The sequence below is a fragment of the Oncorhynchus nerka genome, linkage group LG9a (genome assembly GCF_034236695.1).
Source record: "Oncorhynchus nerka isolate Pitt River linkage group LG9a, Oner_Uvic_2.0, whole genome shotgun sequence".
NCBI lineage: Eukaryota > Metazoa > Chordata > Actinopteri > Salmoniformes > Salmonidae > Oncorhynchus > Oncorhynchus nerka.
Window position 1 is genome coordinate 27,265,779 of NC_088404.1, and position 127,227 is coordinate 27,393,005.

At 41.9% G+C, this 127,227-nt stretch overlaps 6 protein-coding genes, 2 long non-coding RNA genes and 1 pseudogene across 13 annotated transcripts; 5 read left to right on the forward strand and 4 right to left on the reverse strand.

Annotated features, from left to right (window-relative positions):
• Positions 1-480: 480 nt before the first annotated feature.
• Positions 481-6,559, forward strand: LOC115134132 (E3 ubiquitin-protein ligase Hakai-like; annotated as a pseudogene).
• Positions 6,560-6,725: 166 nt separating this feature from the next.
• On the forward strand, positions 6,726-13,508 carry actr6 (actin related protein 6). Its single transcript, XM_029667804.2, has 11 exons — positions 6,726-6,936; positions 8,144-8,261; positions 8,397-8,465; positions 8,612-8,735; positions 8,963-9,098; positions 9,417-9,473; positions 9,603-9,701; positions 10,058-10,136; positions 12,005-12,176; positions 12,291-12,429; positions 12,565-13,508. Exons 1-11 carry the CDS (start codon positions 6,869-6,871, stop codon positions 12,692-12,694), a joined length of 1,191 nt encoding a protein of 396 aa, XP_029523664.1. The 5' UTR covers positions 6,726-6,868; the 3' UTR covers positions 12,695-13,508.
• Positions 13,509-13,608: 100 nt separating this feature from the next.
• On the forward strand, positions 13,609-31,615 carry sycp3 (synaptonemal complex protein 3). Of its 2 annotated transcripts, XM_029667805.2 has the most exons (9): positions 13,609-14,811; positions 15,774-16,774; positions 18,666-18,738; positions 18,850-18,884; positions 19,038-19,155; positions 19,882-19,981; positions 20,073-20,171; positions 20,609-20,713; positions 28,173-31,615. In XM_029667805.2, the coding sequence occupies exons 2-9, from the start codon at positions 16,549-16,551 to the stop codon at positions 28,224-28,226; spliced, it is 810 nt and encodes a 269-aa protein (XP_029523665.1). In that variant the 5' UTR covers positions 13,609-14,811; positions 15,774-16,548; the 3' UTR covers positions 28,227-31,615. The 2 variants fall into 2 exon arrangements, with proteins under 2 accessions (XP_029523665.1, XP_029523666.1); XM_029667806.2 differs by lacking the exons at positions 13,609-14,811; positions 15,774-16,774 and adding an exon at positions 17,467-18,535.
• A 113-nt stretch (positions 31,616-31,728) lies between these two features.
• Positions 31,729-46,950, reverse strand: LOC115134717 (uncharacterized). 2 transcript variants are annotated; one of them, XR_003864362.2, is made up of 6 exons: positions 46,867-46,950; positions 41,737-41,822; positions 41,390-41,631; positions 40,309-40,582; positions 39,822-40,195; positions 31,729-38,346 (listed from the first exon to the last, which is right to left on the reverse strand). It is a non-coding gene; the product is annotated as an uncharacterized LOC115134717 (long non-coding RNA). The 2 variants fall into 2 exon arrangements; XR_003864361.2 differs by lacking the exon at positions 46,867-46,950 and adding an exon at positions 42,857-43,064.
• Positions 46,951-47,085: 135 nt separating this feature from the next.
• On the forward strand, positions 47,086-50,546 carry LOC115134718 (UNC93-like protein MFSD11). Its single transcript, XM_029668905.2, has one exon. The coding sequence runs from the start codon at positions 47,391-47,393 to the stop codon at positions 48,750-48,752; it is 1,362 nt and encodes a 453-aa protein (XP_029524765.1). The 5' UTR covers positions 47,086-47,390; the 3' UTR covers positions 48,753-50,546.
• Positions 50,547-70,064: 19,518 nt separating this feature from the next.
• nedd1 (NEDD1 gamma-tubulin ring complex targeting factor) lies at positions 70,065-86,749 on the reverse strand. 2 transcript variants are annotated; one of them, XM_029667808.2, is made up of 16 exons: positions 86,453-86,749; positions 85,542-85,685; positions 85,231-85,325; positions 84,997-85,113; positions 83,036-83,176; positions 74,512-74,741; positions 74,041-74,245; positions 73,274-73,448; positions 72,998-73,123; positions 72,822-72,875; positions 72,403-72,507; positions 72,045-72,271; positions 71,591-71,756; positions 71,229-71,376; positions 71,057-71,123; positions 70,065-70,909 (listed from the first exon to the last, which is right to left on the reverse strand). In XM_029667808.2, the coding sequence occupies exons 2-16, from the start codon at positions 85,675-85,677 to the stop codon at positions 70,805-70,807; spliced, it is 2,097 nt and encodes a 698-aa protein (XP_029523668.2). In that variant the 5' UTR covers positions 85,678-85,685; positions 86,453-86,749; the 3' UTR covers positions 70,065-70,804. The 2 variants fall into 2 exon arrangements, with proteins under 2 accessions (XP_029523668.2, XP_029523669.2); XM_029667809.2 differs by having other exon boundaries at positions 71,229-71,373; positions 86,453-86,748.
• Positions 86,750-90,673: 3,924 nt separating this feature from the next.
• On the reverse strand, positions 90,674-99,789 carry LOC115134136 (endophilin-A3-like). 2 transcript variants are annotated; one of them, XM_029667811.2, is made up of 11 exons: positions 99,601-99,789; positions 94,335-94,403; positions 94,103-94,175; positions 93,860-93,970; positions 93,206-93,339; positions 92,730-92,888; positions 92,284-92,387; positions 92,004-92,128; positions 91,774-91,806; positions 91,579-91,632; positions 90,674-91,374 (listed from the first exon to the last, which is right to left on the reverse strand). In XM_029667811.2, the coding sequence occupies exons 1-11, from the start codon at positions 99,643-99,645 to the stop codon at positions 91,166-91,168; spliced, it is 1,116 nt and encodes a 371-aa protein (XP_029523671.1). In that variant the 5' UTR covers positions 99,646-99,789; the 3' UTR covers positions 90,674-91,165. The 2 variants fall into 2 exon arrangements, with proteins under 2 accessions (XP_029523671.1, XP_029523670.1); XM_029667810.2 differs by having other exon boundaries at positions 93,860-94,003; positions 99,601-99,788.
• Positions 99,790-100,138: 349 nt separating this feature from the next.
• On the reverse strand, positions 100,139-110,358 carry glsl (glutaminase like). 2 transcript variants are annotated; one of them, XM_029668907.2, is made up of 21 exons: positions 110,043-110,358; positions 108,586-108,686; positions 107,165-107,232; positions 106,289-106,388; positions 105,893-106,034; positions 105,717-105,783; positions 105,494-105,606; positions 104,592-104,721; positions 104,373-104,437; positions 104,076-104,239; positions 103,804-103,862; positions 103,659-103,703; positions 103,471-103,529; positions 103,227-103,293; positions 103,035-103,085; positions 102,774-102,950; positions 101,662-101,793; positions 101,459-101,551; positions 100,919-100,980; positions 100,633-100,773; positions 100,139-100,368 (listed from the first exon to the last, which is right to left on the reverse strand). In XM_029668907.2, the coding sequence occupies exons 1-21, from the start codon at positions 110,087-110,089 to the stop codon at positions 100,272-100,274; spliced, it is 1,980 nt and encodes a 659-aa protein (XP_029524767.1). In that variant the 5' UTR covers positions 110,090-110,358; the 3' UTR covers positions 100,139-100,271. The 2 variants fall into 2 exon arrangements, with proteins under 2 accessions (XP_029524767.1, XP_029524768.1); XM_029668908.2 differs by having other exon boundaries at positions 104,373-104,434; positions 110,043-110,357.
• Positions 110,359-110,922: 564 nt separating this feature from the next.
• On the forward strand, positions 110,923-112,696 carry LOC115134720 (uncharacterized). The gene is made up of 2 exons (XR_003864363.2): positions 110,923-111,229; positions 111,394-112,696. It is a non-coding gene; the product is annotated as an uncharacterized LOC115134720 (long non-coding RNA).
• The last annotated feature ends 14,531 nt before the right edge of the window (positions 112,697-127,227 follow it).

Here is a 127,227-nt window from a genome sequence, read left to right on the forward strand (position 1 = left end):
GTTATTGCTCTCTATTCAGGAAGGCCCTCACAAATCTGTCCGTAAAATCCCTTCCCATGAAACAGAGAAGACACTCTATCCTGCTGAGTTTTGATCAGGGTTTGGAACCGGTTCAAGGAACAGAACCAGAACCGAGAACGAAAATGATCTATTCTGTTTTGAAAGATAACCGTTATTTTAAAAGCAGGGGAGCCGGTTAATAACATTATTTTACCTTCCGGGCATTTTTTTCCAGTCCCACAAAAAAAAATACAAATAAGTGCCCATGCAAAGCCCTCACTGTCACTCAGAAACATATTCCAGTGACTGCCTGCCACCTGAAGATTTTTGCCTGTGTGTGTGTGTGTGTGTGTGTGTGTGTAGGCTATCTGCCCTCCCCCTCTCGCTGACGCATGCATAGTCTACTGTAGCTGCTGATGTTACAGGCGGTTCAGAAATTAGGGAGAGAGATTTTTATTAGAGAACAATGGATTAACTTTTTCAACGCTAGTTAAGTATACTATAGTTATCATGTTTCACATTGGATTTATTAACTTCAAAAAAGTAAAACGTGTTTTTATTTTATTTCTGGTGCCTCTCTGCACACACATTAGCTACTTATTAGCTAGCTCTGATCTAGCTCTCGAAATCTGTAGGTGGCATTATGTGTAATGTAACGGAACTGAGAGTCATAATCAAGGGCTAGATCTGGTCCAACGTTAGTTAATCAAATCAAATCAAATCGAATACAATTTTATTAGTCACATGCACTGAATACAACATGTGTAGACCTTACAGTGAAATGCTTACTTACGAGCCCCTAACCAACAATGCAGTTAAAAAATTATAGTAATATGAATAAGAGTAAGAAATAAAAGCAATAAGTCATTAAAGAACAGCAGTAAAATAACAATAGCGAAACTATATACTGGGGTGTTTGATTAGATGTTCAGGAGTTTTATGGCTTGGGGATAGACGCTGTTTAGAAGCGTCTTGGACCTAGACTTGGCGATCCGGTACTGCTTGCTGTCTGGTAGCAAAGAGAACAGTCTATGACTAGAGTGGCTAGAGTCTTTGACCATTTTTAGGGCCTTCCTCTGACACCGCCTGGTATAGAGGTCCTTTATGGCAGGAAGCTTTACCCAAGTGATATACTGGGCCGTATGCACTACCCTCTGTAGTGCCTTGCAGTCGGAGGCCGAGCAGTTGCCATACCAGGCAGTGATGCAACCAGTGCTCTCGATAGTGCAGCTGTAGACCCTTTTGAGGATCTGAGGACCCATGCCAAATATTTTCAGTCTCCTGAGTTAGTTAGGCTAACTCTCTGATGTTCAAAAGACATTCAAAGTGCCTTCATGGAAGCCGCTCCTCCGTAGGTATAATTCTGTGGTCCTAATTCAGGTCATGCATGTCATAACAATAAGATGCCCAGCACTTCATGCCCACTGCTCTCCTCACCTTCAAAATTTCAGTCGTATGTCACACCCTACACTACACTTGTCTGTCCAATGCGTGTACATAGCTTGCACAGTCCACTGCTCTATCCATTGGTGAAGAAATTTAATGTTGAGCTAAATGTAAAAAATATATATATTTCTGAAGTTTAAAAGGGAACAGAATGGAACGTTATTTTTTGGGAGGTTTGAGCCGGTTCAGAATTTTACTTCGCTGGTGGGAACAGTGGCACAAAAATAATGATGGTTCTGTTCAGAACAAAACCAACCCCTGGTTTTGATGCAGTCTTTACCCGACAAAGTCAGGTTTGGATGTCAGTTATCCCGTGAGAGCTTTTGTCCCGAACCCATTAAGATGTTTTAGGTGCCAAGCTTATGATCATGTTGCAGCAGTGTGTAGGAAGGAGATTCCTAGATGTGAGAAGTGTGCAGGAGGGCATGAGACAAAGGAATGTGTAGTATCGGTTGAAAAAGTTGTATGTGTTAACTGTAGCGGTAAACAGAACGGAAAACGCCGCACACTGCTGCTCATGCTCCCAGGTGATATTTATTTATGACAACATTTCAACCCGTAGGTCTTCATCGGGTATCCATCATACACCATTGATACCTGATGAAGACCTAAGGGTCAAAACATTGCGTTTTCCTTTCTGTTTTCGATGAGTTTGCCTACAACTCCAGCACCTGCGGAAAGTACCTGGATTTGCATATGTTCTTCAGCTTTTGTAACTGTAGGGGTACACATGGTGCTGGAGATCCGAAGTGTCCAGTTTTAAAAAAGGCAGGTTGAGGTTGCCAGGATCAAAGTAGTACAGAAGGTGTCGTATGCTGCGGCACTGGAGAGAGTAGTAGAGGGAGATTGGTCCAGGGCGAGGGATCCTAAGAGGCTCCTTGTGAATAAGCCAAGGCCAATAGTTAGCGTTCATAGCCATGGTTATCAACTTTACCGCGGAAATGGAACGTATATCACATAACAGTAGATGATGTGGTGGCAGCTGCAGAAAAGTACTTGGGTGTATGAGATTTTACTGCAGAAGAGTTGGCCTGGTGTTGGATCAGATGGAATAGTGGTGAGGTTTTAATGGGTGTAGTTTAATTTAATTTTTTATTTATTTAACTAGGCAAGTCAGTTAAGAACAAATTCTTATTTACAATGACGGCCTACCGAGGAACAATGGGTTAAATGCCTTGTTCAGGGGCAGAACGACATACTTCGTCATACTTTGTCAGCTCCGGGATTCGATCAATGCTCTAACCTTTTTTATTTCACCTTTATTTATCCAGGTAGGCCAGTTGAGAACAAGTTCTCATTTACAACTGCGACCTGGCCAAGATAAAGCAAAGCAGTGCGACACAAACAACACAGAGTTACACATGGGATAAACAAATTTACAGTATATAGCACAATAGAAAATCTATATACAGTGTGCGCAAATGAAGTAAGGAGGTAAGGCAATAAATAGGCCAATAGTAGCGAAGTAATTACAATTTAGCAAATGAACACTGGAGTGATAGATGTGCAGATGATGATGTGTAAGTAGAAATACTGGTGTGCCAAAGAGCAAAAAAGTAAATAAAAACAATATTCAACTAACCTGCCGCCCCAGGTTAGGCAGTAGGGCAATTGTTCTTCCCTTTTCCCAGTCTTTTTTCCTTTCCCTTTTTGTCTCACATCGTGTAATGAATTCGCACTCCAGAACAGTAGGCAGAAACACACGACCAGATAAGAGAACTACAGTAGATGACTAGGAAGGCTGCGACTGGCCTCACACTCCAGTACAGTTGGTGGCGCTGTATACGCCTTTCAGTTGGTTGCGATCGGGCCAATACAAATGTAAAGAAGAAGAACAATCCTTTCCCATACTGCAATGCGTCAATAATTTGATAATGTACCAAAATGGTGAGGAGTTTCTATGTGTACATCCATTTATTCTATTTGTCTGGTGTACATATGATACATTTTGCGTTGCAGTGGCTTTTATTATTATGCAGTGTTTCCTGTAGGTAGCTAGAGCCGAAAACACAGACAGGAAACTGTATTGGCCTCAAGGCCTTTGAGGGCTAGCACTGCCTAGCTCGCATTATTGTCAGTTGGCTAGCGAGCTATAGTAGCTATATGCTTATGGCCAACGTTAGCTAGCTAGCTGTATACATATTATATTGTTGTAGTTGATATTGGTAGTTAGGTAAAGGTCTATACGTATCCCACAGAAATGCAACCCAATAGCCCATGTAACACCACTATGCAACAGTAACATGTTGAAGTTAGCATGCAAACAACTAGCAAACTAGAAAGGCAGGATATAAGCATGTTTTGTGACCACTGACACTAGCCCAAGCAGAGACCTTAGAAGATAATAATCTATGACCCAAGCATTAGTTTGAACAGTTACAGCCAACAAGTTGAAAAAGATAAATGTGCACATTGAACTAGCTATGGCTATTGACATTGTGACATGATTATTTTTAGACACTGATCTACAAGGCACTGATGGTTCAGGCATTCTTGGGGGCCCTGATGTACGCAGACGGATCCCCATTAAGCTGATATCCAAGCAGCCAGTCAGAAACAAGGCTGTTAACCACTCACAGAGACCCTTAAGCAGACTGCCCTCCAAAACCCAGTCTAATGATGAAGGTAAGCATGATGGTGGCTTGAAGGAGAGAGAAGCACATCCAGAATTGCCATTCATGTCAATTGTATTCCTTAATGTTCTAGAGGGCTTTGGGTTCAAGCAGGAAGATAGATTTGAGCGCAAGTCTGGAGATGCGTTAGGCAACCAGAGGAGGTTCCCTCAGCCCGTGTTCTGGGACTACAAAGTAAGTGTCCATCTCTATATTTCTTCTAAAACACAGTTACTCCTCTAATTTGTTGCAGGCTGCATATTGTGTGTATTCTTTCAAAGACAGCTAAATGTGAAAATATTAGTTTTGTCTCTTCAGCTGAATCTGGTTGGCGAAAAGGACGACACGCCAGTTCATTTCTGTGAGATATGTGGCCTTCCCATAAAGCTCTATGGACGCATGGTAAGTTTATGCCTCCTTCCCTCACTAGGAATATTTCTGCAAGTAACTATAATCCACACTCTTTATTCATTCATTTTTATGCCTTGACACCACAGTAGGTTGGTGGCACCTTAATTGGGGAGGACAGGCTTGTGGTAATGACTGGAGCGGAATCAGGGGAATGGTATCAAATACATTAAACACATGGTTTCCATGTGTCTGATGCCAATCCATCTACTCTGTTCCAGCCACGAATATGAGCCGTCCTCTCCTCACCAGCCTCCTGTGCTTGACACTTGGCGCTCATGTGTGCTAACATTGTTCCTCTTCCATAGATTCCCTGCAAGCATGTATTTTGCTATGATTGTGCCCTGCTCCATGAGAAGAAGATGGAAAAGATGTGTCCAGGGTAAATTGCCTCTCAAACCTTTGCGTTCGATTATACTGTACAAGTTAAATTAGTCATGAACTGTTGTGAGCTATCTCCCTCACATTGTGAGTGCACAGTCTAGTCTCTCTGCTAAGTCTCAAAGCATGTGTTGATGTAATGCGTGTGTTGTCGCTGGCTCCACTTCCCTTACTAAACCCCTGAGATTAGTCTCACCATATACAGCTGCACAGATCCGGTCCAGCGGATCGAGCAGTGCCTGCGGGGCCTCCTCTACATGTGCAGCATCGTTCCGGGCTGCAAGCGCACCTACTTGTCCCAGCGCGACCTGCAGGCCCATGTCAACCACCGACACATGAGGGCATCCAAGGCTGCAGGAGGGGGCATTCTACCACGTCTAGAGCCCTTGCATCCACAACTGGCCTCAGAGCCACCTGACCACTTCCGTCGACTACCACTGCCCCACCTGGCCAAAGGACACCCCCTCATACCCCCACAGCTGCAGGGACACGACCCCTATGGTCAGCCCCCTCACGCCTCGCCGTCAACCCCCTCCTCTGAACTGGGACCCTCTGGTCTCCATCGCCCCCCACTGGGTCAGGAGACGTTCCGCATTGCCACGTTGACTACTCGCAAGCACAGCAACCTCATCACTGTGCCCATTCAGGATGACTCTGGGGACTCGCCCCTTCCCCAGCCTGCCCAGGGCATGCCCCCTCCCCACCAGCATCAGGGAGACTACCCTGGCCAGCCCCACCACCTGATGGCCCTCCCACCCCAGCAGCAGCACTACGGCCCACCCCCTCAGCCGCCACCCACCCTCAGCCACTCTATGCAGCACCTGCCTCAGGGCTCCGGGACGTCTCATCTGGTCTACAACCAGGTCCCTCCCATGTCCTCAGGCCTGCCTCCTATCACCCCACCACCCGGACACATCATGGGCCAGATGCCTCCCTACATGAACCACCCACCTCCCCCAGGCCCTCTGCCCCAACACGGTGGTCCTCCTGTTAACACGCCCCCTCCCCACCACTACAATCCAAGCTCCATGCAGCAGGATCGGGCACTCTTAGCCCGCCCTTTAATCAGCCCGGGGGACTGAGCCCAGGGATGTGGCCAGCCCCCAGGGGCACTCACCCACCCCGCATGCAGGGGCCCCCACCCCATGGCCAGATGCCTGGTCCTCCCCAGCACACAGACCAGTCCCGCTACCACCCTTACTATCAGTAACCTCACCCACAAAACCTAGTTCAGAGTTCAGACATTACATTGTGTTGATTAGTTTAAATATGGAGCCTATATGAGTGAGTGGAACTAATGATAACCTGTATACTCACTTCAGGTTTTCTGAACATCTCAATAGATTTTAGAAATAGTTTCTATGTTTTTGAATTCTCATCAAATTAATTGTGAAAGACTGAACTTAATTTAATTTGTCTGAAATCAAGCCTTATTCAGACACATGGAAATGTTATTTTGTCATTTTCCAAATATGTAATGTCTGGTGAATTTTTCAATGGGATAGAATTTGATTAAATGTATGGTTACAAAAATGATTTAATGTCTTTGGTACATTGTGTGGAGGCATTGGCCATTCATATTTTGGGTGAGATGTTAAACAAAATGAATGTACTGATATGAAAATAATGATCAAAAATACCTGCCATTTCTGAAATGTAAGCAACTGAGTTTTTTTAACCAAATGTTATTACAATAAAGGTTGCATACCCCCGTTTGATCATGTTATTGTGGAGGACCTTGTAGGCGTATATTTTACACTGTCGGAAATTAGTGGATTGTGATTTTCAAGATGCGAATAAATGCCCGTGTTTGTTGGTACAGGCCCGGAACTATTGTTGTCAGACTCGCTTCCTCCCGGGCCAACTATTGGAAGGACACATTTCTTGAGCTATGATTGGCCAGAAAGAAGCACGCTAGAAGAGCGCACGATAAATTCGATATTTGCTCAGCTATGTAGCTAGCTACTGTAGTTTGATTGTTTATTGAACTACAGTTTAAGTGGCCCTGGTAAAGTCAGAAAATGACCACTTTAGTTCTTGATAACGGAGCTTATTCGGCCAAAATTGGATACAGCCACGAAAAAGTCAGGTAACATTAACGTTACAAGCTATGATGCTAGCTAACAAATATAACTGGATACACATACCGTTGTGCTTTTTATTGTTCTATGTTTTATAGAAAAAAATGCATTATTATTGTGACCAATTTCAAGGGAATAATCAGATCGGATGGTTAAAGCTTCAATCTGTGATTCGTTTTTCAGCTAAACGGGAGCCCCGTCACTTGTTTTGGTATGGACGGGTTGGTTGTTCAGTAGCAACTGAGGCAAAACATGCGGGATTCTTAGATTGTTGACAACGTGTAAACTAATATTTCGTCTCCAATGTTTATATTTAACATAAATACATTTCCACAATGAGCACTTGTCTCTCAAATACTTCGTTACTTATTGGTTAACTAGATTTGATCCATATTAGCATTGACATGAAATCAGTCAGAACAAGACAGGATGGTATAAACAGCTTGATTAAAGTTGTTGCAACCAGTCACTTACGATTCCCCACAGGGCAGTTTGTCATTGTTGGTAGCTATCTGGCCATCCAGAATCACAAAAACTCATGGATTTCTGCCCCATTGATGCGTGCACATCGTTTTCCTGAATTTGTCAGCTAACCCATCTATACAGATGGGGCTAGGGAAATGAGCTCCCTCTCAAATGCATAGACTGTTCTCTAGCTAGATGCAAGGACTGACACTTCATGACATGTACATGATATTTTGAAGCTTTATGTTCTTGTTTGTAAACAATGGAGTAATAAAACCTTTAATTTGGGTAATAGAGAAATAGTCGTACTAGCTAATGGGGCATTTATAACTTCAATAATCAATGGGAAATATCAATAATATTCATACCTTTTTAAATGAGTATTTCAGGATTTTACAACTTGATTTTAGATGGTTCCTAACCCTGAAAGTTGTTTTCGAGCCATGAGAAATTGTAGTGCACGGTTTGGTTTTCTTTAAACAGCCACTGCAAACTTCAGCTAACTTAAGCCACTGCAAGTTAAGATCAACGGAAGTGATGTGGGCATGTAAAAAACAAATCTAAATATAGTTAGGTTTGTAGTGGCTGTGTAAAGAAAACTGAACCATTGATTACAGTTTATCCTGGCCCATAGACTACTTGCAGGATGAGGAACCATCTAACATTAAGTTGTAAAATCCTAAACTACCTCTTTAACCGGCAGACCTCTTCGATTTCAAGCAGAGTGCTCTTGTTTCTCTTTTCCCATAGCGTTATCCCAAATTGTCAGTTTCGCTCCAAGACGTCAAGGCTGAAGACTTTTACCGCCAACCAACTGGATGAAATCAAGGATCCCTCAGGACTTTTCTACATTCTCCCTTTCCAAAAGGTGCGCACGTGATCTGGCCGTGTCGTCCAGGGGGTTGCACTGCATCTTGCCAGTAAATTATTCCTAGGCTTGGCGGACAAAAGGGGCACTGCATCCGATAGACTAAAATGCTTTTTATTGTCTGTTCTGTTGCAGGGTTACCTTGTTAATTGGGATGTCCAAAGAAAAGTGTGGGATCACCTCTTTGGAAAGGAAATGTTTAAGGTGCTGTTGATCCAATGTGTTGTGATTAATGATTTTCCACAATTAGCTGAATCACAAATGTTGTGTAAGTAACCCTATGGAATTGAAGATGGGTGGAGATTGATAACAGTGGGGAAGAAGTTGCAATGTGTATGTTATGGCTGCAGGTGGACTTTGCAGACACCAGTGTAGTGATCACAGAGCCCTACTTCAACTTCACCTCCATTCAGGAGTCCATGAATGAGATCCTGTTTGAGGAATACCAATTCCAAGCAGCTCTCAGAATTAATGGTGAGTTCAATGTACTCAGTAAAGGACTTCCCCAGTGGCCGAAGGCTTGTGTGTTTTCAATTAGTAACTATGCTAGATCTAAGATATCTATATTTTGATCTTACACTGTGACTGAATGATAAATTCAACCCCATGCAAGTTAAATTATGATGATACAGACCTGGCTGTGATAATGGTAGAAATTATTCCTACTTGGCTGTGTAATGCGGATGTCCTCTCTGTTTCAGCTGGATCCCTGAGCGCCCACCGCTACTTCCAGATGAACAACCAGGAGCTGTGCTGCATCGTGGTGGACAGTGGCTTCTCCTTCACCCACATAGTCCCCTACTGCAGGGGGAAGAAAATGAAGGATGGGATATGCAGGTTAACACTATTGCTATTCAACATTAACAGTGCAAAAATGTTAACAAAAAGTACTATAATTTTCAAAAACGTGCCACGACATGATTCAAAATGAGTTTGGAATATTTCAGATCACAATTGTATTATATACACCTTTTACCGAACCTGTAACCTCCACATGGACGTCTTAAAAATACATATTTTATGAAATATCAGAGCCTTTGGTGTTATTTATTTGTGCTGTGCCCTAAAGCTAATGCGACATGGTTTTGGGATTTAGCTATTAGCATGTAGCACTACTTTGAGTTGACCATAGTTTCATTTTATTTCCCTTTGTAGGATCAACGTAGGAGGCAAGCTACTGACCAACCATTTGAAGGAGATTATTTCATATAGGTAAGACTGTCATGTCAAACTGACATTGACTATTGTGTTCATAGTTTTATACAGCTCCTCCAATGTCACGTGTTTGTGCAGAATTGTAATTGATATAATTTTATTGCGCTGAATGTCCTTCCTCAACAGGCAGTTGCATGTCATGGATGAGACCCATGTGATCAATCAGGTGAAAGAGGATGTGTGCTATGTATCCCAGGATTTCTACAAGGACATGGATATAGCACAGTAAGGACATTTTCATTTTTATTAGAGCATCGTCTCGCCTGCTAAACTAGACACAAGTCTGTATGTGCATTTATTTAACTAGGCAAGTCAGTTAAGAACAAATTCTTATTTACAACGATGGCCTACCGGGGAACAGTGGGTTAACTGCCTTGTTCGGGGCAGAATTACAGATTTTTACCTTGTCAGCTCGGGGATTCGATCCAGCAACCTTTCGGTTACTGGCCCAACGCGCTAACCTGCCGCCCCAAACTTGTAGGCTACTATTTAATTGAAGCAGTTATGTCAGTAGATAAGTGAGACAAGTGAGACCATTGAGTGAGTGTTGATTTAAAGGTGGTGATCGACTCTGTTTGCAGGTTAAAAGGAGAGGACAACACAGTGATGAGAGATTATGTGCTACCAGATTTCAGCTCCATCAAGAAGGGCTTTTGCAAGGTATGGATTCTTCACACGCATTTATTTGAACCCACTTTCCGTTCATTGTTACACCTAAACTCAGCACAAAAAAAACATCCTCTCACTGTCAACTGCGTTTATTTTCAGCAAACTTAACATGTGTAAATATTTGTATGAACATAACAAGATTCAGCAACTGAGACATGAACTGAACAAGTTCCACAGACATGTGACTGACGGAAATGGAATAATGTGTCCCTGAACCAAGGGGGGTCAAAATCAAAAGTAACAGTCAGTGTGGCCACCAGCTGCATTAAGTACTGCAGTGCATCTCCTCCTCATGGACTGCACCAGATTTGCCAGTTCTTGCTGTGAGATGTTACCCCATTCTTCCACCAAGGCCCCTGCAAGTTCCCAGACATTTCTGGGGGGAATGGCCCTAGCCCTCACCCTCCAATCTAACAGGTCCCAGACGTGCTCAATGGGATTGAGATCTGGGCTCTTCGTTGGCCATGCCTCACCAGACATTACTGGCAACAACGTCGCCTATGGGCACAAACCCACCATCACTGGACCAGACAGGACTGGCAAAAAGTGCTCTTCACTGACGAGTCACGGTTTTGTCTCACCAGGGGTGAGGGTCGGATTCGCGTTTATCGTCGAAGGAATGAGCGTTACACCGAGGCCTGTATTCTGGAGCGGGATCGATTTGGAGGTGGGGGTTCCGTCATGGTCTGGGGCGGTGCGTCATCAGACTGAGCTGGTTGTCATTGCAGGCAATCTCAATGTTGTGTGTTACAGGGAGGACATCCATGGCATTCCTGTCTTGCAGGAAATCATGCACACAAAGAGCAGTATGGCTGGTGGCATTGTCATGCTGGAGGGTCATGTCAGGATGAGCCTGCAGGAAGGGTACCACATGAGGGAGGAGGATGTCTTCCCTGTAACGCACAGCGTTGAGATTGCCTGCAAACCGCCCACAGACCATGACGGAACCTCCACCCCCAAATCGATCCCGCTCCAGAGTACAGGCCTCGATGTAACATTCGTTCCTTCAACGATAAATGCGAATCCGACCATCACCCCTGGTGAGACAAAACCGTGACTCATCAGTGAAGAGCACTTTTTGCCAGTCCTGTCTGGTCCAGCAATGGTGGGTTTGTGCTCATAGGCGACGTTGTTGCCAGTGATGTCTGGTGAGGACCTGCCTTACAACAGGCCTACAAGCCCCTGGTCCAGCCTCTCTCAGCCTATTACAGACAGTCTGAGCACTGATGGAGAGATTGTGCGTTCCTGGTGTAACTCGGGTAGTTGTTGTGTTGCCATCCTGTACCTGTCCCGCAGGTGTGATGTTCGTATGTACTGATCCTGTGTAGGTGTTGTTAGTGGTCTGCCACTGCGAGGACGATCAGCTGTCCGTCCTGTCTCTCTGTAGCGCTGTCTTAGGCATCTCACAGTACGGACATTGCAATTTATTGCCATGGCCACATCTGCAGTCCTCATGCCTCCTTGCAGCATGCCTAAGGCACGTTCACGCAGATGAGCAGGGACCCTGGGCATCTTTCTTTTGTTGTTTTTTCAGTCAGTAGAAAGGCCTCTTTAGTGTCCTAAGTTTTCATAACTGTGACCTTAATTGCCTACATCTGTATGCTGTCCGTGTCTTAACAACCGTTCCATAGGTGCATGTTCATTAAATGTTTATGGTTCATTGAACAAGCATGGGAAACAGTGTTTAAACCCATTGCAATGAAGATCTGTGAAGTTATTTAGATTTTTACAAATTATCTTTGAAAGACAAGATCCTGAAAAGGGGACGTTTATTTTTTTGCAGAATTTACTTTATAATTTAAGGAGGTTGTGGATGGAGTAGTCTCCTGTTCTCTGACCATCCTCTGTGTCTTCCCCAGCCAAGAGAGGAGATGAACTTCACAGGGAAATACAAGACTGGAGAGCAGATCCTGCGCTTGGCCAATGAGAGGTTTGCCGTCCCAGAGATGCTCTTTCACCCCTCAGACATCGGCATCCATGAGATCGGCATCCCTGAAGCGCTAGTCAACTCCATCAACAACATGCCAGAGGGTAGGAGAAAGAACAGTCATCACACTTTCACTCACAGCCATACAAGAGATTGGTGAAGGGTGAAGAGGTGTCAATGAAATAAAATGTAATTTTCTCTCCTGTTTCCTTGTATAGAGATGCAGCCCCACTTCTACAAGAACATTGTCCTCACTGGGGGTAACACATTGTTCCCAGGGTTCAGAGATCGGGTGTACAAAGAGGTCCGCTCCCTCACCCCCACCGACTTCCAGGTTTCTGTGCTGCAGCCACCCAAGTGAGTCTATTTAGAAGAGTGAAGAAGAAATAAACACTAGTTTGCAACTACTTTTCAAGGCTTAACATTTTTATTTAGGGAGTAAAATCTTATCACTGATTTGTAAATGAACACGTTACCTTTCTCTGTCCGTAGTCCAATCTCCTACCCATGGGAAGGAGGCAAGCTCCTGGCAGAAAACCCAGACTTTGATGAGATGGTGGTCACTCGCGAAGACTATGAGGAGAATGGACATTTCATTTGTGAAGAAAAGTTTGATATCTAAAGGACTTTAGTTGTAATCATATGTCTCACAAAGGTCATTGGACAGAGGATGGCTGAAGCAACTACAGCAGATCCAACAATTACATTTTTTTTAAACTGAAAATGTCATTTGAATTCAGATTTCTAGTACTGTTATTGGGATGCAGACTTCACATTCTTACGTCTTCGGCTATCATTATAAATGTGTGAACATTGAATCACAGGTAGTGCCCATCAAAGGAGTGTAGAACTTACCAATTCAAATTTACCACTGGGTTTGCTGGCAAACCATAAAACAAAATTCTAACTCAATACAGTAACAAACCACCCCTAAAGCCCCTCACTCATCATTAAATTGCTCCAGTGAGTTTATTTGCTAAGTAAACACATTCCTCAAGAGTCCGTTAGATGTTGATCATTATTTCCCCCCTACTTACAGATTCAGCTTTACTATCAACTACAGTGGGGCAAAAAAGTATTTCGTCAGCCACCAATTGTGCAAGTTCTCCCACTTAAAAATATGAGAGGCCTGTAATTTTCATCATAGGTACACTTTAACTATGACAGACAAAATGAGAAAAAAAATCCAGAAAATCACATTGTAGGATTTTTTAATGAATTTATTTGCAAATTATGGTGGAAAATAAGTATGGCCTGAAGCATTATATATGCTGTTGTTATACTGTTATGCTGATTAGGTTTATATTGTTACCTGTGCATAGAAGGCACTGACATATCTGTACTTTGTACCAAATGAAACTGGGTGTAGCTGGTAGTATGATATCAGTTTCAACTCAACTCCAGAATAAATTGGTGGCTATGAGTGATCATGGAAATATGGCAAGTTTGTGCATGCCTTCCAGTCATGGTAAATCCTACATTTTCAAAGAGAGACAAAGCATGTTTTTGTATTTTTGACATAGACACCAGCAATACAGTATAATGTTTGTAGGAAGCAGGAAAAAACGTCATGATTTGCTCAAGTTTCATATTGCCATTGCTCATATCTGGAAAGGCAACCTGAGATTGCTCTCTTTCTCTGTGAGGCCAAGCACTACCAGAAGTCAAGATTGTGCTTCTTGGCAGCAGAATCTCTGGCAAGAGTTCCTCTAGAAATACCATCCTGGGTATAAAGAAATGTAGGCAAAAACAGTCAGTTGCACAAAGCAGTCAGTTGTACTACCAGCTACACTGTATGGTGGTCACAGTGATCGAAACACCACACTGGAGCAGTGTTCCGACAGTGACCACTCCAAAATGGTTTAAAGAAGAGATTCAACATAGCATTTGTCTGTGCCGTCCATACGTATTCCTCCTGGTAATCCCAACCGATGAGCCATTAAGAGAAGCTGATAAGAGAGCAGTGGAAGAACACATGGGTCTTTTCAGTGAGATGGTTTCGAGACATCCTGTTCACGTATGGTGATAGCCTACAATAAATAACAATTGAGCAGCAGATTGAAAGGGAGGGGGAAGCCCTCCAGTGGCTCCAGTGTGAGAACAAATATCATGTTCTTAGCAATATGCTCAAAGCGGAAAATACTCTGAAGTTGTAAAACGTCTGGAGAAGATAAAGGAGATGATGGAAAGAAACAGGTAAATAATAGCCACATTTCTCTAAATGGTTAGTTTCAATAAGGAACCCTATTGCCACATGTTCTTTGTCAATTAACTTGTCTCAAGTCTCAACAGCAGCAAGCATTTCAAAAACATTTTCTGTTTTGTGCCTACTTACCCAACCCTAAACTGTGTCATATGGCTTCCAGCACTTCATCTCTTGGCATCTGAACGCAGGACAGTACTGCTGGGAAAGACTAAAGCTTTGAAGAACTCCGCAGGAAAGTGCTGTTCACTGCAGAGAACCCACTAGAGGACATAAAGCAGAGAGCATTAAGCATGGAAAGAGAAGGGAAGGCTCTCAAGTTGCTCTTGAAACAGTGTGATCAAAGGCATCATGTGCTGAACTTAAATGGAATGATCTCCCTTAGACCACAGAGCTTCTGTGGAAGGTGGAGAGCATGGTGATAGGAAATGGGATTACAGTAGGTTTTACAAGACCTTGAAGAGGAGAGCAGCGATTGACAGAGGGAAACAGGATGTTGAAAGTGCAAGAGCAACGAAATATGATCAAAGAAAATGGTAAGACCAGTGCAGTGGTCCATTTGCAGTAGACCCACATGACTACTGTGGTCTTTGACCCCTTTCCTCTATTAGCTTAATTGACCTTTGTGACAGAGGTATCACACACATTCATAATTCAACCATTTGAAGAATTTATTTCTAAAACACTATATCCACCAATTTTTCACATTTGTGTTTTGTAATCAGAAATTATTGCTTATTTGTGTGTAAAATATTACTGTTCTCAGACTTGTAATTCATAGATATTAGATGTGTACGAAAATAAATGTATTTGCAAAATGCTATATATCCATTGTTTAGCTGAAATGGAATGTTCGTATCCTGTATATTTGACTGTGATATGTGGTTGTCTCTATCTTAAGATGAATTAATTTACTGTAAGTCGCTCTGGATACGAGCATATGCTATATGTTAAATGTAAATGTTTTACATACAGATTTCATATTACTGTATTGAATTGTCTATATATATATATATATATTGATGTCACATGTAATTATATTACATTTGACTGTGCAAAACCTAGCAGTAGTACTTGTGTCTCTGAGAGTGAGGCGGTTATATAGCACATAAAACATGATTATTTGTCTCTGAAATTAAACCAAGTACAAGACTTTAAACAAATACATGTCTGTCATTGAACAGCCCCTTGCCATGATTAGATAGTGAACAAAACACATTCTTTCATAATTTCTTTCATCAATAAAAGCAAATGTACCAACATTTCTGAAAATGTATATATAGCGTTTTGGAATTAAACTCTTCAGTTGTAGATGCCAAATTTCTCTCACATATCGCAAAGACCAACTTCTCTTTTAGGATGTCACTTAGGCCTACTTGATATAAGCCTAAACAGAGATATAACAAATACTAACACTATTTTTGTTCAGTCTCTTTCAATAAATAAATGGTACAGGGAACTTTTGTATCTCACCTTCCACCCTACACTCTTTTCACAGAACCTGCAATCCACCTCTCAGAACTCAGGATTGTTCTTCTGGGATGGAGAATGAGTGGGAAAAAGTTCAGCAGGCAACACCATCCTGGTAAGGGAGGAATTTCAGACTGAGCAAGTAACATCTGAGTGTTTAGAGGGGCAGGGTGCAGTGGCAGGGCAACAGCTCACTGTTGGACATACCAAGAAGATGGACAACCTCTGAGATCAACACTCCAAAGATGGAGAAACTGGAGAAAGCTCACAGTGTGTCTCTGTGTGCCTCAACCGCATGCATTCCTTCTGGTCGTTCCTGCTGGCGTCTGCTTCAAAGAAGTTGAAAGAAGAACCACGGAGGAACACATGGGTATGCTCAGTGAGACAGTCTGGAGACACACCATGGTGCTAGGAGACCATGCCATTGAGCAGCACAATGAAAGTGAAGGAGAGCCCCTACAATGGCTCATTAAGAAATGTGTTTTCAATAACATGAACAAAACCAGGTCACAGGGCTATTGGAGAAGAAGGAGGAATTGGTGGCAAAGAACAGAAGTTGCCACACCAGAAATTAGGATCTAGATGATGAAGAAAAAACGATATCTGTAACTGAATGGGAAGATCTAGTCGAGAAGATGGTCAAGATAACAACAGAGGAATCGCAGAGGAAGCATTGTCCCCCCCCCCCCCCCAGCAGTAACTTTGATTTAAAGAAAGAGAACCTTGGACCTTGCATGTTTTTATTATATATGCCTATTCAATAACTGCACTACTTTTACTGTGTGATAAGAAAGGCACACAATATGAGGGGCTTTACTCAACTCTGCTTTTATGTTTCAGTGAGTGGTGGCACCCCCTCTGAAGATGGAAGCTCAGTTTATAGTGCTGAAGCACACGCCAAGGCAAATATACTTATGACTAACAAAGTGAATAAATGGCTAGGTCAACTGAGTACAGATGTCAGTGTTATTGAGCCAACAAGGAAGACAAGGACAAACACAGGAAGCATAGACTTCCCTCTTCCCAGCAGTAAGTCTATTAAAATGACAAGCTTACTGATGAGTCTTGAATAATAACCACCACTCCTGCTTTAATTCTTCTTTTTGTACTAAGTTGATGGCTGATGATTACTTTTATTAGGAATTTATTTGTCTCATACATCATGTCAATATACAATTATTCACCTAGACATACTAGCAGCACATAATTTGCAAACATTACAAACATAGTACAAGAGCCACGTAACATTAGACTTAAAGTATTCACATAGACAGATAAACATACAGCACAGTACAACCACTACACAACAACAGCTAAATGTACCAGAAAGATATTGCAAAGCTATTTTTGTTTTACATAATATACAGATGCACTGCTATTATTATATATATTTTTTTAACCTTTATTTAACCAGGTAGGCAAGTTGAGAACACACAGGACACCGGATAAGACAGGAGAAATACTCCAGATATAACAGACTGACCCCCCCCCCCCCCCCCCCGACACATAAATTACTGCAGCATAAATACTGGAGGCTGAGACAGGAGGGGTCAGGAGACACTGTGGCCCCATCCGATGATACCCCCAGACAGGGCTAAACAGGCAGGATATAACCACACCCACTTTGCCAAAGCACAGCCCCACACCACTAGAGGTATATCTTCAACCACCAACTTACCATCCTGAGACAAGTCTGAGTATAGATCAACCACACGTTGGCGCTATAACGGGCCCATGTTTATATCTCAATCTTTTTGACTCAGAGTGATGAAATTGGCAAAAATGCTCTAGGAAATGTGTCTACCTACCCTGCAAAGTATAGGTTTTGTTTGGCCACATAATGGCGTTGTTAGACAGGACAAATCATTTACACAAGCTCATTGGCTCATACCGGCCATATCGTTTCAAGAGTCTTGGAAAATATTGTGTTTGAAGATGTGCTTAAATAGATGCTGTATGCCAAATTTGGTGCAGATTCTGTAGATAAATACGTTTTAAAGTAATCAATATCCTTAAACGGGCCACAATACATCAAAATAATATTATCTTGCATGATCAGTTTAATTTTGAGTTCTGATATTTGGCAAGCCTGGTAAACAGTACTGATGTAACTTGTTATAGGGAAATGTGTCACATTTTTCCTGGTGGCTGCACAATGGGCCCATATCTGAACCCTGGCATTGCTGCTTGCAGCTACTGTATATTTGATCCCTGTACTCTTCTAGCTAGCCTAGATACGACTACAAGATCTGGATTTGAGTGTCTTTGAAGTCTGGTTTAGGTCGTCCTGCCTCTTAAGATTTCATAGCAAGCTCGTGCTATCATGGCGCGAAATCCTGGAGAACCAATGATATTTTCCTTGGCGGGAACATACCAGCAGGAACGTCAAATACAGTTTTACTTTAGAGACTCTGTGGAAACGCTACAGCAGCAACAACGTAACCATAAGGTAGACTGACCGACGACTGTATAAATATATACAGTATTAGCAACTAATAAACATTTGACTTATTTCGAAATTACAGTAGGTTATAGCGGTAGCAGTGACTAGTATTCGTCCTCACTTAATTTAAACGTTGACGTAAATAAACAGTAGTTAGTTAGTCTAGTGTGTTCCTTAGATTTTTGGCTAGAATAACACACGTCCGGTACTGTTAATGGCCTCCACTGGGAGAAAACAGTCAAAGAAAACGAAGCATGCAGAAGACTCAACTGACTTAAAATCGTTTGATTTCGCTCTTGAGGACGAAAAGACAGGACTGAGTTGTTCAGAGGATGACATCCGAGAAGGTATCTAGCTAACTAACTAACGTTAGCTATGCAAAGGCAATTGGTTTTCTGACCCCATTTGGGAAGGCTAACAGTTAGCTATTTACCATATGTGGTATCTTATCACTTTCATCTCTGCCAATGTCCATAGATGAAACTCCTGTTGTTGACAAGATGGCCAAGAAAAGGTCATTTGAGGAGGATGATCTAAAAGTTGGAGTGGGGTAAGTTATAAAGTTAGCAAACATAAACTAAGCTTCCTACCAGCAACGGCCTCAATCGTCTAATTGAGCCTTCATCCTTGTAATTGTTTCTTGAATCTTGGCATTCCCTAGGAACGAGGTACAAACCATGTTGGAGAGATTTGGAGGCAAGTTTATCACAATGTGATTTATTTTAGCTAGACAATAGCTATATATTGAATACTCTAAAACAACTGTTGGTTAAGGTTGTCGTAACCAAAGGTAGGCTTATGCTATGTTCTTTAATACATGTTTGTCTCAAATTAGTATTTGTTTCATAGCTGATATAAGCAAAGCTATGCAAGCCAAGAGGAAACGTTTAGAGACCTTCACCAAGAGCTCACTGAAAGGCAGCAATCAGAAACTGGAGCAGCTGTGGAATACCCAGTATGCACAAAGGTAACAACACCTGCTGAGACCAGAGATTGTGTGAGGCATGTCAGCCCTCCTTCACCTCAGCAACACCTCCTGGCATTGAATATAGGCAGTGATTGGGAGTCCCATAGGGCGGCGCACAATTGGCCCAGCGTCATCCGGGTTTGGCCGGTGTAGGCCATCATTGTAAATAAGAATTTGTTCTTAACTGACTTGCCTAGTTAAATAAAAAAATATATAAAATGTACACACAGATGGCACCCAGTTTGTCATATACATTACGTGAAAAAATTCCTCAGAAAAATATTGTCTGCATTCTTTGTTTAGCTAGGTGTTTTCTTTATTCAGATGGAGCTGAAGAATACAAGGTACCAATCAGAAGTATACTTCTACCTGAAAGTTTTGCTTTGTTCTCGTTAAAATCGCCATGAACACTGCCAGTTGAATTTTTGTATCGTAGCTTGCTCTTTGTGTCAATGTTTTTGGATCATCTTTGAAACAATATGCATGCTCTCAAATCAAGCACCCAGACTCCAGAAACAACAACAAAACTAAGAATATAATTATGTTTGGGCGCATTGTCAATGACTACACATGGCAGGTAACATTTGATATCACTGTAGCCAAAATCCTATCCCAGACACCATTTTATTGCCATTAGTTTACACATTTATTAGCCTACATCTGATGTTTGCTTTGTTATTTGTCTTGGGTAACGGTGAAAACTTTGTCTACTGGGTGTTTTTGCAGGCAGAAGCTGACTCAGGAGTACTCACAGCAGGTGTCATCTGTGCTGCAGCAATGGGAGATTGATGCACAGAAATCCGAGGATCAGGAGGAAAAATTGAATGTCAGTGCTTTTCTGTATACTGACAATGCAACTTTTTCGGGACTCAGATACAGTATACAGCTGAAATGTAACATGATCTTTTCCTCTGTAGAACTTGTTTCGCCAGCAACAAAAACTGTTCCAGCAGGCTAGAGTGGTGCAAAGCCAGAAACTGAAAACCATCAAAGAGCTATACGAGCAGTTCATTAAGGCGAGTCCCAGATGACAGTTTCCTCATACAATGTTAGGCAGGTGCAAATGCTCCTAAAGACACTGATCCATAACTGGAATTCCATCATTACAAATGAGGAATTTGACACAACTTTTTCACAAGTGTTTTTGATTTGCACATCAGTATGGTACTTAATTTATAAATTGGCTGTTCTGTGGCATTCGCTAGATGACTTCTCCGTCAGGTTTGTTTTCTGTATTTACGGGTCATGCGACACATGCTACGGGAGTACCAATTTCAAAATTAAGCGTCAACTCGCTGCTGTTCTCCAACACACTATTGTACAAATCAAAACACCTGTCAAATTGAAGTGCAAAAAAAACGCTATTTGGAATGATTCAATTTCAACCCAGATCTTTCTATCAAGTTAATCAAAATAATTGAAACTCTTGGGTTTGTCATAATGTCTTTTTAAGAACATGGAGGAGATGGAGAAGAGTCATGAGACCTTCTTGCAGGGGGCACAGGTGGAGCTGAAGAAGGAGATGGCAGTGTTGCAGAAGAAAGTTATGATGGACACTGTGAGTTACGCAATGTCAATCGCTTCGACAGTTTAAAAAAAATTGTACACATGACAAAATGATGTTAAGTTCAGCTAATTGGCTTGGCTCAAAGCTAGCAAACGGTCAAAAATAACTTATTTTCACGTCAAGTAGCCTTCATGTCTGAGGGTTAATTAAAGTAAATTGAAACTGCTTATTAATTTATGATGGAAGTTATGTTGCGTCCAACTCCTACTCATTTCTGGCTACCACTGAGTTATGGCAAAAAGAATGTCGCCGAAGGAGATGGCTGCTGTTTTACGATCCCGTAACCAATTGTGCATGTTTTTTTCGCGTTATTTGTAACTTATTTTGTACAATAAGGATTTACTTCAGACAAGGTATCGAGAACGAAGGTCTGAGGACGAAGGTCTGGGTGCCTTGTAAGGATCCGTCGCCGAGAGGGTACCTTTTCCATCGGTCCTATTAGCCAACGTACAATCAATCGATAATAAAATAGACGAACTACGATCATGTATATCCTACCAATGGGACATTAAAAACTGTATTATCTTATATTTCACCGAATCATGGCTGAACAATGACATGAATAACATACAGCTGGCTGGTTTTAAGCTTTTTCGGCAGGATAGAACAGCGGCCTCTGGTAAGACATGGGGTGGCGGTCTATGTATATTTGCACAAAGTTTAGGTAGGGGAAGGGGGTATATTTGACCTCCATCATCTAGGAAGTGACAATGGTTAATCAAATTTCCCCATTTATGCCCATTGTTTTTGCTCAGTTTTGCAGGCCTGCTTATACAGCTGCAACTGTATATGCATTCGTAAATCATGACCTTTCTTGAGTTGGGCCCTGGGATGGTCCAACTGTTGAGAATCTGAGTCTATGGTTGTTGTGTGGGAAAGGGGTTGAGTGTGTATCCCACAACTGTTACGAGGGAGTAAAAGATGTTAGGGACAATATAGGATGATTCACAATAATTGTTTGCTAATATAATAATAGCTTGCCATAATGTAATTTTGGTAATGGCGAGACTGGTGAGAAGTAAAAATCCTTTACATAAATGGCCTACATTACTACAAATATTAATAGCTAATTATGGAAAATAAGAAACAGGATTTAATTTAATTTTAATGGCTATATATATAATACGAATACAGTTGAAGTCGGAGGTTTACATACACCATAGCCATGTACATTTAAACTCAGTTTTTCACAATTCCTGACATTTAATCCTTGTAAAAATTCCCTGTCTTAGGTCAGTTATGATCACCACTTTATTTTAAGAATGTGAAATGTCAGAATAATAGTAGAGAGAATTATTTATTTCAGCTTTTATTTCTTTCATCACATTCCCAGTGGGTCAGAACTTTACATGCACTCAATTAGTATTTGGTAGCATTGCCTTTAAATTGTTTAACTTGGGTCAGACGTTTCGGATAACCTTCTACAAGCTTCTCACAATAAGTTGGGTGAATTTTGACCCATTCCTCCTGACAGAGCTGGTGTAACTGAGTCAGGTTTGTAGGCCTCATTGCTTGCACACGCAGTTCTGCCCACAAATTTTCTATAGGATTGAGGTCAGGGCTTTGTGATGGCCACTCCAATACCTTGACTTTGTTGTCCTTAAGCCATTTTGCAACAACTTTGGAAGTATGCTTGGCGTCATTGTCCATTTGGAAGACCTATTTGCGACCAAGCTTTAACTTCCTGACTTGCTTCAATATATCCACACAATTGTCCTCCCTCATGATGCCACCTATTTTGTGAAGTGCACCAGTCCTTCATGCAGCAAAGCACCCCCACAACATGATGCTGCCACCCCTGTTCTTCACAGTTTGGATGGTGTTCTTCGCCTTGCAAGCCTCCCCTTTTTCCTCCAAACATAACGATGGTCATTATGGCCAAACGGTTCTATTTTTGTTTCATCAGACCAGAGGACATTTCTTCAAAAAGTACGATCTTTGTCCCCATGTGCAGTTGCAAACCGTAGTCTGGCTTTTTTTACAGCGGTTTTGGAGCAGTGGCTTCTTCCTTGCTGAGCGGCCTGTCAGGTTATGTCAATATAGGACTCGTTTTACTTTGGATATAGATACTTTTGTATCTGTTTCCTCCAGCATCTTCACAAGGTCCTTTGCTGTTGTTCTGGGATTGATTTGCACTTTTCGCATCAAGGTACGTTCATCTCTAGGAGACCAAACACGTCTCCTTCCTGAGCAGTATGACGGCTGTATGGTCCCATGGTGTTTATACTTGCGTACTATTGTTTGTATAGATGAACGTGGTACCTTCAGGCGTTTGGAAATTGCTCCCAAGGATGAACCAGGCTTGTGGAGGTCTACAATCTGAGGTCTTGGCTGATCTTCTTTGATTTTCCCATGATGTCAAGCAAAGAGGCACTGGGTTTGAAGGTAGGCCTTGAAATACATCCACAGGTACACCTCCAATTGACTCAAATGATGTCAATTAGCCTATCAGAAGCTTCTAAGCCATGACATCATTTTCTGGAATTTTCCAAGTTGTTTAAAGGCACAGACAACTTAGTGTATGTAACCTTCTGACCCACTGGAATTGTGATACAGTGAAGTATAAGTGAAATAATTTGTCTGTAAACAATTGTTGGAAAAATGACTTGTCATGAACAAAGTAGATGTCCTAACCGACTTGCCAAAACTATAGTTTGTTAACAAGAAATTTGTGGAATGGTTGAAAAACAAGTTTTAATGACTCCAACCTAAGTGTATGTAAACTTCTGACTTCAAATAAATATATATATATTTTTTAATGGCTATATATAAGACAAATCGAGGTGAGGGTGATGGAAATGTATTTGGCGGTTGATCTGCTTCTGTTCTGTGGGTGGCACTGTGTGCTCTTTTGGAAGGATGTGTCCCGGTCTCCGGGGCTATGGGGTCGGGGGTGGTCTGCCGGGCATTGGGATGACAACCCAACTTGGGATGGGGAGGGGTTTTAGCGGGTGGAATAGTGGGGACCAATTGGAGGTTTACTAAGTAGCAATGCAAATGTCATGGTACAGCTATATAGACATTCAATCATCATGTTACTTTTTAATTGTACGTTTACAAACATATTTTGATAAATAGAAATTAAACTTGTGTCTCTTTATGGTAAGTGGTGAAATAAGTATAGCCAGTTGTAATGGCTTAGCAGATACCGTAATTTCCGGACTATAAGCCGCTACTTTATTCCCACACTTTGAACCTTGCGGTTTATACAATGACGCGGCTAATTCATGGATTCTTCCCGCTTCCACAAGATTCATGCCGCCAGAAAACTGAGCACCGTCACATAATGTGACGTAAATCGAGCGTGCTCAAACTTCCCATCATTCTGATTACGGTAGTAATTTTGTCACCCTCATCATGGCAAAGACACGGAGAAATGCATATGATGCAGCTTTCAAGTTGAAGGCGATAAATCTGGCTGTTGGAAAAGGAAATAGAGCTGCTGCATGGGAGCTTGGCCTTAATAAGACGTTGGAAACAGCAGCGTGAGGAACTGACTCAGTGCAGAAAGACAACAAAAGCTTTCAGAGGGAAGAAAAGCAAATGGCCCAAAGTATTTGCAGCCACTCGACATCAGTGTAAATCGTGCATTTAAGGTGGCGCTCCTTGTTCAGTGGGAGGCTTGGATGACAAGGGGGGAGAAATCCTTCACTAAAACGGGCCGCAGGCGAAGAGCATCTTATGGTCAAGTCTGCCAGTGGGTCCTGACAGAGTGGAGCATTGTCAAAAAATCCACTATCATCAACGGGTTTCGAAAGGCTGGACTGCTGCGTGTTGAAGGGGCAGCATGAGCTCAGCGGGGTATTTGCCTCCGGATGAAAGTGACGAGAGCGACAATGAAAACGATCCAACATCGGATGAAGCAATTCTGAGGCTATTCAACTCCGACACCGAAAGAGATGACTTCAGTGGTTTCAGTGCACAGGAGGAGGAAGATAGTGACCAATGACTTTCTTGGTAGGCTAGTGTTTTAATTTTTGTTACAAGCCGTGTTTCGTTAAAGCCTATTTATTTTTGTTACAAGCCGTGTTTCGTTTAAAGGCTGTGTAAAGTTAATTTGTTTCAATGTACCGGTAGGCACCTGCGGCTTATAGACATATGCGGCTTATTTATGTACAAAATACATATTTTTTAATAATTCAGTGGGTGCGGTTTATATTCAGGTGTGCTTAATAGTCCAGCAATTACGGTAATAAGAAAAGATGATCAGTATTTACCTGGCTAAAAGAGAATGAGTGTAATATATTGTTTACAGGAAACTCATTCAGTCATTTTAGATGAAGTTTTGTGGAAAGAGGACTGGAGGGGGGAATATACACTGCTCAAAAAAATAAAGGGAACACTTAAACAACACAATGTAACTCCAAGTCTATCACACTTCTGTGAAATCAAACTGTTCACTTAGGAAGCAACACTGATTGACAATAAATTTCACATGCTATTGTGTAAATGGAATAGACAACAGGTGGAAATTATAGGCAATTAGCAAGACACCCCCAATAAAGGAGTGGTTCAGCAGGTGGGGACCACAGACCACTTCTCAGTTCCTATGCTTCCTGGCTGATGTTTTGGTCACTTTTGAATGCTGGCGGTGCTTTCACTCTAGTGGTAGCATGAGACGGAGTCTACAACCCACACAAGTGGCTCAGGTAGTGCAGCTCATCCAGGATGGAACATCAATGCGAGCTGTGGCAAGAAGGTTTGCTGTGTCTGTCAGCGTAGTGTCCAGAGCATGGAGGCGCTGCCAGGAGACAGGCCAGTACATCAGGAGACGTGGTGGAGGCCGTAGGAGGGCAACAACCCAGCAGCAGGACCGCTACCTCCGCCTTTGTGCAAGGAGGAGCAGGAGGAGCACTGCCAGAGCCCTGCAAAATGACCTCCAGCAGGCCACAAATGTGCATGTGTCTGCTCAAACAGTCAGAAACAGACTCCATGAGGGTGGTATGAGGGCCCGACGTCCACAGGTGGGGGTTGTGCAACACCGTGCAGGACGTTTTTCATTTGCCAGAGAACACCAAGATTGGCAAATTCGCCACTGGCGCCCTGTGCTCTTCACAGATGAAAGCAGGTTCACACTGAGCACATGTGACAGACGTGACAGTCTGGAGATGCCTTGGAGAACATTCTGCTGCCTGAAACATCCTCCAGCATGACCGGTTTGGCGGTGGGTCAGTCATGGTGTGGGGTGGCATTTCTTTGGGGGGCTGCACAGCCCTCCATGTGCTCGCCAGAGGTAGCCTGACTGCCATTAGGTACCGAGATGAGATCCTCAGACCCCTTGTGAGACCATATGCTGGTGCGGTTGGCCCTGGGTTCCTCCTAATGCAAGACAATGCTAGACCTCATGTGGCTGGAGTGTGTCAGCAGTTCCTGCAAGAGGAAGGCATTGATGCTATGGACTGGCCCGCCCGTTCCCCAGACCTGAATCCAATTGAGCACATCTGGGACCGCATGTCTCGCTCCATCCACCAACACCACGTTGCACCACAGACTGTCCAGGAGTTGGCGGGTGCTTTAGTCCAGGTCTGGGACGAGATCCCTCAGGAGACCATCCGCCACCTCATCAGGAGCATGCCCAGGCGTTGTAGGGAAGTCATACAGGCACGTGGAGGCCACACACACTACTGAGCCTCATTTTGACTTGTTTTAAGGACATTACATCAAAGTTGGATCAGCCTGTAGTGTGGTTTTCTACTTTAATTTTGAGTGTGACTCCAAATCCAGACCTCCATTGGTTGATAAATTTGATTTCCATTGATCATTTTTGTGTGATTTTTGTTGTCAGCACATTCAACTATGTAAAGAAAAAAGTATATAATAAGAATATTTCATTCATTCAGATCTAGGATGTGTTATTTTAGTGTTCCCTTTATTTTTTTGAGCAGTGTATTTCTCCCATGGGAAAAGAAATTCAAGAAGGGGTGATTATATTAATTAACAGTCATTTTGATCCAAATGTGCAAATTGTCCAAACAGATCATCAAGGTGGATGGATTATTTTAAATATGTTATTGGAAAATAAACAGATATGGCTTATTAACCTATACAGTCCAAATAATGATGATCCAAGCTTCTTTGAAAATATATATAAGAATTTATCAACTCTACAAGCCACACTAGACTCTATTATTATGGTGGGGGATAAGGTTTTACTGGTGTTTTGCGGTTACTATTTAATGAAGCTGCCAGTTGAGGACTTGAGGCGTCTGTTTCTCAAACTAGACACTCTAATGTACTTGTCCCTTTGCTCAGTTGTGCACCAGGGCCTCCCACTCCTCTTTCTATTCTGGTTAGGGCCAGTTTGCGCTTTTCTGTGAAGGGAGTAGTACAGTACACAACGTTGTACGAGATCTTCAGTTTCTTTGCAATTTCTCCCATGGAATAGGCTTCATTTCTCAGAACAAGAATAGACTGACGAGTTTCAGGAGAAAGTTATAACAGTAACATACCAACAAAACGTTTTTTTTTTTAAGACGAGCCTGCTGGCCTTACTGAGTTGATGGGAACATTAGACCGAGCTATTTAGGAGGGATATCCACACCTAGCAGGAAAAACAGATGTGATGTGCCGAGGGGGGGAGTAGTTCAAAGTATGGGTACAGGGGGTGGCTTTGGTCTAAAATGATTTTGTGAGCCTTGCGGAGAGCCCTGACCTTAAAGATCTCATCCAGGCCTGTCTGTTTGACTCCTAGTACCTTGCTTGCTGTGGTGATAATCCGTCTAAAGCATATTTCTATGGCTGACAGTGGGCATTGCCAAACCAACAAACAATACAAAAAGTTAAAATACTCTCAATTAAAGATTTGTAAAACAGTCAGTATAGTACAGTCTACATTAAAAGATCCCAGCTTTTTGAGAAAGTACAGTCTGTTGGCTCTTCTTGTAGATCAGGTCTGTACATTTACTCCATTGAAGCTTATTGTCCAAGAGGACACCCAGATATTTGTATTCCTCTACAATCTCTAAATTCTGACCTCTGATAGATGTTGCAGAGGTAGGTGGTGAACACTTCCTGAAGTCTATGCACATCTCTTTGGTCTTGTTGGTATTGAGGACCAAGTGTGATTCCTCACACCACTCTACAAAGTCATCTAGGAACGGGCCATGATGTTCCTCGTCATCATGCAACAGGCTGATCAAGGCAGTGTCATCAGCGAACTTAATAAGGTGTCTGTCAGAATGGGAACTAGTACAACTATTAGTGTACAAGATGTACAGGAGTGGGGACAAAACACATCCCTGAGGAGAGCCTGTGTTGGTATTGCGTATGTCTGACACGTGGGGACCTATTTTGACTCGCTGTGAGCGTTGGCTCAGGAAGTCCAACAGCCACAAAAAGTATTCGGCGCATGTGACAAATACCATTTTATTTAATTTTTTAATTTAAAAAAATCTGGACTGATTTCCCATCGGTTACTTGAGTGTTATAACCTATCTCTCTCTGTCCACAGCAACAGCAAGAGATGGCCACTGTCCGCAAGTCTCTTCAGTCTATGCTGTTCTAGAGGAAGTTTAAGCTGATGTTACCATGTCAATAGCCTCTACAGTCAAACCGCTAAGGGTTTTTACAATTTGAGAGTTCATGACAATTAGACACTGGAAATGAAAGACAGATTTTTGAAGGTTTTGAAGGTCTGAATTCTGTTTGTATATTTGCATGCTGTATTTATTCATTAACATGTTGCTTATTCGTATATTTATTTGCCAGGTGATCTGCTATTGTGTACTTACCTGTATGTTTATCTTCTGTTTGTTTCATAAGACAATTTGCTGTTAACAATACAATTTTGTTTTTATTAAAGCCATTATAAGTAGCAGTTATTTTTTATAATGGACTGAAGTATTTTCTGATTTGTCAAGGCAGACAACAATAACAAAACTTTGATCCACTCCTCTGTGTTTTTACATTTTTGCCTCTTGTTTTTTTCTCCAAACATTGATGTATTCTTTTTTTTTTTTTTTTACACAATGTTGGGGCTGTACAGTATGTTGGTTGTAATATAGTAGACTATCAATTCACCAGTACATCCCTGCAAATAGGTGGCAATAATGTACCAATAACTGAGCTGGGCATGTAAACAAACCCACAAGGAAGAAGACACTTCACTTATTGGATAGGTTTGCAGGGACTGTTATTAGGCAAAAATGGGTAAGATTTGTTGCTACCTTTTTTAGTGTGTCGTACTTTTGTTACGTTTCTCATGAAATCAATGTTTAGCCACTGATTAGTTTTCATCAGCCAATGTTTGCTCTGTGTTAGCATTTAAAGAGCTATGTAAGATGTTGTAAATGTACAATTTCCTATAAATACAGTTCAAATTATTTGGGTGTTTTTTGAGGTAAACCAGATGAACGTTTGCTATCCAGGGAATGTGTAAGACAGATGTTGCTGTATACTAGCTACTTCAATGACCTCTTCTGTCTCCTCGTATTGCATTGTTATTCAGGAAAATAACTTGCTGACCCGTGAAAGTGAACGCATACCAGACGATGCTATTATAGCTAGGCCTTTAGTAATATGCATTGACCAGACCTGACATTTGTATTTTGTCCTTTGAAGTTATGTCTGTATAGTTTGATCAATGTAATGAGTAAAGTATGACTACTATACTTTTATCTATCTCTCCTGCCTTGTTAAATCAAGATGGGTTCTTCTCCAATCTCTTTTCTGGCTTGTTTTGCACTAGGAAAATTAGGATACTGATCCTGTGGTTGGATGGAGCTGGGAAAAAAACTACAATTCTTTACAGACTTCTAGTTGGGGAGGTCGTCACCACTATAACCAGTGAGTGAAAATATTCAACTTATTCTCAGTGCTGAGTAACATACTCAAACTGATGCTCGTAACTTTGCATGCCAATACAATGGTATGTCTTGCAATATATATATTTGTCACTGAAATGGCTCAAGCTACTGGTCTGCCCCCCCCATACAAGGATCTGACATTCCAGGTGTGGGATCTTGGAGGGCAGACCAGTATTAGGTTGTAATATATTCCTGACTTCAATTTATTTATTGTAGCATATGTCTCACACAACTGAAGATGGCAACTGTCAGCGGTCAGTTTGTCAAGAGTCAACCAACAATTGTATTGGTTACACTGTTTCTTCTTGCATCTCTCTCTGTTTCAGGCCTTAGTGGCACTGCTACTACTCCAAAACCGATGCTGTTATCTACGTAGTTATCTGTTATCTGTTAGCTGTTATCTGTTAGCTGTTATCTACGTTTCCAAGTCTGAACTGGTGGCTATGCTTGAGATATCCCAATCTAATCATCCCCAGCTTACAATTGGCTCATTCATCCCCCCCTCCTCTTCCCTGTAACTATTCCCTAGGTTGTTGCTTTAAATGAGAATGTGTTCTCAGTCAACTTACCTGGTAAAATAACAAAATGAATTTGGCTTTAGGAGCTTGTATATGCTTACTGGTACCATGGCTCACACTTATCTTCTTATCCATTAGTCAAATTAATCAGGCTATAATACACAATGAATTGGTATATACAGTCTGAAATGAATGACTGCAAAATAGTGTAAATGTTACTTACAAGCTAGAATGTTGAATAAAATTATATTCGAACTTACTCTGCCGGATGTCTGTGCGGTTTGAGCTTAAGCCGCTTGAAATCTGCTTAATTGCAAAGAAACTCAGCAAAACAATAAACATCCTCTCACTGTCAACTGTGTTTATTTTCAGCAAACTTAACATGTAAATATTTGTATGAACATTACAAGATTCAACAAATGAGACATAAACTAAACAAGTTCCACAGACATGTGACCAACAGAAATGGAATAAGGTGTCCCTGAACAAAGGGGTGGTCAAAATCAAAAGTAACAGTATCTGATGGCCATTAAGTACTGCAGTGCATCTCCTCATGGACTGCACCGGATTTGCCAGTTCTTGCTGTGAGATGTTACCCCACTCTTCCACCAAGGCACCTGCAAGTTCCCGGACATTTCTGGGGGGAATGGCCCTAGCCCTCACCCTCGGATCCAACAGGTCCCAGATGTGCTCAATGGGATTGAGATCCGGGCTCTTCGCTGGCCATGGCAGAACACTGACATTCCTGTCTTGCAGGAAATCACGCACAGAAGGAGCAGTATGGCTGGTGGCATTGTCATGCTGGAGGGTCACGCCAGGTTGAGCCTGCAGGAAGGGTACCACATTAGGCGCATGTCTTCCCTGTAACGCACAGCGTTGAGATTGCCTGAAATGACAACAAGCTCAGTCCGATGATGCTGTGACAGCCTCGCCCCAGAACATGACGGACCCTCCACCTCCAAATCGATCCCACTCCAGAGTACAGGCCTCTGTGTATTGCTCATTCCTTCAACGATAAACGCAAATCCGACCATCACCCCTGGTGAGACAAAAACGCGACTCGTTAGTGAAGAGCACTTTTTGCCTGTCCCGTCTGGTCCAGCGATGGTGGGTTTGTGCCCATAGGCGACGTTGTTGCCGGTGATGTCTGGTTAGGACCTACCTTACAGCAGGCCTACAAGCCCTCAGTCCAGCCTCTCAGCTTATTGCGGACAGTCTGAGCACTGATGGAGGGATTGTGCGTTCCTGGTTTAACTCGGGCAGTTGTTGCCATCCTTTACCTGTCACTACCTCCTTTACCTGTCACATCCTTTACCTTACACTACCTGATGTAGTGATCTTGTGCAGGTTATATAAACTCTTTTTTTCAGAGTTTATATATTTTTTTTAGGTATAGAGTTTTGGATATGTGGTTGTCTGTCAGTTTTGTTTAGAGTCTAAAGGGACTCATTTTTGTTCCTAAGAAGTTGGGTTAATTGATATCAATATGTATTTATACCTTGAATGTTGTTAATGTAAAGAAAAAAATCAATAAATGACTATGTGTTTGCATGTGATAGTAGTTACATTAATGAGAATATAACCTGTTTTTTATTTGATATCGTCTCTTCAAAAACATTTGATTTATTTTAAATGCAAACAATCTCGGAAGTAACCATGGAACATCATACGTCACAAACTGAAGTAAAGCCGAATGTTTATTTTATTTTTCATTCATAACACAAAAATCAACTTACATTGCTACATCAAACATGTCTAACAAGACAAGTATTAACAAGAAAATAAGGTTAAAAAAAAACAATTCTAGTGCAATTGTCTCAATGATTCAGGAAGATTCAGGAAGATGTTATTCACTAGGGATAATGTCTTATGAATTAAATTAAGTGTAATTTTGGTATAGAATTCTGGAATTTTTGTTTGTATAAAGTATTTGGCAACAAGAAAGAAAAAAGTCAAACATTTCAATGGTTTTGTTATTGCAATAGTAACATTATATAATGTCAAAAACATTGGTAGTGTTCATAATGGTAAATAAGTATTCTGCAAGGTTTTCCCAAAATTAGGACAAATTTACACTCAAAGAACAAGCGAGTCAGATTCTCACCTTTTTCATAAAATGCAGACATCGTCAATAGCCACAAATGTTGACATTATAGAATTAAATAGTTATATCTTATGTAGAATTTTAAAGTGCACTTCCTTAAATTTGTTTGGTGAACAATATTTGTAAGGCCTTAACCAAGCTTTTTTCCAGTCAGACATGTTCCAGAAAATTTGTCATATTTATTACAAGATTTCTCAAGTAAGCCCACAACTTCCAAACTGAGTTTTGGATAAGCTTTGTGATCATTACTAAAGCTAAGATGAGTTTTCACTAGTGTAGGTAGACCACTGGGAATGGCTTTGATCACAGAAATAAACTGAATGAGTTCCCAATACCTTTCGATGTTATAAATTGTTCATATGTAAGAATATTACCCGTTGTCAAAAACATCAAGAACAAAGTCAATATTCCTCTCATGCCAGCTGGGGTAGAACAATGACTTTTTCCTTCCAGTTATGTCTGAAATATTCCACAAAAGAGCTTTATTTGGGGAAAAAGTGTGCAGGAAACATTTTCCAGGCCATTAAAGCTTATTGGTGAAACCTAGCCAATTTAGCAGGTAATCTTTCAGGAATATAATTACACTTCAGTAAAAATTGAAGACCTTGGAATGAAATACCATATTGAATCAGTATTGATCAAGCATCTTTTCAACCAGTTGATCTTGAAAGTGTTATGTCAACAAATTCCAACACTTCCAGACCACCTTCAGCTCTTGTATTAGAAGACTGACTTTCGTTTGTGACACTTGTTTTTCCAGATGAAGTCAAGAAAGGTCTTGTTGATCTCTTTACAAGTAGAGGGATTTACAAATAAAGATAATGAGGGGTGCACAAAGCGAGACAGTCCCTCTGCCTTGGACAGAAGTACTCTCACAAGTATAGAAATATACCTTTGTAGCCAATTATGAAATATATTTTTTGTTTTCTTAATTTTAGGATAGATTCATGTCTGACTAAGTGTTTCTTTGACAGATGTATTCCTAAATATGTAACAGTCCTTTACAGGAATATTTTCTATTTCTTTATCATCAGAATCATATAAACACAAGATTTCACATTTAGAAACATTCAGTTTAATCCTGATGCAATAGAGAATGCAGTGATAGCATTAAGGGCATGGACAACCTGGTCTGTCTCTTTAGAAAAAAGTAGTATCATCAGCCAGTTGGGAAATGTTGATTTCTTTGTTAAAAATGGTTAAGCCATCCAGATTTGCATTATTCAGAATATCTAGAGATAGAAGTGCTACAACCAAATTGAATAAAAATGGCATCCCTGTTGTACACTTCTGTTGATATTGAATCTTTTGGATGTATTAAGGTTTAATAACACAACTATTTACATCTTTGTAAAACGTACAAATTACTTTGATAAAATTTTCCCCGAAGCCAAACAGTTTAAGTGACCTAATAGAAATTCATGTTCAATTGTGTCAAAGGCTTTACAGAAATCCAAAAATAAGACAACCGCATCCAAGTCAATTGCATCTGAACAATCTAGAAGGTTCAAGACTAAACAAATGTTAGAGTTTGTGTGACCCTTCATAAATCCTGTTTGAGTCTCATTTATAATGGTATCTATTCCTTTCTTTAATATTTTGGCATAAACCAGAGCAATCAATTTGTAATCAATATTTAATAAAGTAATTGGTCTCCAATTGTCAATGAGAGATGGGTCTTTGTCGGGCTTCAGAATCAATGAAATAAGGCCCTGTTTCATAGTGAAAACCATTTTCAATGCATTCTTGAAACATTAAAAATACTGCCTTCTAGTAACTCCCAAAACTGTCTATAGAATTCAACTGACAGGCCATCAGGGCCAGGTGATTTCCCTTTTTTCATTGTCTTCAGAGCCTCTCTAATTTCTTCAATTGACACAGGTGAATCGCAAACGGAGTGGAAATCATCCTCAATTACAGGGACATAATTCTGTAGATTTCACAACCATCTTCCTGACATTGTGAGTTGTCAAGGTTTTCATAAAAGGAATTGACAAATGTTGATATTGTAATGGGATATTTGAATAACAAATTCATTTTGAGTGCAGTAATAGATTTTCTTTTGTAGTTTCTCTTTTCAAGTGCAAAAAAGTAACTAGTGTTTCTTTCCCCCTCTTCAATCCATTTTGCTCTTGATCTGACAAAGGCACCCTTTGCCAGAGCCATGTAAAGCTGTTCTAATTCTAGTTGTAAAGATTTAAATACAGACTCTTCTTGAGATTGATTATCTTTCTTTAGAAAATTGTCAGGCTTGCTCAACTCTTTTTCTCTAAGGTTATTTAAGTGCATCAGCTCTTTGGCACGTTTAATTGCTACAACTTTATATTTGAAAAATTCCCATCTACTTCCATGACCCAAGTCTTTTCTTGCAAAAATATATTTGGTTAACGATGATGTTTCCGATGAGAATATGATCTTCAAGAAGCGTGTTGTTTAATTTCAAATATCCTCGAGAACCTTTAGATTTTTTTAGTAGCTTGTAAATTCAGGGAAATCAAGTGATGATCAGAAAAGGGAGCCAACTGATGATCTACATCTATAAATTGTAACAAAACGTGACAGTTTTGTTGGTCCAGGTATAACCCTTTGCATCTGGATTGAAATTAATGCCAGGCCTCATCAACAGAGAGATCCTTGCATAACGTAGTGATGATATTGCTATTTTGAAGGCTTTAACTCGTTCTAGGAGGAAAACGACCAACAGATTCATCAGGTGTTTCATTCAAATCCCCTGAAATAATTAGAAAAGCCTCTTGAGTATTTGTAGCGTAAATCCTGTAATTTTGGTCTTATTTGGAGCATGTGAGTTATGTCCATATACATTACAAATGATCAAAATAGCATTGGGATTGTTTAACAGTTACAATGACCCATCTCCCATCCTGTGAAGATGTTGATTCTAGAATGTTACCTTTAAACTTGTGAAAGCACCAGCAGAATGGTTTGATACATGACTGAAATAGGCCATGTCTCCCCATTGTGATTTCCAAAATTTCAAATCACAAGAATGAGTTTCCCGAAGGACAAAATCTGCGTTAACAAAATAAAAATAAGGCTTTCCTTTCTGTAAGATCTCAAACCCCTAGCATTCAGACTAACGATATTGAGTGAGTTGAAAACGAACTCCTGCATTTAAAAAAAACAACTAGATAACAGAAGTAGTAATGTGAAAATAAAACCGTGAACCTTGAGGGTTACTCCAACGGAAAACTACGCTCAGCTGAGGTAGCTGTGGTTAACAGTATAACAAATCTCTTTTTCACTTTTTTTTTGTTGGCAAGTGTTCATAAATTGTAGTTTGCACCGTACATTAACTCGTGGCAGTACATTAAATGTACTCCTGGCAGTACTCAAAGTTCCAGTATGGTTCATATCAACAGAGTTACCCAGTAATCATTCTTCCTTCGATAAACGCGTGTGGGCCCATTCTTTCTCTCTTTTTAAAAATGTATTTCACCTTTATTTAACCAGGTAGGCTAGTTGAGAACAAGTTCTCATTTGCAACTGCGACCTGGCCAAGATAAAGCATAGCAGTTCGACACATACAACAACACAGAGTTACACAAACACACGTAGTCAATAATACAAAAGAAAACAAAAATAGAAATATCTATGTACAGTGTGTGCAAATGTAGGGAGGTAGGAAATAAATAGGCCATAGAGGCAAAAATAATTACAATTTAGCATACTATTTACAGATTGGCTGTGTACAGGTAGTGATCGGTAAGCTGCTCTGACAGCTAATGCTTAAAGTTAGAGAAGGAGATAAAAGACTCCAGCTTCAGAGATTTTTCCAATTCGTTGCAGTCATTGGCAGCAGAAAACTGGAAGGAAAGGTGGCCAAGGTAAGTGTTGGCTTTGGGGATGACCAGTGCAATATACCTGCTGGTGCGCATGCTACGGGTGGGTGTTATGGTGACCAGTGAGCTGAGATAAGGCGGGGCTTTATCCAGCAAATACCTATAGATGACTTAATGTATGAAGCACTCTAATGTAGAGTTGTGTAAAAGTATTATTTATGAACTGTATTGTTCATATTGTAAGAGTATTTTTGTTTGTTTATGGAAATGGTAGTTTGGTTTGCTTGTTTGGCGATGATTTTACCACGTCAGGAAGAAGAATGAAGCATGTGCATGCGCAAACATTGACATCAATGTTGGGTGTTGATTTGGAGGGTGGTGGTAGAATCTAACAACTGGATTTCATTCTTTCTTGGGCAACGCAAGCGATGCATTCCTTATCAGAACCGCCCACAAACCTTGGATATTCTCTCAGACGTGGGAAAAGCATCACCAAACAGGTACCGGTCGGTGCGTTCGCACATTGACCCTGTACCGGTACCCCCTGTATATTGGCTCGCTATTGTTATTTTACTGCTGCTCTTTAATTATTTGTTAATTTTATTTATTTTTTTGTGGTATTTTTCTTAACTGCATTGTTGGTTGTAACACCCCACCCCTGTTGTAACACCCCATCCCGGGTCCGGGAGCGTAATAATCAACTGACCCTAATTAGCATAATGCAACGCACATAAATATTACAAGAAAATATTCCTATTCATGAAAATCACAAGTGAAATATATTGAAACACATCTTAGTCTTTTGTTAATCACCCTGTCATCTCAGATTTTCAAAATATGCTTTACAGCCAAAGCAAGACAAGCATTTGTGTAAGTTTATCGATAGCCTAGCATAGCATTTTATCCAGCTAGCAGCAGGTAACTTGGTCACGAAAATCAGAAAAGCAATCAAATTAAATTGTTTACCTTTGATGAGCTTCAGATGTTTTCACTCATGAGACTCCCAGTTAGATAGCAAATGTTCCTTTTTTCCCAAAATATTATTTTTGTAGGCGAAATAGCGCCGTTTGTTCTTCACGTTTTGGCTGAGAAATCGACCGGAAATTGCAGTCACGACAACGCTGAAAAATATTCCAAATTAGCTCCATAATATCAACAGAAACATGGCAAATGTTGTTTATAATCAATCCTCAAGGTGTTTTTCAAATATCTATTTGATAATATATCCACAGGGACAATTGGTTTTTCAGTAGGAGCGAAAGGAAAAATGGCTACCTCTGTATTTTACGTGAGAATCACTCCGAGAGCCATCAGGTGACCACTTACACAATGTAGCCGCTTACGGGTATTCTTCAACATAAAGGCGTAAAACGTCACAATGCTGTAGACACCTTGGGGAATACGTAGAAAAAGTAATCTGGTTGATAGCCCATTCACTGCTCAATAGGGACCCATTGGAACGCAGAGCTTTCAAAACATGAGTCACTTCCAGATTGGATTTTTCTCAGGCTTTCGCCTGCAATATCAGTTCTGTTATACTCACAATATTTTTACAGTTTTGGAAACTTTAGAGTGTTTTCTATCCTAAGCTGTCAATTATATGCATATTCTAGCATCTTGTCCTGACAAAATATCCAGTTTACTTTGGGAATGTTATTTTTCCAAAAGAGGTTTTAAGGGCTTGTAAGTAAGCATTTCACTGTAAGGTCTTCTCTGCATGTGACAAATAAAATTTGATTTGAAATAACTCGCAAGGTGGCTAAATGTTAAACAGCTAGACCAGAGTTCCACTGTGATCTAGGAAATGGGCTAGGTGACGGCATGCTATTTAATGAACTAGTATGCCTATCTTCAGCGGCTAGTAAGACAATGCATCCATGTATGCTCTCTTTACGGATTTTATGACAACAGAATATCAAACACCATAAATAGACAACTTAAAGCAACCACATAAAAACGAACTAACTCCTCACGTGAACAATTCATTGCCACAGACTCAGACAACTTGTGATGCCCAAACATGGCAGGCCTTTTCCTCTTTTTGTCTAAGCAGTAAATGTGCTCAGGACCGCTGTTCCGGGTTTTGGACGTCCAGCAGTCAGACAACTCTTCGATCCAACCTTGCTCGCTCTAAGGCCAACTGCAGTAGGCTGACAGGGGATCTTGGGGTTGGGACATCTAGCTGCTTGTTGTAGTGCAGTTGCTTTCTTGGCTGCTGGGCTGACATGGGCTTTGCCGAAGCAATGCACTGCAGACAGCAGCCTTGATGGATTTGCTTTCATTGCTCTGTATTGCTTTGCCATTGCTACCAGGGTGTCACTGTAGTAGTCATCCTTGGTCAAGGAACTGAACTCCTTTGGCATGTCTTCCACCAGGTCAGGCGAATCAGGCAGAATGTCTGTTAGATAAAAACATGATATAGATGAGAGGGGAGCTAAACAAAGTCTTCAAGACAAACAGTATCATTCAAATGTAATATTTCTATATTCATTTATTTTTTATTTGGGGGATTTGAGTGTATTGTTTTGTACTGTTACAGTTGTATGAAAAAGTTTGGGCACCCCTGACAATTTCCATGATTTCCATTTATAAATAATTGGGTGTTTGGATCAGCAATTTCATTTTGATCTATCAAATAACTGATGGACAAAGTAATATTTCAGTAGTGAAATTAGGTTTATTGGATTAACAGAAACTGCAATATGCATCAAAACAAAATTAGACAGGTGCATAAATTTGGGCACATCAATATTTAGTAGAGCCTCCTTTTGCTAAAATAACAGCCTATAGACGCTTCCCATAGCCTCTAATGAGTGTCTGGATTCTGGATGAAGGTATTTTGGACCATTCCTCCTTACAAAACATCTCCAGTTCAGTTAGGTTTGATGGTTGCCGAGCATGGACAGCCCGCTTCAAATCATCCCACAGATTCTCAATGATATTCAGGTCTGGGGACTGGGATGGCCATTCCATAACATTGTACTTGTTCCTCTGCATAAATGCCCCGGTAGATTTTGAGCAGTGTTTTGGGTCGTTGTTTTGTTGAAATATCCAGCCCTGGCGTAACTTCAACTTTGTGACTGATTCTTCAACGTTATTCCCAAGAATCTGCTGATATTGAGTGGAATCCATGCGACCCTCAACTTTAACAAGATTCCCAGTACCGGCACTGGCCACACAGCCCCACAGCATGATGGAACCCCCACCAAATTTTACTGTGGGTAGCAAGTGTTTTTCTTGGAACGCTGTGTTATTTTGCCGCCATGCATAACGTCCCTTGTTATGACCAAATAATTTAATCAACAAATTGGTGACGTCACACCCCATTTGTTTTATTATTGGATATACAGTACCTGTCAAAAGTTTGGACAAACCTAGTCATTCAAGGGTTTTTCTTAATTTTTTTACTATTTTCTACATTGTAGAATAATAGTAAAGACATCAAAGCTATGAAATAACACATATGGAATCATGTAGTAACCAAAAAAGATGTCTTCACCATTATTCTACAATGTTGAAAATAGTAAAAATAAATAAAAACCCTTGAATGAGTAGGTTTGTCCAAACTTTTGACAGGTACTGTATATCCAATAATAAAACAAATACTATACTTTATAATACCGTTTCATAACGCAAATAAGTACCAGCTTTGGTCATTCTAAAGTAAAAAAAAGGACTGCATCAAACTTGTTACTCATTCAGTCATGAGCTGGGGTGTGACGTCACCAATTTGTCCAGATACTTATGAATTCTTTCAAACCATTTGCATGTTTTCATTGAAATGCTAAAATGGATAGCTGTAAAAATACACAAAAATAAACAGACATTCTATATTGTTGCATCATTCATAATTTGTTTGGTGTGCTAACTCACCATCTAATGGCTGACTTGGCTGTCTCATTTGCTGCAGAAAATCCAGAGGTATTGTTGCTGTAAGAGATATTTAATCAACCTCAGCACTCTGCTTTGGTACATAAAATATTCACATTGAAATTATTTTCTAACCATAAACAATAATTAATAGCCACTATTTTAACTTATGTTATCTTTAGCTTCTCAGCCCTCATCTCCGGTGTTGCCGGGAGGAAGTTGATGGACAGGCATTTGTATATCTGAACCACAGCAGCCTGGTGCTTGCATGGAGCTCCTGTGTGCCCTACTGGAAAAGTGCAGAGGTCCATCTCTATGTCCACAGTATAGGTCTGGCCTGGTGTGGTGTCCTTCACCCTGTACTGCTTCTCCCCCACCTGACAGACATTAGGAGAGAGAAGATAGACAACTTATATAAGATACAACAAATAATAAAAGCCACATGATGGATATTTGTAATATTACAAACCGGTATTCATCACTATTTTACCTGCTCAATGTCAGATGGGCTGATGTTGCTTTCCTGGGCCAGAAAACAAGAGAGATGGAATGTTTCCCTGCCGTCAAGGGCAACATCAGTCACCCGTGCCTCATAATAGGCCTCCGGGCCGGTCAAATAAGGCAGGGAGATTGAACACTTTCATCCTCTAGAGGGTTTTTATCCATAAGGACCCGCATTGCTGCCTCCACAAAGTTGTTCCATCGGGTTGGTAGCTCCGCGTGGCAGCTCCTCCCCATGTCTTGGTTTTATCATAATAAAGTTACTGAGAATAAAGCATAAGTTAATAGATTGCACCTCATTATACTGTTATACTACACTAACCTGGCTACAACTGAGTTTTGTTTTGCCTGCTGATAGAGGGGCTCAACCATCTCTTCCCTGGCACACATGATGTCTTTGCCAACAGTGAAGAGGGTATGCCTGTCTCTCTACTCCACTCCCCTTGCCCCACAGCCAGCTCCACACTGCATGGAGTAGGTGGAAGGTGTAGAGGAGCAGTTCGGCCCCTGGAAATGCCCTCCCTAAAGCGCCCCTCTCTGCCTTGCAGTCATCTGAAATGATGAGGCGAGGACCAGCCTGACCGCTCCCTGCAAAGGCATCTGCAGTATGTCCTTCAACAGTTGACGGCCCTAAAGGATTGTGGTCTCATCCTCAGACTGAGTCAGCATAACCCCAAGGGGGAGACCACCAGCACCGGTGGGGGTAGGAGAAGAAAAACTATGCAGTTCTCTGTCCATGTTCCCAGAGGAATCAATGAAGCACCAGAGGGGTTCCTCAATAAGATTTCTCAACCTTGGCACATATCTCGCCACACCTAAGATTATACTCCTCAACCTGCCTCTCTAGGGCTGAGAGCATCTCAGGCCCATTCTGTTCCCCATGCTCCTGCCTGAACACTTTGTGGTACAATCTGTGCCAAAGAGAAATGTAGTACAATGATGTGTCCACAATTTCCTACACCTACCATGATACAAAAGGAAATTATCATAATCATAACACAAGACTGTCCTGAATTTAAAAAATATCACCCAGTTTCCTAGGCACCTATCTTAAAAAAATATTAACTTACCGGTAACAGAACTGGAGGTCTCGACAGAGGTGAAGATGTAGTCCTCTCTGTACTAAATCTGCAGGTCGTTCTTCAGGACCGTCAGGGAGATGAGGGGGAGTGCCCGATTTCAAAGAGTTGGGTCAGTGTCTCTATGGCTTTGGCCCCCAAATCCCTATGCCTGAGGGCGTCTGCCACAAACGTTGTGGTTCTGTACATTGTACACAATGGCCAAATATTCTGGAAAATTAGGATCTTTGCTCCTGGGACCAAACACACACAGAATTGTGTCAAGTTGAATCAGAGAACAAATAAGGGACAACTGGATTAACAGACAGGCTTATTAGACATGTGAAACGCTGACCCACCTGCTCAATCTTCCTTCTTGTCAGCACACTTCAACAGAGTACAGGTAATCTTTGTTTGGAATCTGATGATCACATTGTGTTGACACCTATAATGACCATGAAAAAAATATATGGAGTTTATTTTTCTAATTTCTACAAAACAGCTAAATACTAAACAAACAAGAAATATGTGAGTGCGTTTGGGTCTTTGCCTGTCAAAAATGAGTCAAATGATCTTGTTCACCAATCAGGACCTGAATATGACTGCACGTCACGTAATCATTGAACACGTTCATACATTTTGTACGTAGTTATTACACAATCACTCGTATTTCATATGGCACAACGATTCACCAATACCTATGCTATGATGCTGGTAAAGTTTTGTCTCGCGCACCTGCTGCTGCCACACGAGTGCAGACACTCTTCCACAAACTCTAAACAGTGTTGGTCATAAAAAGCTAGCTAGCTGATGGATGCAAACAATGTTCTTCCCCAAAAACATAGCAAAACGACATAATCTGTTTCAGTAGCTATAGTTAGCTAGCTAACTATCTAGCTTGGTGTCATCATCTAAAATACCCCTAATTTATAAGACAGTTCTTATATGATTAATGGTGGTCAGACCCACCTATGTGAAGCTAGCCAGTCTACTCAGTGACACCCAGAGAACATTAGCATCGTAGCTCAATTCACCACTGTGAATTGAGGCACATTTATTGCACCAGTCAACCTACTATGTGTATCGAACACTATTCCAGAGGAAAAACAACGTGGATGTTTTGGAGCCTGATAACTCTGTGGATGACTTTGGGGAAAACATCACTTGGGTACTGGGTAGACTGATGCTTCAATGCCGTACAACACTCCTTCCGTGGCCTCCAACTGCTCTTAAATGCTAGTAAAACCAAATGCATGCTTTTCAACCGTTCGCTGCCTGCACCCGCACGCCCGACTAGCATCACCACCCTGGATGGTTCCGACCTAGAATATGTGGACATCTATAAGTACCTAGGAGTCTGGCTAGACTGTAAACTCTCCTTCCAGACTCAAATCAAACATCTCAAATCTAAAATCAAATCTATAGAGTCGGCTTTCTATTTCGCAACAAAGCCTCCTTCACTCACGCCGCCAAACTTACCCTAGTAAAACTGACTATCCCACCGATTCCTCGACTTCGGCGATGTCATCTACAAAATTAGCTTCCAATACTCTACTCAGCAAACTGGATGCAGTTTATCACTGTGCCATCCGTTTTGTTAATAAAGCACCTTATACCACCCACCACTGCGACCTGTATGCTCTAGTCGGCTGGCCCTCGCTACATATTCGTCACCAGACCCACTGGCTCCAAGTCATCTACAAATCCATGCTAGGTGAAGCTCCGCCTTATCTCAGTTCACTGGTCACGATGGCAACACCAACCCGTAGCACGCGCTCCAGCAGGTGTATCGCACTGATCATCCCTAAAGCCAACACCTCATTTGGCCGCCTTTCCTTCCAGTTCTCTGCTGCCTGTGACTGGAACGAATTGCAAAAATCGTTGAAGTTGGAGACCTTTATCTCCCTCACCAACTTTAAACATCTGCTATCTGAGCAGCTAACCAATCGCTGCAGCTGTACATAGTCCATCGGTAAATAGCCCACCCAATTTACCTACCTCATCCCCATACTGTTCTTATTTATTTACTTTTCTGCTCTTTTGCACACCAGTATCTCTACCTGCACATGACCATTTATCACTCCAGTGTTAATCTGCTAAATTGTCATTATTCGCCTACCTCCTCATGCCTTTTGCACACAATGTATATAGACTTTTTTTTCTTTTTTCTACTGTGTTATTGACTTGTTTATTGTTTGCTCCGTGTGTAACTCTGTGTTGTTGTCTGTTCACACTGCTATGCTTTATCTTGGCCAGGTCGCAGTTGTAAATGAGAACTTGTTCTCAACTAGCCTACCTGGTTAAATAAAGGTGAAATAAAAAATAAAAAATGTATCCCCAATCCTTAGATAAGGCTGTACAGTGTCATATGAATGTCAATAGGTTGACTGGGAAGGTGATTTCCCAGTCAAAGTCCCGCAATTAGAGCTACGACACTAATATTTGCGCAAACTCTTCACAGTTGTGTTCTGTGGGTGTTACCGAGTAGACTGATACCACATTTCATTGCTCCACATTCCAACATTGTTTAACATTATCTAATTTAAATATGTCATGATTACGCCAATTGTAACCTTCTGCATCACTTTCAACTAGGGACTTTTATTTTGAAGGCAAAACGCAAATTCCACTATTGTGGCTAATCCTTATTGTGGCTAGCTTCACAACACATAACGTTATGGCTTACAACGTTACTAGGCGGATGAGGCTAGCTGGCTGATTATAACGTTAGTTTTGGGCAACAGGGCTAAGTAGCTGGCTAGCTAGTTATTTCAATAGGAGAACAACAAGTGGCTACCTAGCTAATACTTACTCACATGGATACTTAAATCATTGCTAAGAATATTGAAAATGACTGCTGCAAAATTTCTGCTGGTCGTTGTTTTCAGGCTGGTGCCATTGGTGCTAGCTTGGCAGCCATGCTACAGCGAGCTAGATACAGATGTTATTAGCAACTTCTGGTGTATCAAATATATTTGCAAACATTTTTGATCCTGCTCGTTTGATCTTGATCTAATTTCAAATGCTCACACAGACGTTTTCCCATTCGGTCGAACAAATAATGTCTTATTATTTGGGGGCGGCCTAGTAGTGGTTAGAGCGTTGGGCCAGTTGTTAGATCGTTGGGCCAGTTGCTAGATCGTTGGGCCAGTTGCTAGATTTGATGCATCAAATAGTGTTATTTGACGTGTATCTTTTTTTACACGCAAAGACACAAACGGCGTTCCATATGTGCGAGTGTGTGAGACCGTGTGTGACATGACAGTGTTGCTCCAAGTGCAAGTGACTCCCGACTCTTGTCGTCTGTAGCCACTCTTTAAACTTTTAAACTCCTTCAATGGCCATTCGAAAGGATGCCTCAAAAGAACAGTGGTCCATTTGTGTGAGCCTCGTAGGAAAATACATGGTACTTGTACCTGGGAGGTATAGTAACCAACTATGAATTGAAATATACATGTAGTCAACAGTGATATTCACTGACAACTACATAGGTCACAATTTTTTTTTGAGCATACCAGCTAACAACTTTATTTTTTATTTTTTTATCATGAATTTATTACATTCATTAAAAAGATCAATAACTGCTGTTCCCACATGCTTCAAGAGGGCCACCATTGTTCCTGTTTCCAAGAAAGCTAAGGTAACCGAGCTAAACGACTACCGCCCCGTAGCACTCACTTCCGTCATCATGAAGTGCTTTGAGAGACTAGTCAAGGACCATATCACCTCCACCCTACCTGACACCCTAGACCCACTCCAATTTGCTTACAGCCCAAATAGGTCCACAGACGATGCAATCTCAACCACACTGCACACTGCCCTAACCCATCTGGACAAGAGGAATACCTATGTGAGAATGCTGTTCATCGACTACAGCTCGGCATTCAACACCATAGTACCCTCCAAGCTCGTCATCAAGCTCGAGACCCTGGGTCTCGACCCCGCCCTGTGCAACTGGGTACTGGACTTCCTGACGGGCCGCCCCCAGGTGGTGAGGGTAGGCAACAACATCTCCACCCCACTGATCCTCAACACTGGGGCCCCACAAGGGTGCGTTCTGAGCCCTCTCCTGTACTCCCTGTTCACCCACGACTGCGTGGCCACGCACGCCTCCAACTCAATCATCAAGTTTGCGGACGACACAACAGTGGTAGGCTTGATTACCAACAACGACGAGACGGCCTACAGGGAGGAGGTGAGGGCCCTCGGAGTGTGGTGTCAGGAAAATAACTTCACACTCAACGTCAACAAAACTAAGGAGATGATTGTGGGCTTCAGGAAACAGCAGAGGGAACACCCCCCTATCCACATCGATGGAACAGTAGTGGAGAGGGTAGCAAGTTTTAAGTTCCTCGGCATACACATCACAGACAAACTGAATTGGTCCACTCACACAGACAGCATCGTGAAGAAGGCGCAGCAGCGCCTCTTCAACCTCAGGAGGCTGAAGAAATTCGGCTTGTCACCAAAAGCACTCACAAACTTCTACAGATGCACAATCGAAAGCATCCTGGCGGGCTGTATCACCGCCTGGTACGGCAACTGCTCCGCCCTCAACCGTAAGGCTCTCCAGAGGGTAGTGAGGTCTGCACAACGCATCACCGGGGGCAAACTACCTGCCCTCCAGGACACCTACACCACCCGATGTTACAGGAAGGCCATAAAGATCATCAAGGACATCAACCACCCGAGCCACTGCCTGTTCACCCCGCTATCATCCAGAAGGCGAGGTCAGTACAGGTGCATCAAAGCTGGGACGGAGAGACTGAAAAACTGCTTCTATCTCAAGGCCATCAGACTGTTAAACAGCCACCACTAACATTGAGTGGCTGCTGCCAACACACTGACACTGACTCAACTCCAGCCACTTTAATAATGGGAATTGATGGGAAATGATGTAAAATATATCACTAGCCACTTTAAACAATGCTACCTTATATAATGTTACTTACCCTACATTATTCATCTCATATGCATACGTATATACTGTACTCTATATCATCGACTGCATCCTTATGTAATACATGTATCACTAGTCACTTTAACTATGCCACTTTGTTTACATACTCATCTCATATGTATATACTGTACTCGATACCATCTACTGTATCTTGCCTATGCTGCCCTGTACCATCACTCATTCATATATCCTTATGTACATATTCTTTATCCCCTTACACTGTGTATAAGACAGTAGTTTTGGAATTGTTAGTTAGATTACTTGTTGGTTATTACTGCATTGTCGGAACTAGAAGCACAAGCATTTCGCTACACTCGCATTAACATCTGCTAACCATGTGTATGTGACAAGTAAAATTTGATTTGATTTGATTTGAACAATCTTTGTGATAACTACAGCTAACCTTCAATTGTGGATTCTCGGTTTCACCAGCAAGATGAAAATTATGACTGAAAGTAAAAATCCCTAGTCAAAATATTCTATACCTAAAAATCTTTAAGCTATTTTTAATGACTGGTATTTTACCTACCTGTAGCGCTATTGGCATTCATTATTCTCAGCTGAAGTGAGAGAACTCGCGCTTGAAAGATGCTCCTCTCGCGCGCTCTGAATCTATCCAATCACCGCTTTCATGCTGTTGACCAATGACGAGGACGTATGTAGGCTGGAATTACGCCCCTATCTTTAAAAGGGCGTGGATTTGGCTAACCTCGTTTGGGGGAAACGCATTTCGCAAGCGTTCGCGGAAGTCTCGCGATGTCGCGCCTCTGTTTTGAAGCACTTTTGCGCAGCCTTAACAGTCATTTGTTTCTACCCAGCTAGTGTGGTGTTGCATCTCATCACTCAACTTCCGGTTTTCTTATCGTTGTCGACTATCAGCAGGTTGCCAGTTTCGGTGCAATGTCCATCTGGTATCTCCACCTTGTTATTGCACAAACGAGGACTCGTCAGACAGACAGTGCAGCACCCGACTCGATGAGGCGTGTGGACCACTTCAGAGGTTTATTAACTAGCTAGCTGATCATCAAAATAAAACAGTGCCACCTTAAAAACATGAGTCCAGAAGGAAAGACACTGTTGAACATCGTAATCCTGGGCTTTGGATTTATGTTCGTGTTCACTGCTTTTTCAACATGTGGAAATATAGAGCAAACTGTGATCAAGAGTTTCAACAGCACTGGCTTCAGTGGGAGTGGATACACAAGCATGTCCATCATCTATGGAGTTTTCTCTGCATCCAACCTTATTGCTCCCTCGGTAGTGGCTGTTATAGGACCACAACTTTCCATGTTCTTTAGTGGACTAGCATACAGTGGATACATTGCCACGTTCATCCAACCCTTCACTTGGAGTTTTTACGCAGCCTCTGTAGTTGTTGGAATAGCGGCTGCAATATTGTGGACTGCTCAGGGTAACCTACTCACCATCAACTCTACAGATGTCACCATTGGCAGGAACTATGGTATTTTCTGGTCCTTGCTACAGTTCAGCTTTTTATTTGGGAACATGTATATTTATTTTGCCTGGTATGGCCATGTTCACATATTAGACAAGGATCGCCAGACTGTATTCATCGCTCTCACGGTCATAAGCCTGATAGGCAGCTTTCTGTTCTTCCTGATCCAGAAGCCAGAGCCTAAGTCCATATCCTCTGATGAATCTGAGTCACTGCTGCAGGCTGAGTCGTCAGAGAGTGCCTCTGTTGTTGTAGTGCCTCAAGGTCTCGGTTCCCAGGCTCTGGATGCTTTCAGGAAGGCATTGCAGCTGTCTGTCACTAAAGAGATGCTGCTGTTAAGCATCTTCATAGCATACACAGGCCTGGAGCTGACCTTTTACAGTGGGGTATATGGGACGTGTATTGGGGCCATGACTCAATTTGGGGACAATGCCAAAAGTCTGATTGGGCTCTCAGGCATTTTCATTGGCATTGGGGAGATCCTGGGAGGGGGCATGTTTGGGATGTTGAACAAGCGCAACCGCTTTGGGAGGAGCCCTGTGGTGCTGTTGGGGCTGATCACTCACTTTGTGGCCTTCTACTTGATCTTCCTGAACATCGCCAGCGACGCCCCTCTGGCCCCAGAGGAGGGTACAAACCTGCAGGCCTTCATCACCCCCAGTGTTGAGTTGGCTCTGCTGTGCAGCTTCCTGCTTGGCCTGGGAGACAGCTGCATCAACACCCAGCTGTTGAGCATTGTGGGATACATGTTCCAGGAGGACAGCGCTCCCGCCTTTGCTGTCTTCTACCTTGTCCAGTCCATCATGGCAGCCCTGGCCTTCTTCTACAGTAACTACCTACTACTGCACTGGCAGCTGCTCATCATGGTGCTAGTGGGCTTCCTGGGCACACTATCCTTCTTCATAGCTGAGTGGATGGTGGTCTCCAGAAGACGCGATACTGACAACAATAGCATATGACAACCTAGGCCTAGGGGACAAGGGGCTGTGGTGAGAGGAACTTCCTATCATCCCTTTAGGACCCTTCAACTGACACTGTCACTGGCCTACCTCAGCCCCACTAAGCACAGACTGTAGGTAATGCTGTTTTTGCAGTCATCCCAACTCTATAGATTTTTGCTTTTCAAGTGCAAGAGACACTTTCTGTTGAATGCTGTATGTTTGCTCTACTTGGAGCAAATCAGTCCTTTTTTTAAAGGAGGGTATGATAGTGAAATCCATACAAAATTATTGAACAATGCTGTGAATATGCATTACTTTGTTGATGTTTATAGAACGCTAATTCTGATTATTTTAACCGCTCTTTCAGATTGTTATTGCAACCCAGCTAAATTCTGGCAAACTGTCATATGTTAAAGGTTCTACTTCTTCCTCTCTGCCACAACAAATTAATTCAGACACTGGCCTCATTTCTGGGGGAAATGGCTCTCTCTTTGAAATAACTTATAAGCCAATTCACAATGATATTGGGCTGGATGCTGATAGGGGGGAAATGCTGAATGATCAGAGAAATTATAGTCAAAGCTTTTATTTTAGGCTATTTACAGAAAAATAAGTCCAGGATGCTTTGCTAGCCATAGAAAACAAGACATCCACAGGGGCCAACCAATTGGATCCCAGTTTGCTTAAGTGTGCAGCGCCCATCATTGTAGGCTTGATAACCCAAATTGTTATCAGGAAATATTCCAAAAGTATGGAAATCAGCTCTTGTGCTGCGACTCCATATGGGCGGGGATAGTAGTGATCTTAATGAATATTGCCCCATTTCCAGGCTTCCTTGTCTAATTAAAGTTCTTGAATCCTTAGTGAATGTACAACTTTTTTTTATCTGAGAAATGTATTTTGAATGTAAACCAATCAGGGTCTAGACCTGGGCAAAGCACTATTACAGGAACCACTTTAGTTGTTAATGATCTTGTCAACGCTTTAGACACTAAAATGAAATGTGCTGCTTTGCTTGTGGACCTGTCAAAAGCTTTTGATACTGTTGATCATGCTATTTTATTGAATAAGTTGTCCTCGATAGGCCTGAGGTCTGACTCCTGTTCATGGTTTAATGATTATCTTAGTGAAAGAACTCAAGCCATCATGATTGATGGGGTTAAGTCTGAATTTCTTGATGTAAGTAATTTCTTGATGTAAGGTGTACCACAGGGGTCGCTTTTGGGACCTGTTCTCTTCACTATTTATATAAACACCATTGGTCAATCTGTGTTAAAAATGGTAAAATTAATCTATATGCAGATTTTTTACTTTTTAATTAACTAGTCATTTACAATGACAGCCTGCCAAAAGTCCTCCTGCAGGGATGGGGGCCTGGGATTAAAGAAAATAAATAAATACAATATAAATATAGGACAAAACACACATCACAACAAGAGAGACAACACAACACTACATAGCAAGGCAGCAACACATGACAACACAGCATGGTAGCAACACAACATAACAACAACATGGTAGCAGCACAAAACATGGTACACACATTATTGGGCACAGTCAACAGCACAAAGGTCAAGAAGGTAGAGACAACAATACATCACACAAAGCAGCCACAACTGTCAGTAAGAGTGCCCATGATTGAGTCTTTGAATTAATAGATTGAGAAAAAACTGTCCAGTTTGAGTGTTTGTTGCAGCTCGTTCCAGTCGCAAGCTACAGCGAACTGAAAAGAGGAGTGATCCAGGGTCAGTCTTAATGTTAACACAACACATCTTCCTTCCTTTAACATTAAAATAATGTTCTCTAACCTCACGTCACATGTCAAATCTCACATTTGTTTACTCAGCATTGCATAACATGCAAAAAAAAAATGTGTGTGTGTGGGGGGGGGGGGGGTCAAAATCACACATCAAACATATTTTGAGCATGTTTTTTTTTCTCCAAAGAAATACAGTTTCTGGCCAACAATACTCTATTGTGGCTCTCTTTGTTTTCACATAAACAAAAACATTCAGTCCAGATGCTTTTTTTAAGCAGTTTTCCTGCTCATGGGACCATTCCCATTAGTTGTTCTGTTCCAGAAGACCTCTGGGTGGAGTGGACTGTGCTGACAATTGAGGTATGAACTTTGCAAGGTAGGCGATCATGCCTGTGAAGCATCTCATGTCGTCCTTGTTCTTTGAGTGCTCCATTTTGTTGATCGCTGATGTTTTCCTCAGGTCTGGTTTGACTCCCTCCTCTGAGAGTACGTCTCCCATAAAGTGTTTCCCCCCACCAAACTCGCATTTGTCGTTGTTTAGTTTCAGGTTGACTTTCCATGTCAGTTCCAGCACATGTCTCACTCTCGCGTTGTGTTCTTTTTGTGGACCCCCAGACGATGATGTCGTCCATCATTGTCTCTACTCCTGGAATACGCTCGAAAATCATGTGGATTGTCTTGTGGTAGACCTCTGGCGCTGAGAGAATCCTGTATGGTAGACAAAGAAATCTGTACCTGCCCTCAGGTGTGTTGAATGTGCATAGCCTTTAGCTTGCATCATCTAGCTTCATTTGCCAGAATCCTGATGAGGCATCAAGCTTACTGAACCACTTTGCTCCAGCAAACAGCAACATGATCTATTTTCTGGTTGGCAACTTGAAATGCTCTCACTTGATGGCTGTGTTGAGATCTCTCGGGTCTAGACATATCCTGAGATCGCCGTTCTTTTTCACCACAATAACCAGTGAGCTTACCCAATCTGTAGGTTCATTGATTTTTGTGATGACGTCCAATTTCTCCATGAGTCCGAGTTCCTCCTTGATCTTTTTCCTCAGTGTGAATGGAACTTTCCTGCACGAATGCACAACTGGAGTAACTTTGTCATCGCTACATGTTTTGTGTCCTCCAGCTAAACATCCGAGACCTTCAAACACATCCTTGTACTCAGTCAGTAGTTATTCTTGGTCATTTTCAGTCTGTGATGTCACTACAAACACTCTTCACCAGATTCAGCTTTTCACATGCACTGTTTTCTAGGACAGACTGAACACTTTTCCACGATCAGCAGCTGTGCTTTTAACTGTTTTCCTTTGTGCTGTAAAGTTATTATGCAGCTTCCTTTGACTGGTACATTCTCCCAAGTAACCTTCACAGGGTGTATTTTGCCTTATACTTTGTGTTTTGTAGTCATCCAGCAACAACAGGTTTACCTGAGCTCCAGTATCGAGCTTGAATGGTTTTATAGTCTCATTCATGATCAATGGCACAATCCATTCAGCTTTTATTGCATTGCAAATATCCAATCAACAAAGAAATCTTCAGTTTCCTCCTTGACTGTGTAAAAAAAATATTTGTAGCCTCAGCTCTGCAGAATTTTGAGAAAGTATTATTTTCCCCAAAGTTGTTACACAATTTTCCATATGGAGGGAAATTTTATAGCTTGTGGATAACTCATCATTTTCCACATGTAAGCTGTGTTCGAATACTCATACTACCCACACTAGCCGTACTATTTGTGACGTGAATTGAGTATATAGTATGTTTATTGGTCATAGTATGGATATACCGTAATTGCTGGACTATAAGCCGCTACTTTTTTCCCACGCTTTGAACCTTGCGGTTTATACAATGACACGGCTAATTTATGGATTTTTCCCGCTTTCACAAGATTCATGCCGCCAAAAAACTGAGCACCGTCACATAATGTGACGTAAATCGAGCGCGCTCAAACTTCCCATCATTATGATTACGGTAGTTATTTTGTCACCCTCATCATGGCAAAGACACGGAGAAATGCATATGATGCAGCTTTCAAGTTGAAGGCGATCGATCTGGCTGTTGGAAAAGGAAATAGAGCTGTTGCACGGGAGCTTGGCCTTAATGAGTCAATGATAAGACGTTGGAAACAGCAGCGTGAGGAACTGACTCAGTGCAAAAAGACGAAAAAAGCTTTCAGAGGGAAGAAAAGCAGATGGCCCGAACTAGAAAATGAGCTTGAAGAATGGGTCAACACACAGAGAGCAGACGGCCGAGGTGTTTCAACTGTGCAGATCCGACTGAAAGCCAAAACAATCGCCACCGCAATGAAGTTTGAGGATTTTAGAGGTGGACCATCGTGGTGTCTAAGATTTATGAGACGTAAGGGCCTGTCCATCAGGGTACGGACGAGTCTGTGTCAGCAGCTCCCTCCCGACTACGAGGAAAAAGTTTCAAACTTCCGCAAATTCACTGATGCAAAGATAGAGGAGCATTCCATCGGCCCGCACAACATCATAAATATGGATGAGGTTCCTCTGACGTTTGACCTGCCTCTCACTCGGACTGTCAACAGGAAAGGCGAATCATCCGTCACGCTGAAAACAACTGGGCATGAAAAAACGCACTTCACCTGTGTTCTGAGCTGCACGGCATCGGGAGAAAAGCTTCCACCGATGTTGATTTTTAAACGCATGACGATGCCAAAAGAAAAATTCCCGAGAGGAATTGTTGTGAAAGTCAACAAGAAAGGATGGATGACGGAAGGCCTAATGCATGAATGGCATACGGAGTGTTACGGCAAGCGACCGGGAGGATTCTTTCACAAGAACAAGGCATTGCTCGTGTTGGACAGCATGAGGGCCCACATAACAGATTCTGTGAAAGAAGCCATCAAGAGGACAAACTCAATTCCAGCTGTGATTCCTGGGGGCACAACAAAGTATTTGCAGCCACTGGACATCAGTGTAAATCGTGCATTTAAGGTGGCGCTCCGTGTTCAGTGGGAGGCTTGGATGACAAGTGGGGAGAAATCCTTCACTAAAACGGGCCGCATGCGAAGAGCCACTTATGGTCAAGTCTGCCAGTGGGTCCTGACAGCGTGGAGCATTGTCAAAAAATCCACTATCAACAGGTTTCGAAAGGCTGGACTGCTGCGTGTTGTTGAGGGCAGTTCAGCGGGGAATTTGCCTCCGGATGAAAGTGACGAGAGCGACAATGAAAACGATCCAACATCGGATGAAGCAATTCTGAGGCTATTCAACTCCGACACCGAAGGAGATGACTTCAGTGGTTTCAGTGCACAGGAGGAGGAAGATAGTGACCAATGACTTTACTGGTAGGCTACTGTTTAATTTTTGTTACAAGCCGTGTTTCGTTAAAGCCTATTTATTTTTATTACAAGCCGTATTTCGTTAAAGCCTATTTATTTTTGTTACAAGCCGTGTTTCGTTTAAAGGCTGTGTAAAGTTAATTTGTTTCAATGTACCGGTAGGCACCTGCGGCTTATAGACATGTGCGGCGTATTTATGTACAAAATACATTTTTTTTTTTTTAAATCAGTTGGTGCGGTTTATATTCAGGTGCGCTTAATAGTCCAGCAATTACGGTAGTTAGTATGCCAAAAATTTCCGGATGTCGTACTAAATTTGCCAAAATATGAAGTATACAAACAGGACACGATTTCTGTACCTTAGGGCCCATAATGCAATTCTTCCGGAAATGGGCGTGGCTTCACATTGATTTTAAGAAAATGGCGGAAAATATGCAGCCGAAGTCCAATGTTAGCAGATACAAATGCATTGCTTTAACTAATTATGCCAACTAATTAATTGAGCAATGTAATAAAGTAATTACTTTTCAAATAAGTTACCTTACACGTTATGTTGCTGACAATTTATTTGCTACGCTGTCCTTACGAACGACATCTCAATCTTTTCATTCAAAGACTCAATCATGGACACTTTCACTGACAGTTGTCGCTGCTTTGTGAGATGTATTGTTGTCTCTACTTTCTTGCCCTTTGTGCTGTTGACTGTGCCCAATAATGCTTGTACCATGTTTTGGCGCTGCTACCATGTTGTGTTGCTCCCGTCCCTGCAGGAGGCCTTTTGCCTTTTGGTAGGCCGTCATTGTAAATAAGAATTTGTTCTTAAATGACTTGCCTAATTAAATAAAGGTTAAATTAAATAAAAAAACATAGCATAAAATATCTAAGTAGTAATTTGTTATGCTAGCTAGCAAGAGGTTGCATAGCAACAGCATCAACTTTCGGTAGACCAGCAAAGAACTAGTACCTTTGACTGAAAGGATACTGTTCCGTTTTATAGTATACTAAAATGAACTAATAGTATGTAGTATATACTCATTAAGTGTGTAGTATACAGTATGTGTATTCGAACACAGCTGTAGTGTTTAGATGTTTCTCTTTTACTTGTTTTTGTTTTGTACAGTGTTGTCTGTTGCTCCTCTCTTTTTACTGCATGCACTGCAGTCTCATCCCTATGCAGCTCCTTAGCTTGTGCTCAGGTGGTTTCAGCTTCTCTATACATGTTCAATGCTTTATCCATTATCAATGGTATGCCACAGACTATCCTGTCTTTCACTAGTGAGTCTTTCTTTCATATTTTCAAATTCACACATTTTGCTCAGTGTGATGAACTCAGCCAAGTATTGGTCAAAACTGACTCCCTGTTTCTGATTATGAGAGAAAAACTTGTAACTCTCTCAAACGTGATGTTCTGGCTTGGTACAAAGTACTCTTCAAATTTAGCCATGAGCACAGTCAATGTCAAGTTTGCCTCTTCTAAATTTCAAATGCATCCTCTCCAATAACATGCAGAAAAATGGACGCTTTCAATTTGCCATCATCTCCCCCTGCTCCACTGGCTGCTAGGCAGTGGTGTGTATTCATGGATTCCAAGGGAAGTAAGGCTTCCCCAAAACATTTACAAAAAAAATAAAAATATATAAAATAATTTATCTTTCATCTCTCTGTGTTTCATAATTTCCCTTCAATCCCTGTATGTATCTCACTGTAGAAAGCATCCAAGCGAAACAGTAGCCCATCTATTTGATGCTGTTTGGTCAAAAAGAGCATGATATTGTTGCCCCCCATAGCATTGAATGCAAGGGAAGCCAGCAAGCATTTGGCCTCCCTTGATACATTTTTTTTTAGAGAATAATAGCAAATCAGCATTGAGCTGAACTGTGTGAGCTCAACTGTGAATGGTCCTGGCGCACCAAAAATAAATGTCAAGGGAAGACAGTTTTGATTTGGCTTCCGACCAATCACATCACGCTAAACATCATTGACAGAAGAAAACTTTAATTGTTGTGTTGTTCTCCGGTGGCTAGCTAAAATGGTCACTTTCCTAAATTAACAACGGTCCTGATCCAACCATCTGCGTAGAGGTGGATCAGAGAATCACCAGCAGCAAGAGCGACATCATTGATGTATACAGAGAAGAGAGTCGGCCCGAGAATTGAACCCTGTGGCACCCCCATAGAGACTGCCAGAGGTCCGGACAACAAGCCCTCTGATTTGACACACTGAACTCTATCAGAGAAGTAGTTGGTGAACCAGGCGAGGCAGTCATTTGAGAAACCAAGGCTGTTTAGTCTGCCGATAAGAATGTGGTGATTGGCGGAGTCGAAAGCCTTGGCCAGGTCAATGAATACGGCTGCACAGTAATGTCTCTTATCGATGGCGGTTATGATATTGTTTAGGACCTTGAACGTGGCTGAGGTGCACCCATGACCAGCTCTGATCCGGATTGCATAGCGGAGAAGGTACGGTGGGATACGAAATGGTCGGGAATCTGTTTGTTAACTTGGCTTTCGAAGACCTTAGAAAGGTAGGGTAGGATAGATATAGGTCTGTAGCAGTTTGGGTCTAGAGTGTCTCCCCTTTTGAAGAGGGGGATGACCGCAGCTGCTTTCCAATCTTTGGGAATATCAGACGACACGAAAGAGAGTTTGAACAGGCTAGTAATAGGGGCTGCAACAATTTTGGCACCATTTTAGAAAGAGAGGGTCCAGATTGTCTAGCCCGGCTGATTTGTAGGGGTCCAGATTTTGCAGCTCTTTTAGAACATCAGCTATCTGGATTTGGGTGCAGGAGAAATGGTGGAGGCTTGGGCGAGTTGCTGTGGTGGGTGCCGAGCAGTCGACTGGGGTAGGGGTAGCCAGGTGGAAAGCATGGCCAGCCGTAGAAAAATGCTTATTGAAATTCTCAATTATAGTGGATTTATAGGTGGTGACAGTGTTTCCTAGCCTCAGTGCAGAGGGCAACTGGGAGGAGGTGCTCTTATTCTCCATGGACTTTAGTGTCCCAGAAGTTTTTTGAGTTTGTGCTACAGGGTGCAAATTTCTGTTTGAAAAAGCTAGCCTTAGCTTTCCTAACTGCCTGTGTATATTGGTTCCTAACTTCCCTGAAAAGTTGCATATCACTGGGGCTATTCGATACTAATGCAGTATGCCACAGGATGTTTTTGTGCTGGTCAAGGGCAGACAGGTCCGGTGTGAACCAGGGGCTATATCTGTTCCTGGTTCATTTTTTTAAAATAAAGCATACTTATTTAAGATGGTGAGGAAGGCACTTTTAAGGAATAACCAGGCATCCTCTACTTATGGGATGAGGTCAATATCATTCCAGGATACCCCGGCCAGGTCGATTAGAAAGGCCTGCTCGCTGAAGTGTTTTAGGAAGCGTTTGACAGTGATGAGGGGTGGTCGTTTGACTGCAGACCCATTACGGATGCAGGCAATGAGGCAGTGATCCCTGAGATCTTGGTTGACAACAGCAGAGGTGTATTTGGAGGGTGAGTTGGTTAGGATGATATCGATGACAGTGCCCGTGTTTACGGATTTGGGGTTGTACCTGGTAGGTTCATTGATAATTTGTGTGAGATTGATAGCATCAAGCTTAGATTGTAGGATGGCCGGGGTGTTAAGCATATCCCGGTTTAGGTCACCTAGCAACACGAGCTCTGAAGATAGATGAGGGAGGTCACATTTTTTTTTAAACAAGCATGGCCTTAGTATACCCAAGAAGACAGAAGGCTGCGATCGGTGCTTCAACAAAGTACTGAGTAAAGGGTCTGAATACTTGTACAGGTATTTTTTTTAAATATATATTTTTTTATAGATTTGCAAAAATGTCTAAAAACCTGTTTTCACTTTGTCATTATGGGGTATTGTGTGTAGATTGATGAGGGGGGGGGGGGGGGAAATAATTTGATCAATTTTAGAATAGGGCTATAATGTAACAAAATGTGGAAAAAGTCAAGGGGTCTGAATACTTTCCGAATGCACTGTATTTAGTATAGTTTTATCTAAAACGGATAACTTTTTTAATGTTTTACAATTTTCATTTGATGAAATTCACTGAGGAGGATGGTCCTCCCCTTCCTCCTTAGAGGAGCCTCCACTGATTCATACATTATGCCTCTGGCCTGAGAGGTTGGAAGTTCAATATGTAGCTAGAAGTAATAGGCTAGATTAACTAGCTGGCTAATCTTTGCCCATGAAAGGAAGTTAGACGAGCGAGCACGGCGTAAAACATACCTTTTTTTTACCAGCTAAAACGGATGAACATGCTTTGTAATATTTCTAAAACAATAAACGTATTACAGGTATGAAGTAATGTGTTAAATTGTTTAAGACATTTTTTGTGACATTTTATCCAAAAGATCACAGATGAGACAATTGTTCACCTGCCCCTTTAAGGGCTAGAGGTTATCGTGGTAAGACGACTGAAATAATGTTTTTGCCTGTGAGGTTGAGTCTGACTAGTAGCCGCTAGTCAGTTGAAAGTCAAACATTGTTTTTCAACCTAGCTTGCGAACCAAACAATATAAATTGCAAAAAAACACATGGACAAAGTTTCACTTCAGTAGACTTTAGTTTCAAGTAAATTAGACCAACTTTTATACCTGTGCACCACGCTTCTAAAAATGTATATTTCATTCAGCGCAAGGTGGGATAGGCTATAGTAGGCTTTGCAGTTCTTTCACTTTGTGCTATTCATTTACCAGCTATAAAACAAAACGGCAGAAATACTTTGAAAACAGCTACTGCAGCATTCATTTTGCTAGAAATGTGATCATACTTGACCATTTGTGTTTACAAATGCGAGTGAAATTAACACCCGCATTTTGGCGGATGTTAAATTTAGGCCCTGCTAGTGAGCAAGCATTTTTGCCAGGTAGCCTAGGACAACAAAAACTAAAAGTGTGTACTGTATGACAATCATAGACTGTTTCGGCAACATGAGAGAAAGGAGGATGGCATTGGTCGGCAAATCCGACCGCGACGCCATCTTGCTCCTACCATCTTATAGGCAGAAACTCAAACAGGATGTATCAGTGACTAGAACCATTCAACGCTGGTCTGACCAATTGGAATCCATGCTTCAAGATTGTTTTGATCACGCAGACTCAGATAACAATATCGATCTATACGCTGCCTTGGTGAGTGAGTTTATAAAGAAGTGCATTGGAGATGTTGTACCCACTGTGACAATTAAAACCTATCCTAACCAGAAACCGTGGATGGATGGCGGCAATCACACAAAACTGAAAGAGCAAACCAACACATGTAACCATGGGAAGAGGTCAGGGAATATAAACAGTGTAGTTATTCCCTCCACAAGGCAATCAAACAAGCGAAATGCCGGTACAGGGACAAAGTAGAGTTGCAATTCAATGGCTCAGACACGAGACGTATGTGGCAGGGTCTACAGGAACTCCCAGACTACAAAAAGAAAACCAGCCACGTCACGGACACCGACGACACGCTTACAGACAAACTAAACACCTTCTTTGCCCGCTTTGAGGATAATACAGTGCCACCGTCGCAGCCCACTAACAAGGACTGCGTCTTATCCCCGCCCTGTGCAATTGGGTCCTGGACTTTGACGGGCCGCCCCCAGGTGGTGAAGGTAGGAAACAACATCTCCACTTTGCTGACCCTCAACACTGGGGCCCCACAAGGGTGCGTGCTCAGCCCCCTCCTGTACTCCCTATTCCTCCAACGACTGCGTAGCCATGCACACCTCCAACTCAATCATCAAGTTTGCAGACGACACAACTGTAGTGGGCTTGAATACCAACAACAATGAGACATCCTACAGGGAGGTGAGGGCACTGGGAGTGTGGTGTCAGGAAAACAACCTGTCACTCAAAGTCAACAAAACAAAGGAGATGATCGTGGACTTCAGGAAACAGCAGAGGGAGCACCCCAATATCCACATCGAAGTGACAGCAGTTGAGAAGGGAAAGTTTTAAGGTCCTCGGCATACACATCACAGACAAACTGAAATGGTCCACCCACACAGACAGTGTGGTGAAGAAGGCGCAACAGTGCCTCTTCATTATCAGGAAGCTGAAGAAATTTGGCTTGTCACCCAACACTCTGACAAACCTTTACAGATGCACAATCGAGAGCATCTTGACGGGCTGTATCACAGCCTGGTATGGCAAATGCACCGCCCTCAACCGCAAGGCTCTCCAGAGGGTGGTGCGGTCTGCACAACGCATCACCGGGGACTCACCTTCCTGCCCTCCATGACACTTACAGCACCCGATGTCCCCGATGCATCAAAGCTGGGACCGAGAGACTAAAAAACAGCTTCTATCTCAAGGCAATCAGACTGCTAAACAGCAATCACTAACTCAGAGGCTGCTCAGAGAGGCTGCTTGGAAAGACAGTACCGTGCAGTATCGAAGAGCCCTTACTGCTGCTCGATCATCCTATTTTTCCAACTTAATTGAGGAAAATAAGAACAATCCAAAATGTATTTTTGATACTGTCGCAAAGCTAACTAAAAAGCAGCATTCCCCAAGAGAGGATGGCTTTCACTTCAGCAGTGAAATATTCATGAACTTCTTTGAGGAAAAGATCATGATCATTAGAAAGCAATTTACGGACTCTTTAAATCTGCGTATTTGTAACAATCGTCGTTGGTGGAATGAGACCAAGATGCAGAGTGGGGCCGGTTAATCATATTCTTTAATGCTAACCAGGAAAAACAAGAACAAGAAAACCAACTAAACGTACAGCCTTGTAGGGCTCAACCGCAACCAAACAAGAACAAGATCCCACAACATAGGTGGGAAAAAAGGCTACGTAAGTATGATTCCCAATCAGAGAAAACGATAGACAGCTGCCTCTGATTGGGAACCACACTCAAACACAAAGAAATACAACACATAGAATGCCCACCCAAATCACACCCTGACCAAACAGAGACATAAAAAGGTTCTCTAAGGTCAGGGCATGACAGTATTCCTCCAAAGCTCAGTTGTCTTGAGTCTACACAACTCTGCCAGGACCTAGGATCAAGGGAGACAAGTGTTTCAGTACTATATCTCTTGACACAATGAGGAAAATAATAATGGCCTCTAAACCTTCAAGCTGCATACTGGACCCTATTCCAACTAAACTACTGAAAGAGCTGCTTCCTGTGCTTGGCCCTCCTATGTTGAACATAATAAACAGCTCTCTATCCACCGGATGTGTACCAAACTCACTAAAAGTGGCAGTAATAAAGCCTCTCTTGAAAAAGCCGAACCTTGACCCAGAAAATATTTTAAAAAACATCGGCCTATATCGAATCTCCCATTCCTCTCAAAAAATCTTTGAAAAAGCTGTTGCGCAGCAACTCACTGCCTTCCTGAAGACAAACAATGTATACGAAACGCTTCAGTCTGGTTTTAGACCCTATCATAGCACTGAGACTGCACTTGTAAATGTGGTAAATTACCTTTTAATGACGTCAGACCGAGGCTCTGCATCTGTCCTCGTGCTCCTAGATCTTAGTGCTGCTTTTGATACCATCGATCACCACATTCTTTTGGAGAGATTGGAAACCCAAATTGGTCTCCACAGACAAGTTTGACCTGCTTTCAATCAGTTTGTCTCTGTGGATGGTTTGTCCTCTGACAAATCAACTGTATATTTCGGTGTTCCTCAAGGTTCTGTTTTAGGACCACTATTGTTTTCACTAAATATTTTACCTCTTGGTGATATAATTTGGAAACATAATGTTAACTATCACTGCTATGCGGATGACACACCGCTGTACATTTCGATGAAATATGGTGAAGCCCCAAAATTGCCCTCGCTGGAAGACTGTGTTTCAGACATAAGGAACTGGATGGCTGCAAATGTTCTACTTTTAAACTCTGGGAAAACAGAGATGCTGTCACGCGGGACTAGATGGGTGAGGGAGGAGTCAGGCGCAGAGAGTTCCACAGGGAAAAGGTGGACTTTAATGCGGCACAAAATAACAAGCCCACAACACAGGGCGCGGACAATAATGTGGACCACCCAAAACACAGGGTGCCAGGTCCAGAACACGTACACACGTAACAAAAATACAATCCCTCACAAAACAAGGGTGGGTACACGTACTTTAAATAAGGAAGCCCATTTAAGCACATACAACAGGATACAGGTGAAACTAATAAGACAAAACAAACAGACAACGAAAAAGGGATCGGTGGCGGCTAGTAGGCCGGTGACGACGACCGCCGAGCACCGCCCGAACAGGCAGGGGAGCCAATTCGGCGGAAGTCGTGACAGATGCTGGTTCTTGGTCCAAAGAAACAAAGAGATCTTCTGTTGAATCTGACAATTAATCTTGATGTTTGTACAGTCTTCTCAAATAAAACTGTGAAGGACCTCAGCGTTACTCTGGACACTGATCTAGCTTTTGACAAACATATCAAAACTGTTTAAAGAACAGCTTTTTTCCATCTACGTAACATTGCAAAAATCTGAAACTTTCTGTCCAAAAATGATGCAGAAAAATTAATCCATGAATCTTGACTAGAACCAGAAAATTTGATCATATTATTCTAGTGCTAGCCTCTCTGGCTTCCTGTTAAGGCAAGGGCTGATTTCAAGGTTTCACTGCTATCCTACAAGGCATTACATGGGCTTGCGCCTACCTACAGTGGGGGAAAAAAAGTATTTAGTCAGCCACCAATTGTGCAAGTTCTCCCACTTAAAAAGATGAGAGGCCTGTAATTTTCATCATAGGTACACTTCAACTATAACAGACAAAATGAGAGAGAAAAAATCCAGAAAATCACATTGTAGGCTTTTTAATGAATTTATTTGCAAATTATGGTGGAAAATAAGTATTTGGTCACCTACAAACAAGCAAGATTTCTGGCTCTCACAGACCTGTAACTTCTTATTTAAGAGGCTCCTCTGTCCTCCACTCATTACCTGTATTAATGGCACCTGTTTGAACTTGTTATCAGTGTAAAAGACACCTGTCCACAACCTCAAACAGTCACACTCCAAACTCCACTATGGCCAAGACCAAAGAGCTGTCAAAGGATGTCAAAGGACACCAGAAACAAAATTGTAGACCTGCACCAGGCTGGGGAAGACTGAATCTGCAATAGGTAAGCAGCTTGGTTTGAAGAAATCAGCTGTGGGAGCAATTATTAGGAAATGGAAGACATACAAGACCACTGATAATCATCCCTCGATCTGGGGCTCCACGCAAGATCTCACCCCGTGGGGTCAAAAAGATCACAAGAATGGTGAGCAAAAATCCCAGAACCACACGGGGGGACCTAGTGAATGACCTGCAGAGAGCTGGGACCAAAGTAACAAAGCCTACCATCAGTAACACACTACGCCGCCAGGGACTCAAATCCTGCAGTGCCAGACGTGTCCCCCTGCTTAAGCCAGTACATGTCCAGGCCCGTCTGAAGTTTGCTAGAGAGCATTTGGATGATCCAGAAGAAGATTGGGAGAATGTCATATGGTCAGATGAAACCAAAATATAACTTTTTGGTAAAAACTCAACTCGTCGTGTTTGGAGGACAAAGAATGCTGAGTTGCATCCAAAGAACACCATACCTACTGTGAAGCATGGGGGTGGAAACATCATGCTTTGGGGCTGTTTTTCTGCAAAGGGACCAGGACGACTGATCCATGTAAAGGAAAGAATGAATGGGGCCATGTATCGTGAGATTTTGAGTGAAAACCTCCCAAACACACCGCCTGGGCAACGAAGGAGTGGCTTTGTAAGAAGCATTTCAAGGTCCTGGAGTGGCCAGTCTCCAGATCTCAACCCCATAGAAAATCTTTGGAGGGAGTTGAAAGTCCGTGTTGCCCAGCAACAGCCCCAAAACATCACTGCTCCAGAGGAGATCTGCATGGAGGAATGGGCCAAAATACCAGCAACAGTGTGTGAAAACCTTGTGAAGACTTACAGAAAACATTTGACCTCCATCATTCATTAAAAATCCTACAATGTGATTTTTTTTCTCTCATTTTGTCTGTCATAGTTGTAGTGTACCTATGATGAAAATTACAGGCCTCTCTCATCTTTTTAAGTGGGATAACTTGCACAATTGGTGGCTGACTAAATACTTTTTGCCCCACTGTATCTTTCCGATTCGATCCTGCCGTACATACCAGAGAGAACTTTATTCTCTCTCATACCTACACGTACGCTACGGTCACAAGACGCAGGCCTCCTAACTGTCCCTAGAATTACTAAGTAAACAGCTGGAGGGAGGGCTTTCAACTATATAGCACCATTTTTATGGAATGGTCTGCCTACCCATGTGAGAAACGCAGACTCGGTCTCAACCTTTAAGTCTTTATTGAAGACTCATCTCTTCAGCAGGTCCTATGATTGAGTGTAGTCTGGCCCAGGAGTGTGAAGGTGAACGGAAAGGCACTGGAGCAACGAACCACCCTTGCTGTCTCTACCTGGCCGGTTCCCCTCTCTCCACTGGGATTCTCTGCTTCTAACCCTATTACAGGGGCTGAGTCACTGGCTTACTGGTGCTCTTCCATGCCGTCTATAGGAGGGGTGCGTCACTTGAGTGGGTTGAGTCACTGACGTGATCTTCCAGTCTGGGTTGGCACCCCCCTTGGGTTGTGCCGTGGCAGAGATCTTTGTGGGCTATACTCGGCCTGGTCTCAGGATGGTAAGTTGGTGGTTGGAGATATCCCTCTAGTGGTGTGGGGGCTGTGCTTTGGCAAAGTGGGTGGGGTTATATCCTGCCTGTTTGGCCCTGTCCGGGGGTATCGTCGGATGGGCCACAGTGTCTCCCGACCCCTCCTGTCTCAGCCTCCAGTATTTATGCTGCATTAGTTTGTGTCAGGGGGCTAGGGTCAGTCTGTTATATCTGGAGTATTTATCCTGTCTTATCCGGTGTCCTGTGTGAATTTAAGTTTGCTCTCTCTAATTCTCTCTTTCTTTCTTTCTGTCTCAGAGGACCTGAGCCCTAGGACCATGCCTCAGGACTACCTGGCCTGATGACTCCTTGCTGTCCCCAGTTCACCTGGCCGTGCTGCTGCTCCAGTTTCAACTGTTCTTTTTGCACCCTCGAAAACCACTGTGATTATTATTATTTGACCCTTCTGGTCATCTATGAACATTTGAACATCTTGGCCATGTTCTGTTATAATCTCCACCCGGCACAGCCAGAAGAGGACTGGCCACCCCTCATAGCCAGGTTCCTCTCTAGGTTTCTTCCTAGGTTCTGGCCTTTCTAGGGAGTTTTTCCTAGCCACCGTGCTTCTACACCTGCATTGCCTGCTGTTTGGGGGTTTCAGGCTGGGTTTCTGTACAGCACTTTGAGATATCAGCTGATGTAAAATGGGCTTTATAAATAAATTTGATTTGAAATAAATGATTATTTGTCAGTGTGCGCTGGAAAGGTTCCAACAAACTTAATGCACCATAGTGAACGTCAGAAGCTCTGATGGGGCAGTCGTCTTATATATGACTATATTTAATTCAGCATTACCATTTTGTAGTTTCATTCATGTGACCGACCAATACCTCATGAGGCTTCTTCTCTCTAAGCTGGGACCTTCATTCTCAAAACAAGGTCTGGGCATACTGCTAAATTGCAGCTACTGATAGTGAGGATTCGTTCAGTCAGTGACGCTCAGATTAAACGAGCGTCGGTGGAGGCCGCATCCCCCGAGTAGGCAACGGCATGGGGATTTTGTCTCCGACCTCAAACTTGTCTGGGACAGCTAAATCAATGACAAAATTGAGTAGTGTACATCTGGGTAAAATTAACACGTTGCTAAAAATTCATGACTATCGAGTCAGTAAAAAAATAATCGTAAAAAAAAAACTAATTGTTCGTGAACTGCACTTCACTACACGCAAACTATAGCTGGCTGTGCATCCAGCAAACCCAACCTAATTCACTCGTTAGGATGCACTGAGGCTCCAAATTCCATTTTAGACAAGACTGACTTCATGACAGAAATTTGCCTATTTATACTTTGTAGTCAATGTTGACACCAAAATACATGTTTCTGACTCGTATTGATGCTACATAGGACGTTTTAAAATTGATCAGTTGTTTTTTAGCTAGCTCAATTTTTTTTAGGAGAAGGTCCTCTTTAAATGTGTTTTACCAGATCCGTGTTGAAGCTCCTCCATAGAATGATCGAGGGCATTAGCATGGGAAACACCATTAAGGGGTTCCACCATTTTAATGTAGTCAACTGGGTGGGACTTTCAACTTCATTGACAGATCCCTCCTGGTGACCCTGTTGGAGTGATGTCCAACCGGATTGTTAGGAGGGATCAGCTCATCATGAAGAAGAAAATTGACTACTTCAAAATGGATATGGTCTCAATGGCGCTGCCCATGCTGTCACAGATGCTATAAAAGAGCTTGCCAGCTTGTAGTCCTAAAACCCAGAAATGAGTAACCTCTGGTTCGTTCAGCCATCCCTATGTGAAGAATTAATGGGGGAAAAGAATAAGGTTTTGGGATAAACACAGAATTTGTTTATTTAACCTTTATTTAACTAGGCAAGTCAGTTAAGAACAAATTCTTATTTACAGTGACGGCCTAGGAACAGTGGTTTAATTGCCTTGTTCAGGGGCTGAACAACAGATTTTTACCTCATCAGCTCAGGGATTCGATCTAGGAACCTTTTGGTTACTGGCCCAACGCTCTAACCACGAGACTACCTGCCTCCCAAAAATTAAGTCTGAGGTTAACACAGGCTTAGGATATCTTATGTTTTGTTCTATAAAGATAATAGCAGCCAGTTAAAATAGCCTTTATTAATTATGAAGCCTTTATGCTCCTTTTTTATAACAATTTTTCAAAATTCACAAAAAGTGACTTTAGCTGATTTTCTCATGGAACGAAGGTATAAGATCTATGCCTGTGTTTGCCACAGACCCCCATAGGCTTTGTCCAACGAACCGAACGAAATTAGTACCTACAAAATACGCGTTACTATTTCTCTCTCAACAGCAGATACAATGATGAGTCCTCTGTCTATCTCTTATGTGCTCATCTCATGAACTAACTTCCGATATTCTCAAAACTGCTAAATTAGCAGCTGCAGTGAGCACGTTTTCAATGTAACCGGCGGTGGACTGATACCACTGAGCTGATATATTAAAGCTAGCTAGCCCTCATGTTTTCATTGGAGAAAGTGGTGAGTTGCATACCGCCAATAAAGAAAAATGCTTCAATGAGTAGGTGTCCAAACTTGACTGGTATAATCGACTTTAGTGGGCAAATGTTCAGCTTCGATGGCCACTGGAGAAGTGTGCGCTTCATGGATTAATCGATGGCAATTTCAATGCAGAGATACCACGAGATCCTGAGGCCCATTGACATGACATTCGTCTGCCACCATCACCTTATGTTTCAGCATGGTAATGCATGGCACCATTTCACAAGGATCTGTACACTATTCCTGGAAGCTGAATGTCCCAGTTCGTACCAATATTCAGCAACTTCGCACAGCCATTGAAGAGAGACAATCAACTATGCAAAGGAGATGTATTGCGCTGCATGAGGCAAATGGTCACACCAGATACTGGCTGTTTTTCTCATCAACCTCCCACCCCCTGCTGTTTTTTGTTGATTAATTTTTACCCCTTTTTCGTGATATCCAATTGTTAGTAGTTACTATCTTGTCTCATCGCTACAACTCCCGTACGGGCTCGGGAGAGACTAAGGTCGAGAGCCATGCGTCCTCCGAAACACAACCCAACCAAGCCGCACTTCTTCTTAACACAGCGCGGATCCAACCCGGAAGCCAGCCGCACCAATGTGACGTAGGAAACACCATGCACCTGGTCAGCGCGTACTGCGCCCGGCCCGCTACAGGAGTCGCTAGTGCGCGATGAGACAAGGATATCCCTACCGGCCAAACCCTCCCTAACCCTTGACGACGCTAGGCCAATTGTGCGTCGCCCCATGGACCTCCCGGTCGCGGCCGGCTGCGACAGAGCCTGGGCTCGAACCCAGAGTCTCTGGTGGCACAGCATGCCTTGGACCACTGCGCCACCTGGGAGGCCCCCCTACTGTTAAGGTATCTGTGACAAACAGATGCATATCTGTATTCACAGTCATGTGAAATCCAGATGAGGGTCTAATGTATTTTTTAAATGTCCTTATATGAACTGTAACTCCAGTAAAATCTTTGAAATGGTTATTTATATTTTTGTTCAGTGTGTGTGTGTGTGTATGTAAACTCAGCAAAAAAAGAAACATCCGCTTACTGTCAACTATATTTTCAGCAAAATTAACAATATTTGTATGAACATAGCCAGATTCAACTGAACAAGTACGACAGAAATTGAATAATGTGTCCCTGAACAAAGGGGGACGGGGTTAAAAAAGTAACAGTCAGTATCAGGTGTGGCCACCAGCTACATTAAGTACTGCAGTGCATCTTCTCATGGACTGCACCAGATTTGCCAGTTCTTGCTGTGAGTTGTTACCCCACTCTTCCACCAAGGCACCTGCAAGTTCCCGGACATTTCGGGGGGGAATGGCCCTAGGCCTCACCCTCCGATCCAACAGGTCCCAGGCATGCTCAAAGGGATTTAGATTTGGGCTCTTCATTGGCCATGGCATTCCTGTCTTGCAGGAAATCACACACAGAACGAGCAGTATGGCTGGTGGCATTGTCATGCTGGAGGGTCATGTCAGGATGAGCCTGCAGGAAGGGTACCACATGAGGGAGGAGGATATCTTCCCTGTAGAGCACAGCGTTGAGATTGCCTGCAATAAGCTCAGTCCGATGATGCTGTGACACCATGACGGACCCTCCAAATCAATCCCACTCCAGAGTACAGGCCTCGGTGTAATGCTCATTCCTTCGACGATAAATGCAAATCCGACCATCACCCCTGGTGAGACAAAACTGTGACTTGTCAGTAAAGAGCACTTTTTGTCAGTCCTGTCTGGTCCAGCGACGGTGGGTTTGTGCCCACAGGAAATGTGTTCGCTGGTGAGGACCTGCCTTTCGACAGGCCTACAAGCCCTCAGTTCAGCCTATTGCGGACAGTCTGAGCACTGATGGAGGGATTGTGCGTTCCTGATGTAACTCGGGCAGTTGCTGTTGGCATCCTGTACCTGTCCCTCAGGTGTCGTGTTCGGATGTACCGATCCTGTGCAAGTGTTGTTACACGTGGTCTGCCACTGTGAGGACGATCAGCTGTCCGTCCTGTCTCCCTGTAGCTTGGTCTTTGGCGTCTCACAGTACGGACATTGCAATTTATTGACTTGGCCACATCTGCAGTCCTCATGCCTCCTTACAGCATGCCTAAGGCACATTCACGCAGGGACCCTGGGCATCTTTCTTTTGTTTTTCAGTCAGTAGAAAGGCCTCTAGTGTCCTAAGTTTTCATAACTGTGACCTTAATTGCCTACCGTCTGTAAGCTGTTCGTGTCTTAACGACCGTTCCACATGTGCATGTTCATTAATTGTTTGGTGCATGGGAAACAGTGTTTAAACCCTTTACAGTGAAGTTATTTGGATTTTTACAAATTATCTTTGAAAGACAGGGTCCTGAACGGATGTTTCTTTTTTTGCTGAGTTAATGTTCATATGAATCTCTTTGAAGTGAAGCGTCTCACCTTCGGAAAAACTTCAATCTCTCTCCTTTGTGTAGAGTCATACAAGGGACATTTGTGGCCGGTCCATTGTGTTCGCTTTAGTCCAGACGGGGAGCTCTATGCCAGCGGATCAGAAGATTGAACACTCAGTCTGTGGCAGACAGCAGTGGGTAAAACCTACGGCCTGTGGATATGCATGCTGCCAGGTGAGGGGTCAGACAATCTGACCCTGTGGTCCATTTCAATTGGATGTCATTCCAGAAATATGAAGTAGCTTGCATTTAAACTAAGTAAATTTCTTTGTCGGTTCACAGAGGAGCTGATCTCAGACAACTGATGTCTCCTACCCGGCTACACCTGAAATAAAGGCCTGAGGTCCAGGACCCAGCAGGTCTACGCACAACTTCTGTCAGGGTCCTTATCCACTATCCCTAAATTAGACTTATGTGGGGAAGAGAAAATTGGGAGTCCTAACACACGCGCATCTCTATTTTGATGTGACCATGAAGTGTTTGCCAAGCATCAGATGTTAGTTTTTATCAATATATAGGAGAGATGTTTACATCGTAGTACTTTGTCTCTGAATTCCTATTTTGCCATTGTTGCAGCTGTATTTCATTGTTAAATTAAATAATTTTAACATGCTGTCTCTATAGAACCATCCATGGTGCAAACTGAACAGTCACCTTGAAACTAGAATGAATTACATTAACAAAATTGTACACATCTACTATTTATATTCCTCTTCACAAAACAACAATAACAAAAGAAACAAATAACTGATGGGCAAACTTGGCAGCGCAAGCACACTTCAGAGGGAGCTTGGCACCACTTTGCTTACTATTAGAAATTGATGACCATTATGGCATTTTCTTGCCTAGTCCAAAGACAGTATCATGATTGGTCAAAGGCATGCCCTCATTCTGTTTCAGTGTGCCAGTAAAAGCAAAAGATGCTATCAACTTCAACCATACTATGCTGAAGAGATGTACACAAAACATTAAGAACATCCCTCCATGACAGAGTGACCAAGTGAAAGCTGTGATTCCTTACTGATGTGACTTGTTAAATATTGCAACTCAATATTAGGAAGCTGTTCCTAACGTTTGGTATACTCTGTATTTAAGCAATGCATCTTCCTGTCCTTGTTGACCTCTCTTTATGCGAGGGGAGAGAACGGTTTGGAATTGGGCTAAAATTGTCCAGCACTGATAACCATGGTCACAGATGATTTATGTGACTGATAGCACACTTTGCATAGAACATACTGGTCAACCCTTTAACTACCAGTAAGGCACTGAAGAGTAAATTCATTCCAAGATGGAAGGGGGTTAAACCAGGACACAAAAAAAAGTAATTGTCCCACAGAGACCTAATGCGTTGTGGAATACATTCTGTCTGAGTTGAGGGGACAACTGTTTCTAGGGGTGATGAGGTGGTAAGTCCAAGTCAACCTCTCAGTAATTGGCTCGGAGTCGTTTGTTCTCCTCCCTCAGCTTCTCGATCTCCTCCACCAGCGTGTCGTTGACCGAGTGCTTCTCGATCAGACCATGGATCTCGTTCTGAAACGCAGCAAGGAACCAAGAGGTAGGTTAGGGAAATGGAACCACAATGTAGACTGGTTTAGCTAATGCTTTGTCAAGGGACTCTAAATAGTGTGTAGTGGCACGTGTGTCAGTGGAGTAGGACCAGAGGGACATGTCACTTACCAGCTGAATGTAGAACTGTTTGACCATCTCCACCTGGAGGTTCACTATGTCTCGGTGGCAGGCGTCCCTGTTGAGGAAATGGAGTTAGCCAAAAATCTACAGAACTATCGACCAGAGATGCGCAAGACGGTTCAACAACTGAGGGTGATCTGCTGTGAGAAAGTGCAACCACCTGAAGTCTTCCAGGGTCTCGTGGATCATGTTGCGGATTAACTGAATCTGCAGTGATGTGAGGGGAGCGCCTCCACCCTCTGCTCCAACAGCCTCCACTATTCTCTCTGATACAGAGGATGCTACCACTGAAGAAACTGCAGGGCCTGCTGACAAAGGGTATTTTTCATTGATTTCATCAATGTACTACCACACATTTAATGTACTGTTGTGCTTAGATAATCTCTCATATGCTCTCTAGCATACAAATACACAGTAGCCATACACAATTTAAACAGTCATGCTATTATACATCATAATGTCATCAATTAATATTTTTACCTGCAGCTGTTACCCACACAGAAAAAACAACCACAAACTCACCTGGTGCAGTAGTGGGCGGACCACCATTGAGGGGTGTGTTGTAGCGCAGTTGGGCCTGCATGTCATTGGCCCTCAGGTTGGGTTCAGGGGTGAAGAACAGCTGTGCTGGTCGGCTGTGTGGGGTGGGGCCTTCACCCTCCAGACTGGAACCACCACCCTTCTCATACTGTCAATCGAACAGACAACAGGTGAAGAGCAGCTTGAACATTTAGACAGGAAAAACAGACAGACTAAATAAGGGGTCTAATTTCAGGTTCTGGGGCCTCCCTACCCATCTTTGATCCAGCCCAACACTATCACACTTGATTCAAGTAATGAAAGTCCTTGAATATTTTTATCAGGTCTGACTGTTTAGGTGTGGGAAGACCCCAGGACCAGAATGGAACACTCTTGGTTAAAATGGTCTGTCAGCATTCCAAATTGTACAACAGCTGATTGAATAAAGTAAACTGACCCTTTTCAAGTCCCGTGTGTCTGTCTGCGCTGGAGGCTCGGCCTCCTCCTCTTCGATTGGTTGAGGGGTCTGGAAGACAGACAGGGGGCTGTAACAGCGCCCTCCTCCAGGTGTGCCCAGTGGAGTCTTGCGGTGTGGGGGTCCACCAGAGTAGGAAGGGAGGAAGTCCAGATTGTTTCCTTTCTTCCCACTTGTTACATCTGCAGTCATTCCATGGGATTTGTAATCTGGAAAGAATGAGTGAAACAATGGTCAGCTTGTACATTACAGTTAATGAGTTTGAAAAAGTTTGCAGGTTTGTGAAGCTGTGCAGACCAATGTCAACTTTGAATGTCATGGGACACAAATGGAATCTCACCCTCTCTGACTGGAGAGAAAATGTCCAGACTGTTGCGTCCCACTTTGCTGAACATCTCCGTGCTGTTTTGCCCTTCTTCTCTGGAGAACATATCCAAACTGGTCCCTATGGTACATACAACAAGCCACACATGTGGTCTCAATCATGTACACCAGTATAGATGATCTCCAGGGGACAGTGAACGTTATTGAATGTTTACAGCAGTGTTTCTCTCAATCCATTCCTGGGTGAACCAGTGGTGCACATTTTTGTTCTATCCCAGCATTAACACACCATTTTTAACTACTCACTAAGCCCTTGATTAGTTGAATTAAAAAAGAAGCACATATTTTACTCATGGTTAGCTGTGCAGGGTCCTCATGAACTTTCAATGAGAACTTTAACTGTAAAAGAGGACATGCATGGCACTTTCCACATACCATTCCCTTTGATTCCACCAGGAGCATCACCACCCATCCCATGGGCTTTGTAATCTAAAGACAAAAGAACAACAAGCTGTCAGTTTGAAAAGAAAACAAAGGAGAGAGGGTGATGACCAAATCCAAACTTAATACCAGTGAGTTGAAACTAAGTCAAAGACAAGTGGGGAGCTCACCGTCTCTTACGGGGGAGAAGATGTCCAGGCTGTTTCTACCCACGCTACTGAACTTGTCCAGACTGGGCAGGCGGTCAGCACCCGGCTGGCCCTCCGCCTCTCTGGAAACCACTTCCACACTGGAGCCTACACACACACACACACACAATGACAACCAGCTCTCTGGACCTCCAGGCTCAGGGTACCCCTGGTCTAGACAATGAATTGGAAATAGGGTGATGTTTCAGGTCAGGATGTTGGCCAGAAGTATATTTGAGGTACTAGAGCAAGTCTGACCTGTGCCCTGTGCCTGTCCATCCCCTCCATCTACCGTGTGGGGTGCAAGCAGGCTAGAGGGGGGTGTAGAGGTGGAGCTGTGGGTGGCTGCTGGTAAGTAGGTATTACCCAGCCTGGCTGAGATCCTCTTGCTTGTGTGAGCGCTGGAAGACTTGCTGGATGCCATTTTACTGGACTAATGGGGAAAAAATGGGAGATGGTTAGCTTGAAAAGGATAGGTTTAATTGATCTCAGGTTACACATTCCAGTTAAATACCTACGAGCTTCAATACGGTCCCTATTGAGCACATGATTTAAGGTTTTAGATGCATCTTTATTAGTCAGGAGCCCAGCCCATAGCCACACAATACAGAGCTTACAGCACATGCTGTCAAGATATACACACTAAACTGGCAAAGTGCATCACTCTGGGAAAATTATTACTGTAATGACGAAAGGTGACAACATTTCCTATCAAGTGAAGTAGAACACTCAACTCTTTTACATGAATTAAGATAAAAATAGTTGATTCCGTACAATATGCACAACAGACCAAAGAAAACCCACATGGTCTTGGCATGCCTCCTTGTACAGACAATTAGCATCCCAAAATCATTGTCTCTGTCACAGTACACCAGTGGTCCTGAACTAAAATTTCCTCTGAACTCAGCTCAAGAAAATTCAATTTGCGGGATTGAAAAGTAACATTTAAAAATGTTCAAATCTTGAATAGAACTTTTAATTCCCTGACTGGATTGAATTGAAAAGGCGCTGTATGGGGAACCTACCTTGAGGTGTCTGCTCTGGGAGCTCTGGAAGCGCAGGCTGGTGATGGAGGTCTTGTGTGCGGTGGCAGTCTTGGTGGGAGCGCTGAGGTTGCGCAGGTCGTACAGGTACAGTCTGCCCTGGGTGGAGCCCACCACCAGGCCTGCCCCGTCTGGAGTGAAGTCAATGGCGGTCAATGGGGACTCCACACGCATGCTGCGGAGAACACTGCGAGAGAGCACACAAAATGTCAAGACTACATTAAAGCAAAAGACCCAGCTCCGAAGTCCCTTTGCGCTGTTGAAGAACTAATTACTAGTAAAGGACCGCATCATTGAAAAAAATACAAGGTCACTTCAAATGTGAATGTGTTTGACCCCCAAAACATTGCAACAAAAGCAGCTTGCACAAAAACACCAAGGTAACAGGCTCTCTCTCAGTCATACAGTATGTCTCTATACTTGTGAGGTCAATACTAAATCCCATTTTCTTACATCTTGCTGGAGGTGTCGTAGCAGATGATCTTCTTGTCCAGGCCCACGGTGACAAAGAGCAGGTCATTGGCTGGGGAGAAGGCCAGGCCCGAGGCAGGGGCCTTGTGGGCTCCATCAAATACGTGCAGCTCTTTCTGAGTGTTGGCATCCCACAGGACTACAGAGCCACTATCTGACACACTGCCCAGCAGGGAGCGCTTCACCACAGAGTACTTCAGGTCGTGGATGGGCTGAGGTGGGAGGAACAGTGTTATTTTAGACCTATGAGTTGGGCTCTAAAGTGTGACCATTTCAGTCATATATGCTCTTAAATATTTTGCTGTGTGACCTGACATTTTACCTTGGGAGCACCGTGAGCTTAAAAAAATAACACAGATAATTGTTGTAATGATTAGGCTTCACTTTAGCACTTTAAGTGCCCTAGAGTTAAAAGATATGACCCACATTACAGGCACAATGTTTTTTTTTCTATTGTGAATTGGCTATACATTCATTAATTTCGCAGGCTTTTCCAAAACCACTCATGGGCATTTGTTTACACCTTATTCAGTCATCTAACCTCATTAGCTAGTTAACGACCTGGGTCCGACTTACCAATAGAACTTAGGCTTGCAAGTGTTTTAACAATACATCTTTCCTACAACGGCCAAAGATGTAACATGTTTCCCAAAACACCACGCAGTTCGCTCAGTTGACTGGGTCAGCTCTAGCAGGGCAGACATTTGACAAACTGACTTGTTGGAAAGGTGGCATCCTATGATGGTATCACATTGAAAGTCACTGAGCTCTTCAGTAAGGCCATTCTACTGCCAATGCTTGTCTATGGAGATTGCATGGCTGTGTTCAATTGTCAGCAACAGGTGTGGCTGAAATAGCCGAATCCACTAATTTCAAGGGGTGTCCGCATACTGTAATTACAAAAGTACGTGAAAATTGCGTGTTAATGTTTTGTAGTAAAAAAGATGAAGATAAGTGTTTGCAATGACAACCAATTAGTAGGCTAAATCACAATGCACACCAATGATGTCATTGGAAACATCTTACTATAAAACATAGAAATGCACAATATTCACATTTGTTGATGTTGGGGTGGTGCTGATGAATATGACGTTGAAACATTTCCCTTTAACATAATTATTCCACAATACTGATGATGGATCGGCTCCTATTGAGATATCGCCCATGGCTGCAAATAAGAGGCGGCTTATTCTTAAAATGTTTTCTATCAAAAAATAAATACAACGCATACATGTTCTAACCCCTTATCTCCAGTGCCTGCACCATTCTCCGTACTCAAATTGCACCATTTTGTTCTTCTCCCACACCCACTCTCTTTCAATATTTAGATAATGAAGCATATGATTTTTCCATTGTCTTAACGATTGAGGATTGGTTGATTTCCAGTATATACCCCATCGGGTATCTCACTGCACTCTCATATGACATGTCTTGACATATGCAGACAGACAGATTAAAAGCATACTCAATACAGTAGTTTATATTGGATTAAGCATACATTGTTGTTCCAACATCCCCTCCATAGAATATCAGTTCTTTTTAAGTCTTGGTACCAATAGCTAATATTTTTTGCTAAGTGGGTGTCAGTTAGGCTCTCTGCAAGGTTTTGTATATCTTACCCATCAAATTAATATCCTTTTCTGACTCGCATAGGATTCTCCCAAGATTTGATATTGAAACTTGTTTATAAGTTTAATGTATTTGAAAATATCTACATTGGTCAGTGCAAAATTTATTTTTAATCCCATCAAGGAAATGTATTTATTTCCTATTACCAAGTCATTCACGGTTTCTATGCCTTTGGTTTCCCATGTGGGCAAATGTATTGGTGCATTCTGAAAAAGGTATCCAAGGATTGTTCAATAGGGTTTTTTGGAAGCAATATTGGTTCATATAGAATCAGTTTAAATTCCTTCCATATTTTAAAAATGTATATCTTCAAGATGTACCCATTGTTCCTCTTTAGTGCATTTAACAGTAGGTCTCAAGTAAAAGCCTTGGGTGGCAAGTTGATACAATTCCAAGTCTGGAAGGTTAAACCACACTTATGGAGATGTCCCTGTTCATTCTATGAGTTGTATTTGCCCATAAAGTCTTATGGATGAGAATACCTTTTTAAATGCCTGTCTTCGGTTGGGTAGTTGGTATTACCGAGAATAAATGTAAAAAACTTTGGGAGCCTGCCATTCTGAAGAGGTTTATTCTACCTGTAAGATTTATGGGAAGATTCATGACAAATGAAACACTCCTGTGAGGACCCGAAGGATCAGGTTAGTGGGTCAGCTCTACAGCACCCTCTCTCTACCGCAGAGGGGGAGAAGGATGAAGTTGGCCTGGTTTTATGATTTAACAACCGGATCGAAAAAATACCTTTCAAACTCTGCCTTTGGGCTCTGCAGTATTGAACATTTAATTTGAGTGTTACAGAGAGACACTTGGCCAAAACCATAACATGAAAAGGTTGGACATTGAAACAATATTTCTAACGTAAATAATGTGGGAAATGGTTAGTGGGGCTCTAAACAATAATCATGTCAAATAATGTGTTGTTTTGTGATATTAAGGACTGTATAACTAAATAACGATAACTCTACAAATGTATATGTCCCAGTTACCAGATTTAGATCTACATGTTGTGGAACTTATGATTAAATTATTTGTGAGAAGATGAAATGTTATTTTAGCCTTCAACATGAGAATTATCTTTCATGTAAAGTTTTACCCAGTCAGTAACCACGCCCATGTGAGCACAGACATTATCCCAAAAGGATGTAACGCCCCTTTTGCCAGAGTTCTTATAAAAGGACTCCTAAAAATTGTACATACAGTGAGGGGGAAAAGTATTTGATCCCCTGCTGATTTTGTACGTTTGCCCACTGACAAAGAAATGATCAGTCTATAATTTTAATGGTAGGTTTATTTGAACAGTAAGAGACAGAATAACAACAAAATCCAGAAAAAAGCATGTCAAAAATGTTATAAATTGATTTGCATTTTAAATGAGGGAAGTAAGTATTTGACCCCTCTCAATCAGAAAGATTTCTGGCTACCAGGTGTCTTTTATACATGTAACGAGCTGAGATTAGGAGCACTCTTAACTTCTTTGGGATAAGGGGCACCATTTTCACTTTTGGATGAATAGCATGCCCAGAGTGAACTGCCTCCTACTCAGTCCCAGATGCTAATACAGTGGGGCAAAAAAGTATTTAGTCAGCCACCAATTGTGCAAGTTCTCCCACTTAAAAAGATGAGGCCTGTAATTTTCATCATAGGTACACTTCAACTATGACAGACAAAATTAGGGGGAAAAAATCCAGAAAAATCACATTGTATGATTTTTAATGAATTTATTTGCAAATTATGGTGGAAAATAAGTACTGCAGCGCCAGCTGTGCCACCAGAGACTCTGGGTTCGCGCCCAGGCTCTGTCGTAACCGGCCGCGACCGGGAGGTCCGTGGGGCGACGCACAATTGGCATAGCGTTGTCCGGGTTAGGGAGGGCTTGGCCGGTAGGGATATCCTTGTCTCATCGCGCACCAGCGACTCCTGTGGCGGGCTGGGCACAATGCATGCTAACCAAGGTTGCCAGGTGCATGGTGTTTCCTACGTCACATTGGTACGGCTGGCTTCCGGGTTGGATGCGCGCTGTGTTAAGAAGCAGTGCGGCTTGGTTGGGTTGTGTATCAGAGGACGCATGACTCTCAACCTTAGTCTCTCCCGAGCCCGTATGGGAGTTGAAGCGATGAGACAAGATAGTAGCTACTAACAATTGGATACCACGAGAAAAAAGAAAAAGAGATTCTGATACGAGTTAACTCATTGTTATGATTAATTTAATTGCGAAATAATTGAATGTGGTATGTAATTATTAGATGAATAGCCATCGTCACATTAATGGTAGTCACAACACTTGGATCGGCTTTCATATTGTTGAGTAATGGGATAAAGTTCAGTATGCAAAATATTAAGAACACCGTCATAATATTGAGTTGCATCCCCCCTTTTGCACTCAGAAAAGCCTCAATTCGTTGGGGCATTGACTCTACAAGGTGTCGAAAGCGTTCCATAGGGACGCTGGCTCATGTTGACTCCAATGCCTGTCAAGACGTCCTTTGGGTGATGGATCATTCTTGATACACACGGGAAACTTTTGAGCGTGAAAAACCCAGCAGCGTTGCAGTTCTTGACACAAACCGGTGCGACTAGCACCTACCATACATACCCAGTTGAAAAGGCACTTAAATCTTCATTAACCCTCAATGGCACAAATATACAATCCATGTGGGCTTAAGGCTTAAAAATCTCCCCACCTTCATTTTCACTGATCGAAGTGGATTTAACAAGTGACTGACCTGGATTCACCTGGTCAGTCAAAGTCATGGATAGAGCAGGTGTCCTTAATGTTTTGTACACATTGTGTTGGCCGTTTGTTGCCACTTATTAAGCATCCTAACTCTTTGATATTGTTGTGGTCTACTTAAACAATTGCTGTAGATATAATTATTATTTTTCCTATTGCCATTATTTATTCCCCCCCCCACATTCATTCTACATCCTTAGATATGAGTATTCTTAAATATTTTTTTGTTTAGATGGCCAATGAGCTGAGCTTTACGGGAGTATCCGGAAACCATATATATGTCATATAATGTAGCATCAAATGTCAAACTTATAATATGGCTACTAATACTTGGAAAGCTAAATCAAAGTCCAAGTATACAGATTTGACGATATTCTTGCAGAAAAATGGAATATGAACACGAATGTCTCCTTCACGATTTGCCCAAATGTACCTGCTTTTGACTGCGTTTGAGCCTGTGGATTACTGAAGAAAACACGAACAAAAACAAGAGGTTTTTGGATATAAAAATACTTTATCGAACAAAAGGAACATTTGAGTAAATTAATGTTTTCTGAGTGCAACCATATGAAGATCATCAAAGGTAAGAGATTCATTTTATCTCTATTTCTGACTTGTGTAACTCTTCTGCTTGGCGGGTTACCTTTTGAAATGATTTGTCTGCTGGGCTATGTTCTCAAATAATCGTACAGTAAAGCACTTTTTAAATCTGACACAGTGGTTGGATTCACAAGAAGTTCATCTTTAAACCTATGTAAAATAGGTTTTGTTTCCTGAATTTTTATAATGAGTATTTCTGTATTTGAATTTAGAGCTCTGCAATCTCACTGGATGTTGGCCAGGTGGGACGCATCCCACATACCCTAGAGAGGTTAATGCGTACATATTTATTTTTTTACGTAGCCATTCAAGATGGTCAAGCTTTTTCAGCAATCAGCCATTATTGAGAAATCTACACTGATTTAAAAAATATATATATACACAACATGTAAAGTGTTGTTCCCATGTTTCACCAGCTAAAATACACTGAACATTTTTTTTTATGGAAAACGCAACAATTTAGAGTTCATATAAGGAAATCAGACAATTGAAATAAATTCAATATGCCCTAATCTATGGATTTCATATGACTGGGAATACAGAGATGCATCTAAAGGTCAGACACCTTTAAAAAAAAATTTTTTTTAGAAAGGTAGCGGCTTGGATTAGAAAATCAGTCTATATCTGGTGTGACCACCTTTTGCGCCTCATGCAGCATAACATCTCTTTCGTATAGAGTTGATTGTGGCCTATGGAATGTTGTCCCACTTCTCTTCAATGGCTGTGCGAAGTTGCTGGATATTGTCGGGAACTGGAACACACTGTCATAGACGTGAATTATCATGCTGAAACATAAGGTGATGGCATGGATGAACGGTACGACAATGGGCCTCAGGATCTCTTCACGGAATCGCTTCATTCAAATTGCCATCGATAAAATGCAATTGTGTTAGTTGTCCATAGCTTATGCCTGCCCATACCATAACCCCACTGCCACCATGGGGCACCCAGTTCAGCAAATCGCTCGCCCACACGACGCCATACATGCTATGCTGTCTGCCCGGTACAGTTGAAACCAGGATACATCCGTGAACTGCACACTTCTCCAGTGTGCCAGTGGCCATTGAAGGTAAGCATTTGCCCCCTGAAGTCGACGACAAGCATGCAGATGAGCTTCCCTGAGACAGTTCGTGCAGCAACTCTTCAGTTGTGAAAACCCACAATTTCATCAACTGTCCAGGTGGCTGCTCAGACAATTCTGCAGGTAAAGAAGCTGGATGTGGAGATCCTGGGCTGGCGTGGTTGCACATGGTCTGCGGTTGTAAGGCCAATTGGACGCATGCCAAATTCACTAAAACAATGTTAGAGGCTGCTTATGGTAGAGAAATGAACATTAAATTCTCAGGCAACAGTTCTGGAGGACATTCCTGCAGTCAGCATGCCAATTGCATGCTCCCTCAAAACTTGAGACATCTGTAGCATTGTGTTGTGACAAAACTGTACATTTTAGAATCGCCTTTTGCCCCCAGCACAAGGTACACCTGTGTAATGATCATGCCGTTTAATCAGCTTCTTGATATGCCACACACGTCAGGTCAATGGATTAGCTTGGCAAAGGAGAAATGCTCACTAACAGGGATGTAAACCAATTTCTACACAACATTTGAGAGGAAAACGCATTGTGTGTGTATAGCCAATTTATGGGATCTTCAATTTCAACTCATGAAATATGGGACCAACACTTTACATGTCGTTTATATTTTTGTTCAGTGTACATTGAGACCTGCCTATAATGCACCTTAATTGTCACCCAAAATGGTTTGTCTTTAATCCTTCAGCCACATATTTGATGACCAGTAACAAACCCTGGTCCCTACCACCTAGAGACTGTGTGAGAATTGAATAAGTATAGGATAAATCCATTTGAATTAATTCACTTTGACAACACAGCTTCTGATGATTTTAATGAAACCTTCCATTCATATTTGCCCCTTGTAGAAGCACCCAGAAAGTGCCTTTTTGGAGCTGAATGCCAAAACATTCAAGAGACAAAGGTGCTCAACATTAAACCATTTTGCATACCCTACCATACCCTGAGACCCGGTCTTCAAGAACATGTCTCAACCGATGGCGGGTACAACACAAAAAACTGAGATGTGTAATAGGGTTTAAGCTACAACATATGCAAATTAATACATTTTTAAAAAGTACGTTAAAAACAAAAATGTTTCATTTCAAAATGTTTTTTTTTCAAGAAATAAAATAGTTTGACAACACTAAGCTTTTAAAAGATAAATGGTTAAGTTTATATTTTCCAGCGATGAAGACATGGACGTCTCATGGTACGCAAAATAGGTCAACTTTTGAGCATGTTTATCTCCTGAATGTTTAGGCAAAAGGTTACTTACCCTCTTGAAGCTAGAGGGCACTATTTTTATGTTTGGAAAAATAACGTTCCCAAAGTAAACGGCCTATTTCTCGTGACCAGATGCTAGAATATACATATAATTGACAGATTAGGATAGAAAACACTCTAAAGTTTCCAAAACTGTAAAAATATTGTCTGTGGGTATAACAGAACTGATATTGCAGGCGAAAGCCTGAGGAAGAGCCTCTTATTTTGAAACGTCTGTGTTCCTATGCGTGCCTGTCCTCCATTTAAAGGGATATCAAACAGATTCCTTTTTCTGTGGCTTCCCTAAGGTGTCAACAGTCTTTAGACATAGTTTCAGGCTTTTATTTTTAAAAATGAGCGTGAAGGATCACATTGCGTAAGTGGAGAGGTTGGGGGCTCTCAGAGTGAGTTGGTGCCCAATTGAGTAAACCGGCCATTGTTCCTTCCGCTGTTTGGGAAAAAGCTACACTCGGTTGATATATTATCGAATATATTTTTTTTAAACTACCTGAGGAATGATTATAAAAAACGTTTGACATGTTTCTGTGGACATTATGAAGACTATTTGGAATTTCCGTCTGCGTTGTCGTGACCAAGCTTCCTGATGCTAAGTGTACATAATGCTATGCTAGGCTATCGATAAACTTACAAACGCTTGGATTGCTTTCGCTGTAAAGCATAATTTCAAAATCTGAGAAGACAGGGTGACTAACAAAAGGCTAAACTGTGTTTCAAAATATTGCACTTGTGATTTCATGAATATTTTCTAGTAATATTATTTGACTGTTGCGCTATGCTATTCAGCGGTTGCAGACGGAACTTATCCCGCTACAGGGATTGGTAGCGTCAAAAAGTTAATGACCATTTTTTTCCATGGGCAAAACATTTATGGAAAGTATTTTTTAAATTTACCTAGGCAAGTCTGTTAAGAACAAATTCTTATTTACAATGACGGCCTACCCCAGCCAAACCCTAACCCGGGCAATACTGGGCCAATTGTGCGCCGCCCTATGAGACTCCCAATCACAGCCAGTTGTGATACAGCCTGGAATCGAACCAGGGTCTGTAGTGACGCCTCTAGCCTCAGACCACTGCATCACTCTGGAGCCAAAGGGATGCTGTCAAAGAGTGATTGAATTCAAATGGACTTAACTTATAAGCAAAAGGGCCATGGTTAGTGTTAACTGTGTCCAGGCGAACAGAACACTCACCTGGTTGGTGCCGTGTCCAAAGGCCTTACTAGACAGGTTGGTGGTGATGCTGTGCAGGATGATGTCACCACTGGTGGAACCTGATGCGATGTAGCTGTCACTGCCATTAAAGGACACACACGTCACCTCTTCATTGTGGTCCTGGTGAGAGAGCAGAGACAAGTGAGGAGGTAGTAAAGGAAACTCCAAAATGTCTTGATATCTTCACTGAAAGCTTTGCCCAAGATCAAGTGCAATGTCACATAGCACTAGGTTTTCAGGTGAGATTCGTTCAAAAGATAAGTGCTAGGACATACAGCTGAAGTCGGAAGTTTACATACACCTTAGCCAACTACATTTAAACTCAGTTTTTCACAATTCCATACATTTAATCCTAGTAAAAATTCCCTGTCTTAGGTCAGTTAGGATCACCACTTTATTTTAAGAATGTGAAATGTCAGAATAATAGTAGAGTAATTTATTTCAGCTTTAATTTCTTTCATCACATTCCCAGTGGGTCAGAAGTTCACATACACTCAATGAGTATTCGGTAGCATTGCCTTTAAATGGTTTAATTTGGGTCAAACGTTTAGGGTAGCCTTCCACAAGCTTCCCACAATAAGTTGGGTGAATTTTGGCCCATTCCTCCTGACAGAGCTGGTGTAACTGAGACAGGTTTGTAGGCCTCCTTGCTCGCACATGCTTTTTCAGTTCTGCCCACAAATTTTCTATAGGATTGAGGTCAGGGCTTTGTGATGGCCACTCCAATACCTTGACGTTGTTGTCCTTAAGCCATTTGATCACAACTTTGGAAGTATGCTTGGGGTCATTGTCCATTTGGAAGACCCATTTGCGACCAAGCTTTAACTTGCTGACTGATGTCTTGAGATGTTGCTTCACTATATCCACACAATTGTCCTTCCTCATGATGCCATCTATTTTGTGAAGTGCAGCAATCCCTCCTGCAGAAAAGCACCCCCAAAACATGATGCTGCCACCCTGTCCTTCACGGTTGGGATGGTGTTCTTCGGCTTGCAAGCCTCCCCCTTTTTCCTCCAAACATAACGATGGTCATTATGGCCAAACAGTTATATTTTTGTTTCCTCAGACCAGAGGACATTTCTCCAAAAAGTATGATCTTTGTCCCCATGTGCAGTTGCAAACCGTAGTCAGGCTTTTTATGGCGGTTTTGGAGCAGTGGCTTCTTCCTTGCTGAGCGGCCTTTCAGGTTATGTCGATATAGGACTCGCTTTACTGTGGATATAGATACTTTTGTACCCGTTTCCTCCAGCCTCTTCACAAGGTCCTTTGCTGTTGTTCTGGGATTGACTGCACTTTTCACACCAAAGTACGTTCATCTCTAGGAGACAGAACACGTCTCTTTCCTGAGCGGTATGACGGCTGCGTGGTCCCATGGTGTTTATATTTGCATACTATTGTTTGTACAGGTGAACGTGGTACCTTCAGGCATTTGGAAATTGCTCCCAAGGATGAACCAGACTTGTGGAGGTCTACAATCTTTTTCTGAGGTCTTGGCTGATTTCTTTTGATTTTCCCATGATGTCAAGCAAAGAGCCACTGAGTTTGAAGGTAGGCCTTGAAATACATCCACAGGTACACCTCCTATTGACTAAAAATGATTTCAATTGGCCTATCAGAAGCTTCTAAAGCCATGACATCATTTTCTGGAATATTCCAGGCTGTTTAAAGGCACAGTCAACTTAGTGTATGTAAACTTCTGACCCACTGGAATTGTGGTACAGTGAAATGATCTGTCTGTAAACAATGGTTGGAAAATTACTTGTGTCATGCACAAAGTAGATGTCCTAACAAACTACAGTTTTGGCAAGTCGGTTAACAATAAATTTGTGGAGTGGAAGAATAACAAGTTTTAATGACTCCAACCTAAGTGTATGTAAACTTCTGACTTCAACTGTAGTTATTATGGGTAGGGTCACAGGTGCTGATAAGACTTAGGGTACCTTGAGGGTACGATGAAGCCTCTTGGCCTTCAGATCCCAGATGTTGACGGAGTTATCAAGCCCCCCGCTCACTAAGTACTGGGACGTCGAGTTCAGACTCACGCGGGTCTGCATTTTCTGTGGACAAACATAGCAACGTGACACACGTTCACAACATGTGAGGGTAATGAATTAGCACGGAACTGAAATGGTGTCTTTATTACTGGCAATGGCTGTCAGGCCTTGTACACTCACCCCCTCTGCAAGTTCCACCACTGGGATAGGAGAGGACTTGAGACTGGATACCACCAGCTTGTCTCCTATACTGCTGGCGCTTACAAGATACTGATCTGAGGAATCAACTCAAGGTAACCAACTACATATAGTAATTTATGGCACAAAACAACCATAATTATTTAATCAATAAGTAGTTTACATGAAGGTGTGGGGGACTGCTCACCACTCCGGTTCAACTAGAATATGACCATGACCAAGAGCAAAAGGAAAACAAAAAGTTAGCCATTATACGTACAGGGACATGCCCAGAGGGTTAGTAAGAAGGATACTGTTGCTGCTCCAGCACACTTGGGCCACAGGGTGTGTAGCGCTGTGTGGGTTGAACTGTTCCAACACTGTCATGGAGGCTGAGTCCCAGATCTTCACACAGTCGCCTGAGGATACCAGGCGCGTCACCTCCTCCATGGTAACGGCTGCAGAGACAAGGACAGCGGTCAGTGGTGGCACTCAACACACACACGCCAAAGAAGTCGAGGTTGCAGTGGGTGTCTTTTCTCTGATATGACAAAGAACCCGAGTGTACTCAACGAGAGAGAACTGCCTCCATCTAGAGAAAGTCCATGTTAAGTCAAGATAATTATTTCAAACTGCTACCCCCAGAAACTATAACGACCTAGCTAACTAACGTTATAGCAGTAGACAAAATAATGTTCAAATAACGTTTCAGTAGTTAGGTAATATACTGTAGCTGGCTGGCTATTTAGGTTATTGACCAACATTAAAACTAGACCAAATGGCCATACGCTGAGAAAGTACTAGCTAAGCATTTATCAGCTAGTTATAGTACTATGTAACGTTAAACTTTATGTTAGTCAAAAAGAGCATTAGAAAAATATTAGTTAAATAGCCAACAAAGCTATAAGGTAACGTTAAACAGCTAACGTTAGTTTGCCTGAGTTAGCAAGCGAGTTGGTGGTTGACTATTCAAAAGTATCAAAATGTGCAACAAAGTTGCTACAAATAACTAGTTACATACCAGGTAACAGTTAGCTAGCTAGTTGAGACGACTTTTGTGAGGAAAGAGTAGCATGCAAAACTAACGTTAGGTAGCGGCCAAGTAACGTTAGCTAGCTAGCTAAATACTGTTTAAAGGCTTTGGTTATACTATCAAGCTAACGTCATTAGTCGATGCAAGCTAGCCAATTCATGACATTCATGCCAGGACGATATGTTTACTTACTTGTAACTGATGTCCTTGTGAAATTGTCCTAAAATTTTCAACAACAACAAAAAACTTCGACAAGAGTTTGAGCGCCCTTAACTACGGCATATCATAAGGTACAAAAAGGAATAGGCAAATGAGTCGGCGATTTGACGTTGGACTAATGATACTTGTTTGTAAAAACATGAATATGTACATTTGTATGAAATCAATCAGAAAATACGTTGATTTTAGTACAAACAAAAAATAAACAGGGCCGAGTCAGACGGGGGGGCAAAATCACATATCCAGACCAGTGCGCAAGGCACTTATCCACAGCCCATGAACTGCTCCTGGAGCGCCACATGATCATCTTCTTCCGTGGAGTTTGACAGCGGTTGGCATCCAATATGTATCTTCTTTTTTTTTTACCTTTATTTACCATTACCACCCCCAACTAAACTATAGTATAAATCCATTTCACTTTGTGGTACAAAATGGGAAAAGGTAAAACATTTTTTTAATTACCTTACCAACTTACCTTATACACTCCTTAAAAACCCACTACCCCATTCAGCTACTTTGACCCTATCTGCTCCTGCACCATACCAACACCTGGGAAGACAGGACACCACCACTCAACACACCCTGTAACTCTTCTGAAGTAAAATCTTGTATATCCAAATACTTTTCTGCAGCTGCCATCACATTTATTTTCTGTGATTTACGTTCCATTTCTGCCATACAGTTGGTAACCATTGCTATGAACGCCAAGAAGCCAGCCTTACTGAAGCATATAGTGCATTCGAAAAGTATTCAGACCCATTGACTTTTTCCACATTTTGTTGTTACAGCCTTCTAAAATTGATTAAATAAATACAAATCCTCAGTAATCTGCACACCATACCCCTTAATGACAAAGCAAAAATAGATTTGTAGATTTTTTTGCAAATGTATTCAAAATAATAATAACACATACCTTATTTACATAAGTATTCAAACCCTTTTCCATGAGACTCGAAATTGAGCTGTTTCCTGTTTCCATTGATCATCCTTGAGATGCTTCTACGACTTGGAGTCCACCTGTGGTCAACTGAATTGATTGGACATGAGTTGGAAAGGTCCACACGTCTATATACGTTGACAGTGCAATTCAGAGCGAAAACCAAGCCATAAGGTTGAAGGAATTGTCCGTAGAGCTCCAAGACAGGATTGTGTTGAGGCACAGATCTTGGGAAGGGTACCAAAAAATGTCTGCAGCATTGAAGGTCCCCAAGAACACAGTGGCCCCAATCATTCTTAAATGGGAGCAGTTTGGAACCACCAAGACTCCAGAGTTCCTCTGTGGAGATGGGAAAACCTTCCAGAAGGACAAACAACTCTGCAGCACTCCACCAATCAGGCCTTTATGTTAGTGGCCAGACAGAAGCCACTCCTCAGTAAAAGTCAAGACAGGTCACTTGGAGTTTGCCAAAAGGAACCTAAAGGACTCTGACCATGAGAAACAAGATTCTCTAGTCTGATGAAACCGAGATTGAACGATTTGGCCTGAATGCGGAGTGTCACGTCTGGAGGAAACCTGGCATCATCCCTACAGTGAAGCATGGTGGTGTCAGGATTATGTTAGGGGGATGTTTTTGAGTGGCAGGGAATGTGAGACTAGTCAGGATCGAGGGAAAGATGAACGGAGCAAAGTACAGAGATACTTGATGAAAACCTGCTCAGGACCTGACTGGGGCAAAGGAGACTTTGGGACAAGTCTCTGAATGGCACAGCCAGAGGCCGGACTTGAACCTTATCGAACATCTGAAGATACCTGAAAATAGTTGTGCAGCAACATCCAACCTTACAGAGCTTGAGAGGGTCTGCAGAGATGGGGAGAAACTCTCCAAATACAGGTGTGCCAACCTTGTAGTGTCATACCCAAGACACAGTTGTAATCCCTGCCAAAGGTGCTTCAACAAAGTACTGAGTCAAGGGTCTCAATACTTATGTAAATATATTTCCATTTTATTTGTAATAAATTAGCAAAAATGTCTACACCTGTTTTGCTTTCATTATGGTTGTGTGTAGATTGAGGGACATCTGATACAATGGAGGTGGAAAATATTCAGACCCCTTTTTCCAAAAAATGTAATCTTGTTTCTCATGGTCAATCTTTGGTGCCTTTTGGTAAACTCTAAGCGGACTGTCGTGTGCCTTTTACTGAGGGGTGGCTTCCACCTGGCCACTCTACCATAAAAGGCCTTATGGGTGGAGTGCTGCAGCGATGGTTGCCCTTCTGGAATGTTCTCCCGTCTCCAGAGGAACTCCGGAGCTGTCAGTGACCATAAAGTTCTTGGTCACCTCCCTGACCAAAGCCCTTCCTGCCCGGTTACTCAGTTTTGGCTGTGCAGCCAGCTCTAATAAAGATTCTTGGTGATTCCAAACTTCTTCCATTTGAGAATGATGGAGGCCACTGTGTTCTTGGGGACCTTCAATGCTGCAGAAATGTTTTTGTACCCATCAAGATCTGTGGCTCGCTCGATACAATCCTGTCTCAGAGCTCCATGGCCAATTCCTTTGACCTCATGGTTTGGTTTTGCTCTGACATACACTGTCAACTGTGGGACCTTATATAGACAGATGTGCTCCTTTTCAAAATATGTCCAATCAATTGAATTTACCACAGGTGTACCCCAATCAAGTTGTAGAAATGTCTCAATGATGATCAATGGAAACAGGATGCACCCGAGCTTATTTCCTTATATGAACTGTAACTCAGTGAAATCTTTGAAAATTTTGCATGTTGCATTTATATTTTTTAACTTACAGTAGATAATACATCCAATGATCATATAACTGGTTTGATTATTCCTTAGCGTAATTTCTTCAAGATATTGTAATTTAACTATAATTTCAATTTGTGAAACAGCAAGCATTTGACAATAAATAGGAAAGAAATGTACACTACTTTGATATTACAGCATTCTGTACTCATTCATAGTGATTGACACAAAATCTCTGACAATATGGCTTACAGCTAAATATTTTCTAGTTCAACATATTATTCCAAGACCCTACAATAGGATATAAATGAGAGGTGATTAATACCTTGTGTGTGTGTGTATTTCCTTACTAATAAAGAAAAATGAAGTGTGCAAATACAATAATTGACAAGGCTACAGCAACACATTTTTAAAAAGTGCTTAAAGGCAACAAGTGTTTCTGTTTGTGGAAGGTGGAAAAACTATTAAAGGGATCATATTTAAGTGGATAAAGCACACGTGCATCTAAAACACATTTAAAGTGTAGTGTAACATTTAACAGCTATAAATATCACAAATGGTGTTTGATAAGAGATATCTCCTCTTCTCGTGTTCAAATTGATATGCAGACAAGTCTTAACCCTGACCTTTCCACACTTCCACAACGAAGGCTAGTCCATTCAATAGACAGTAATATTAAACATTCTAAACTGGATGGTTCGAGCCCTGAATGGAGATTGGCTAACAAAACAATTATACTGCTCTAAATATGTTGGTAAGCAGTTTATAGTCGCAATAAAGGCACCTCAGGGTTCTGTGGTATATAGACAATATACCAAGACTAAGGGCTGTATCCAGGCACACCACGTTGCATCGTCCCTAAGAACAGCCCTTAGCCGTGGTATATTGGCCATGTAACACACACCACCGTGCCTTATTGCTTAATTATATGGTCTACTCCCAAAGCCGCCTGTTGCCTGAGGGGAATTCCCAACGCTCCGTCTAAACACAAATGTGCCTCACACGATACAGTTTAATAAACATTTGGAACATTCCTTCTATGAAAGGTTGTAATTTAAGAAACTTACCGTACAAAGTTTAATAAATTTGCACCCGGCTTTATTTCTAAACACTGGAAATATGGAATGGTTCAATGGAAATGTGAGTGCAAGGTGAGAGGATGTCACAATGGTGTGTGAAAACTAGGTGCAACTTTCCTAAACTGCGCACAGTAAGTGTATCTTTTGTATTTGAAATATTATTTCTCGCTTATATAAAAGTTCCAAAGATATCCAAAACCGTATCACAAGTGTGGTGCATTTGCATTTCGACAGAGCGTCAGGAATAAACAAGAGCATTGGGATTGTAGTTCACATGGAGCCAGCTGTAGGCCGTAAAATCCTCTGAGAACCCAAAACAGGTTCCAGCTGTAAACTGGGTATACCCCCCTTAGGTTCTCGAGAGCTAAATGAAGACATGAATATGGTAATAACAGTTCCAAGATTAAAACAAATCTTAATAAAGCAGCTGAAGTGTTCCATGACATCACAAAAATGTGCTGAATTAAAAAGTGTCACACTACTAATTGACCCATTATTATGCTGAAAGTAACAAAAGGTGAGCTTTAGGCCACCTAACAGCACACAATGGAGACAAATGTAACTAAGATGGGCTTTCAAGGGAGAGAGAAAATATTGCATAAGACTGTCTGAAATGGTGTAGCCTTGAAACCTGTGGAGTACGCAAAGACATTGCATGTTCATAGCTCTATGGCCTCTGAGAAAATAAGGTGAAATTAAGAATTCACAGATCCAGGAAGAAGTGACGGTACCACCAAATGAGGCCATCCTGAAATGCTTCTAACAGATAAGCTCAAAAATACAAATTCAGTCAATAAACACATCAGAAAGTTGAGTGACATTCATTGCAAAATAAGATTTCCAGAGAGTGCTCTGAGGTGAGGACTTCATAGCCGGCCCCCATAGCTTGTGGTGCTACCCTGGTATCACTGTGGCAAAGGCACAAGGACATTGACGTAGCTGATAGGGAAAAAGCCAGACTCCCCGCTGATCATGCCCTCATACCAGTTGTCATCAATCTGGTTGGTGAGGATGATGAGGTCACCCTCCTTGAAGCCCAGCTCTCCTTCATTCTCAGCCACAAAGCGGTAGAGCGCACGGCAGCAAGGCTGGTCTAGGAAAACCTCACAATCATCTGAAAGAGACCCACAATTGCCTTGAAATTGATATCACTAGATGACCACTAATTAGTACTATTATGCACATACTGGTTATTTCCTTTTAATTTCATGATTTTTTTTTACATGATTTCCATTTGCTTGAGTCAGCAATATGATAGACAGGACATCATGGAAGGTTTTGGTCTGAAGTCGGTACCATGACCTGTGGGTTTACTCACGGTTACAAATGATGGGACTCTCTGGTCTTAGAGGTATGTTTGTGTGCTGGTAATCTGGGATAAGTGGAAAAGGATGACAAGAAATAGCATATCTTAGTTGAAAGTCCTACTTCCCATACAGTTGCTGCATACAAATACTGGTATCCTGTTTTGAAATGCATGAAATGTCATACATTTTAGGGTATCAGTACTTACTTTTTCCATTGACAGCTTGGCTTATCTGGGCATCTGCAATAAATTATAATGGACATATTAACGACTTAAAATCGGGAAAGCTATAGTGAACCATCCAGATGGCCCCAATTTACAAAAGAGACAGCATTTTACGATAGTAAAACATGATTTACACTAATAAAAAAATACAGAAATAACATTATGGAAATGAATTGAACAAATTAAATTTGCTCAACAATTGAGCCAATTACCTGAAGATATAACTGATTTGACTGATGATCTGTGGGAAGATCCATTTTGTTGTGTGTTGATTGTGTTAACTTTAATAGATTTGGGCCTGGGCTCCCTCTTTGGTCGGTTGCTTGCAATGGCTAGCCTAGAAAGAACAGGAGAGACAAGGTCACAAGTTCACAACCATCAACAGTGAACCAAACCCAGGCAGCATGACATGTGCCTTGAGTACTGAGTACATGTAGCTCATGATTAAGTCCCTGTCTGAAGTGTATTTATTAATTTGATTGATACAATCACCTGCCCTGCAGACTTCGATTGAGGCTGTCCAAGATTTGGCAAGACTGGCGGTGATAGTCCAGAGCGGCCCCAATCAAAGCTGATAGGTGAGTCACATGCTCTGCCTGCAAGAACGGACCACAATAGCTATCAGCACAGGATTGTCAATCTCAATGCCAGTGGCCAATATACATGATACTGAGCCAACAAGCTAACTGTCATGAACATGTTTAGAGAAATTTGCATCTCCTTGTTTATAAAGAAAAATAAACTTGTGGATATTTCCACCCGTACACTTCTCCCAAGTTGTTACAGGATTATAATAGGTTGATAACACTAATCCTGAATAGAAGAATATGTTTACACAATGTTTGTTTTTAAATAAAAAAAACTTTCTCCCCAATTTTGTGGTATCCAATTGTTAGTAGTTACTGTCTTGTAGAATTGCAGTATTTATTTTTGCTCACATCACTTTCTAAGAGGTCGAACATGCTTCTCTCTGCCAGCTCTTTGGAGTCCGAAAACTTCTCCCACGCCTGCATGATCTCCTCTTCAGGCATCTTTCCTTTGCGTCGTTTCTTGTAGTCAAAGTCTAGCCGACGACCTTCAAGTTTCCTTAGGTGGTACTGAAGAATGAATGACAAGTACATATGGATCTGAAAACAACACCCTTTTGCTTGTGAACAAGCATTTGATCAATGCTGTCATAATCAACATTATACATTTATGACACATACAGCCGTAAACTGCACTTGATCTTCATTTACAATGATAGGTAGACATCAAAGGACCTTAAACCTTAAGCCTACAAGCCGTAAATCCAAAGCCTAGTGGCCTACAGCACATGGGTCAAAGACTACTAATCTGATACCTTGTTCAGGCTGTTCCCTTTGCTGAAGCATTAATCATTTGGACTATTCTGAGTGATGGAGATGAGCCTCACCCCTATTTCCCTCAACTCTCTGTCCAGGAGTGCCTGCAGTGGGTCGATGAAGTTGTTCTTCACACTGATGTCCAGGGAATCTCTGGCTATGGCCATCTGTTTCAAGGCTTCCCCAATGTCCGCCAGTGCACATCCTACATGGAATTCACAGACATGAAGAAACATCTAAAAATAACTTTTGATTCTGTTGAGCACATCATGTAAAAATGAATAAACTGAGCTATTCAATAATTAAAATACATTCCAGGTCATATGATAGACCTCTAGATCTTTGGTGCGGGAGGATATTAGTGTACTAAGTGTTTGTACATCTCTAGGCCTGTACTCTTTTTGGAAGAGGCAGAACTTACTGAAGCGTAGAACCTTACATTAGAACGATATTGATTTAAATGATGAGTGTTGGGTTAAAAGCTTTTAGAGGTGAGACTCCTAAAGTATCTCACTGGTAACTGCTGGAGTATGTGTTTGGATGTAAAGCATTAGATACTGGGTTACAAACCCAGTTGGCGGACAAAAAAATGAACTATCGCTACGTCTAACTGGCCCATAACCTGATCTGAATGTGTATAAAATATGTGGTAGTAGAATATGGTATGATATGTCGACTGTAAGCAGAGGCAGTTCGCTCCATGTGGGTTACAATTGTTGACGTACCAAAGGCAGAGCCGACTCCCAGTTCTCTGCCGTAGTGCAACATGCAGTCTCCCAGCATTCCCTCAGTCTGGGGGTACCCCACAGCCTTCACCTGCCCACGGATCCTGGACACTGTGTTGAGCATGCCCAGTTTGGCTCTATATGCTATGGATCAATATTAGCATTCGCATAAAATATATCACATATACATTTTGTTGTACAATGAAATCCTATACTGGGCCAATTTATCAAGTGATACCATACCTGGGTTTGGCTGGAGGTACTCTGTGGTTTTGGGCACAAGTTCAAGAACCATTTTGTGGGTCACATCAATTCTCTAAAACAGAATAATCAATGACAGAGCAGGGGGAAATTCTGTATCAGTGTTTTTGTCCCCTCCACATAATTCTCAACAGTGTTCGACATTGTTCTACCTAATTTGACAAATTATTGTGTAAAAAAGGAATAATACAAATGTAATAAAGCCCTGCCTCACCCTTTCCATTTTTTGAAATTCTTCATCCAGCTTCGTTCCCTCAGCCCCAATTATCTTCTCACTCAATAGCTGTGGCAAGATAAGAGATTAAAATATGAGGAAAGAGTGTATAATGGCAAAAGACAAAGCAAAAATCTTACTCTCTTTCAATAAATAAGTTGGTATACAATTTGTATGGTAACGTGCTCGCTCTCCTCTCATGAAAACAAGTTTATTTATATGTATGCATCAAAACATTCAAATTAAAAAGGCAGACTACCGTAATGACGCAACTTTTTTTTTTTAAATACACATTTTCCGCCCTCCAGAATGAACTGTACTGGCAAAACCAAATATTGCTAATAAGTAACTAGTAAAGTGAAAGTAGCCTAGGCTACATTCAAAAAATGGTGTGAACTCTTACGCGGATGTACACAACTAATATAAAGGTTTTCCACTAGGTTATAACAATAAAGCCTGCACAATTTCAAACCACTCTTACTGTCAGCATGTCTAGTCCTTTGGCGGTCATTCGAAGAGCACTCACTGTCAGTGCTGGCATGCACATTACAAAGAGTATGAAGTGTCAGCATGTACAAACTTGAACACTCACTAGCATAAGACCAAACTAAATGTTATGCCTGGAAGGTAATTGTGTGATTTGTATGCATGTTAACAAGCAGTCTCTCCATTGGTCAATCATAACTGAATACATTTAGAAACACAAGGCTTATAGTAAGTCCAGTATTGCATGCATGGTAAGCCTAAGCCATTAAATGCAGGGTTCTAAATTACATGGGTGTCTGGTTGGCACTCAAACGAAATCAGGGCACCCCCATAATAATAGAACAATATGGGCAACAGCATGGAAATGGTGTTGAAAATGGGCACCCAATGTGAATGCAATTAGGATTTAAAATCTCCTACACATTCATACCTGTAGGCATTACTATCACTTATGCATGATTCATGCTTCATTTTCACACTTGAGTTGTAAAAGTTAGCCTAATTGTTCCTCCTCTATAGAAACCAAGCATTACCACACTGATACCTGTGTTGTGCCAAGATAAGATAACAACCTCTCCCTCAATGTGATCAAGACAAAGGAGATGATTGTGGACTACAGGAAAAGGAGGACCGAGCACGCCCCCATTCTCATCGACGAGGCTGTAGTGGAGCAGGTTGAGAGCTTCAAGTTCCTTGGTGTTGTAAGTCGCTCTGGATAAGAGCGTCTGCTAAATGACTTAAATGTAAATGTGTCCACATCACCAACAAACTATCATGGTCCAAACACACCAAGACAGTCGTGAAGAGGGCACGACAAAGCCTATTCCCCATCAGGAGACTGAAAAGATTTGGCATAGGTCCTCAGATCCTCCAAAGGTTCTACAGCTGCACCATCGAGAACATTGCATTGGTTGCATCACCACCTGGTATGGCCACTGCTCAGCCTCCAACTGCAAGGCACTACAGAGGGTAGCTCGTACGGCCCAGTACATCACCAGCGCCAAGATTCCTGCCATCCAGGACCTCTATACCAGGTGGAATCAGAGGAAGGCCCTAAAAAATTGCTAAGACTCCAGCCACCCTAGTCATAGACTGTTCTCTCTGCTACCGCACGGCAAGCGGTACCGGAGTGCCAAGTCTAGGTCCAAAAGGCTTCTTAATAGCTTCTAACCCCAAGCCATAAGACTCATGAACAGCCAATCAAATGGTTACCCAGACTATTTGCATTGTTCCCACCCCACATTTTAACGCTGCTGCTACTCTGTTTATTATCCATGCATAGTCACTTTAACTCTACCTACCTGTACATATTACCTCAATTACCTCAACTAACCGGTGCCACAACACATTGACTTTGTACCGGTACCCCCGTATATAGCCTCGCTACTGTTATTTTATTGTTGCTCCTTCATTTTGTTATTTCTTTTTTACTTAAGTTTATTTAGTAAACACTTACTTAAAACGGCATTGTTGGTTAAGGGCTTGTAAGTAAGCATTTCACTGTAAGGTTGTATTCGGCGCATGTGACAAATACAATTTGATCTGACCTGCCCTTTCCAACAATGTCAATATCAGAGCTCAAAGACATTTGGTATATCCCTATTTACACTAGAGGTCGACCGATTATGCTTTTTCAACGCCGATAGCGATACCGTTTATTGGAGGACCAAAAAAGCCGATACCGATTAATCCGACTATTTTTTTATTTGTAATAATGACAATTACAACAATACTGAATTAACACTTATTTTAACTTAATATAAAACATCAATAAAATCAATTTAGCCTCAAATAAATAAAGAAACACGTTCAATTTGGTTTAAATAATGCAAAAACAAAGTGTTGGAGAAGAAAGTAATATGTGCCATGTAAAAATGTGTGCCATGTAAAAAAGCTAACGTTTAAAGTTCCTTGCTCAGAACATATGAAAGTTGGTGGTTCCTTTTAACATGAGACTTCAACATTCCAAGGTAAGAGGTTTTAGGTTGTAGTTAATATAGTATTTATAGGACTATTTCTCTCTATACCATTTGTATTTCATATACCTTTGACTATTGGATGTTCTTATAGGCACTTTAGTATTGCCAGTGTAACAGTATAGCGTCCGGCCCCCTCCTCTCCTCTGGGCTCGAACCAGGAACACATCGACAACAGCCACTCTGGAAGCATCGTTACCCATCGCTCCACAAAAGCCGTGGCCCTTGCAGCGCAAGGGGAATAACTACTCCAAGTCTCAGAGCGAGTGACGTTTGAAACAGTATTAGCGCACACCCAGCTAACTAGCTAGCCATTTCACATTGGTTACACCAGCCATTAGGCTGATAGGCTTGAAGTCATAAACAGCGCTGTGCTTGCGAAGAGCTGCTGGCAAAACGCACGAAAGTGCTGTTTGAATGAATGATTACGGGCCTGCTGCTGCTCAGTCAAATCAGACTTAATTATAACTTAATAACACACAGAAATACGAGCCTTTAATATGATCGAATCCGGAAACTATTATTTTGAAAACAAAACGTTTATTATTTCAGTGAAATACGGAACCGTTCTGTATTTTATCTAACGGGTGGCATCCCTAAGTCTAAATATTCTTGTTACATTGCACAACCTTCAATGTATGTCATAATTACGTACAATTCTGGCAAATTATTCCGCAATGAGCCAGGCAGCCCAAACTGTTGCATATACCCTGACTCTGCGTGCAATGAACGCAAGAGAAATGACACAATTTCACCTGGTTAATATTGCCTGCTAAACTGGATTAGTAGTTATAACTAGTGATTATGATTGATATTTTTTATAAAGGTAAGTTTAATGCTAGCTAGCAATTTACCTTGGCTTCTACTGCATTTGCAGGCAGGCTACTCGTGGAGTGCAATGGTTAGAGCGGTTGCAAGATTGAAACCCCTGAGCTGACAAGGTGAAAATCTGTCGTTCTGTCCCTGAACAAGGCAGTTAACCCACAGTTCCTATGCAGTCATTGAAAATAAGAATGTGTTCTTAATTAACTGACTTGCCTAGTTAATTAAAAAGGTATTTTAAATATATATATATATATTATTATTATTTTTTTTTATTATTTTTTTTTTTTTTAAATCGGCGCCCAAAAATTCAGATTTCCAATTGTTATGAAAACTTGAAACTGGCCCTAATTAAATCGGCCATTCCGATTAATCGGTCGACCTCTAATTTACACTGAACAAAAATATAAAAATGCAACATGTAAAGTGTTGGTCCCATATTTCATGAGTTGAAAAAAAACATCCCTGAAGTTTTCCATACACACAGAAAGTGTATTTCTCTCAAATTTTGTGCACAAATTTGTTTATATGCCTCTTAGTGAGCATTTCTCCTTTGCCAAGATAATACATCCACCTGACAGGTGTGGTATATCAAGAAGCTGATTACATAGCATGCTCATTACACAGGTGCACCTTGTGCTGGGGACAATAAAAGGGCACTTTAAAATGTGCAGTTGTCACACAACACAATGCCACAGATGTCTCAAGTTGAGGGAGCGTGCAATTGCTGTCCACCAGAGCTGTTGCCAGAGAATTTAATGTTAAATTCTCTACCATAAGCCACCACCAATGTCATTTTCGAGTATTTGGCAGTACGACCAACCAGCCTCACAACCGCTAACCAGGACCAGCCTGCACAAGACTTCCACAGCCGGCTTCTTCACCTGCGGGATCGTCTGGGGGGAGCCCCTAAATGAGCCTAAGAATTGATTTCTGATTTCCTGATATGAATTGTAACTCAGTCAAATCTTTTAAAATTGTTCCATTCATATTTTTGTTTAGTATACATCAATTGTATGTTATGCAGTTAACTGACTGAAGCTGTAGGTCAGTCATGCACATCTCACTCCAGCGTTAATGCTAAATTGTAATTATTTCACCACTATGGCCTATTTATTGCCTTACCTACCTAATCTTACTACATTTGCACACATTGTATATATATTTTTTTGTATTGTGTTGACTGTATGTTTGTTTATCCCATGTGTAACTCTGTGTTTGTGTCGCACTGCTTTGCTTTATCTTGACTAGGTCGCAGTTGTAAATGAGAACTTGTTCTCAACTGGTCTACCTGGTTAAATAAAGGTGAAATAATAAAACATTTCAAATTAAAATGCCTGTAGATCCCCAGTTTATTGGCTTTGCTGTGTAGATAGCATAGGCCTATCAAGAGCAACTATTTGGGACAGTCATTTCAGTGGTGACCCAGTTAGTATCCCTGGCACTGGCATTGTTTACTGAAGGTGTTCAATCACGCCTTTATAGCTAGAGGAATCTCTTAAGACCACTTTAGAAAACAATGTCCAGAATCCACCAGCACAAAAGCCTACACATAATTGCAATTTCTGTAATAATAATTCACGCACTGTGTCTAGCCTAGTGGTTAGAGCGTTGGGCCAGTTGCTAGATCGAATCCCCGAGCTGATAAGGTAAAAATGTGTCGTTCTTTCCCTGAACAAGGCAGTTAACCCACTGTTCCTAGGCCATCATTGAAAATAAGAATTTGTTCTTAACTGGCTTGCCTTGTTAAATAAAGGTAAAATAAAACATCTAATCTGTAGGTCTTTACAGTTGGTATTGGTTGGTAAGGCCTATACTGGCCTAAAATAAAGACATGAATTAACTTCCCTTCTTGGCGCGTTGCCACAAAACGTCATACTAATTATCGCTGAGGCAACGGTTGCTTGCTGAAGTGTATGGGCTTTATCCACATGGCGCCATGCTAAGGAAACACAATGCACTGTGTCGTGTCGTCTCCTTACCTGACTTGCTTTGTGAAATTGCTTCTTCAACCCGGCTACCGACATCCTTCAAGAATCAAAAGTCCTAAATAATATATGGAAAGAAATAATGGGATGCCAACCGTGCTCTAATAGTTGACCCGTTGGTTAGCTACATTGTGTCCCGATTGCCCTCCAGTCCGTCTCAATGTATCAATGCGCTAAATCACTTCACCAGGTCTGTTGAGTCCTCGAACACGATTGGTTGAGAGCTTCTGGTTGATGTACATTAAAGTGCCGACGTTTACGTTGCATAAGGCATATAACAAAACAGTAACACTTACACAAAAAATTAAGTGGGACAAAATTATTGTTAAACCCTACCAGTACATTTCATTGTTTTACAAAATGCTATTTGTGATGCATGTCAGGTGGCCCAATTAGCCTATAAAAAGGTAGGCCTATAGGCTGCTACTGTATATAAAACGATTAAAACGAATTAATGTGGATTATCTAGTCAACTAATTACATAAATTAACTACCAGCAAAAGGAAACAAAAAAACTAAATACCCTAAAAGCTGCACCTGTTTTACATCATAGAAAGTTTATTAACGTATAGGAATTACAAGACATTTCCACATGTATTGTAAAATAATGGAGAGAGAAACTTCTGTTTAGCGCCAACTGTTGATCCTGTATGTGCCTTTACTGCTCACAGAGTCACTGGCTGCTCTTCATATTTCTTGAGTAGTTGGGCTGCAGGTCCATGGCTGTGTCTCATAGCCTCCTGCATGGGTGTGTTACCCCATCTGTCAAGAGAACATGCCACAAAAGTGTGAGGTTATAAGTCTACTGTATAAACTTAAAGCCTCAATAGCCTATGGGAGCTTTCACTCCTTGAGTCCTTTCCCTCATCTGCACTGGTGAAAGAACTGGACAGGTAAAACCAGATTCCTAGTACAGGTCCATCGTGTAGCACTCAAGCTTTCACCTGTCCTGCCTTTTCAGCTCACGGCAGAAGACATGGGGAGGAAGCAATTCAACTATTGAGATGCAGCCTTCTTAGTTTTTACCTGTCCTTGAGGGAGTAGTTGGTGCCTGTGTTCTCCACCAGGAACCGGATGACCTCAGAGTGACCCTCGGAGGCAGCCACATGCAGAGCGGACCTCCCGTCGTAGTCCACGGCATTCACGTCAGCCCCAGACAGGAAGTACCTGGCGAGGGAAAGATGATCAAGTGTGTACATTTAGAAGATTATAATGTTTTAAAAAATACAGTGTCCCATGGTGTATCAATTTTATTTTTTTCTGTTCTAATGTATGCGCGAAAAGATAGACATTTTAGTTAGGGCAACCCTACCTTCGCAAGGATTGTATGTCACCTTTAAAGGCAGCCAGTAAGATGTTCATGATCTGATAACCCTGTCAAATAAGAAGGATGTAGAAAGAAAAAAAGAAAAACACTTTATTTCTCAAATATCCCTGGAATAGACCTTGACAGGGAGTTTGATTCATCGTTAAAAGGTCCAATGCAGGCATATTTATCTCAATATCACATAATTTATACGTAACAATTAATTACCTTACTGTGATTGTTTTCAATTAAAATGGTAAAAAATATGCAAAAATGGCTTTTTAGCAAAGAGAAATTTCTCAAGCAAGAATTTTGCTAGGACTGGCTGGGAGTGGTCTAACTGGAGATGGGAAAAATGAAAACTAGCTGTTCAGAGGGGTTTGGAACTCTCTTTTTAATTGGTATATTAACTAATTTGCCGCATGGTTACCTCACCATGGAAATGCCAAAGCTCCATCACATGAAAACAGGCTACATTTCATGCTTTCTTTCAAACAGCTCTTACAGGTGCAAAGTGTTGTTGTGTAGATGGCCTCAAATACTGACCTCAGACTCTGCTTTCCATTGCCTGTATGTAAGCACCTGTCTGAATGGTGTTCGAATGTCAAAACTGTGTAGCTGGAATGTTGATATGAGTTCCTTAAAAACAAACAAAACATGAAATAAATCAATGAAAAGCAAGGAAGAACAAACCACAAGTATGCTATAAAAGGAAATAGTTAATTAGGGAGTTGTGATGGTTTCACAACCTCACAGAAGTGCACAGCCTTCCAGCAGTTTCCAAAGGAGTCTAGGTCAGGTGACCAACACAGCAGGCCTAGAACTCCTGGGACAACTGCCAGCATAACTCCTGATTTACTGGACTTGGCTGGTGCAGACGTCTGCAAAACATAACATTGATTATCATTAACCAGTGCTTAACTTGGACTGAAATAGGTACCGGTACTCATTTTGGGTGCCGGTACTTTTTATATTTAGGTGCATGAGGCCACAAAACTTTTGAACTAATATTTGTTAAGAGGTGCAGGAGAACATTTGAGGTGCCAGTACTCAGCTCCGGTAAGCTCCTGCCAATGGAGGTTTCAAAGCATTAATTCAAATACATAAGGAAAACAAGAAGAAAGTATGTGATTAAATGAATGGCTTAATTTGCTTTACTTGCCCAAAAATGCTCTATCATCTCACTGCTTCAAGCCTATGACACGTGTAGTGCACTTTCTCGTCTAATACTCTCGTGACAGAAGTAAACATAAATGTACAGAAAAACGGAGTAGTGGGACCAGGGAATTTATGTTACCACTACACCAGACCCTAGCACCAAATCAAATCAAATTGTATTTGTCACATGCACTGAATACAACAGGTACAATTTCACCTTACCGTGAAATGCTTACTTACAAGCCCTCAACCAACAATGCAGTTCAAGAAAAATAGTTAATAAAATATTTACAAAATAAACTAAAGTAAAAACTGTAATGAAAAGTAACACAATAAAATAACAATAACGAGGCTATATACAGGGGGTACCAGTACCGAGTCAAAGTGCCGGGGTACAGGTTAGTCAGGGGGGTCGATGTAAATAGTCCAGGTGGTCATTTGATTAATTGTTCAGTGGTCTTATGGCTTGGGGGTAGGCTGTTAAGGAGCCTTTTGGACCTAGACTTGGTGCTCTGGTACCGCTTGCCGTGCGGTAGCAGAGAGAACAGTCTATAACTTGGGTGACTGGAGTCTTTGACAATTTTTTGTGCCTTCCTCTGACAGCGCCTAGTATATAGGTCCTGGATGGTAGGAAGCTTGGCCCCGGTGATGTACCCACCACATGGAATTTCAATGATTGTTTTGAGAATGCAAACAAACCAACCTTAAAATTGAATATTCTGGAGTAGTCGTTCATTCCCGCCACTTGCATCATAGAGAGCATACTCTTTGTAGCCGAGGGCGACAGCACCTGGTCACCTGACAGAGGGCAGAGTCCCCCATTGGCTAACGAGGCTGCCATGGCTGCTCCTGATTCACACGTGACCTCTGTGGAGGCACACTGACACACAATAAAAATGCATCAGAAACATTTCAATCTATATCAAAGTATCTAACTATGGAAATGAAATGGTCAAACATTTACCTGCAGCATTAAATCCAACGTGGCATTTATGTCAACGGTCTCCGGAAAGCACTGCCAAAATAATATAGCGAACATTTTCAGGGTTAAAACAGTAAAAATAGAGAATTACATCTATCAAGTGTTCACAAAAAAAACATTTTTATTACTACCTATTACTGTATTTAAAAGTTTGACGTGGAATAAATTACTTACTTTCTTTTCTTGAAGGTAAAAAGATAAGGCATGTAGTCTGATGCTGTCCTTTCTCAAGCTCTGGTAACTGTATGACAGACAGACATGACAGGTCAGCAGGGACAAAAAAAGACATCAATACAAAAAATCTAGCAAATTGCTAAGAGCGAGAGATAATAAACTTTGGTAATAATCAATCTATTGTTAACAAGTTAGTTTATTTGTAAAATATATTATTAAATAAATTCCATAAATTGCTAAATACCTTGTGCAGTTTAAGTTTGCATGTTCCTTATTGCAAAGTCTTTTGACAGCATTCAAGACCTGCGGAGATGACATAAAGATGGCATTGGTCACACCATAGTATTTGTGACTTGAAAGTTTTTTTTTTTTATATTGCAAACATAAACATAAGGATTAAAAACTTTTTTTTTTGCCTTCTGCCTTACTTACAGATTCATACTTTTCCTCCTCCTCTGCACCAAGACTGGCAGCCAACTGTACAGAAACATCAAATTACATTTAACATCACTTGAAAATGCATTGGCATTATATTTGAATGCAAATAGCCATTGGTGAGGGAGTGTGTGTATATTACCTGTAACAAAGATGTGGTAATAATGGCGCCTGTCTCAATGAGCGGACTGTGAGGAACTCCTGTGTAAAATATTTGTTTTTACATGATTAAAAACCGCATCCCAAGGACTCTATTAACATCACAAGCCATGCATACTTGAAATAAAGGTCAAATAAAATAATAATACAAAATACTTTGCTTACTGGATTGCATATAAGTGAACTTCATGGCTCCATGGCTGTAATACCCAAAGTCTTGCAAGCAGAAATAAGTAGATACGTGTTTTACTGTACCTTGTTTGGTGAGGGTGAAAGGAGAGTCATATTTTGAGAACTCCTCCACGCCCACATATCTGTGCACGTTGTCCACTCCGAGCTGGTCTATTGCAATGCCATAAACCAGAGGCCAGGATACTTCCCCCAGAACACAGGATTCGGCCCAGTCGCCTAAAGACAGTCTAAAAGACCACAGACAAGGCAGGACAAGAGGATTAACTTCCAAAAAAAGGACTCTCAATTTAAAAGGACTGCTCTATATAGTCCCCAGTGATGTTGATGACATAAAACATAGTGACATTGGTTTTACGATACCTCTGACCATCAACCGTACAGACTGAGACGCCCCATTTTGCACTGTCTCTACTATCCTTCTCCTGCTGAGACAAACAATTCGTTTTTTTAGGCATTGTTTTAGCACACACCCATGCCAAGAGAAGTTTTCATTTCCTACAATATCAAAGGTAGCATTTTATTGCATGACTAAAGTCATTTGGGGCACGCTTCAAAACACCAGATGAAATTGTACCTCACCTTGACTGAAGACAGCTGTTTACATTTCATGAACAACTTTTGAGTTTCGTCGGTGAAGGTGGAAAAGTCAGGGATGACAAACCTTCCCTGTAGAGCTTTCAGAATGAGGGACACAACGCCTGTAACACACCTTAGGGGGAAATTCAAATAACACCTTGTTTATCAGAGACACTTTCATAACGTGATCAATGAACACAACCAGTTTCATTGGTCTGACTAACAGCTTCTCTAATGTAGTTGATTATGTATTCTGGTTCTGTCCATGATTGGGCTAATGTATGTATTTTGAACATAAGTGTATGTCTCTATAGCAGGGTTTAATCAAAGTTGGGCAAATTGCAGTGGGGCTGGCAAATAAAACAAAAATCGAGTATATATATTTATTTACTTTTTTAAGTGGGGAACCAAATATTAAGAGTACAGATTATTTTATGGGACAATATAGAAACATTTTTGAGAAAGATAATTTGAAGAAAACACTTTTTATTGACTAAATGTATTTATTGGTTTTCTTAATTTTGATAAGAGATGAAAATATAATGAATTTAAAGTTATTTGTTGATGTGAAAATCAAAATGTAATGATTTTAAGGTGGTGTCATTAGATTTGGGGTGGGATAGGGTCGGCAGAATTTCTGGTGGAAAAAAAATGGAGTCCCCGGAAATGCTGGCAAAGGAAATGGGGTTGACGCTGAAAACGTTTGAATATCACTGCTCTATAAGGCTCTATTTGCCCAACTCTGCACATGCTGTTTTGTTTCAAATTGTAAAATGTGAGTTTTGTTGCAATTGGACCCATAGTATCTTAACCAGTGTTAAAAAATGGCTTTTCTGTGTGGAGGAACCATCCTTTTCCGTCACAGTTGGTCAGTAACTATGATTGCAATGCAGTTCTAACCTCACCTCTGAAAGGTGTTCCTGTCTACTGTTCCATCCTCATCCTGCAGTTTCCTCATATGAAAGTAGCAGTCCTTGATTCTGGGGTCGGATCTGTGTAGGCCTGAGCTCCACACTGTCTATGGAGGAAGAGAATGTAGTATACATTTTTTTTTTCTGTCATTGTAGTTTATCTTTGTGGATGCTGCTTCTTGTTCAGGTCTCTTTAGCAATAGCAATTACTAGCTACCTCGAAAAAATGGTTCATGCCGACTCTCCCATCAGAGGCAAAGCTGTCAAAGAGAACATCAGCAGCCCTGGAAGAAAATAATGTATTTCATCCACCACAGGAGGGCATGGTTAAGCAATAAGAACATAACTGGTAAAGATAATGTAAGAGTACAGGGTCATTTGTGAGATACTCACGCCCTCCTCTTTGAGTGTCCCTGCATGGTCTCTGTCCTGCCCACACTGAGCCAGGGCTGGGGAGATGTGGTGACAGGCCTCTCCTGTTCTGCCTGGGGCAGAGGGGGCTTCAGAGCTCCATTACTAACCAATGATGGGAGGCCTGTAGAGATAGGTACAAAAGAGTACAAATGAGGTGAGTGGTTGGGTGGTTCGGGTGGGGGTTACAAATGTGAGATTATTACCTTTGATTTTCTATAGACACTATCAGTTTAAGAGATACATAAAATGGACTGTATTGTGTATTTGAGGATTTGACTATGCGGGTTATGCTAAGAAATGCAGACAACTGCATAGTCACATGTGAAGTGAAGTGGAAACCTACTTTTCTCCTCACACCTTCATCACTATCCTTACCTGTTGATCCAGGGCTCACTAAGTTGACAGGTCTCTGAGACTGGGACTGAAAGGAATTTCTTGGCATGGGACATGGAACATTCCCTGATGAAGCCGTATCCTTAGGAAATGAAAAACAACAAACAAACAAATGCACAGACAGATTTTGAAAGGAGGAAGTGGCATTCTGCAGTTATAGACTGGTAATATTTGAGTTTAGCCACAACATAAGCCATTTTACCATCAATCAAAGCTATAAGACATTATCCATGCCTAACTGTAACAAGGTAAGAATTTCAAAGTCTTAATCAGTGAGTCAACATATAATATCTACATTTTACTATATTCAAATTCACACATATCGGATGGACATTTTGAGCCTCATTTGACTGTTCCCAGACATCCCTTTAATGTTTTCAGTAATCACAGGTGCTCTTTAGTGAAGTAAAGTTGAATTGTTACCTTTACAAGGCAATGTGGGGGCATGAACAGTGACAAAGCATGGAGCGATTACTTTTTACTACTACTGGAGTTTCTAAATGGCCTCTGCTTCTGCACCGACATTGACTCTATTTAGAAGCTGAAAAGACATCCATCTACTGTACTTTTTCATGAAAGCAGCACTTTCATCCTCCCTTTATTTTACAGCTCAGATTAAAGACTGTAATTTGATTCTGAATAACCTCTGCTTTGATTTATTTCATGCCTTAGCTGGCCACCTTCCACCTGACAATGCAGAAATCTTTCTGCTTTGGCTTATTTGACAAAAGTGCGGGTAACTCCCCCACTTTGATCTAGTGAGGTGGGTGTATTAGGATGACTCAGGGGTGTGTTGTGTGAAACAGTGATATCGGCATGTTGTTTGTGTGTCAGATTCAGGCAGGACACAGCACGTACCTGGCTCTCAGCCCCTTTCACTGGCAAAGGATTCCTTTCTTCATGGGCCTCTGTCAACAAGTCATTTTCTAAAGCAAAACAAATTACAAAGAAAAGGAAATTAATGACAAAATCAAGGGTTTTTAGTTTAATCCATGTGTAGTTTAATCCAAATGACATTTGTTGGTCTTATCAGCCATGTTTTCAGGGTTTCCAAAAAAGTTTACAAAGCACAGAATAGTCTATTATTATCACAACAAGAGTTGAGGAGAATTTTGTAACAAAGACGATGATAATAGTATCCCAAAATTATGATTAAATGTGCATTGTGTAAAATGTGTAAATGCAAACAGCCCTGAATGTAATCTGATACTATAAAGTTGTTTACTGTCAGAGTCCACTTTAAGATACAAACAGCAGCATTTTCCTGACTCCCTATTAGTTCTTGCTCACAGAAGTTGACAATAAGAAAAAAAGAAAAAAAGATTTTGCATCCCGGTCAAGTCACTTTCTGAAATAACTCTCAAAACCACAACATTTTTTGAAAACTTAACCACTCCGCACATACCAACAACAGTAGATAAAATGGAAATCTGCACAGGGTTAAATGGTTTAATTTTTAAGTTTTACTCTTGAGAAGAGAAGTGAAACACTCATTATGTGACAACACAGACAAGAGCAGTATAAATGCCATTCCCTTCCAAGTATACTGTTTGACATCAGCAATTCTGACATATCTAGTACAATGTCATGTCTTAACACAGCGTTTGTGAACATTGGCTATTGCTCATCAAAACGTGAGCAATAAAAACTACACACAAACTTTGAATAAACATATTTGTAGTTTTTGTCTCCAGTATCTTGTTTACTGGAGTTGATGTCTATACTGTTTGACTGGAACATTCCAGACAGAGGAATACAGACAGCATTTCACCTGAGCCAATAATGGGGTAAAGAGAGGAGTAGCCTGTCTGAGAACACTATTACAACCATCTGTATGACACGTGGGTTGTGAAAATATCACTGTCATGCATGCATATAAAGGTTAAATACACTGTTGCATGTTCATTTCTTTAATAAGACAAGTTATAATACACTCATGGACTTCGACTGGCTTTAGTGTGGCAATTATTTTACCTTTTTGTCAGATAAACAACCAGTACCACATCAACTCATCTGGACTTGATTTTGCCTCCTTCTTTCCCTCACATGTTGTCGGCCCTACAACAGTCCACATGCTCTGTTTTAATGACCGATGTCTGGTTAGAGTAGATCTTCCTCAGTTTCACTATCCCACTCAGCTCCTTATTTTAGCACTTTGAGGCAACACCCACAATAAAAAGCCCCATAGGCCAAAAATCACAGGGGGTAAAAACCCACATCGTTAACATCGCTGAAACAGTCTCATACCCACAATTAGATGTTCCTGCAATGTAGCCTACCTCTCATGTCCTCCTCCTTATTTGGCTCCAGTAATTTGTTGCCGTCCAAACCTCCATACCGTTTCCTCCATTTGCGTCTTAGGGAAGGGGTTCTTTGGAAACTGGAAATACAAAAGATTTCAGAATAGATGGTCATATAACGTTGTACATTTTGTCAAACAATATGATTGTTAATCTTGGCAACCAAATTACATGGTCTCTTTCAATAGGTAAGACAACAAAGTGTCACAACCAAATGAAACAAGCAAATGATTGACAGTTTGTCATTAATGGATCAAGTGAAGGACAATGAAAACACTTGAATAGCACACAGTTTGTGGACACCAGGAAGAACAGAAGTGATTGTAACAGAACAGCTAATGGTGATCAAAATAAACATCAAAATCAAATCAAACCAACAAATGTTGTGCCTGACTACCCTGTTCTAAATGCATTAGGTCCTTAGAACTCCACCAAGACAAGTCAAGTCATGATGTGGGGAATAAGTGGAATGTCCGTCTCTATGTAGGGGAGTTATGACATGGTGAGCTATCATCAGCATCTCCACTTAAAGCAGCACCTGGGCTGCAGGTTCTCTTTGTTGTGGGCAGCCTGGCCTTCTGTTAACTCCACTGCAATGCCACGTCTCATGATAACATTCACGGAACGTGTAGCAAACAAGATGCTCAAATGAGACATGAAAATGTACCAGTTTTCCTATGACTGGCAAATGTATAAATGGTAAATATGTAAGCTATTGGGTCATTCCACAAAATGGGTGCCTTTTGCATCCCTTTGATATTTTTTTAAAAGCCTGATATATTTTTTTAAAAGTGCCCTTTAATATAGACCACATGGAGAATCTGAATCAAGAAACATTGAACAGCTAATAGTCCAATCATAGTGAAGGTGAACTGGTTCTCCTCTTTTTGGACATGTTCTGGTGTTTTGGGTTGGAAAACTGAACGGATCGACCATAACATAGATAGACAGGCTACAAATGTTTTAACAATTACTTTTTTGGTGAAACTTGGATTTAATTGCCACTTGCTGTTGCGCACAACAATCTTCCATTCCCCCTGTCACAAGGGGATTTAGGGCTGACTTAAGATGAAATCGTCAACCCTGTTAAGGTCAACCCTGTTACTTTCTTTGGCACTTAATACCCAAATGGGCACAGACATCAATTCAACATCTATTTCTCGTTGGTTCAACATTGATTCAACCAGTGTGTGCCCAGTGGGTAGGCACTTACTATAGTAATTTTTTATTTAATCTTAAGATGGTAAAACATGTATTTTGACGATTTTGAACATGTGCCTTTATGACAGAATGTTTGAATTAGGTTAAATCAAACATTTTTGGGGGACCAAGTTCCATTTCTCAAAAGGCACCAAATTGGTTGAACGACCCTTCTGCCTTTCCTAACATCTGACTATATACAAATCCCAAAGTGGTGAAATATTAGTTATTCTTACCATAGATAAGGATTATCCTCTGTGTCTTGGCTTGGAGTTTTTTCCATTGAGGGATGAGACTTTCACTGGATACTTGGTCAACAATTATTTTGTCAATGTCTTTTGTCAACTTCTGAGACGAATGCAACAGAGTAGGCCATGTAGGGATAAAACACATTTGAGTCTCCCTGCTCCAGCTCTAAGCTCTGTGTGTGAGTGTGTGTGCTGTGTGTTATGCTGCTTGCTCTGAAGTTTCTGAATGAATGGGAAGAACTGAAAGGGGACCCGCTGAGAAAGTGGGTGGGATATCTTAATTCAGAAGGAATTCTGAACCACTCAACTGCAAGGAAAGGCAGTCATAGTTTTTTTTTTGGGGGGGGGGGGGGGGGGATGGGTTAACATTATAGAGTTTGAACACGCTGAAACACCTTGAAATTTAAGGGGCACATAAGGACTGCATTACACATTCATAAGCAATACATAAGCATTTACAAAATGCTTACTTCAGAACTTGCAACTTCCTGTTAAAGTTATGTCACAGTATGTTATTATACTGCAGCTGTTTATAGGTAGCCTATTTCATAAATGCTTGTGTTCTGTACTGCTCATGAATGTGTTGTGGCTTATGAATAAAGTTATTATGTAGCTGCTTCAACTAAAGTGATACAGTGCACTAAACATAACAAGTAAGCATATGCTATGTGGGATAATTGTGTAATTAATTTTCTGAATGTCTTTACAAAAAACAAGAAACCAATTAGTTAGTTTGCACTTTAAAATAAATTACACGAAATTAACTACCCAACTCAAGCAAAAATAATTAAGAGCAACTTGAATGGAGGCTGATACAGCTGATGCAGTTCATGATTTGAAAACATGCGCAGATAAGGCGCAGACTTGACACCGAATGAGTCAAGTGTTGCATCGTTAGCTGTGTTTACATTTTTTGACCAACTGTGCCTTGAAGTTACAGGAGATTGATCAAAGAATGCCCTGTATTTTCAATAGTCACGGACAACCCCGTTCTCTTTGTTTAACTCGGACACTATTGTTTAAGGTGTTCCATTTTAGATAACGTTACTTTATCCAAAAACCATTTGTCTGTCACCTTCTGCCGGAGACTGTCCCCATCATCACGTCAGTTTGAGGGACCTTTTGCAGCAAGAAAATACGCTGGAAAGCATACAATGCCCGAAAAGACCAAAACGGTAGGGCTGTCCTAAAACAAGCACCATGTAGGCTATAGCTTTACTAGCCAGCCAGAGGTTTAGTTAAGATAATTTACTCAAATAATTGTCATGCAGACCAATGGCTACTTACTAACAGTACTACTGTACGTTCTAAACATGTTGTGCTCCTCTCCTTTCCGCAGAATTAAACTGTAGGCCTATAGAAGCCGTCGCAGACACCTTCGTCTTCTGGGCAAGTAGCTCGAGACAAGAACAACGTGGTGACAATTTCAGTGCACGCGAAGCCTGAATCTGAATTGAACGCGATTACAGGTGTACACTTTTTTGTATGCGGAACACTGATGGCAAAAGAAACTCCGCTAGTAAAGACTAATTGAGTATTTAGTTGTTGTTTTTACCGCCCCCCCACAAAAAAAGATATATATATTTATTTTACGTAGGTAATGTACAATATATTCATTCCTAGTTGTGTCTATAGTGGCAGTAGGTGTCGCTATTGCCGCACCGCCAACTGATGGGCAGGCCAATGCGGAGCTTGTTCGGTATCTCTCCAAGGTGCTGGCGTTGAAGAGAAGCGAAGTCGTTGTGGACAAGGTTTGAGAGCTGTGAATGGACATCTCTGGATTCTTCATGATGCATGGTTATATACTGTGTTGCCAATAACAGAACAGTTTCAGGAATTTAAACTAAAATGTTTCATCATGTCCTTATGCCTCTCTGCAGAGCTCAAGATACTGAGAATATTGTCACGGTGACACTAACTCCAGAGCAGGGGTTGGACAGGTTAAAGCAGGAGGCTGTTTGAATGTTAATTACACCCATAACAGAGGCTTCTCTATGACACCATGGATGACTTTTTAGTTCAGGTCCTATACACCTTTACAGTATTGGTTGACTTTCAGACATCTATGGAAACAGCTCAGATAAGATAGTAGCCTACTTTATTAATCCCCAAAGGGGACATTTGTTTGCATCAGCTGATGCACACACCAATGAATGCACAATTTGTGACATGCACTATAGTCAAGCATTCTACAAGGATTTTAACTGTATAGGCATCTGAAATACTTTTTTCCCCAAACTGTTGAAAGAACCCTTGTTTATTGAGGCTTCCTCAGAAATAATTTGCTGTCTTATCATCTGTGACATTGTTTTTTTAAAGTAAAATTTCAATCACAATGAGTCTTGCCTCAGGCATGGCTACTGATATGATTGTTATTGATGTATTATGTTCATACGGAAAAAGTTCACCCAAGTTCCCACCCTTTCAGGACATCTACCTTCACCTCATGAGGTATCTGAGGTATATTTTTTAGCAAATATCTTAGATCATTTAGCTTTTTTTTCATGCTTTTGTTGCCCCTAAAACGTGTTTTATGTTTATTTTCTTGGACAGCATGTGGGTATTTATTTTTGTATCGAATTGCTGTAGTTGTGGTAAATGAAATGAGATATTTGTCAATGGAAATAAAAATGTCAATGACGTCTGTGACTCCACCGGCCCTGTGGTGTGACAACGGGACAAGGCTATTGGCCTGAAACCTGTGCTTTTTATCATGCTGTGTGGATGAATGTTTGCTTCCCAGCAGGAATTACTCCAAAAGTAGCCTTTATTTTGAATGACACTTCAACCATTACTAATGTAAATGGTACTTAGCCTAACATCAAATATGCAATACATTTTTCCAAAATGTCCTTTTATGTATGCAGCTGGCTACCAAAAATTGCAGCTGGTTACCAAAAAAGTGGCAGGATGACCGCTTTATTGCTTTTTGGTTCCCAGATTGCCCCTGTATTTTTTATAATCTGATTGCATATCCCCATTACAGGTAATCCGTTACTACCCAACCTGCTCAGCTCCAAAGGACCCAAGTAAGGGCCTCCAGCCATGTTGGAAGCGGAGCAGCTTGCCCACGTGCAGATACTCCATACCCAGGGTCTTCATCATGCTGGGCTCCACTGTGTTTAACACGTCCCATCAATCTTCTCCCTCTCAAAGGCCTGGCAGTACTAGCCCTATTTCAGCAGTCGCAGGCTGGAGCATACCAGTGCCACACTCAGGACCCATAGATTAGAGGGCACCTCTGCTAAGGAGCAGAAGAGTGGGTGCCATGAGCCGCCAGAGTAGAACTGGGAATTGTTCTCCAATGATGGAGAAAGGGGTGGAAGTTTGTGTCTACCTATTTGTAAATATTGTGGTTTAGGGGGTAGAGGTGGGGGTCTTGCTACTTTTCTCTGTAAAGTAGGAGGCTCGTTGTCTCAAAGACAAGGTGCTGGTAGAGGTTGATTTCATCACCCTGGATCTTCAGGCTCATGTACATGTAGATTGGCTTCCCCTCAATTTATTCGTGACCGTTTTCAATCAACTCTAATTGAAAACGGTGATATCTGCAGAGGCAGACTAGGTTTTAGTTATTTTGAACATTCACATCTGTCATTTGCCAATTAGGATATTTATGTGCTACAACATCGCTAAAAAGAATGGTGAGGTCACAAACAATGTATGTTCTGATACCACACTACAGGAGTCCCACAGGGATTTGTACTTGGTCCCCTCCATATTTAATTTCTGATTTCTCAAATGCAAGGAGACAGACTCCTATGCAGCATCCTGCATACATTCTTGCTTCATTAATACTGTGTGTTGGCTAAATGGCAAATGCAATTTCTCTAAAACTGAGTAAACCAGTTTAGTCCCTGGCTCTTCAACTGTGCCACACTCACACCGAACCTAAATAGAAGTCTTCGTGTACATTATATGGGAAATCAGATTTTTTTTTCAAGAGGACCGAGTACAAATCCTGAGGGACTCCTCTGGGTCTGCTGTAGTGTGGTGTACTGATGCTATTGCTGATCCACACTTAGTAAATTGTCACCCACCATCACGTTCTAAGGTGAGGTATGTGGTCACTCACCAAAGGGAGGTGTAATGTAACAATATTTTGTCTCCAACCCGTCTGCCAGTGCAATACGCACCTCCTTCATATACAGTGGGGCAAAAAAGTATTTAGTCAGTCACCAATTGTGCAAGTTCTCCCACTTAAAAAGATGAGAGAGGCCTGTCATTTTCATCATAGGTACACTTCAACTATGACAGACAAAATTAGAAAAAAAATCCAGAAAATCACATTGTAGGATTTTTAATGAATTTATTTGCAAATGATGGTGTACCTATGATGAAAATTACAGGCCTCTCTCATCTTTTTAAGTGGGAGAACTTGCACAATTGGTGGCTGACTAAATACTTTTTTGCCCCACTGTACATGGGCAGCACCAGAGGAGTGTGTCTGGAGAGGATTCCTGCATAACAACAACACATAATGAATAAGTTATTGGAGACTAAATCTGTCCTTCTCTTGGTCTCCATACTAAACAGAATAGATGTATAGGTTACATATTTTCAAATGCAAGGTTCTCACTATTTGTGGTAAAAGGCTATATGACAAACATATACATATTTGAGGTCACCATACAAATGACATTCAGAGCAGGTTTCCACTAATGATAGATCAGATTTATTTAAAAAGAATTCAAGCCATGAATACCTTTGCTGCTGAAAGGAAATCCCATTAAGAGCTGCTCCTCATAGGTGCGTGTGATTGTCAGTGTGACCAGCCTATGACCTCCTGACAGCCACGGCAGGACGGGTGGCGCTATTTTTTGGATGATTGCTGGCAGTGGGTTGGACTCCAAAATAGCCTGAAGACTGATTGGTGGCCCTACTGTATGAGTGATTGCCAAAAAGACCCAGTTTGGAATAGTCCCTAAACTATCATCCTCAGAGTGATCGGTAAGATGTTGTAGATTCACATCACGTAACTGTGCGACTCACCTTCTTGTCTATCATTTCTGATTATGTAGAAGACTACAGTGGAGATGGTGACTGGTAGGGACTTTCCCCTGTTTGCTCTCAAACACTGCTCTCTGCTGGCAGAGCAGGAAGTGGACCAGGGCGTGCTTTGGGACGTTGGGGTGGGAGGTGGTAAAAAACATAAACTACATAATAGCTGCACTTCATTTCAAGTGGTATTAATACGTGAGTGGCGACATTCTTTCATATACTCTCAGTAGAAAAGGAATTGCAAATCAGAACACTTGAAAAGTCCATTTTTAGAAAGATAAAGTATTAAGAGACATTCATTATTTGAACCTCTATCCACTGTGCTAAAAAAGCTTCAGGCAGTTGATAATATCACTAGGTATCAAAATAAAGAAATCCCACTCACTGTGCTTGAGCTGATACTGTTCAAGATTATATTCTTGATGTCCCCAGTGTAGTTTGCTAGTGTCCATGTCCATTTTAGCATTCACTGGGCAAAAACAATTGGGGGATTTAGAATGTTCAGGAAGGTTAATCAATGATTAAGCGACTTAACAGATTTCCCAGCTCCATTTCCTTGTAACATTTGAAACTCTAAATACCTGTGTAGCCCTGCACTATAGGTAAACATCACACTCAGCTATCTCAGCAATACTCTGTGACTCTGTAATGGTATCGACTTTGACTTATTCCACATTTTGTTGTGTTACAGGTTGAATTCAAAATGTATGAAACATATGTTTTTTTCTCACCCATCTACATACAATACCCCATAATGACAAAATGGAAACATGTTTTTTGAAATAAAATATATAGTATAAATATCTAATTTACATAACTATTCACACCCATGAGTCAAAACTTTGTAGAAGCACCTTTGGCAGAGATTACAGCTGTGAGTCTGTCTGAGTATGTCTCTAAATGTTTTCCACACCTGGATTGTGTTTTAGGTTACTGTTCTGCTGAAAGGTGAATTAATCTGACAGTGTCTGGTGGAAAGCAGACTGAGCAAGGTTGTCCTCTAAGATTTTGCCTGTGCTTAGCTCCATTCCATTTAATTTTTATCAAGAAAAACTCCCCAGTCCTTCACGATTACAAGCATACCCATAACATGATGCAGCCACCACTATGCTTGAAAATATGGGGAGTGGTACTCAGTATTGTGTTATATAATTTCAATATTCCTTAATCTCCAGAACTCTCCAGTTCTCTAGCCTCTTAAGTCGCCCTGTCATACTATGTTTTTATTTCACATTTTTTTAACCAGGTAGGCCAGTTGAGAATAAGTTCTCATTTACAACTGCGACCTGGCCAAGATAAAGCAAAGCAGTGCGACAAAAACAACAACACAGAGCTACACATGGGATAAACAAACGTACAGTCAATAACACAATAGAAAAATCTGTATACAGTGTGTGCAAATTAAGTAAGGAGGTAAGGCAATAAATAGGCCATAGTGGCAAAGTAATTACAATTTAGCAATTAACACTTGAGTGATAGATGTGCAGATGAGGATGTGCAAGTAGAAATACTGGTGTGCAAAAGAGCAGAAAAACAAACAAATATGGGATGAGGTAGGTAGTTGGTTGGACGGGCTATTTACAGATGGGCTGTGTACATCTGTAGCGATCGGTAAGCTGATCTGACAGCTGATGCTTAAAGTTAGTGAGGGAGATATAAGTCTCCAACTTCAGTGATTTTTGCAATTCGTTCCAGTCATTGGCAGCAGAGAACTGGAAGGAAAGGCGGCCAAAGAGGTGTTGGCTTTGGGGATGACCAGTGAAATATACCTGCTGGAGCGCCTGCTATGGGTGGGTGTTGCTATGTTGACCAGTGAGCTGAGATAAGGCGGAGCTTTACCTAGCAAAGACTTATAGATGACCTGGGGTCAGTGGGTTTGGCGATGAATATGTAGCGAGGACCAGCCAACGAGAGCATACAGGTTGCAGTGGTGGGTAGTATGTTTGTCACTTTGGTGACAAAACAGATGGCACTGTGATAGACTGCTTCCAATTTTCTGAGTGTAGTGTTGGAGCCTATTTTGTAAATGACATCGCCGAAGTCAAGGATCGGTAGGATAGTCAGTTTTACGAGGGTATGTTTGGCAGCATGAGTAAAGGAGGCTTTGTTGTGAAATAGGAAGCCGATTCTAGATTTAATTTTGGATTGGAGATGCTTAATATGAGTCTGGAAGGAGAGTTTACAGTCTAGCCAGACACCTAGGTATTTGTAGTTATTCTAAATCAGAACCGTCCAGAGTAGTGATGCTAGTTGGGCGGGCGGGTGCAGGCAGCGATCGGTTGAAGAGCATGCATTTAGTTTTACTAGCATTTAAGAGTAGTTGGAGGCCACGGAAGGAGTGTTGTATGGCATTGAAGCTTGTTTGGAGGTTTGTAACACAGTGTCCAAAGAAGGGCCAGATGTATACAGAATGGTGTTGTCTGCGTAGAGGTGGATCAAAGAATCGCCTGCAGCAAGAGCGACATCATTGATATATACAGAGAAAAAAGTCGGCCCGAGAATTGAACCCTGTGGCACCCCCATAGAGACTGCCAGAGGTCAAGACAACAGGCCCTCCGATTTGACACACTGAACTCTATCTGAGAAGTAGGTAGTGAACCAGGCGAGGCAGTCATTAAAGAAAGCAAGGCTGTTGAGTCTGCCGATAAGAATACGGTGATTGACAGAGTCGAAAGCCTTGGCCAGGTCGATGAAGACGGCTGCACAGTACTGTTTTTTATCGGTGGCGGTTATGATATCGTTTAGGACCTTGAGCGTGGCTGAGATGCACCTGTGACCAGCTCGGAAACCCGATTGTATAGCGGAGAAGGTACGGTGGGATTCGAAATGGTTGGTGATCTGTTTGTTCACTTGGCTTTCAAATACTTTAGAAAGGCAGGGCAGGATAGATATAGGTCTGTAACAGTTTGGGTCTAGAGAGTCTCCCCCTTTGAAGAGGGGGATGACCGCAGCCACTTTCCAACCTTTAGGAATCTCAGGTGATATGAAAGAGAGGTTGAAGAGACTAGTAATAGGGGTTGTAACAATGGATCATTTTAGGAAGAGAGGGTCCAGATTGTCTAGCCCAGCTGATTTGTAGGGATCCAGATTTTGCAGCTCTATTAGAACATCAGCTGTCTGGATTTCAGGGGGGGGGGGTGGATTGGGCCAGTTGCTGCGGGGGGTGCAGAGCTGTTGGCCGGGGTGTAAGGGGCGATGCCGGACAGGTGAAGTAGGTACGGCGAGTCAGACATTTATTCGGGAAACGACATAGAACTAGTCAGGAACAGCTTCAGTACACGGGTACACGGACATATGACAAACAATGCAGCCACGGGGAACAGAGCTGGGGAACTGACAAATATAGGGGAGGTAATAAAAGGGGTTGAGTGAGTTCAGGTGAGTCCAATATTTCTAAAACGCGTGATGAGGAAGGCAGGTGTACGTAAATTATGGTGGCAGGAGTGCGTTATGCAGGGCCCCCCCCCCCTAGGGGCGTTACCCGGTGTCCCACCAGGGTGAGCCGGCCGAGATATGGGCGCTGGGCGTTGGGCAAGTTGGCTAGGGGTAAACTCCCCACAAACCGGCAGGGGCGTGGGAGCCTGGTGAGCCGGATGAGGCATAGGAGCCTGACGATCCAGCTGAGGCACGAACGCCTGTCGATCCCGCTGCGGCGTGGAAGCCCGATGATCCGGCGGAGCATGAAGTGGGATGGGAACCTGCCGAGCCAACCGAGGCAAGAAAACCTCTCGAGTCAGCTAGGACGTGGAAGCCCGACGAGCTGGCTTAGGCACACCTGGTTTCATTGGCGGTGGAATCCAAGCTCGACGTCACCAACAAAACAAGAAAACTCATGGGCCGGCTGGGCGAACAAGACCTGACGATCCGGCTGAAGCCCGACGTGGGATGGGCACCTTCCGAGCCAAACGGGGCAAGGAAACCTCTCGAGCCAGCTCGGGCGTGGAAGCTGGCTAGGCACCACCGGTTCCATCGGCGGCGACCCAGGACCGATGTTACCGCCAACTGGAACAGCAGTACTCACCAATGCTTCGTGTAATGGCTGCTGCATTCTGTAAGGACTGATGCTGGACAGGAGAAGCAGGTACGGGGAATCAGACATTTATTCGGGAAACAACATTAAACAAGACAGGAACAGTGTCAGCACAGTAACACGGACATAAGACAAACAATGCAGCTACGGGGAACAGAGCTGGGGAACTGACAAATATAGGGGAGGTAATAAACGGGTGATTGAGTGAGTCCAGGTGAGTCCAATATCGCTGAAGCGCGTGACGAGGGAAGGCAGGAGTGCATAAATGATGGTGACAGAAGTGAGTAATGCAGGGCAACCTGGCGTCCACGAGAGACAGGGGGGAAGAGCGGGAGCAGGCGTTACACGGGGTTGGGGCAGTGTTACTGTAATTTAATTATTCCAATATGTTTTCATTAATTTAATTCCCTTAATCTATTTTATGAGAATTTGTAAGATTCTTGTTTGCATAAAATAGACAGAGACCAGTCTTATCAATAATAGATAAAAGTATTTTTTCTCCGAGCGCGCTGCCACGTTACCACGAGCAACAGTTTATATACAATAACATGACGTCATTTCATTGCTTCTAAAATGAATCTCCTCCTCTCGACCGAGACAAGGGGAACTTTAAAAGTTCATTCAAAGTTCATTCTGACTCACTAGCACATACACAGGACACACAACACAACTTAATTAACTTTTGACCCCTCAACATTATCGATCACCACTTAGCTGACAGTTCTAATTAACAGAAAACCTAGGAATGCACTCACTGTCTTATCTAAAACACCCCAGAGCTAAGTTTCGTCGGTTCAACCATAGGTTAACTACCTTATCTGCTTACTTTAACCACAACCCATTCCTTTCTGCCTAGTTGGAATGGTGTTCATTAACTTTAATTACTCCTTGTCTGTGTCACACAATCCCTTCTTATGAACTCATATTGTTAATCAGATATAATCAAACAGAGTATACGTTTACTTAGTTACAGTTCTATTTAAAATGAGGATATTGTTTATTCATTTATTCATAATATTCCTAACAGGTAGCCAGGTGGAAAGCATGGCCAGCCGTAGAGAAATGCTTTTTGAAATAGTTGATTATCGTGGATTACTATCAGTGAGCCATCCCATGTAAGTAGCTAAAAACCTGGCAACTGGTCCCAAACTTTACTATTTGACCTTAATGACCTGCACCGCTACTTAGCAGGATGACTTCAGCCATTGCAGAGTGCTATGTTAATGCCTGATACCAAGACCTCTGACAGTGAAAAGTTTTCATTGCTGTTGCTATCAGGATTGTGTTGCCTGGAAAGCATTGCTCCAACTAAAGGGGGAGATGTGTGTCAGCATTAAGCCTTGAGACAGAATGCTTTGCCCTGTCCAGACAGAGAGCAAAGCAAATTTAACGTGACTAATGCATGACGGGAAAGAGGAGAGCGGAAGAGAGAGGTGGGTGGAAGAGAGAGATGGCCATGGGGTGAGATGAATTTCATATTTTAGTCCTAAAATCATGTGCTGGAACTTTTAAAAAGTTATTCATGTGCGAAGGATATATTACATTATGCAGGTGAGTGGTTGGGTGGCTCGGGTGGTTGGGTGGTCGGGATGGGTGGAGGGGATTACAAAGGAGGTCATCGATACAAATGTGAGATTAATATCTTAGATTTTTCATACACCATCAGTTTAAGAGAAACATAAAATGTGCATTTAAGGATTTGACTCCACGGAGTATGCTAAGAAATGCAGACAACTGCCTATTCTCTTGTACTTCTGGAAAGCTAATTTTCTCCTCACACCTTCATCACTATTCTTACTTGTTGATCCAGAGCTCACTAAGTTGGCAGGTCTCTGAGACAGGGACTGAAAGGAATTTGTTGGCGTGGGACGTGGAACATTCCCAGATGAAGCCATATCCTTAGGAAATGAAAAACAACAACACAGACGCACATACAGATTTGAGAGAGCAGGATGTGGCATTCCTCATTTATTGACTGCTTATATTTGAGTTTCGCTGCAAACTAAGCCACCCCACATAGCCTGGTTCCTCTCTAGGTTTCTTCCTAGGTTTTGGCCTTTCTAGGGAGTTTTTCCTAGCCACCGTGCTTTTACACCTGCATTGCTTGCTGTTTGGGGTTTTAGGCTGGGTTTCTGTACAGCACTTTGAGTTATCAGCTGATGTACGAAGGGCTATATAAATCAATTTGATTTGATTTTGATTTTGATTTTACCCTCAATCAAAGCTATAAAACGTTATCCCTGCCAAACTGTGACAAGGTAAGAAATGCAATGTCTGTGAGTCAACATATAGTATCTACATTTTGCTATATTAAAACTCACACATATCGGATGGGCATTCCGAGCCTCGATTTGACTGTCCCCAGACATCCCTTTGACGTTTTCAGTAATCACAGGTGCTCTTTAGTGAAGTAAAGTTTAATTGTTACCTTTCAAAGGCAGCGTGGGGGCTTCCATTTTATATCAATATCAGCAGTGACAAAGCATGGAGCAATTACTTTTTACTACTACTGGGGTTTCTAAATGGCCTCTGCTTCTGCACCGACATTGGCTCTATTTAGAAGCTGTACTTTTTCATGAAAGCGGCACTTTCATCCTCCCTTTATTTTACAGCTCAGATTAAAGACTGTAATCTGATTCTGAGTAACCTCTGCTTGGATTTCTTTCATGCCTTAGCTGGCCACCTTCCAATAAGATCCTGACAATGCAGAAATGTTGCTACTTTGGCTTTTATGACAAAAGTGCAGGTAACTCTCCCACTTCGATCTAGTGAGGTGGGTGTATTAGGATGACTCAGGGGTGTGTTGTGTGAAAGAGTGATATCGGCGTGTTGTTTGTGTGTCATATTCAGGCAGGACACAGCACGTAAGTTGCTCTCCTCTCTTCATCGGCCTCTGTCATCACTCCATTCTCTAAAGGAAAGGATATGAATGACAAAATCCGGGCTTTTTAGTTTAATCTATGTCTTTTCATCTTTATGTGAATGTTGTTATTTTTCAAATTCTGAGTGCTAATGTAATTTGTTGGTCTTATCAGCCATGTTTTTATGGTTCCAAAAAAAGTTTACACAGAATAGTCTATTATTATCACAACAAGAGTTGGGACTTTTGTAACAAAGACAATGATAATAGTATCCCAACATTATGATTAAATGTGCATTGTGTAAAATGTCTACATTCAAACAGCCCTGAAAGTCACTATATGTGACACTATAAAAGTTGTTTACTGTCAGAGTCAATTTTCAGATAAAAAACAGCATTTTTTTTGCAGCATTTTCCTGACTCACTATTAGTTCTTGCTCACAGAAGTTGAAAATATAAAAAATAAAACAATATTTCACATCCCTGTCTGAAATAACTCCCAGCCCACCCCCAAAAACCCCAGAACCACACTCCCCATACCAACACCAGTAGATTCCATGGTAAATCTGCACAGGGTTTAATGGTTTTATTTTTGAACTTTTACTCTTGAAAAGATAAGTGATACACTCATTATGTTACCACACAGACAAGAGCAGTATACATGCCATTCCCTTCCAAGTATACTGTTTGACATCAGCAATTCTGACCTATTGTAAAGGATTGCGTAACTGGCGGCAGGGAAGCCAGGTGCAGGAGAGCAGAAATGGGTAGCAAACGGAGCCCTTTATTGAGGAGATCAAAACACGGTACTAAGAAAAACTAAACACACACGGGTTACAATAACCCCGCGCAAACCAGTCTGGAGTACACATACATTTACATATAACAATTCCACACACAGACATGGGGGGAAACAGAGGACTATATGCAAGACGAGTAATGAGGGAATAAAAACCAGGTGTGCGGGAAAACAAGACAAAACAAATGGAATCGGTGATCGGTGGATCGGCGATGGCTAGAAGACCGGTGACATCGACACCGCCCGAACAAGGAGAGGGACCGACCTCGGCGGAAGTCGTGACACCTATCTAGTACAATGTCATGTCTTAACACAGCGTTTGTGAAAATTCTCTGGACATTGGCTAATGCTCATCAAAAAGTGAGCAACAAAAACTACACACAACCTTTGAATAAACATATTTGTAGTTTTTGTACTTCAATGCTTGAGTCTTCAGTATCTTGTTTACTGGAGTTGATGTCTATACTGTTTGATTGTAACATTCCAGACAGAGGAATGCAGACTGCATTTCCCCTGAGCCAAGAATGGGGTAAAGAGAGGAGTAGCCTGTCTGAGAACACTATTACAACCATCTGTATGACACGTGGGTTGTGAAAATATCACTGTCATGCATGCATATAAAGGTTAAATACACTGTTGCATGTTTATTTCTTTAATAAGACAAGTTATAATAAATACACTCATGGACTTCGACTGGCTTTAGTGTGGCAATTATTTTACCTTTTTGTCAGATAAACAACCAGTACCACATCAACACATCTGGACTTGATTTTGCCTCCTTCTTTCCCTCACATGTTGCCGGCCCTACAACAGTCCACATGCTCTGTTTTAATGACCGATGTCTGGTTAGGGTAGATCTTCCTCAGTTTCACCATCCCACTCAGCTCCTTATTTTAGCACTTTGAGGCAACACCCACAATAAAAAGCCCCATAGGCCAAAAATCACAGGGGGTAAAAAAGCCACATTGTAACATCACTGAAGGCGAGGTCAGTACAGGTGCATCCAAGCTGGGACCGAGAGATTGAAAAACAGCTTCTATCTCAAGGCCATCAGACTGTTAAACAGCTATCACTAACATAGAGAGGCTCAAACACAGACTAAAATCTCTGGCCAATTTAATAAATGGACCTAATAATGGTATAACTAGTCACTTTAAATAACGCCACTTTAATAATGTTTACATATCCTACATTACTCGTCTCATATGGATATACTGTATTCTATACCATCTACTGCATCTTGCATATGCCGCATGGCCATCGCTCATCCATATATTTATATGTACATATTCTTCTTCATACCTTCAAATTTGTGTGTATAAGAAAGTGGTTGTGAATTTGTTAGATTACTGGTTAGATATTACTGCATTGTCGGAACTAGAAGCACAAGCATTTCACTACACTTGCAGTAACATCCGCTAACCGTGTGTATGTGACCAATACAATTTGATTTGATTTGAAACAGTCTCATACACACAATTAGACGCTCCTGCAATGTAGCCTACCTCTCATGTCCTCCTCCTTATTTGGCTCCAGTAATTAGTTGCCGACCAAACAAAAGATTTCAGAATAGATGGTCATATAACTTTGTACATTTTTGTCAAACAATATGATTGTTAATCTTGGCAACCAAAATACATGGTCTCTCTCAATAGGTAAGACAACAAAGTGTCACAACCAAATGAAACAAGCAAATGATAGTTTTTCATTAATGGAGTGAAACACAAGTGAAGGACAATGAAGTGAAGGACAATGAAAACACTTGAATAGCACACTGTTTGTGGACACCAGGAAGAGCAGAAGTGATTGTAACAGAACAACTAATGGTGATCAAAATAAATATCAAAATCAAATCAAACCATTAACTTGGGTCAAAACCAAGTTTTAAACAAATGTTGTGCCTGACTAACCCTGTTCTAAATGCATTGGATCCTTAGAACTCCACCAAGACAAGTCTAGTCATGATGTGGGGAATAAGTGGAATGTTTCCACTTAAAGCAGCACCTGGGCTGCAGTTTGCCTTTGTTGTGGGCCTTCTGTTAACTCCACTGCAATGCCACACCTCATGTTAACATTTACGGAACGTGCAGGAAACAAGTTGCTCAGATGAGAAATGAAAATTCACCAGTTTTCCTATGACTGGCACATTTATAACTAGCATCTAAGCTATTGGGTCATTCCACGAAATGGGTGTCTTTTGCATCCCTTCGATATTTTAAGCAGAAATTGCACACCAAATGAATTTTAAAAGCCTGTTATATAAGTGCCCTTTAGTATACACCAGATGGAGAATCTGTAAATGTAGTATTCACCTCTAAGAAGATTTTAACACACTTAATCTCAACATTTCTCCAAATTTCACAATCATTGTAAAGTCCCGGAGGTCTCCGGTAGCCTCTGGAACTGCCGATCTGCGGCCAACAAGGCAGAGTTCATCTCAGCCTATGCCTCCCTCCAGTCCCTCGACTTCTTGGCACTGACGGAAACATGGATCACCACAGATAACACTGCTACTCCTACTGCTCTCTCTTCGTCCGCCCACGTGTTCTCGCACACCCCGAGAGCTTCTGGTCAGCGGGGTGGTGGCACCGGGATCCTCATCTCTCCCAAGTGGTCATTCTCTCTTTCTCCCCTTACCCATCTGTCTATCGCCTCCTTTGAATTCCATGCTGTCACAGTTACCAGCCCTTTCAAGCTTAACATCCTTATCATTTATCGCCCTCCAGGTTCCCTCGGAGAGTTCATCAATGAGCTTGATGCCTTGATAAGCTCCTTTCCTGAGGACGGCTCACCTCTCACAGTTCTGGGCGACTTTAACCTCCCCACGTCTACCTTTGACTCATTCCTCTCTGCCTCCTTCTTTCCACTCCTCTCCTCTTTTGACCTCACCCTCTCACCTTCCCCCTACTCACAAGGCAGGCAATACGCTCGACCTCATCTTTACTAGATGCTGTTCTTCCACTAACCTCATTGCAACTCCTCCAAGTCTCCGACCACTACCTTGTATCCTTTTCCCTCTCGCTCTCATCCAACACTTCCCACACTGCCCCTACTCGGATGGTATCGCGCCGTCCCAACCTTCGCTCTCTCTCCCCCGCTACTCTCTCCTCTTCCATCCTATCATCTCTTCCCTCTGCTCAAACCTTCTCCAACCTATCTCCTGATTCTGCCTCCTCAACCCTCCTCTCCTCCCTTTCTGCATCCTTTGACTCTCTATGTCCCCTATCCTCCAGGCCGGCTCGGTCCTCCCTCCCGCTCCGTGGCTCGACGACTCATTGCGAGCTCACAGAACAGGGCTCCGGGCAGCCGAGCGGAAATGGAGGAAAACTCGCCTCCCTGCGGACCTGGCATCCTTTCACTCCCTCCTCTCTACATTTTCCTCTTCTGTCTCTGCTGCTAAAGCCACTTTCTACCACTCTAAATTCCAAGCATCTGCCTCTAACCCTAGGAAGCTCTTTGCCACCTTCTCCTCCCTCCTGAATCCTCCCCCTCCCTCTCTGCAGATGACTTCGTCAACCATTTTGAAATGAAGGTCGACGACATCCGATCCTCGTTTGCCAAGTCAAACGACACCGCTGGTTCTGCTCACACTGCCCTACCCTGTGCTCTGACCTCTTTCTCCCCTCTCTCTCCAGATGAAATCTCGCGTCTTGTGACGGCCGGCCGCCTAACAACCTGCCCGCTTGACCCTATCCCCTCCTCTCTTCTCCAGACCATTTCCGGAGACCTTCTCCCTTACCTCACCTCGCTCATCAACTCATCCCTGACCGCTGACTACGTCCCTTCCGTCTTCAAGAGAGCGAGAGTTGCACCCCTTCTGAAAAAACCTACACTCCGATGTAAACAACTACAGACCAGTATCCCTTCTTTCTTTTCTCTCCAAAACCCTTGAACGTGCCGTCCTTGGCCAGCTCTCCCGCTATCTCTCTCAGAATGACCTTCTTGATCCAAATCAGTCAGGTTTCAAGACTAGTCATTCAACTGAGACTGCTCTTCTCTGTATCACGGAGGCGCTCCGCACTGCTAAAGCTAACTCTCTCTCCTCTGCTCTCATCCTTCTAGACCTATCGGCTGCCTTCGATACTGTGAACCATCAGATCCTCCTCTCCACCCTCTCCGAGTTGGGCATCTCCGGCGCGGCCCACGCTTGGATTGCGTCCTACCTGACAGGTCGCTCCTACCAGGTGGCGTGGCGAGAATCTGTCTCCTCACCATGTGCTCTCACCACTGGTGTCCCCCAGGGCTCTGTTCTAGGCCCTCTCCTATTCTCGCTATACACCAAGTCACTTGGCTCTGTCATAACCTCACATGGTCTCTCCTATCATTGCTATGCAGACGACACACAATTAATCTTCTCCTTTCCCCTTCTGATGACCAGGTGGCGAATCGCATCTCTGCATGTCTGGCAGACATATCAGTGTGGATGACGGATCACCACCTCAAGCTGAACCTCGGCAAGACGGAGCTGCTCTTCCTCCCGGGGAAG

Excerpts from the sequence above, each read along its gene's own strand:
- glsl (XM_029668907.2), bottom strand. The coding sequence starts at position 110,089 with ATGGAAAAAACTCCAAGCCAAGACACAGAGGATAATCCTTATCTATG. Across the intron at positions 108,687-110,042 it reads GAGGATAATCCTTATCTATG|TTTCCAAAGAACCCCTTCCC; the intron begins GTAAGAATAACT and ends TTGTATTTCCAG. Across the intron at positions 104,722-105,493 it reads GACAGGAACACCTTTCAGAG|GTGTGTTACAGGCGTTGTGT; the intron begins GTGAGGTTAGAA and ends TTTCCCCCTAAG.
- actr6 (XM_029667804.2), top strand. The coding sequence starts at position 6,869 with ATGACCACTTTAGTTCTTGATAACGGAGCTTATTCGGCCAAAATTGGA. Across the intron at positions 8,262-8,396 it reads ACATTCTCCCTTTCCAAAAG|GGTTACCTTGTTAATTGGGA; the intron begins GTGCGCACGTGA and ends GTTCTGTTGCAG. Across the intron at positions 9,702-10,057 it reads AAGGACATGGATATAGCACA|GTTAAAAGGAGAGGACAACA; the intron begins GTAAGGACATTT and ends CTCTGTTTGCAG.
- sycp3 (XM_029667805.2), top strand. The coding sequence starts at position 16,549 with ATGAGGGGCTTTACTCAACTCTGCTTTTATGTTTCAGTGAGTGGTGGC. Across the intron at positions 19,982-20,072 it reads ATCAGGAGGAAAAATTGAAT|AACTTGTTTCGCCAGCAACA; the intron begins GTCAGTGCTTTT and ends TTTCCTCTGTAG. Across the intron at positions 20,172-20,608 it reads TATACGAGCAGTTCATTAAG|AACATGGAGGAGATGGAGAA; the intron begins GCGAGTCCCAGA and ends TGTCTTTTTAAG.
- nedd1 (XM_029667808.2), bottom strand. The coding sequence starts at position 85,677 with ATGGAGGAGGTGACGCGCCTGGTATCCTCAGGCGACTGTGTGAAGATC. Across the intron at positions 74,742-83,035 it reads TTGGACACGGCACCAACCAG|CCCATCCACGACCTGAAGTA; the intron begins GTGAGTGTTCTG and ends CTCCCACCTCAG. Across the intron at positions 71,124-71,228 it reads GAGACCCTGGAAGACTTCAG|GGACGCCTGCCACCGAGACA; the intron begins GTGGTTGCACTT and ends TTTCCTCAACAG.
- LOC115134136 (XM_029667810.2), bottom strand. The coding sequence starts at position 99,645 with ATGTCGGTAGCCGGGTTGAAGAAGCAATTTCACAAAGCAAGTCAG. Across the intron at positions 94,176-94,334 it reads AATTTCAAAAAATGGAAAGG|AGAATTGATGTGACCCACAA; the intron begins GTGAGGCAGGGC and ends ATTCTGTTTTAG. Across the intron at positions 91,807-92,003 it reads CAAATCAGTTATATCTTCAG|ATGCCCAGATAAGCCAAGCT; the intron begins GTAATTGGCTCA and ends AATTTATTGCAG.
- LOC115134718 (XM_029668905.2), top strand. The coding sequence starts at position 47,391 with ATGAGTCCAGAAGGAAAGACACTGTTGAACATCGTAATCCTGGGCTTT.